The following is a 106,202-nucleotide window of genomic DNA, read 5'->3' on the forward strand; positions in this document are numbered from 1 at the left end:
TTATATAACTTTCATTGAAATAAATAAATAATATCTATTTGATACATATAATTTAAAATTATATCATTATATTTTAAGTAAATTAATAGTTTATACATATATAGACTAATATTTTTGGTATATATTATTTAAAATTATAAAACAATTTTAAATTTTTAGTAGTTTAAATATATGAATATACTAATTAAATTTAAAGTAGAATAGTATATGTGTATGTATATATATATATATATATATATATATATATATATATATATATATATATATATATATATATATATATATATATATATAATTAATTAATTAATTTCGGTTCTTTGATTATAAGTTCAGGTTCTCGGTTCGATACAGTTCGGTATGGTTATCTATTTAAGATCTAGAATCGTACCAATGATTTTTTTTGGTACATTTCGATTCGAAAAAAAACTATGGTCTTGTTTTAGATATTCTATAAAATGGACAATAAATATTTATTATATGGAGTAGTATTATTTTAAAATCAATTTTTTTTAAAGTTATTATTTAGGAGTATGAGCACCATATCCTACTCTCTCTCTAAAACTCTTGCTCTTCCTTCTCTCTAAAAAAAAACCCTTCTTCTCATCTTCATCCTTTAAAGGGTGGGAGGAGGTGATTATTCGGTTTCGATCGAAAATCACCTCCTCTCCGCCCATGAATACTAAATAATTTCTAGATCTACTTTTTATTTCAATAAAAGTTCTTCGCTAGATAGTTTTTCCGAGATGGATCTTATCGTTCCTTGATTGAAATTTTATGTTCTTTTTTTTATGGTTTGTCTTCTTAGATCTATCAAGAATCTATAGCGATTGTTCGGGCTTTATAGTCAATTTCTTGTAGATCTAAGATCGTGAAAGTTTATCTATCTAACTTCGTAGAATTTCATTGACAAGATGATCGGAAATACTAAACTTCAACGGATCTAGCGGTTTGACGGTGTAATCGGAAGTGTTTCATAATCAAGACCCTCGCATACAACAGGACTTTGTTCATCGTTTGTGGCCGAAGTTGGCAACCTTAGCGAGATACACGGCTTGAGTCTTCTCATTTTCGATTAATTTTGCTTGATTTCTTTGTTGTTTATTAAATCTTTGATAAAAATAGAGTAGAAAGATCATATTGTTAAAGTTTGTCATATGACTTTCTTGGTTGTACTTTGATCTTGTTTTAATGGATTTTAATTATGGGGGAAAAAAATCAAATTTTTAAGGTTAAACTGAAACAAAAAATTGAGTGGAAACTCCAAGATATGGAACTGGCTGTAGGTTTTAAATTAACCACTTAGAAGTTGCCACGTGAAGGAATAATAAATATTGATTCTCCATTCGTTAGGTTTTAAGAAGAGAAAGTTGACTTATACGTACGGTGTGATTGTGATACTTGTGATTACACGTCATGCCTTTTACAGCCATTACACGAGCGCAATCTTTTTCTTAATCTCTACCGTACACGTATTTCCCAAATATCCGTGCTTGCTGTTAATTTGTGAATAAAATATTTAATGCTCTGGCAAAAAAAAAAATCAATGGATTACAATCACAAATATTTTAATTATGGAAAATTTGTTCAATTTCTCTCTTTCAAGACATCAAGTGGGTTAAAATGGTGAATATGTAAAATATTTTTTTTATATAACTCTTTTTTTTAATGTACCTGACGTAACATTAGAAAAGTGGATGAATTAAAAGTTAAATTTTAAAATATACACTATTAAAAGGAGATTGAATGAAATTGAGATTTTTATCCTAAATTATGGGAGTAAATACTCAAATAATCCTACTATGTGGTAAGTACTTCCGTAAATCGAATTATAAAGTCATTTATTAGAGGAGGGATAAATTTGGAAGATAATAGCTAATGTTATCTGAAATTTCTAAAAAGACAACTATTGATGGAAAAATATATTTGCTTAAAATGACAACTAAAAAAATAGAGAGAATATGTCTTACAAATCTTTTAAAGATGAATTAAATAAGCGCAAACACATACAAGTCGGTATTCATTGAAAAAAACTATAAAATGTAATTTAATGGCATCATTGAAATCTGGATCGAATAGAAAACACATCAATTCATATAAAATATGGGTCTACTATCTCAAAAAACCCCCGACTTTTTAGCCTCTTTACAATTCTACCCTGACGTTGACAACTGGTCAATTTTATCCTATTTTGTATTTTTTCGTTTTAATTATACCCTAATTTTTTAATTTTTCATAATTTTTTTTATTTAAATAATGAAATTATTTAATTAACTAAGTTTAAAGATAAAATTAAATTTATTTCCATTAAAAAAGTACAAAAAAGTCTTTTATTTTTTAAAACTAACTAAAAATAATAATCGAATTAAATCTAATTTAAATTATTAATTAATTTAACTAAATTTAAATAAATTTTCAGCATATATAATTAATATATGCTAGACATGGAGAACGTTTTTAAATATTTTTCAAATGAAAAATCCGCCAATTCAATATTTCAGGATATAACTGAAACACAAAAATGTAAAATAGGGTAAAATTAACCAGTTTTCAACGTCAGTAGGATTAAAAAGGGGCTAAACTGTTGGAGTTTTTTGAGACATTACCTAAAATATGTGATAAAACTCATATCAACAGAAAAAAAAAACTATATTGCATTATTAAAACCTACATACATGCATTAGGACTCAAAATAACATAAAAAACACACATAAAAAAACATATATTTCGAGGTAAATCTATAAATATAGATAAAAACAGAAAACTGTGATTTTTAATTTAAAAAAAAAACGACAACCTCTACACATAAAATTAAGCTTTTATTAGAAGAATTTAGAGATAAAATATTTAATGAAATTAGTTCATTTCGTCTGATTCAATTTTATTGTTTGTTTTTTCCCCTAAACTCTTATCAATTTTTGTAATTATAATTTTAAAATTTAATTTTCCTATATTGTCCTTTTAAAGTCCATTGGTTAACTAATATTTATATTTATTATCATAGAAAAGGAAATTAGTGATAATATTAAATAAGGATGTCGTAAGAAAATAAAAATAATTTTAAAAAAATTAATAATATTGTTTAATTGTGTGATAAAAGGTAAGTAAAGTGAACAATTTCATGAAAACGGAAGAAATAATATATTAAATAATTGGAATTAAATTGTAGATAATTTATCATATTTGATCTAAATAGATTATAAGATATACTATATACAGTTCATAAAAAAAAAATACTATTTACAAAGGAATAAATCTAAAACAAAGTTAGCGAAATCATCGTCTTTCGGCTCGTTTCTTGCTTTTCTCTTGTTTTTTGAATAAGTTGCTCCATTTTTTTTGGAGTTTTTTGTGTTTTGTTCGATATACAGTTTTCTAGAACTTGGATCGTTCAAAATTTTTAACGTTTCTTCAATCTTCATATTCAAATTTTTGAAGATTCAACCTTTTTCATATCGTTTGAAGTATATTAGTAGCAAAATAATAGATGAATAAAAATTTTGAAGATACAATTGGTGTCAGAGAATTTTTAACACTTGAATTCCTCCTGAATATTTAACACCTGTAAAATTGTTGATACCGCCCTAATAATATCAGAACTCCAGGCATCGCCTAACAAATGCTATGCTCGCCCAACGGGTCTCCAAATCTCCCATCGCCCATGTCTGTCTCGGGCGGACTCATCCAGGTCTGCCATCTAGGCGACCTCATCCACTCTGTTCCCTGACACCCACTACCCGGAATAATCGGGAACGTGCCTTCACCATTATTAATAATCGTGGGACAAACCCACGATTTACCAGATAACAACCGCCTTAAACTCATTATAAAAGGAAGCCATCGAATGCTGAGAAGGGTAAGCACAAATCAGACTTAAATACTCTTACATTCATTTACCTACCAAAAAACCCTCTCTGACTTAAGCATCGGAGTGGCTTTCAGGCTGAGCGAGCCTGAGGTCCTTTGAGCTTATATTTGTTACTTGTGCAGGAAAAACAGTACGGGCGACCCTTTAAGATCGACCTGTATCATTTGGTGCGGTGAACGTGGAACTTATCAGTTTCGTCGTTCCTTTTAGATACTTTTTCAGAATTTGCTTTTTCAAAAATGGATCCCCTACGAGATAACACTCTACCAGCTACCAACAGAGAAGACAGGGAAACAGAACCACCGGCCCTAAATCTGTTCCCCCCAACCAGCGAAGAAGGAGAAACCAGCGACCCCCTGGCGATAAGACAGACGATACCTTCGATAGCCATAGCACCTGATGAAGAGCCAATCAACAGCCAAGCAATGTTCAAGGCTTTCCTAGAAATCACCAGTCTACTCAAAGACATCAAACAGAGTATCTCGTTAAAGTCGCCAGAGCAGGGATCAGCGAAATCACCAGTCTACTCAAAGACATCAAACAGAGTATCTCGTTAAAGTCGCCAGAGCAGGGATCAGCGAAATCACCAGTACAGAAGTCAACGTCAACCATGGACAAGGGAAAAGAACCGATGCGAGAGGAAGGTGCCCCGGAAAATTCCGCAAAGAAACAAAACGCCCCCATAGTAATTCCAGACGAAGAACGTTGGATGGATGAACAACACACCCTCAAAGGCGGAGAAGAGCATCTGGAGGAAAAAGTCCGCCAGGTCATGAGCAGGCTTGGAATAAGATGTGAAGACGTAGACATCTCTCTTCGAAGTGACTCACCACTTGCAGATTTCATCATCTCTCACGAGTTCCCTACAAAGTTCAGATACCCTCCAAATTTGGAATCATACGATGGAACAGGCTGTCCCAAGAGCCATATTCACAAATTCCAAGCGGTGATCAATGTTCAGACAAACTTAGATCACGTACTATGCAAACTTTTTCCTACTACCTTGAAAGGTCTGGCGCAGGAATGGTACCAGAGTTTAAAGCCAGGATCAGTGCTGACGTTCAAACAATTCTCAGGACTCTTCCAGGCTAGATTCGTGGCATGCATCCCTCAAAAGAAGCTGTCCACAGACTTGTTGGCCATCATGCAATGGGAAGGAGAGACACTCAGGAAGTATGTAGAAAGATTCAATAAGGAGGCGATGCAGATAGAAGACCTGAGCCAGGAGATCGCCTACACAGCATTACTCAATGGAACTACCAACTCCGACCTACGAAAGGAATTGTTGGCTAAATCACCAAAATCATTTACCACACTGATGACCATCGCACATACACAGATCAGAGTGGATGATGGCCAGAGAGAGATAGAGAATCGCCTCGGACGGGTAGAAGAACGAACGTTTGCAGAAAGAAGGAATGGGGACAGATCGCCCACAGGAAAGAGGTTCGGAGAAAAAGGCAACGACCATTTCAAAAATAAAAGGAAAAAAGACGAAGATAGGCGATATACGCCCCTGAACACAACCAGAACTAACGTACTGTTTTGGGTAAAAGACAGCCGAGAGAAGGTCAGATGGCCAAGGAAGATGAACGCTGCATCAGCCAGCAAAAGAGACAACAGCAAATACTGCGAATTTCACAGAGACAACGGCCACACCACAAATGAATGCTGGCACCTGAAGGAGGAGATAGAGAAGCTGATAGAAAGGGGATCCCTTTCCCAGTTCGTAAAAAGGGACACCGAAGCCAGAGAGACGGAATCAGAAAGAAAGAAAGAGCGGAAAGAAGAAACCGCCAGAAGACCCAGACCAGAGCCAGCAGGCGTGGTTAACATAATAATGGGCGGATCGACCGGAGGAGACAACAATACTACAAGAAAGAAAGCTGCAAGAACAGTCTACTCAGTTAGCCCAGGTGCACCAAATGCTAAGAAATTCAGAAGCATATCTTTTTCGGAGGGCGATAGTCATGGCTTATCAGTCCCCCATGAGGACCCCTAGTTGTCAAGGGGCGACTCAACAATTTCGAGGTATCTCGGATGCTTGTAGACACGGGAAGTTCGGTAAACATGATCACAATGGAGGTGTTCGGCAGAATTGGACTCAAGAAAGAAAATTTGACACATGTCTCTACTCCACTGGTGGGACTAGGAGGCAAATCCGTACAGGTGGAAGGATCACTGGAGATAAACATCCAACTGGGGGATGGAGAGATCTACAAAGAGATCCGCGCAGAATTCATGGTGGTCAATATGGACTTTGCATACAACGCAATTCTCGGAAGGCCACTTTTGCACGATACGTGCGCATCCATTTGCATGAGGTACCTACTGATGAAAATCCCAACCAGAGAAGGCGATGCCGAAGTCAGAGGATGCCAAAAGTCAGCCAGAGAAGCATACTTTACAGCTCTCAGGAAAGTACATATAACCTTGCCAGTACTAACAATGGAACCTCCAGAGAAGAAGGAAAGGGCGGAGCATTATGGGCGAACCGCGAAAATCGAATTATCCCCAGGAAAGAAGATAGAAGTGGGAGATGAGCTAGAAGAAGAAATCAAACGATCTCTGACAGAAAACCTCAGATCGCTTGGAGACTCCTTTGCCTGGACAACAGACGAATTGATCGGAGTAGACCCGGACGTCATATGTCATCGGTTAAACATAGCGACCGACGCGAAGGCAGTGATACAGAAGAAGAGAAGGCACTCGCCCGAAAAACAACTCGCCATCGCAGAAGAGGTCGCCCGGTTAAAAGCAGCAAACGTGATCAAAGACGCCTATTACCCCAAGTGGGTAGCAAACGTGGTGATGGTAAAAAAGTCCAATGGCACTTACCGAATGTGTGTGGACTTCACAGATCTGAATAAAGCATGTCCCAAAGATAGTTTCCCACTTCCACACATTGATCAGTTAGTAGACTTCACAGCAGGACACGCCCTCTATACATTCCTAGATGCCAAGGCGGGATATCATCAGATACCCATGGCACCTGAAGACCAGGAGAAGACGGCCTTCATAACGGACCAGGGATTATTTTGTTACAAGATGATGCCCTTCGGTCTGAAGAACGCAGGAGCCACATATCAGCGGCTGGTGAACTCAATATTCAGAGATCAGATCGGAAAACACATGGAAGTTTATGTGGATGACATGATCGTCAAAAGCATCCGAGCTGAAGACCACCCAACAGATGTGAAGATAGTCCTAGAGACGCTAAAGAGATACCAGCTAAAACTCAATCCGGAAAAGTGCATATTCGGAGTACCGGCAGGCAAGTTCTTGGGATACATGGTCTCTCAGCGGGGTATTGAGGCTAACCCAGATAAAATCGAAGCGGTCTTAAAAATGACGCCGCCACGGAGCATACATGAAGTCCAGAAGCTCAACGGCCGGATCACGGCTCTAGGTCGGTTCATGTCCTGCTCGGCAAAACGATGTCTACCTTTCTTCAAAACCCTGAAACAGATCAAGAACTTCACATGGACAGCAGAATGCCAGCAGGCGTTTGAGGAATTGAAAAGCTTCCTATCCTCGCCCCCACTTTTGGCGAGACCAGATCCGGGCGACGTGTTATATTTATACATCTCTTGCTCTGACGAAACAATAGCAGGAGTATTGGTATCGGAAAAAGGAGGAGAACAATACCCGATCTACTACATTAGCAAAGTACTCAGAGATGCGGAGCTAAGATACCCGAAGTTGGAAAAGCTGGCGCTGTGCGTATACACCGCCACCATCAAGCTCCGACATTACTTCGAAGGACACCAAGTCATTGTACGAACCGACCAACCATTACGAAAAATCCTCCAGAAGGCGGAGACAAGTGGACGCATAGCAGAATGGGCCGTCAAAATAGGAAGCCTGGGCGTTATCTATGAAGCTCGAAAAGCACTGAAAGCTCAAGCACTAGCCGACTTCTTCGCAGAATTAACATTCAAAGAACCCATGGAGGACAAAACGACTCCCTGGGAGATACACGTCGATGGAGCAGTTTGCGGAGAAGGAGCGGGTATCGGAGTCGTGCTCAAAGGACCAGGAAGAATCCAAATGGAATACTCAGCAAGACTCGAATTTCCAGCTTCCAACAATGTTGCGGAATATGAGGCGCTGATAACAGGGTTGCAATTATGCGAAGAACTCAATATCTCCGAAGTCCGGATCTATAGTGATTCACAACTGGTCGTGAACCAAGTCTCAGGGAACTTCGAAGTAAAAGAAGCTACATTGAAGAAATACGCCAAGCAAGCCAGAACCTTCTTTGCCGATAATGGGCGATCCTGGTCGTTACAGCAAATACCCAGAGCAATGAATGGAAGATCAGACGAATGGGCAAAGTGGGCAGCAACAAAGAATTACGACTCAATGAGAAACATCCCTCATGAAATCAAACGACATCCTAGCTTTCAAGAAGAAATTGAAGAAGGCGAAGTACTGATGGTAGAAGGGGAAGAAACCTGGATGACCCCCCTCACAGCATACCTGGCTAATGGAATACTCCCCGAGGATAAGAAGGAAGCCAAAAGAATAGTGGTACTATCATCAAAGTTCGGAATATACAACGGCCAGCTGTACAAACGGTCATTCACCCATCCCTGGCTAAGATGTGTGAACAAAGTAGAAGGAGAGTACATCATGAAAGAATTACATGAGGGGACCTGCGGAGCACATGACGGAGCATCAACACTGGTCAGGAAAGCACTGCTACAAGGCTATTATTGGCCCACGATGAAAGAACAAGCTACAACGCTAGTAAGGGGATGCTGGCCTTGCCAGCAACATGCCTTGGTACCGAGAAAGCAAGCTTCAGAAATGAAACCCATCGGCAGTGCATGGCCGTTCGCCCAGTGGGGTATGGACATCCTGGGACCTCTCCCTTTGGCCACAGGACAACGGAAGTTCCTGGTAGTGGCAATCGACCACTTCACCAAGTGGATAGAGGCAGAACCACTGGCAAAAATCACCCAACAACGCATAACTAACTTTTTCTTTAGATCTATCTTGTGCAGGTTTGGAATACCGAAGGTGCTGATCACAGACAACGGAAAGCAGTTCGACTCAGCAAAGTTTAGAAAGTTTTGTGCCGAGTATCAGATCGACCTAAGGTTCACTTCGGTTTACCATCCACAATCAAATGGGCAAACCGAAGTGGCCAACAGAATCCTACTGGCCGGACTAAAAAGAAGACTAGACGAGTGCAAAGGAAGATGGGTAGAAGAACTCTACAGCGTCCTATGGAACTACCGTACCACCCCTAGAGAATCAACGGGCGAAACTCCATTCGCCCTAGCCTATGGAACGGAGGCTGTAATTCCTGTAGAGATCGGCGCACCCACGCCAAGGACAGAAGACAACCAGCTAAACCTAGAAGAAAACGAAGAAGAGCTCAGGAACAATCTGGATCTCCTGGTTGAAAAAATCAACAGATCAGACATCAGGATGGAAGCCTACAGACAAAAGATGGCCAAAAATTTCAACAGCCATGTAAAGAAAAGAAAATTCAAACTAGGCGACCGCGTCATGCGAAAAACCGAAGTCAAAAAAGGAGAAGCAGGAAGCGGAAAACTGCAGCCAAACTGGGAAGGACCTTACACCATCAGCGAGGTCATTAAAGAAGGAACATTTAAACTCACTAACTCCATGGGAAGAATCATACCAAGGACATGGAACGCCAACAACTTGAGGAAAATTTAGTAACAATGGGTCACCATCCGACATGATTAGTTATTCCTTAAGAATTAACATAATTAGTCTAGCAATGTTTAGTTTCAATATTGTATTTCAATTCCTCCAAGTGATGTTTAATCACAGCATTGTGTTTCAATTTCTACGAGTGATATTTCATCACGCTATTGTATTTGAATTTATGCAAGTATTTTAATTTACCCTTGCTCGGACAAGGAATTTCCACAGATATCGTCTCTTTACCATAATTACTGATTATTTAAAATATTTCCGAAGAGGAGAACTGACGAGTTCATTCCCAAAAAAGGAAAATACACAGTCAAAATATATATCGCCCAAAATAAAGAGAACATAGAAACTAGCTATCTCAAAAATAAAGAAGGTAAAAAAGATATATATTAAAAAAAGAGGGTAAATGCCCCACAAAAAAATTACAAAGGAAAATAAAATTCCTAACAAAAGAAAATATACAAATGTACAAAGTACATAACAAAAAAAAAGGAGGGGGAAGGGGCTCCTAAAGCTTCACATCCTCAGTCTTCTCAGGGAGAGCTCCCTTAACAACCTCGGAAGCAGCAGGGTCAGATAATGCTTCCTGCGAATTCCCCGCAACTGAAGAAGCAGCGACAACAATGTTGCCGGACCGGGAAGGAGAAGGGACGTCGGCTAGACTTAGAGGATCGGCCCCGGGAAGAATAGAATCCAAATCAGAGGGCCTATCCAATAACTCCAGAGCAGCAAAAGGGCGCTCAGAAGAAATAATCAAACCGAAGTCCTTCTCCTCAGGACTACCTCCCAAACCGGGAACAAGAGGCTTCTCGCCAGCCTTGGCAGGTTCCTGGGCCCCTTGGGCAGACTGCTTGGCTTCCTCAGCAGCACCTCCACCATTTTCAGACTTGATGGAAACAAACAAGTCTTCAGGGGAATCCGGCTCGCTCCCACTGTTGACCCCAGAAGGAAAGCCGTACAAAAAGTCAACGTCACCATCAGGATGACGTTCTAAGTAAGTACCCACAATAGCCTCAGTAAAATCAGTCAGATCGTTGGCCAGCTGGGCGGTATTGCGGCGACGCCTTTCCTTCTCACGAGTCAGTCGACCCCGCTTCAAATAAAGCTTCTTCTCAGCAGCAGACACCTTCTCAGTAAGAGCCAGGACAGTGGTGTCAAATTCCTTTTTCAGCTCCTCATAATCACTCCCCTTGATCACCACCTCCGCAGATAAACTCTTGTTCTCCTTTTTAAGGCGGGCGACCTCAGCAGATAGCGCCTGCTGCTGCTTGACAGCACTCTCCCTTTCTTTCGACAACCGATCCACATCGGCGCGAAGAGAGGTTTGCTTAGGAGCACATCCGCCGTGCTCAGCTTTAAGAGAGTCATGCTTCCCCTTTAAAAGCTTGTACTCCGCCCTCAGCTTAGCCAGAATATCCTCGTCATTCAGACGGTTTGAGCAGTATTGGCGGATGGCGAAGCCGGTCTAGAAACAAAATAAAGTAACGTTAATAAAAAAAAAGGGAGAAAGAAGAAGGAAAAGAGAAAAAGGCACTAAAATAATCACCCTTAGCAGGCCGGTAAAGCAGTCGTCGATCAGCACGTCGTCCGGCCTTCTCAAATAATAATCGACATCAGAAGGGCAGCAAGAACCCCTAAAGATGTCAGCCGCAACAGCCGGACAACGGCTAGTGGCCTCCATCCCATACTTTTGAAGGATAAGGTCGACCTGAGTCACCATAACGTCCTTCCGCGGCTTCTTCATGGAAGGACCCTCCTCAGCAACATCCTCGCCCCCAGAGGAAGGAGCTCGTCTCTTCGAGCCCGAAGAAGCAGTCATCACAGCTGGAGGAGGAGGAGGAATGGACTTAGACTTCTTATCCTTCGAGGGAACCTCCATCTTGTTCTTCCCTTTGCCAGTGTAAGAGGGAACAGCAGCGGAAGGAGGACTCAGAACAGGCTCCCTAATGGCAAAACCAGGAAGCACCACCCTGGAAGCAACAGGAGGAGTTGGGGCAGAGCCATCATCCTTCTGGGAAGAAGACAGCTTATTTCCGGTCTGGGAAGGAACATCGCCCCCTTCTTTTGAGGCCCCTTCCCCACCTCGGAGAATTTCGCAGAGACAGCCTGGGCGAGAGCCTCCTTCTCCCGCACCTCCTTCTCTCGGCGAGCTCTTCTATCCTCCATAACCTTCTGTTGGAGCTCCTTGAAGTCAACCACTGAGAATTCCAAGAAAATAAACAAATATCAGAAACTAAAAATCAGAACACAAAGAGAACAAAAGCTTCATGGTACAAACAAGGTACCAGAAGGACTAAGGGACATAGAAGAAATATTAAGGGGAGAAGAGAGAGGTGGTTCGCCATCATCAGGAAACTCGCCCTCTTTGAGAGGCGAGGTTTCCTGCTTATCATCATTCTTCTTCTTCTTCTTCCCCTTCTTGCCACTCCTTACTCTCCTGCTTCTCTTGGAAGCAACGCCTTGATCCCAGCCAAAATATTGTAAAATGAGCTTCACCACATGAACCTTCCCACCATCCCGGAGCAAAGTCAACGTTTTCTGATCATCCTCGCTCAATATAACCTTGTCCAATTTCCTAGGACCTTCCAAAAATACATTGGGGATGGAGCCCCAACCCCCTTCCTGATTAGCAATCACGAAAGAACCTTTCCACCGCTTCAAAGAATTGGGAAGGCCACAAAAGGGAGATCGGCCAGGTTGCAGATAGAAGAACTCGTCACTTTTCTTCCTCCCGAGAGAATATATCGCCCGGACAATTTCATAGCCAACCGACCTCTTCAGATGGAGCCCACGAATGAAAATCCCTGTCAAATGGCGATGGGCGTTAGGGTGAAGTTGACCTAAGGGAATTTGAAGATGGTCAAACACCATCTGTGTAAAGCCATCAAGGGGTAGCCTCAAGCCTGCTTCAAAATCTTCTATAAAAATCAACTGCTCGTCGTCACCTAGGACTTGGTCAACAGCCGATCCTTCAGAAGGAATCCGGATCCCGATGGTGGAGGGAATCTCGTACCTCGCCCTAATCCATACTAGGGCACTTTGACCGAGGACAATGGGCCACTCAGACAAAGGTTTTTTCTTACTAGAAGATACCCCGGAGGAGACTTTACGTCTCTTCAAAACAAAATCCTCCTCATCTCCTTCATCATCGCCCAGTTCACCATCTCCGGCCTCATCTCCACCAGTATCCTCAAGGGGAGCCTCACCCTCTGGCCCTCTGGCATCAACACCCTCCTCACTATCAGGGATCACCTTCTGAGACAACCCTTCCTCGTCAGATGACAACTCCACAAGGGTAGCAAGAGGAACAGGGTAAGTAGGGTCACTGGCAGAACTCTCAGAAGAAGAAGAAGAAGAAGGGGAAGACACTGAAACCTTCAATGTAGACATCCTAAAAATATACTATCTGAAAGCAAACAAGAAGAAGGAAACAAGAAGACAAACAAAAATAGCTAAGCCACTTACTGATTAAAAGAGAAAGTCTGGTGCTATGTAACTCGAAGAAAGCCTGGCTGGAGAAATAAATCAACAGAAGTAGAGAATCAGATAGAAAAATCAAGAGTAAAAAATTTTAAATTAAAGAATAAGTACCTCTTTTATACACCAAGCTAGACACTCGAATGCCTGACAGCAGGAAACTCCTCGAAATAATCAATGAGAAACCAAAAGTCGCGTTCTTTTATAGTCGAAAAACGCTTCAAATTCGTAACCGTTGAAGGAAACGTTTGGAATTCAAATCATTTCGAAAATTTCGGAAATTCGAATTTTGAAAATTGGCGCTTCAAGTCTTTGACTTAGCAAGATTATAGGGGGGGGACATCTGATACCGCCCTAATAATATCAGAACTCCAGGCATCGCCTAACAAATGCTATGCTCGCCCAACGGGTCTCCAAATCTCCCATCGCCCATGTCTGTCTCGGGCGGACTCATCCAGGTCTGCCATCTAGGCGACCTCATCCACTCTGTTCCCCGACACCCACTACCCGGAATAATCGGGAACGTGCCTTCACCATTATCAATAATCGTGGGACAAACCCACGATTTATCAGATAACAACCGCCTTAAACTCATTATAAAAGGAAGCCATCGAATGCTGAGAAGGGTAAGCACAAATCAGACTTAAATACTCTTACATTCATTTACCTACCAAAAAACCCTCTCTGACTTAAGCATCGGAGTGGCTTTCAGGCTGAGCGAGCCTGAGGTCCTTTGAGCTTATATTTGTTACTTGTGCAGGAAAAACAGTACGGGCGACCCTTTAAGATCGACCTGTATCAATTGTCTTTAAATTTATATTGTTATTTTATTTGTTTTTCTGAATATATAATAGCGTTTCAGGTAGTTTTTATTTTTTGTTATTTTAATCTACGATGTACTTTCAAGATTTACGTCGTAATCTATTTATTGCATTTTGTTAAAAATATATATATAAATTTCTCAATGAGATAATATAAAACTTAAATAATTTTCACCCGTATGAATAATTTTTATGTATATTTGATCTTCTTGTAAAACTCACAATTATTAGACATGAAATAAAGCAGAAAAAGAGAGTAGGAACATTAGCAAACACACACAATTTGCATGTGTCCTAAATTAGAAGGGGATGAAATGTAATGATTTAAGCATATAACTACCATTGTGGTTGCCTATTACTAAAGGGCACAACTTTGCAATAATTTGCAAATCTTGACATTTACATCTACAACTTTTGTTTATGCCTTAAAAAAATCGAAATCATTTGGAATCTGAAGTATCTATTTTTTTTTAATTTTATTTAAATAGAATCGTACTGATTTTTTTAAATTTTTATACATTTATAAAGTTTTTAATCTATTCAAATTCATATATAAACTGAATCGTCCTCCATTATATTAAATCACAAAAACTAATTAAACTTAAAGCGATTTTTTAGATTACACTATTTTTTTTTCAATATATTACATATATTTTTATATAAAGTGTGATTTGAAACTGATACTAGATTACATAGAGTAAATAAGCATAAGTTAATCGATTATGAATAATTAGTTTTATAATAATAATAATAATAATAATAATAATAATAATAATAATAATAATAATAATAATTAAAACTTCATTTGTTAATTTACTAACTAACATAATAAATTTAAATATAGACTATAATTTTCATTATAATTCATTTTTTAATTTACTAACTAACATAATAAATTTAAATATAAACTATAATTTTCATTATAATAGTTGATGCTACTTTTGTCATATATTAATTAAAAAATTTAAATATAAAAAGTTGATTTTTTAATATTTTTATATTCTTATTATTAAGATTTCATTTTGTTTCAATAAAAAACTTTATTTCATAAAAAGATAAAATTCTAGAGTAAATTTTTATCCTTAATGCTGCAAGGAAAAAAAAATCATTTTTTGCCTTTTTAACAAATTAAATGAGATTAAATGAACTAAAATTTATCAACCAAATTGTAGTACAATATAACAATTGTTTATATACAAAATAATATATTTTTTTCGATATATATGAACAGTAAAAAAATCAAATCCCATCATCTGTATAATAAGTAAATATCTCTTTTTTGTCCGAAGTTGTCGGAATTTTCTTTAATTGTTTAATTTTTTTACATAACTGATATATCTTGTCGAAATCAAAAAATATTATAAAAGTTTTGTTTCTTTATTAATGAATCGACGCAAAGTATCGATTCAAAAATTACTATATGAGTTCGAATTTTAAAATTTTAAAATATCTAAAGTTCGAATCAGTCTTACAGATAATTTGGAATTATAGTTATTCTTTATATGACATCACTTACATTAAATGATATTTCTTAAAAATATAAAACTAATAAAAACAGTTTAATTAAATAATAATGTAATCATTCATACTTATAAGCCGATATTTTAAAAGATTTGGGGAGTATAAATTTTCCTTGGCTACCAAGACAATAACAAAAAAATGATAAAATCCAAACGACATCGTTTACCCCATTAAAAGATCCCGCAACCGGACTCTCAGTTTCAAACTGTCCTAAACCCGGACAAATAAATTAAACAACAAAAACACTACCCCGAATAATTCAACAAACTAATGCTATTTGCAGAGGTATTTTACGTAAATAAAACGAAACTAAGGGATTTTATCATACAAAAGGTCTATATAAATGAAATAAGGGCGTGAAGAATATCTGTGAAAATTAAAGAGCGAGCGGAGCAGAGGAGTTTCCGTTATCCATTTTCTTTCTCTCTCATTGTATTTCTTATCTGTCCTTTCTCTCTCTAGAACTTTTTTTTACCAATTTTTCTCCCCAAAAATCACATTAAAATTTAGGGTTTTTGCATTGTTTATCTGTCTAGGTTTTCCTTATCGGAATTTGAATATCCGGTGATTTTTTCTTCTCCTTCTCCGTCGAATTCAAATAATTTGGTGTTTTGCAGCCATGGTTTCTGATATGTCAGTTCCTTCTGCTGCTGCTGCTTCGAAGGATTTTGGAAAGAAGAAACGAGTAAGTCTGCTCTAATCCTATCGTTAATTGTTTTTGAATTTTTAAAATTTGCTGATTTTTAGTTTACTCATTTTTAATGATTTTTCCGATTGATTAGTTGATTGTTATGTATTGTTAATAAATTGGGGGATGGATTGCAGGCGAACAGGTCAGCCAAATTGAAGCAGTGCAAACTTGATGCTCGTCGCGAGCAATGGCTTTCTCAAGGTATTTGTCTTAATTTCATCGAGTTTTTGTTAATTTATTAATTTGTGTATTTTTTTTTGTTTGATTTTGTTATTGATATAATTGTAATGTTTTGATATTTTTTGTTTTTATAAGGTGCAGCAGTGAAGAACAGAGTTGAAACGCAACAGGTGTTGTCCGCGTGTGAGAATGAGAATCAGAGGAGGAAGAATTTGAAAGTGATGGAGAATTTTGAGATGAGGCAAAGAAAAGGAAGTGAAGAGGAGGAGAAAGAGAATAAAAATGGGTCGATTTATCATGATTTTGATATGGATTCACCTTCTAATAGTCCAACAAGCAGCAGCAGCAGCAGTAGCGTACTCAGCGCGACTGATGGTGGTACTAATTTTTCGGGTTCCTCCTCGTCTTCCTCCTCGAGCAGCAGCAGTAGTATAAGCAGTGGTGGGTGTTACTCTGGTTGTATTACAGAGGAAGAAGAAGGGGATGATTGTTGCCTGGATGATTGGGAGGCTGTTGCTGATGCACTAGCTGCTGATGATGTTAGCAAGCAAGAAGTTCAGCTCGAGCCTACTGGTTTATCAAATGCTGAGCTGGACGATTCAGTTTCTACCCATGAGGAGTTGAAGCAAGACAGTGAAGCAACACCTACGAGACTGGCTTCTGGCAGGGCGTGGAGACCAGATGATGCGTTTCGCCCCCAGAGTTTGCCTAATTTGTCAAAGCAGCGGAGCTTTCCAAATGCGGAGAGGTGCTACGGACAGCATGGTGGTGGCATTCCATGGTGCTATGCAAATGTTGCTAATGTGCCTTCTTCATGTCCTATATGTTGCGAGGAGTTAGACGGAACTGATGCTAGTTTTTTGCCTTGCCTTTGCGGGTTTCGGCTTTGTCTTTTCTGCTATAATAGAATTCGACAGGCTGATGGGCGCTGTCCGGGTTGCAGGAAGAATTACGAGGAAAATCCTGTGCAATCTGAGCTCAGTGATAATGAAGGTTGCATGACTTTCAGGTTGCCGCGCTCTTACAGCATGATTGCGAGGTCATAGGAGGATATCGCTCTGTTTTTGTTGAATTCTGTATGTTGGGTCTATCTCTCTCTTCTGTTAGCATGTCTTGCTTGTTCTGTTTTAGTCATAGACTGATTAGTATATCTTCTAGTTGTGGGTATAGCTGGCTATGTCTTTCAGCACCTGGAAATGATAATCTTTCCTATGAGCTTGGTTGTTATCTGAATGGTGCATATGTTGATGTAGCAACTCAGTATTTGGTATGTGAATAGATAAGGTGGTATAGAAAAACACTAAAATGATAATGATACAATGTGTTCGCTTTTAGTTTTGATGCTCTATGACAATACATTCCACGCCTATGATTCTTCTTCATTTGTTTAGTAATGCATATCACGCTAAACCAGTGTTTATTACATTTACATATCAGATTGTCTTTTAGTTGACTGCTCCTGTAACAATGTTTGTCTTGATATTTCATATTTATGATGTTGTATCTTATAGTAAAGCTATTATATTTGATGCTCTTCTCTAGTTAGAATTGGCATATTTGGGATCTATGATTAAAAGTTTGGTATTCGTGAAACAGTCAATGGCGACCTCTGAGATTAAATTGTTGATTAATAAAACAGCTGATAAAAATGATCAGCAACTACAGGAGTTGCTGGCTTAGTCCTGTAGGCTGATTTGAATTGATTGTACCTTTTGATTTTTCTTTGCAGAGCTGATATAACCAGTTTCTGTTTTGAGTGACTTAGTTCCTATGATTAACAGTTTCTGTTTTGAGCGACTTAGTTCCTAATAAATAATGAATGTGGGCCAGTGATTCAAATATTAGGAAATCTGAAATTAGGAAAATAGTTGGTTCATGGTGATTCAAGGTTCTGTCACCTCAAACCTGTTGCATTGCCATATATGGGATATATTTTTTCAGGGTTCATCTGAGCCCGTTGAGTTTAAGAGGAGATAATTAATATGTCGATTCTGCTACTTCACTTAAGTAATAGAGATGAATTATAATATGGTGGTGGCTTTCTCTATGTCGATTGAATGCTGGGATGAAGAAGTCGGCCAGTGTTTGGTTGAGGTATGCCTTCTTTCTCCTTTTTACGAGTTCAGATAATATATTACAATTTGATATTGAACTTTTACTTGAATTCAAATACTTAAAGTTATTTCTCCATTGGGAGTGGCGGTGCCTCATGGAGGTCTATTTGCTGAGAATATTTTCTGTTTAATTTTATGCTGAGCTTGGATTTTTCTTTTGCTTAGGTTTGTTACCTAGTATCTTTATCCTATAGTCATTGTGAAGCGTTTTTAAATGACAAATTGTTGTTCCTCTCTTCAGTTTCAGTGTCCTATGGAATACAATTGATAAGATTCTTGGACACGGGATATGAGTTTTATCAACTTTTGTGGTGGTTTCTTTAAAGGCGGTTGATAATTGGAAGAACATTTGTATCATTTGCATTTTTGTCAAACCCTTCGAAATGAAGGACCTAATGCATCTTTGCAAAATGATGATATTACATTGTTCTGTTGTGGGTCTGCACTTTGTATATTGGCTTATCCGAAGACTTCATATTTTTGAAATATAGATTTTTCAGGTTGTTTTGGTCTTTATTAAGTATTTACGATATATCAGTAAGTGACATTGTTTAGTTGATAGCTTATGTATTACAGTGAGGGTTTCTTTAACCATTAATTTTATAGCTACTCCGTTCTTTGTTTTCCTTTTGCCACTTTTGGTGGTCAGCAGTCGTCAACAGCTTGAATGTAAATTCTGAACTGGATATTCATCGGTTTAAGGTATGAAAAAACGTACAATTTTAAAAGATAGTGATCGACGCAACAATCGGAAAACTGGAACTATTATCTGTTTAATCATTTTGAAATTGTATTTTCTGTGGTGCATGGCAAAGGAAAACTGCTGGCTGGATTTTGGAATTTTGTTTATCTCATATCGCGAACAATCGGTTTTGTTTTAATTCACTGGTTGATGTAGATCTAGTGGTGTAAGATGATTTAGTAATAATAGTATTAGTGCATAACTGTATTAGCTGACTGAAGATTACTTAGCTTATTCTGCACTATACTATTTCTGCGCCATACTGTTAAATCATGTCTAAAATATGCTTCTATTTTACCCTTTTAGCAGAAGAAAAATACAGAGGTATGGTTTTAGCATAATTTATAATGGATAATGCAACTTTATTCGATTTCTGCATTTTTGGAGGAAAATCAGAGAAAAATGAGCTATGTGCTTTCGAGCTTTGCAATCGCTGATTGGATATCTGGCTCGAGTTCTTTCTAGCAGTTAAATTATTAGGATACGAGTTTATGTTAAAATTATTGTTTCTTCCAAATTTAAAATACTACTATCTCTTTTAATATTTTTATTTCACATAATTAAAATTATCTGCAAGGGTTTCAGTTAATTAATATTTAATTATCAGAATAGCAATAAATAACAATTTTTTAAACGAGAAAGGAAATAATAATTTTGATTGGGATGATGGTAATTGTTTCAAAATTATTACACATAACAATATAACGTAAGGTGAAATACAAAATTGAACAAGTTACATCAATTTTGTTACATCCCGAAATTTCTCTAAGCCGTCAAATTCATAAATCCTGGCTGAGCAGAGTTAGCTAGGAAGTGTGCTTTCAACAATTTATCAAAAGTGGAACCTGCCAAGAACACGTCTTGGTCTTGAACCCCATTTCTAATCCACTCTTCAACTTTACCCTTCAGGTTCGAAACTTTCTCTCGGATACCTAATCCGACAGACATAATACTTAGCTCCTCAACTTCTGCCCAGAAACACGATTCGAGAGACTCATCTGTCAACATTCTATCCGTATGTTCCCGCCATCTCTGAGCGCATTTGTACCTTTTAGGTCTTCCCCTTTCCATATAAGGTCCTGTATCTTCATTCTTCAGGTGCCTATAGTAGTTAGCAATGTCTAAGGGTTCAACCATGCGGCGGTATCTGTTTCCGATGTCAATCCATGCCTTTCTGCCTTCAAATTCGTCGGTGAGTTCGTACCTTTTCAGCATTTCGATTATCTCATCCCATAGTCCTGCCAGTTTCAGCCTCTCGACGTTAGCGTCAAAATCTTCCTTTTCGTCGGAAATCTTGAAGGCGTCGTAGTATCCTGCTTTATGCTGGCATCTCTTCTTGTAGCCTTCTAGATTTTTTATTCCGTTCTCGATGTCCGCCATCTTTTTGTCTATTTCTCTCTGGTAATTGTTTTTTTGTTTCTCCAATTCTGCTGTAGCCCGCAGACACAATCGAGCTCTAGCACTCTGTATCACAAAACTCAACGTATCAGTCAACTGCTATCCATGATCAATCATCAACTGTTCATAAATTGAATAATAAATTTAGAAAGAAGAACAGAACTTACCAAGCCCAAGTCATTCAAAGCTGAATTACTTTCCGAGCTTACATCATCGGAAGATAATGGAAGTATTTCCAATTGATGGTTTTCGAAACAAGTTACGGTTTGCATTATTTGTAAGCATTCTTCCAGTTCATCTTTGTACCTCAGGTGATCTTTTATGCTACTTTGGGCAACCCCTGGAAGTTCTGTTTCGGAGTTCAACTGAGAGGTATAGAACAACAGTTGTAGAACAGCGTCCGGGTTCCTTATGACAACGAGTTTCCCATTTCCCGTGCAGAAGACATAGGTTCCGAAGGGTCTATAAGGACTCAGCTCGATGAAGTTCGATATGGCCTCCAACAGAAGATTTGTATTCCCCATTATCTTACAGGCAGCGTGGCTCGCTACTGACGACACATTCCTCATTACAGTTACAAAAAACATCACAGCTTCATTCACAGGTACTTGAGGGGATTTTGAACTGAGGAAACTGAGAATTAGCTTCAGTTGCTGCTCGATGGACGACAGAGGAGTGAATGATATCCGCGGAACAATGTCGTGTTTCATGATGAAATTAATGAAGTAGCGAGACCAGTTTTCGCGCCTTAACGCATGGCTGAATAGGCGATCGCCAACAAGGGGAGATCCGAAAGTGATACAAAGGGGTGGCCTTTTGGTCGGGTCTGGTCTTATGTACTCCTCCAAGAACCAGATGGCAGCAAGCATAGCCACTGGTCCTCCTAAAGAATGCCCAGTAAACATTACCTGTTTTCCTTCCGTAGCAGCTGCTCCTACCTGAGAAATTAGTAGCAGATTCTGGTCAGACTTTATACAGCACAAAAACGAAAACGCTGAAGCAAGACATGCCAAAACAGAAAACCGTGGAACCACATGTTTTATAAAAACAAATCACAAATATAGAAATTCGGAGTTTTAGCATACGTTTTCGAAGCATTTCAGAAAACTGAAAACAAAACCCTCAATCTTAGAATTCGATAAGTTTCCGTGCAATCTCAGGTTAGCATACATCATCAAACAATTCCTTGTAATGTTTGTTCTGCTCTACACTACTGATTCAATTTGTACAAAACTAGAATTAAACCAATAACTTCATAATTCTACTACAAAATAAAAACTCAAAACCCAAAACTAAACATAATTCTACTACAAAATAAAAACTCAAAGTACCTCTTTTCTGAACTGAGGATGAGCCAAAAGAGCTTTAAATCTCATCATAAAAGCTTCATTAACAGTAGCAGCATGATTAAGACCAACTTGTTTAAGAGAAGGCAACACCTGAAGATCCACTTTAACTTCACCTCTACTAAACCAATCACTCACAGACCAAGATCCCGGGAAGCTAAAAACAACTTCAGAAGATGACTTAATCTTTTCCGAAACAAATAACTGTTTTCCAGCATACTTATGAGCTTTCATGGCCATTGAACAGGCTTTCTTGATTATTTCTTCTCGAATTCCTACGTTTTCTCCGAGCCGAACACTGGCCATTTCTTGGTCTTTTTCAAGATCCTTTCAGATTATTAGATTGGATGAACTTTGATTGATCTTTTTGTTGGTTTAACGATGGAGATTGGTGGATTTAAGGAAGATGGCATTGGTGGGTAGTGTTTAAAGAATTCAAAGATGAATTCTTTTTCCATTGACTCGGACTTTTGATTGCTTTAGTTGGATTGAAGGTTCTTGGAAATTTGGGAGATGTTGATGTCTTGTTGGTTTATTAGTAGAATAATAGTGTATTATTGACTTTGTTTGAAGGGTTCGGTAAGCATACTTCATAATCAAACATCTCAAATTTGTACCTCAAATACACATGGTTTTTTTAAGAAATATAAAAATAATATTCATATATATAACTCAATCTGATTAATTCATAAATTTTATATTAAAAACCGACCAATTTTAAAAAACATTATTACCTATAATGGAATTGAATTAACCAAATATCAAGCTGATATTTTGATCTAACTAGGTGGGTTAATTTAGTTATACATGAGTAATGAACACTCCAAATTAGGACTCCACTCCTTCCAAGTAACTCAAATTCGAGATTTATTGATCTTAAATAGAACATAGTACTTACCATAATCAATATATAAGGTTAGAAATAAAATAATTATGACTAGGGGTGAGCAAGAACCGAACCAAACCGAAAAACCGAACCGAACCGAACCGAATTTTGATGTTTGGTTCGGTTTTTCGGTGAAAACGGTTTGGTTCGATTTCTACTCTAGGTAAAGTTTGGTGTTCGGTGTTCGGTTTGGTTTGGGTGTTTTGAAAACCGAACCGACCGAAAAACCGAATTAACCGAACTTTAATATAAAATATATATATTTTTAAAAAATAATATACATATATACTTATATTTATATGTTTTTTGTATTTATATCTTAATTATTGTTGATATATAAGTTAATAATTGTTATTTAAACATATATGGAAGTTTATTATACTCTAATTATTTAATATTTCAATTAATTTTAATATAAAAAATCTTTAAAAAATAAAAAGTGGTGAAATTCGGTTTTAACCGAACCGAACCGTACCGAACCAAAATTTTCGGTTTGGTTCGGTTCGGTTTTTTCACCTCCAAACTACAAGTTCGGTTCGGTTCGGTTTGGGAATTTTCCAAACCGAAAACCGAAAAAACCGAAAAATTTCCAACCGAACCGAACCGAACCGACCGATGCTCAACCCTAATTATGACTATGTTATTTTTGTTGAAGTGTAAGTATCCACATTGGTTGTATGTGTGAATAGATATATGTTTAAATATTTAAATCACTTAACATTAATTAGTTTTAAGATGAAATCCAACAATTTTTTCAAGACGAGTTTTTAGTTCAATTTATTTTTTTATTATTAATTCGAGAAATGTTAATAGTTATTACTATATTTATTTTTATTTTGATAAATTAATAAAAAAATTAACTGAGATAAACTTTTCTCGAATAATATAACATTATCCAATGAAGAATAATTATAATTAGTTTTTTTCTTAATTCTTTTTTATATAAAATAAAATTTATCATTAATCTATTATTATTGGATAAACTATCATCTAAAAAGCACGAAAACTTTAATAAAATTACGTGTCCCGTTTCGAAAACCGAAAACTCTCAGAAACTCTTGAAAACTAAGGAAATGTTTTGGGTCGTTTTCATAAATAAAAAATATATATAATTATAAAAAAAAACCTAAAAATTTCTCAACTAATAATTTTTTTGAATCAATTATCCACAATTTTTATTATTTACTTTATATATAATAAAACTTATCTTCTTATTTTTATTGGATTTAATTATATTTGATTTATTTTATTAATTGGCATAAATATATCAATAAAATTTAATATGTATAATATTTTATAATTTTTAATATTATAAATATATCCTTATATTTTTATTATTTACACGTTTCCCCCTCGTTTCGTGTCCTTCATTTTGAAAATTTGCCGTTTTCCCGTGTCTGTTTCGTGTCGTTTCTGTTCCCCGTTTCCGTTTCCGTGCTACCTATACTATCGTTACTTTCATCCAATTCAATGATGAAATTAATAAAATACACAAATAAATGAAATTAGTAAAAAAAAGCCTATTATTATTGTTTTCCTTTTATTAAATTGTTCGTCGTGAAAATCTCGTCGTCTTTTCCTTGTAAAGCAAAGAAAAAAAAGAACACTCAGTAAGTACATTCGTGACTGCAAGAAATTTTAATGGCGCAAAGGAAAATTCAGACTCATAGAGAAAAATAGAAGCATAGCTTCCAATTCACTGCGTCTTCGTCATCAAGTAAGCTTATTTTTAATTTCTATTCTCGTTCTGTTCCCTTTTAAATTTCAATAGAGTTGAGCTTTTTATTCATTAAACCGTAAAATGAAGAAATCAATTGCGTCATAGTCGGATTTCTACAGTTGTTCTGGATTCATTTTAATCTGTTTGGTAACTCAGAAAATGCTGGGAAAAAGTAATGACGTTTTTCTTTCTCCAAAATGTTGCTTGGCTTTCTTTATTTAACAGGTAAAATGCTAGATAGAAGCATTATTTTGAGTTTCTGATCGAGTGTTTCATAAATTTTTTATCAAAATCATATTTTTGCAACAATAGAAATCTCCATTTTCTTTTTCTCAAAAATAATCTTAGGATCCCATAAGATTCAAGGAAAGTAAAATTAAGGGTTATTTGCATATTAAATTAAGTAAAATTAAGGCCTATTTTCATATTAAATCTCACTGTTTCACGTTTACAGCGATTTAATCACATTCTTATAGCATCACACATTCAATCTTTCGCGCTTTTGCATTGTGCAGTCTCTAGTCATTTTTCACCGAAAATGAAGCTAAAAAATTGTGTAAAAGGACGGCATGGCTTTTATATAAAACGACATCACAAAATAGAAATATACTACACAATGTCAAAAATTGAAAGATGGGGACGCGCAATGCCACCTTTTAGAAAATGAGTTAAATCGCTACAAATGTGAAACGTTGGGATTTAATATGCAAGTAACTCTAAAGTTAACTTCAAACTCAATTTTGTAAATTTAGTTGCCATTGGAATGGTATATATTTATACTCAGAAATCATCATCTGATTCACTAGAAGATGGAGTGCTTGATGAATCTGATACCAAATGTATACGGAAATCTTGGATTTTCAGCTGAGATCTCATTGGTAGTAATGGTGGTGGTGATGTTGATCCTATATTTGCTGCCACATTCTTTTTCTGCATCTTTTGAGATATATCATTACACACTTGATTCACCATGTCAAGAAAATCTTTCACAATCCCAAATAGTTGAAGTAGGTTCGTCCTGTCCTGTTTTGGAGCTCCTGCTTGGTAATAGTCTGTTGTTTTCTTCACTAGCTTCAGAATTCTTGTTTTCTCCTCTGCCACAACTTTAATCTCATTTTCAGTCTCGTCTAAAAACCCTTTCATTTCCCTGACAAAACCACCTTTTTCGCCATCTCCACACTGTGTAATGAGCAGCTGAATTTCGGCTATACGGGCTGAAAGAGAGGAGCATATGTTATTGAAGGTGGCGTAATCTACATTGGCTGCTTTCTTGACATTGGAGAATTCGATGCTTAATTGTCTTAATGCTTGTAGTCCTAGCAATATGTGTTCTTTCTCTCTGTCTGTTTCGGATAGGGTGTTCTGACCTGAATGTCTTTCACAATCATCGCTTTCAAAAGTTCGGTTCTGATTGAATACACGTCGTCGACCTTCTGATCGAACAACTTGTTCGACCACAAAATGAAGTAAAGTAGTTTTTCCATCGTTGCTTTTAACATCAGCGATCTTCCTAAGAGTTGTAAGATTGAAACCTTGTGCATTACCTCTAGACGTCCCGGCATTCATTCTATTGCCAGACTTAAGAATGGCTTCAAGAAGTTTTAAAAAGAGGCCCCGTCTCCGAAGCTCCTTGCATCCCATTTCTAGTGTTTGCAAAGATTCCTTGAGGTGAAGAATCTCTGCATCGTAATTTGATTTAAAAAGCATTGCATCGATCCTGAAAAATGCCGAGGGAACAGCCTTCAGGATGTAATAAAGGAAAGACTCTGCATCGGCAAGTCTACATGGGTTGCCTTTGAATTGCAGGATCTTGGCCTCTTCATCTGGGGTCGGCGCAATTCTGGCGAGTTTTTCAATGACATCAGTGGTAAGTCCATGGCCCTCGAACAGGGAATCGAGGATTTCTTTTCGAGAAACTGCTAATGATTTTAGTACAATTGCTGTATTCTGAGACTTCCTGGACTCGAGGATGAAAGTTTGAGTAGTAGAGGCAGTGTTTGGGCTGCTTATACTTGATGAGATTCCATTTGCTCGAGAGGTTTTGTGGTTTGGAATTGTGTATGCAAACAGTGCTTCTATCTCGTCATCATCAAATCTGCCAAAAAGAATAGGAGCAACAATGCATTAGAGAGCAGGATATAGATATTAGAGGAAACTAAGATAAATCAAGCCTTAAAAACATAGTAACCTGAGAGATCCATCAATGATCTCATTCCAAACCATTGAATGATCAGCATTAGCTATAACTTTGTCCCAGTGCAATGGCTTTAGCTTTGTATTGCCAACGCTAGTCCCTTTCGAGCTTGTCTCCGTTGAACGCATTGCCCCATTCTTGTTGTTTGTGTTCCATCTTGGTGCTGCCGGAGGTCTCAGTGACGAAACCAAACCACCAGCCTTCGGTGGTGGAACAGAATTTCTCTTTGTTATTATTGCTGGCGGAGGCAGAGGCGGAGGTGGTGGTGGTGATGTTGCTGGGGGCGGCAGTTGTGGTGGCGCTGAAACATTCTTTATTGTAGAGCAAGTTGAGGAAGGTGAAGCAGGGTTTTGCATGAATAAAGCTATTTCAAGAGATTGTTGATCTGATTCTGTCACTTCGGCTTTCGTTTCCTGAATTTTATGTATTTGTGTTCTTGTCGACTCTTCTTCTTCGAAGCTAGGATTCAACAAGACATTGGAGAACTTAGCTTTAAGTTTTCTGTTCTCTAAATCCTTGACATAAATAACATTTCGTCCATTTTCTTCAACTATCAGTCCTTTCACTCTCCCTCCAAACTCTCCGATTTCTTCATAAGTCACCACAGCTTCTCTTTCGAAGCTCGTATCAATTCTATTCCTCCACCGGCGTCTACCATATTTGTCATAATAGAAAAACAAAACTACTGAAATCATCAGAGTGATTACAAATGTGACAACAATAGCAATCACAACTTTTCTGTCAGACGACGACGATGATGGAGGAAACGACATTGCGAGAGTTTGACAGGGAGATAATGTTTCAGCAGATTGGGAGAAAGACAATGATAAAATCAAAGATAGTCAGTTTTATCTTACAACGTGAATGAAGCAAACAAAATAAGTTTTTTTATTTCTTTGTTCTTATAACCATTTTCTGCAAATTTTTCCTGTCTTTTGTTTTTATGTTGTTTGCTGAAACTTTCAAAGAAGTTGGTTGTTCTTTCTGATAAGCTTTATTTTATTCATTTAAGCTTCTGTCATATGCATTTACTAAAGAAACTCTTGTTTAAAGTTGAATACATAAATATGGATTTTGAAAGGTTAGCCGTCCTGCTTCATTTCCAATGTAATCGAGCTAAACCAGTCGGTTTGGTTGGGTTTTTGGGTTTGACTCGGTTTTTCAGTTCTATTTGCACTAAAAGTGAATTGAAGTTTTTTTTTACTTCTAAAATCGAACCAACTTAATTTTCCGGGTTGTTTCGGTTTTTGCACACCACTACTTGTATTCTCCAACTTTTGGATTTTATTACTGTGACATTAAACTATTCATGTTTAGTATTGTGAATTCACAATGTGAAGAAGATAATGAATAAAAAAGAAAACTCCATGGATGATGGACTCACTTGCAAGCTGCCGTATGGCAACGATGCTATAAAAGACAGCCTTTAACATAAATAATGCGGCAGGCCTACAAATATTTTACAGATTTTGTGCCAGCTTATGTTTGCCTTGTTCTTGTTGCCATGTGCAAGCTAAACCAAAAATGATGATCACACAAAATCTACTAATCTTTTATTCAAAAATTCTTATATATACTCTTATTATGCCATGTGGGCACAGCCAATAATATTAAATCATATCAAAAAAAAAATTATACATTCAATGACGTGTTGTGATATCATTGGCAAAGTTTACGGATGATATGATCGACAAAGTTTAGATATGAATTTTGCATTTTGATCTCATAAATTTTGGGTCTCACATGTTCACTAGGGCAAAGAACAAAGAGTTAAATCATGTTGGATGGAAACTAATTATTGGAATAAGAAAGAAGGGTCCATGTAACAATTTTACATAATTAATTTTGGCAACTACCTTAGTTTTTGAATTGTAGCAAGACAAGGTCCAAGCAGATGCATTTCTTCCATTTAATCATTGTCTAGTGAATGTTCCCACCAAACAAATGGGCGACCCTTATGATATATAGCAATCCACTAAGTTTACCGATCAATCTTTGTTTTCTTTAGGAGTTCGATATTGCCATGTGATTAGGGTTGTGCATAAAATAAAAATCAGATCACACCAAATAATTGTATAAAATTTTGATTTGGTTACTTTTTATTTGATTTGGTTAAATATAGATGTAGACCAAAGTTAAACATGGTAACTAAATTAATATATAGATTTATAATTATATTAATCAAATGAGGTTGTTTTGAATTTTTGATTTTTCTGGCAATTTTTATTAGTAGTAATGTCATAAATTCACAACTATACATGCTTTATCTATTTAATTATGCTTTTTAAAACGTTTCAAATATGTACGCCAACTTTTATTTTGTTTTCGCTACACTGTTTTAAATTCGGTAGTATCTGCTGACTTGGCAGCCGGAAAATAACTTCTACCTCAGTAAATTATACCGGAAAATGGCTTCCACCTGATTATGAAACGGTGTATTGATTTGGTATAAAATGAAAATTAGTGTATATATTGAAAGCGTTTTATAAATTATGATTAAATTAAAAAAATGTATATAATTGGTGATTTTATGACATTCCCTCCTTTTTTTAACTATTTTAATGGAACTAAAATAATTTTTAATTTGATTTGATGTGGTTTGGATAAATATTTTAATTAACTTTTGTTAAGTACTAATACATGTGGGCTTCATATACGGTACCACTGAAGTTTGGATACCACATGTGTCATTCACCAATTATAACCTGTTATAGCAGGTAAGTTTAGCTTTTTGTCATTTAAGTTTTTTTTTGTTCTTTTCTTTTAATTTTCTTTCCTAAACTTAAACTAATCGAAAAAATTATTTATCCTTTACATTTTTCTGTTTTGTTTAAAGGAATAGATCGAGGATGGCTTCCAAAAGCATCGATGAGCGGTTATTTGACGGTAGCCAATTACCTTTGAAGAAGACAAAACTGGAAGTAGAGGGCGAAGGCGGTGCTAAAGTTGTTGCTGCCGGTGATGAAGCAGAAAACAGAGGCTTATACATTTGCAGCAATTGCGACAATTGTGGTCTGCAATTTGACGACTCAGAAGAAACGGGGGCTTATGAGGTTAATTTACTTTAATGTTGTCTTCAGTGGATTACAGAAAGTTCATGTATGATTATTCACTTCATTAATTACTGTCTTTTTGTTTAGGATTTTGAGCATTTATAAGAAGTTATATGGGGCGAATGATGGAAGAACTGCCATGGCATTATGTTCTTTAGCCAAAATGAACTGTTCAACAGGTAAGAGACGTAAATAATGTTACATTGAATTTTTAAGCAAACCAATCACAACTCATTTTGTTGAACTCGTTTGTATGTGGAGTAGAAGCTTGTATGCTTAGTTAATAATTGATGATAGTGTTTGTAATTGATAGTAACTGGCAGCTGTGATATTTTTGTTCAACCAAGAAGGATCAAGACAACGACTTGTTGTCCTCATGTTCTTTGATTCACTCGTCTATATGGTAAAGGAGAGAACTATATAATGTATGCCAATTTTGGTTATAACGTTGTTCAAGTGTGCTTATAGCAGACTAACTGGTTAGTTTCGCTTCCAGTAATTTGTTACAATTATTATTGTTAATAATTTCTTAGGGTTTTGGACGTGTAAATAGTTGAATATTTCCAATATCTGCTGCTTTTTGTAATTCGATTTTTGCTCATCTGATTTACCAAAAAGACATGAAATTCTCACATTAAGATAATAATGCAATGCTTTTAGAATAGGTGAGTTAGGTTATTTATTATAGAGTTTTTTGAATTTAATATAATTGCATTTTATGTTAATAATTTGGTTAAGTATTGTTCAGATGTGTAGCTTAGAATGTTAGTCATTAGTCATTATTCAGTGAAATGATTAGCACGTTCTTGCAGATTCTGAATGAGGATTTGTGTCTGCCTGTCTGCTGCTTGGTTGATTCTGATCCATATCGGTTTGGTTTTGTTCCACAGTTAGCTTCTTAATTGATTAATGCACGATTTTGGTTTCATTGAAATTCAAGTCAATCAAAAGCCAGAGTGAATTGATTCCTCTTTTGTTTTGTCCATCACTTCTATTTTGCAAGCAAATGGCCTAGGATGCTAAATTTCAGGGTGTCCCTGAAATACGTTGGTGTGGAGCTTTTCTTTATGCTCTCGAGAAATATGACCTTTCTTTGGTAGAGTCTGCTTCTTTCAACAGCTGAAGGTATTCTTTTGCTCATAAAATTGACTCATTCCTAATGTCTGCATATGTGTCTTTGGTTTGGTTCCTGATGTTTCTGTTAGAATTGTCTCATTCTATATGTCTGTGTATGGATCTTTGGTTTGGTTTCCTGAAAAAGTTAACTTTTTTTGTTTATATTTGATTGCATCTTTTCATTGTATTAGATTATGTAATTTTGTAGTTCAGACAGTTACCCTTTTGTTTGATTGCAGATTAGAAAATAATGTTAATTGATGGGCAGCAGTTTATCTTTATGTTATTTTGGTTTTATGTGCAGTTTTTTGTTTCTAAAATTACCCTTTGGAGAAAATTATTTGATCATATGTATGAATCAACATTTCACTTAGTAGTTAAATTCAGATTTTTTATGGTGTACAAGGTTCAAATTATCATAGTTAAATTTATAAACCTATTAGATTTATTTGACATTTGTTGATTATAATGTTCAAATCTGCAAAGGCATTACACACAGATAAAAAAAATCACAAAGCTGTTGAACTTGTTGAATTCCAAATTGAGATTTGACAAATTTGAAATAAGAATTGTGCAATTGGATCTCTGAAATATTTTTATTAACAAGAACCCTGTATTCTCTTCGAATTACATGATATGAAGATCCTAGCAGCCAAAAAATTATCAAATTCAGCATTTGAAGCCAAAAATAAGGACACCATGGTGAAGGTTACAATTTCATCAAGAAAGAAACCTTGATGCTGCCCGTTGCGATAACAAATTTCAGGCAACCAGTTTATCTCAGTTCTATCCGCGTCTCTCATCAGTTTTTCAAGCAACTCTCCAATGGATATTTTGCCGTCACCATATTTTTTGAACTGCCGCTTGAAATTCAGTTTCAATTGCTGCACCTGATTGGAAATTAAAAACATAAGCAGTTAGTCTTTTTCTATGTTTACCAAAGTTTACAAAATGAAAAACTTTTGGCAACCTTCCACAAGGGCGAGTCGAGCTTTGCATTTGAGAGAACATGAATTCTCGGAGGAACCTTTTGAACGACAATAGGATAAATGATATATCTACTGCAAATGACTATATCACAGAAGTAACACAAAATAGGTGAAAAATTGTACAAATGTTTTTCATCGGCAATAAATTTTCTGGGAACTCATACTTTAAAGAAGTTCTCTAAAAAGAAAAGAAATATATAATTCCTAGCATGACCGTATACCGGAATTGATGTGTCCAAACTCAATTTGTGAAGACTCCTGATATGAGCTATGTTGTTTTGAAGAAAAAAAGAGTTTTCTTTAGATTTCAAATCAGTATTGGATGATATTATGGACTCAATGGACGAATCTTGCAGTCTTTCACCCAAATTGTCTTTACTAAAGAACATTTTGCAAGAGGGACTACAATGTACACAAATCATCAGGAACATGGAATTAACAGCTTTAGACTAAATACAACTATAATTAGTATATAAGCAGATTAATCAATTTCTCTCGAAGCACTTAGAATGCTGACCAAGTTCAAACGAGACAGAAATGATGATCAGAGCGCCATATTATTGCGAATTTGAAACGGAAAACTAGCATTTAACTTCATTTTTCGTTACTTGTTAAGGGGAGTTGCTGCAAAAAGATTAAACAAGCCATCTGCCTGCAAGTTCTTAAGCTGTTGTTGCTGATTTTGGGCAATGGTGACATTGTTGGATGCACCGCTGCCCTTAAGCCCCACCATTAGATGATTCAACGACAAAAGTAATAAGAACCGAGGAAAAGAAGGTTGAATGTGTAAATTTTCCAATAACATACCTGTTAAAAACCCTGTTTCAGCAACATGTGCAAGCAGCATACCTGTCATGTGATAAATACAGTAAAACAAAATCCTATCAAACAAAAAACACTTACAACTTAATGTGAGAGTTTCTACCATTAATTAACCAACATGGAGAATAGAGATACCTACCAGTCCTAGCTTTAAGTTCTAACAAATGAATCTCATCAAAATCAGATAATAAGACTTGTAATGTATTTCATAATTGCCAATGATAGCTAAAATCAGAGAACTACTGCAAACAATCACAAAATTTAAGATTCTCAAGAAGGATGTACACACTTTCATCATGTTTGCATACATGTAATACTAACCAATAACATCTAAAACCTACTGATCCATTAAGCAATCAAAATGAGAAATAATAAGTTTACTAAGCAATCAAAATGAGAAAGAATAAGTTCACTGAGCAATCAAAATGAGAGACTACCAAACTTTCCAACTTCAATTTTTTCGGAAATTAGATGTCTGTGCATTCATCTCCACCCAAAATTTTCCAAACAAAGACTATAAATTAAAAGTCAATAAAACACTTCCAAATCCTATCTCATAAAATCCCAAAAGCCATTTCAAGTATACCAAATCAAATTCTAAAATTTTCGGCCAATTCACTCCAAATTCTCATGAAATTTGACAACCCATGTCATCAAATCGAACAAAAATCCTACCTTTGCAAACTTTGGTTAAAAAATTGATAAAAGTTCCAATCTTTTTAAGAACAGAGTAAATAACATAATAACAACATAACATACCATGAATTGATCGAGCTCCTTATCATCACCGACCAAACCCTGACCAAGAGCTGAATATTTAGTTACAACATGCTGAGATTGAGCAAGCTCAGCATCAATTCTCGGCAACTGATCAATCGGAGTAGCGATCCTTAAACAAGCTACATGTAAGGGGCATTTTGCCAATTCATTATTCCATCTCCACCACCAACGCCGCCGCCGCCGTTACCATTCTCACCTCCTTCACTCTTATTATTCATAGTCTCACTGTTATTATTATTCATAGTACCATTGTCACCGAATTCTAACTGTGATTTAAATTCGTCACCGGCTGAATAAATAAATGGTCAAATAATCAACGAAGGACATTAATCAGAGAATGATCTAACGGTTGTGCAAGCCAGTGGTACCTAAACTTAGGTGGTACTGTAGAACGACCCATACATGTGATAACTATATATAAAATAATTGATTAAATATAAATGGGAATTAGGTCAATAACTTAATGCTGAGCAGCCCATAGGTTTGTTTAACCTATTGAATGGAATTGAAAGTTTTTGAAAAGTTTGGCTCCTCGTTGGTGTGGGACCATTGGGATTGCTAATATTGGATGGAACTTAAAATACAATCTTTTACAAAATCTTGAAATTTGATTCTTTAACTAATTTCATTCATTATTCTATCAACCAAACATTGATTTTAAGGTCCAATCTCTTCCTTTTTCTTGTCTCCTTTGGCTTAGGATAGCGTGGATAAGATCTTAATTAAGATTTGTTAAATTTTTTTAAATCAGGAATTAAGATTTGAATGTTAGAAAATCTGGATTGCTAAACACCGCCCCTTTTTACTTAGCACCGCACAGCCACATTACATTTTTGCCCTTTTCACTTTTTGAATAGAAAACCAACTCATAAACAAAAAACATAAATCCTCTCAACTCATTCAACTCTATTCAAAATTCATATTTTACGAAAATGTCGGATTCCGAACGAGATGAAAATCGCCATAATCTTCTAAATGAACCTGCAAAACATAAATACTTACGTTTAACAAATCGTAATAATATGTAATACAAAGTCGTAATAATATGCAAAAAAAAAAAAATCATTTTAACGTTTTTTTTAAAAAAAAATTAATTTCCGGCCGCGACATTTCGGTCGCGGCCGGAAAAGGGGGACGCCGGCGTCCTCTCCAGAAGAGTGGACGCCGGCGTTCGGCGTCCCCTCTAGAGGAGGTGACGCCGTTGGCGTCCCCTCCTCTAGAGGGGACGTTGGTTTTCACGTCCTCTCCTCCGGAGAGGACACCGAATTCCGGCGTCCCTCCTCTGGAGAGGACGTGAAACGCAATCGTCCCCCTTCAAAAAATTTAAATAAAAATTTAAAAAAACTATTTTTTTATCTCGGAAAAGCCGAAAAAACTTGTTTCCGAACGTCGATATTCGTTTCCCAACGAATTATACTCGTTATCCGTCATTTTACTCGACTTTTTACGTAGTTGTTCGAGTGTGTTCGAATGAGTTGAGAGAACTTTTTTTTTTTGAAATTTTGCTAGAGGGGCAGAAATGTCTTTCGCCTGTGCGGTGCTAAATAAAAGCGGGCGGCGAATAGCAACACCCTAGAAAATTAAAGCACAGCTATCATGGGTTAATTTTAAACCTAATCCTTATATTCTTGTTTCAAATTACACTTTACTCCAATTGAAGGGCACTAATTATTATCCATTACTCTAATACTTTTGTGAATGTTCAATAACTTCCAAGGTATCAAAACATTATATGGATTTGGTGAGAAAGAAAAGAAGTTATATGGAATTCTTTTAAAGGTTTATTTTGGATTTTCCAATGAAAATTTACATTATATTTTTTAACACCGAGTACTTTTTATAAAGTTGCAAGACTTTCAACGTGTATCCATGCACGGAAATACAATATTGTATTTTTTTAGGCCAAATGTCGTAAAAACGCCAAACCTTTTATAAAAGTTTCACAAAAGTCCCGACCTTTCAATTTTGTCGATTTTGGCCAAAAATAAATTATTTGGTTTCAGTTGTGGCCAAATCTCAATTTGATTTCAATTTGTCTATGTGGCGCCTATGTGACGCCTGTGTGGCATGCCAAATATTGAAAGTTCAGGACTTTTGTGAAACCAAATAATCCATTTTTGGCCAAAATTGACAAAATTGAAAGGTCTGGACTTTTGTGAAACCAAATAATCAGTTTTTGGCCAAAATCGACAAAATTGAAAGGTCAAGACTTTTATGAAACTTTTGTGAAAGGTTTGGGCTTTTTATAACATTTAGCCTTTTTTTATGAATTCCTTGGAATATTGATTGGGATTTTAAAAAAAAAATGTATTTTTTTTCAAATATCGTCTCTCTTTTCGGCCACCCGCTATTTTTCTTTTATCTTCACCTCCACGGTCTCCCATTATTAATATATGAATCTTATTTTGTCGTTGGTTGATTATGTATATAAAAATGTGACCGCATAATCATGTTGCATATTGAGGCGGCACATCTTGCATGGAATAATCGCCGCTAATTAGGTTTCCGATGAACGACCCTTTTGACTGTGCAGCTCGTTGTTGAGCGAAAGAATTTTACAAATGAACTTATATGAACATAATAATATATCAAAATTGATAACGAAATTTGTCTTTAGCACTATCATAACAAAAGAATTCTACAAATATTTCTCGCAACTAATTCATATCATCTATCTCTGCTTTTCCTGTCCTAGTGGCAGGTTTTTCGGGTCAACTCGAGTTAGCTAGTATATATGCAGTAACGATTCGATCAGTATTAACAAAGGTTTGAACAAAAAAACTCCAATTGCTGGTAGTTCAGTCTCTGCTCAGCAATTTAGGCCTTTTCGAAGCTATATTGGTCGATAAATATGAATAAGAGCATGATGGTGGCTCCGATGATGCTGGATCACAAGTAGAGCATGGCGAAGATAATGGAAAGAGATCATCTTCAATATTTCTCTTCAAAAGATTTCTCTTTTCCTTTTCCTTCTCTTCTCCTTCCCCTCGGATTAAGAAATTCGTTAATCGCTTCACATCCGCAAGCTTTACGGGTTTGACTAAGAATTCCTCTGCCCCTTCTTCCAAACATCTGTTCATCATTAAGAAAATAGAATTAGATCTTTGGTAATTAGACATGAATTAGATCATTGCACAAGTTGAAAACTTATGAACTTCTATATTTCGAGTATCATTTTCATTTTTCTAATTTGTAACCGATCTATTAAACAAAAATATACTTTTATAATATGTTCAGTGTTTTTCGTTTGAGCGTTTCTATTTCCGCACTACAAAGGATATAACAGATCACAATCTCAAACTCAAAAACAAAAATGAAGTGAAAATAGTACCTGTCAATTCGAGTCAAAACGTTCTCAGATGACATGATCACAACAGGTATTTCTCTGAAAGCTGATGATTCCTGCTCAAAATCAAATTTAACATTCCATTAATAAACTAATCCAATTTTATTTCAGTTACTTTCAATCCAAATAGTCTATCAAACCAATTAAACAAAAGGATTCCAAATTCATACCTTAATCTTTTTAAGCAGCTCATATCCAGTCATTCCAGGCATGGAGTAATCGGTCATAATCAGATTAATTTTCAAATCCTGCACAAACACAAACAAATTAGAACATTAAAAACTAACTCAACAATCAATTTTCTCAGCAACCAAACAGAAAATGGAAAAAAGAAAAAGAAAAAACTAACTTACATTGAACCCAACAGAGCTTTGATCTCCATCCAATCCAAGATACTGCAAAGCTCTAGTTCCACTATCAACAGCAGTAACTGCAAAATACCCAATTCAATCAGCTCCCCAAATTTTCAATCTTTAACCAAAAAACAGATTTTCAAAAAAAAGATCAAACCTTTGCAAGAAGAAATCTTGAGCAACCTCTCAATAACTTTTCTATCAACAAGACTGTCATCAACAGCAAGAACATGAAGTTCCTCAGTACCATTAGCAGAAACACCAAACCCATGTGGCAAACTCTGCCTGAACACCTCACCGGCCGCCGCTGCCATCTGATCGGAGAATAAATGATATTTTAGAGTAATGTTTGAGAGAAATGAGAGATGGTTTATAAGTAAAGGAAATGAAATGATGGAGTAAAGAGAAAGATTTGGGATTATAAATAAAAGAAAGGGAGGGGTGGAAAAAGAGAGATTCTGAGGATCTATAATTTCTTGAGATCTTTGCAAATCTTTTCAAAGGAGCCCCACTTTTGTCTCTTGTCGTCTCAATTTTTAAATAGACTGTTCCCTTTTCTAATTATTTTCTTTGACAACAAATAAAGTTTGTAATTATTTTTTGATTTGGGACTGTTTATGAACAGGATTCTGAGTTCCCATACGACAACACAAAACGCGTTTCTGAACGTTTTTTCGGTTCTTTCGTTGCGGTTTCAGTATTCATTTGCATTTGCAGTTTCTTTATTTTTGACTGTCCAATCCATTCACCATTGTCGAAACTTCCGCCAGTTTTAGATTGGAAAACACATATTTTTAGTCCCCATATTCTCTTTTACTACTAAATTATGCATATTTGTATTAATTAAGTTTATTAATTAATTTTTTGACTGTCCATTCACCTAACTAAAATTTACAGTATTAGTTAAGTTTTTCCATATATCCACTTAGGTGAAAATATAATAGATTCATGTTTAAGCGAATAAAATTTAATAATTTCCTATTCTTTCTAGATTTAATCATAAAAAATATCACACATTTTCGGTATATTTTCGTTTTTAGTCTAAGCTTTTAGAATAGACAATTCATTTTTCAATTTTGAGTTTTAATTATGGTCCTTTTTTTAAATTGAAGTAAAAACGTGTCCTTCACATTTGAAATTTTTATAGTAAAGACAAATTTGAAACTATAAAAAGATATATTTGAATTTTATTTACTTTAATCTGAATAAATAGTTACAACTGAAATTAAAAAATTGTGCTAAAATTGACAATTTTAAAATTTTAGATCATAAACAAAATAAAAAGAGAAAAAGAAAAGTATCGGTTAGATGATTAAATCTTATTTTCAAGAAAAAAACATTAAAAAAACATAAAATTATGTAAAATTTAATTTTTTTTATCTATTATGTTTTTATAATCTCAAATCTCTATGTAAAAAAAAGTACATATCTTAAAAGTTAATTACAAGATTTGTATTTGACATTTTGTTTCAAAGTTTTTTTTTTTGGGAAAAACATTTTGTTTCAAAGTTAAGTAAAAACATAAGTACGAATTTTATATGAAATCTGTTTTTTTAAATATAAATTTACATTTGGATGCCCAAATCAAATTTTGAATAGTAAGTTAATACCTTTACAGCCTTTATTCTCTTAAAAGTCATACTACTCTCACCTCCTCCCAATAGGTTTCCAACTTTCCATTTTCATCCTTGGAAACAACTTTACCGTGATTTTTTTCTCTCTAAATGAATTCTTCTTGTGCTTAATTAAGTAACATATAATATAATCATATCATAATTCAAATTTTATAAAATTAATTAATTTATACTAAGTATCAATCATCTCTATTTATAAATTACCTTTTTTAATAATTTGATAAAAATATTTATTCATTGATTAAGTATCTCCCTCAAAATAATCTAATTTAATTAGTTGTCACTTGTTTATAAAATTTAAAAGATATAAATGCACTTAAAATTCTTTTGTTAGTCTACCTCCAAGTCTAATACCTTAAATAATTTAATCTCCTTACTATTTGAATTATAAATGTAATATTTTAATAAATTATATGGGACGTAAAAATATAGTTTAATCATTAAAAAACATTTCATATTTTTGACTTTTTTATTTATAGCTCATACTTTTAAATTTTTTAATTTTAGTTTAATTCTCAATTTCTAATTTCAATTGTAACAAATTGTTCAAATTAAAGTAGAAAAGGTTCAATTTTTATATTGCTACATGTTTCAATTTGCTCCTGTTGTACCATTAATTAAGAATTCCATATAAGAAGGGCATATTTGAATTTTTTTCCACTCCAATATAAATAAATGACTAAAATTAAAATTAAAAATTAAAAAACCGTTTAAAATTGATGGTTTTAAAAAAGTTTGAACTATGAATGAAAAGTCGAAACCTAAAAATGTTTAAGCAAATGGTATATAATAAAAAGATTTAAATGCACCAAAAATTACCAAATTTCGCGTGTTTTTGATATTTAACATAATCTTTTAATTTTGGTATATTTAACATAAACTTTCCAATGTTTTGCAATTAAGACTACGTGTGTTTTCTTTTGAAAAATAGTGTTATTTTACATCTAAAACGGCGCCGTTTTAATGTAAAACGGTGCCTTTTTACATCCAAAACGGTGCCTTTTTACATCCAAAACGGTGCTATTGTCTTTAATTGCAAAAATTTGAAAGTTCATGTACTTTTTTACCAAAATTAAAAGATTATATTAAATACTAAAAACACGTAAAAGTTGATTTTTGGTGCATTTAAACTTAATAAAAATCCAAATAATATAAAATAATTAATACTATGTGCCAAGCACATTACAAAGGAATGGATTTCCATTATTTTACAATGGGACTTCAATTGCAAATCTGCTAAAAACATAATGAATCTTGCATATCAAAAAATATATATGCAAGTTGCTGAGGCACATGTGGAAACCAATTCTATAAAATGATATTTCAAATCATTTTGAGATTTGAGTTTGTCTTTTTGTAGTGCAAGAAATATATATGATCCAAGATTCAGTGACACACATGCTTTTGCTGATATACCATTTCTTGAGCATATATACTTTATTTGATTGAGTATGCTTTTAATGTACTATTATTTTCATTCAAACAATAGGTCATAAAAGGAAACCTTATTTTATTTGTTGCATTTTTAACACTTTACTAACATTACTTTTTAATAGTATTTCTTGATGGACATTTGCTACATCATGCATTATCCAATCGATCGGATCATATAGATATCACTTCAACACAACATAGATCGTCGAAAAAAATCTTGGAGAGCATGGTTCGATTCGGTGTGAAAATTTCTGATTTCCGACCACCCCTGTAAAATTCAAACTCTGAACTTCCTTTGTTTGTTTTACGGTTCTTTCAGTTCGGTGCACTAAAATTTCGCTTTGGTACGGTTTAAAATGAAAAACGCAAATTTTTAATTTATCACCAATAAAATTATATTCATAATTATTATTTTTACTAAATATAATGATTATTTATTATATAATATAGTACTTAAATTATAGCCATGTAATTGAGCTGAGTCAGCGGTGTCAATCGAGTCAAATACAACTAGAAAGAAGCTGACCTGGTCAGGTTACGGTAAAAAGCAAAAGTAAGAGAGACCTGAAAATAGTGAAAACACAAAAATTACAGAAACCGAGGTAAGTCCAATCGGCGGCGTCAAGAAATAGAAAGCCGCCTATTGGGTGGCGGTGTGCGGTTGCTTGTCACCTCCCGATTTATACACATCCATAGGATTACATGGTACGGTCAATCTTAGATATGATCACTCAGTTGTGGGCCCCATTTTGCGTATCTGATCGGATCGGATCTGATCATTGAAAATAAAAGGATACCTATTTTAGAAGATAATTAAAGGAGATATGGGCACCGGCTCATGTTGGTACTTCATTCAATTACTATTTCAATCCACTAATTAATACTATAGTGCACTATGATACGTCTATTTTTTTTTCTAATTTCGAACTTTTAAAATTTAAACACATATCTAAATGTAATTAACAAATTATATTCTATAACTAGTACTCGTTTCTTCTTGAATTTTCTTACGTAAATGATAAATTATTATATAGAGTAAATAAATATAAAACTCCTCATATGTTACTCCCTCCGTCCTAATAGAATTTTCCACTTTGAGAATTTTTTTTGTCCTAAAACTCTTATCCACTTTTAAAAAGTAACTAATTTTTACACTCAATTTTTCTATATTACTCCTATTTAAAATCCATTAATAAAAGTAAATTGTAAGTGGACCCTATATTAAATAGGGGTATGACAAGAAAAGTAAGGAAAATTTCACAAAAGCTATAAACAATAATTGTTTTTCTTAAACTGTGTGATAAAGGTAAAGTGGATAACTCTATTTGGACGGAGGGAGTATAATTTATAGTTTGTGTTTCTAAAAATTAAACGATTTCGTACTTCACTTTTAATTCCACTAATAATTAGAGGCTTCCGTTATTTTCGTTAGTAATTTGATATTACTTTCAAACGATTTGATATCTCAATTTTAATTATATTAATAATTTAATACCGCACTTTCAAATTATTTGGTATCTCATATTTAATTTCGTGAACAGTTTGAAAACATATAAAACTAAAGATGATAATTGTTTGCAAAGTTAAAAGTGAGATACCAAATCGTTTGATTTTCAAACAAAAAGTCTCAAACTGTAAATTATAACATATGTGGAGGGCCTGACAGTAATATTATTATTAATAATCTTAAAATATACTACATAAATAAAAAAAAAAGTAGAATCAACAACCTACCATTATATTAAATAAGTGTGAGTGTTATATGTTTTTTAAATCTAAAAATTAAAGTATTTTATCTATAGAAAAGGATTTTGATATTTATATCTCTCTAAAATTGGTTATCAATTTAAGACAATTATTACTTTTGATTTTTGTGCGAATCGGTTTTATAAAAATGACTTTTACGGTTTGATCAGTTCAATATGATTAAATTTTTATAACTTTTTGGTTTAAATATATAATTTTTTTTAATTTTTTAGGAGAGTCTAATTTGACCAGTTTTAGTAGTCTATCGAACTAGTTTAATTACTCAGTTTGTAAAATTTGTCTTTGTTTTCTTTTAATTGTCTATTTTAAACAAAACATCATATTAAAAAGTCATTAAAATTCATTTAAATGACAAAATAATTTTATGTACACTTACTAAAAGTCAATAATTTAACAAATCTTTTCATTATTTACTAATTAAATTAAAGGGAATTATGATTATTCTTTTAAATTGTCATTGAAGTTGGATAATTATTTTTTTAAATAGACATATAAAAGGAAACCAGGTAATATACTAGTAGGTTGAACATTTTAGTGCGTAATTTATAAATACGGAAGGGAAATAAAGAGAGAACAGAAGAGGATATATGATGTTATATTTCATTGGAGTTTGAGCTGAATAAATATGTAAGGGATGTAGTTGGGATTTGATTTGATTTGCTTTTGATTTTACTGAGTTGGCTCGTCTATTTCAGGAAAAGTAGAGCAGCTGCTTCCAGTTCAAGGATCCTATGCCAAATATTTTATTGTCCTTTCTTTTGGACCACTTCTCTATCTCACCTCACAACATCTACTTTTTCTTTTAATATAAAGTGGTCAACTTTTATAATCTTTAAAAAATTTCCAGTAATGATTTCTGTGGCATATATCAAAATTTGGATACAGCTTTTATTTACCTTTGTTAGTATAATTGTTTGAGATTAGTCCACTAATGGATGATTATACTAGAAATATTTTTCACAAAAAAAATATAGCACAAATAGTACAAGAATTGGATATTAAACTGTTAAATTATGAGTTTAAATTTCCCCCAAACACTTTTTTTCCTAATTATAAAAAAAAGTTACTCAAAATATTATGTATTACTTTTATCTGAAAATAAAAACTACTCTGTCTATTTGATAAAAATAAAAAACTTCAATAGAAATTTTAATTTTAACAATTTTAACATCCAACAATACCTTTTTAGTTTTTAAAAGTAAATTATTATAAAACTAATATGTTTAATACCACCCTTAAGACGCAAAGTGAGTTTTTAAACGAAGTCATAGTTCCAAAACATACTCATGTAAACAACCGTCTAAAAATTTCATATTTTAAATTGTAAAACTTTAAGAATTAATTTCCGACACTGCTATAATTTACAATTTATGTTTAAATTGCAAAACACGTCTAAATTTATAATTTTTTACAGCAATTTTGAGAAAATTGAGCACAAAATGCATAATTTGGTTAAGTATTAGAGCTCATAACCCACAAAATACAAATAATCCGAACCTTTAGTGGACATGGGCCGGAAAAAAACAGCTGTCACAATAGCCCAGTGTTTATATAAGGAAAAACAGACAGCCCAATAATATAAATGGCCCAATGGTTTATCCGTTGAAGATAGTAAACGGCCTGTCGTTTACCAAACCAGACATCTCTCACGCACAAATTGGAGGGATCAGCTCAAAATCTGAAAACAGGTGAAAAAAATGGAGGAAGCCAAAGCAGCAGCTTACTACGATGAGCTAACTCGAAAAGGCGAAGGCGCCGCTCGGTTCAAGCGAGGCCTCGGCTTCTCCAGCAACGACGACGACAATTTAGCGCCGTCGAGAGGATCAGCTCTCGCTTCTTCTACCTCATTTCTCAGCAATTTTGTAAAATCATCATCAGACCCTACACAAATCTCCAAATATGAAAAAGAAGCTCAGCTTCAATCCATTCAAAACAAACTCAAAAAGAATAAACTGAAAGACGAGCCATCGTATAAGGTTTCCGGCCATGGAGACAGCCATAGGCACAGGCATCGGTCTAGAAGTAGAGATAGGGATAGAGACAGAGATAGGCATAATTCTCGGCGGAGTAGGAGTAGGAGCAGAAGTAGAGAGAGATATAAGGAGCGGAAATCAGACAGAAGAAATCGTAGTAGGAGTCCGTCGCTGCAAGGAAGGCGGAGGTCGGAGAAGAGCTCTAGGAACGGTGATGCGGCGCCGGCGAGAGATAGAAAGGAGACGAATTATTCAAAGTTGATTCGAGGCTATGAAAATATGGTAATTTAAATTATATAAAAGTGAGATTAGTAGGATTAGCTTTGCTTTTTCTTTATACATACAAGTAAACAGAAAAAAATATCAATATATTCGTCTGCATTTTTGTTTCTTTTAATATTGAACTAATGGAAATGTGGATTATTTTTCCTTTGTGAGCAGACAGCAGCTGAAAAAGCTAAGGCAAGGACGAAGCTTCAGCTCAATGAAACTGGTAAGATATTGGCATCTTCCAGCTTAGATTTCAGTTATGATATCGTGTTTTCCCCCTGCTCATGAGATTCCTAGATTTGCTGTTTTATCTAGCAATAGTTTGTAATTGTAATCATATTCGGGTCAACGCTAAATAACTTTTTGCCTGAACTAAAAAAATAAAAAGTGGAATGACATAGATGGGTGGTATGTTGCAATGTGTTCAAATTAAGTTAGTAAGATTTCTTGAACAGCATGAAATTAAGTGCCTAGAGTTGTGATTTTAAATATAGTCTTAAGGCATCGATAGCATTTCTAGAAAAGTTAAAATATGACAATTTCTTGTTTCATATTTTTGGATTGAGACACTATTCTTTGTTGCGCTGCCAGATTTGGATTGGATGATGGAATGGTTTTTCAACCTGGGCATTTTCTGATTTAAATTTTATTAACGATGTTCTATTGTATTTTTACTTGCAGCTGAAAAAGATACAACAAAGGGAATGGGTTCTGGTTGGGAACGATTTGAGTTTGACAAAGATGCCCCTCTTGATGATGAGGAAATTGAAGGTTAGACATGATTATACCACCTTGCATTTCAGTATATTCTACAGAAGTAATGCAAGGGTGTTGGCATCTTGTTTGTGTTGTTATTTAAGTGACTGCTGGAGTATGTGACCTGAAAAGTGTGTCCAGTGTCGAGAAATATACATTAGATATGCATCTAAATTTAAGTCCAGAAGTTAAAGCTACGTCTATGTTCTAAGGATTTTACCTTTCTTTCGAGTGTGTGTGTGTGAGTATCTCACACCCATGCTACTTCAAGCACACGTAGACAAAATGTTGCATGATAAGAAGATAGAATACATCTTTATCTGCTGGTCATTCTCCTTTGTTTCCATCTTCAGAAAATCGCTCCTCTTTGCACACAAAAGAAGGAACTCCATGGAACTGGCATGAATACGTTTTCATGGATCAAATGTATCCTCTACCTTTAGTACTGGCTATGACTGAAGATATAGTGTGTATACTTCATGTTGTTTTTCTAGTCATGCCATATGGCCTAATATTATTCTTCAAAAATGCACACTCCACCTGTGAATGTGGAGATTATCTGTTGTGAATTTTTAAATCACAGTGCTGGAAAATGATATGATATATGTATATGTATATGTTGTGCAACTTTATTGACTGGAGTCACTGGACTGATATCGAGTATATCGCGTTGATGAATAGTTTATTGTGCCAAGTAAAATTTACGGGATATCTTTGCTTTATTTGCAGCTGCAGAGGATGATGTAGCACTAGTGAAACACATTGGTCAGAGCTTCAGATTTTCTGCTGTTGAGGTATATACTTCATCAATGTTGCATGTACCTTTTTTTTTTAGATCTCACTTGAATGTCAATATTTTGTTATCTATTCCGATGTAATCTAAACTCTATGCTGATATGAAGGCAAAAAAGGAGGATCAAATTAAAGTTGCTCATGATGCTGCCATGTTTGGAGCACCAATCCTAGGATCGATGATTTCAGACAGCGAAACGGAGGCTGACAACAACGAGAAGGAGAGCATTAAAACTGATGTTGCTGCCAGCCTTCTAAGTGAGAAGGTAAGTGGCTTCATATTAGAGTAAGAGAGAGAGGCGAGAAGCCAGTTTAAATCTCGTCTTTTTGCATGATTGGCAGGTGCTTGCAAAGCAACAAGGCTCATGGCGTGACAGGGCTCGTAAAACAAAAGAATAGTTGGATGAAGAAGGTGCATAAGAAGGAACATGCGTGGGTACCGAAAATTACCACAAAACGTTGCACTCCGTAATTGAAAGTATGTTCGTCAAAAGAATTCATTAGAGGCCTTCTGCGGTATAAAATACCGCTAGGAAAAATCCCCTAGTTTCAATGAGATGTAGATGAACATGGGAGTATTAGCATAGGTTACAAGTTTCTTATGTGTATACATAGTTTATATATGCATGCTGAAAAAATATCAGCTTCAATTCCTGTAGAATCATGCTAATCCTTGTACATTTAATTTTAAACTGTCACTGCAGACTTAATAGGTTGTTTTGTGTTAACTGTTAGCCACTGTTAAGAGTTGATAAAAAATTAATACTCTTTACAGTTTATTTTGAAGTTCTATGGTTTAATTTCCAAATAGCAACAGCTAAATTAAATGTATTTTCTCTGTTGCTAAATCAATTATATTTTCTTTTGGGCTGTATTTGATTTGGTTGTTAGCTGATGTTGCTGATAGAGATGTTGCTTATTTTTTATTATTTGTTTTTCATTTATTCATATTATTAACTAATCCAAACATGGCCTTTGGTAGTATTAGAAAAGAGAATTTCACTATTTTTCTAACAAAAAGAAAATGAAATGAAAACGTTATATGAATTTACAAAATATAAAATGAGTAAATAGTCAACTCGGTTTATAAGCTTGTGACTCGGGATCAAATAATTTAATCTCAGCCATTTTATATGATAAAAAAAAAGAACAATAATTTATACTTTAGGTCAAGTAAGACATAAATGACTAAATTTTTTGTCTTTAATTGATTTTAAAATAGAGAATATTATCCTAGATTGATTTAAAAATAAAAATATTGTTCTTAATTAATTAAAATAGCTGAGATTGAATTAGTTGATCTCTAATCATAAGTTTAGGACCGGATTGAACCTTTCTGCAATATAAAATTGTTTAATTTAAAGAAAACATATTCCAAAAGCATCAAGATGAAAAGACAGGAATGCCATCACTAGTAGTAGCGTGCTTAGCAATGTACGCCCTATGAGACGTGTCATTATACAATTGGATAGGTAAGTCTGCTGTCGAGGACGCAACCAATCAGGCTCTACATTTGTTCAACATCAAAAGAAAAACAAAACAGCACGAATTTCAAGTCAGGATAAAGTCACAATTTTTTCATCTCTCAGGACTCTCTCTCGCTCTCAAAACTCTCCGTTTCCCTCTCGTTATCTCCGATCTTCCGTCAGTTGAGTCGCGGCGGCTGAGTTGAAATGGCAGGTAGTAGATGGATCCGGCCTGAGGTATGTCTCCCACAGGAATCCCGAACTGATCTATTATTCGTATGAATATAAATTGTTTTTGTTCCGGTTGATTAATTGATAGATTGTTTGATGTGTGTGTATTTTAGGTTTATCCTCTGTTCGCTGCCATGGGAGTCGCCGTTGGTATCTGTGGTATGCAGCTCATCCGCAACGTCACCATCAATCCTGAAGTCAGGTCTCTCTCTCCGTAGATCTCGTTTACTAATTCTTTTTTATATTTGTTTCTCCATACTTGAGATCCGATTGTAATCTGTATCCAATCAAAAGATTTTGAGTTTAATTTTAGAATCTTGTGCGATTCCTATATGAACTGGTTAATTTCACATTTTGAAAGAATTTCTATCTATTGTAGTAGAATAAAGGATCGATTCATCCCTCAAGTTTCATTGAATTGTTTTCTGATAATTAAACTCATAGCTTGTCTAATTTAGGTCATTTCAATCCTTGAGTTATAGCATTGAATCAATTGTGCATGTCTCTCAAATTAACAGTTTAATGGCTGAAGTGATTCAAATTGAACAAGTTTAGGTTTAATTGTTAAAAAACATTGATTTTTTTTTTGTGATTTTATTCCAAGCTAAATTGATCGTTTGTGTTATAGTAATACATTGATTGGACGAACCATTGAGTCAGTTTTGATGGTTTAACTCATTATATTTCGTGTTTGGTTTTTATTTAACGTGAAACAGGGTTAACAAGCAGAACAGGGCTGCCGGAATTTTGGATAACTTTGAGGAAGGGAGAAAGTATTCTGAGAACTTTCTGAGGAAATTTGCTCGTAACAAGAGTCCTGAAATTATGCCATCCATCAATCGCTTCTTCACAGACCCCAACTAAACTGATCAATTCTTCACTCCTATGCAAAATTGTTGGATACAATGTCTGCAACCCAATGCTGCTGTTTGTGACAGAAGTTTAGTTGTAGTGATGTGTGTTTACTGAATGTGGTTCAAACTGAAAATAATATATGGGTGTTCGCTTTGCAACTTTTTTCTACTTTGGAATGAACTCTGCATCCTCAGTATCAAAAAACAGTACTGAGTTCTGAATCTATTGATGTTTCATATTTAATAATGCTGTGTGAATATTACAGTGGGTGTTGCTGCTAATTGCAATATATGGAGTCATTTGATGAGATGTACAGGCAATAATCTCTTCTTATTGCTCTAGTTTTCGACTAAATTACTCTACAACAAATATATTTTGGTTTGGTGAATTCAAGACAAAAGTTTCTTGCATGTTTGCTTGGAGAATTTACCATTGCCTACTATGAAAAATTTGAGTCTTGTGTTCATGACAATGTAAAGAAGCTTCTCTTAAAAATAATGATATGTTAACATACAAATAATTCATGCAATGTTGGAACTAGAACCCTCACTTGTACATAGAATCTCAGTTTCCTAGCTACTAGTTCACAATTCTCTCAAATGCCTTGCGTCTATCAACTACAGTGGCGGTTAGCATGATCTGTCGTATAAATTATAGCGATGTTCCCATTGTTTGCGTCGTAGGGAAATGAGATTTCGGTTCTTGCTGCATTGCATAACCCAACACTTGCTGCTCTTTCCAGAAACAGAACGAGGACAAAGAGTTAATCATATCCAATAAATCGATTTCCTTCATACTCCTAATAATACAACCTAGTAAAGAATTCTTGTGCCGGCACCCCTTAACTCTTGATCATGAAGAAGGTGAAGCTTCGGCAGTATTAGCAGAGGCTTCAGACCAAAACTGTCAATTGCAGAGGTAGAGTACAACATCTGAGAACAGCTTTGCATTCTAAGAGTTACTGCATCAAAATACAACAGTCAAAACTAAAATTTCTGCTTCCTCAATAGAGATTAACGCTAAATCACTTAACAAGATTAAAGTCTTATAATGTGTTTGGTTAAAATGAATTCTATAAAAGTTGTGTTTGGTTTGCTAACAGAATCCATTTGGAATTCCAATTACCAATTCTATAGAATTGCGTATACTTATTTTCAGTTCTATCAAAATCGGTAGAATTTGGAAATGCACATCAGAAATAGAAGATTTTTTCACGCAGTCTCGGGAGTTTCTTACTCCGTTGTCCTTCTATTGACAAAAAACGCCTTTTCTTTTCCTCATTACTATGGTGCTTTCTTTTATAAAATGAATTGATATAATTAAATGTTACATTTAATACTTATAAATTTATAATACCACACACAGTATGAAACTGGGGGAAGAGAGGCATACTGTTTAGAATCTGTCAACATCTCGGAAGAAGGTTGTCAGGGATGAAAATGTTCAACATCCATCGAAGGGAAACTGGATTCTGAAGCTCTCATTCCACGAAGCATACTCTTTGCTGTTTCCTTTTCCTGAGCCACAAAGATAAATAGAAAAAGGTTAACCTATATGGCACTACCATAAAAACCTGTAGAATCATTTCTCAAATTTATATTTAATATTGTTGATGTGATAGGCATAGAAGTTAGAGCTCACCGGGCCAGTGTAATCCAGAAGACGAGTACAATAAACTTCTGCTTCTTCAAATCTTTTTCGCTCTCTACAGTGCTGTGCAAGAAACAGCAAAGCTTCAACCATATTAGGTCCTTCTCTCTCTTCAGCTTCCATCCTCTCCAAATCCTTCTTGTAGTAAAATGCTGCCTCTTCAGCACGCCCAAGCTCAGCATGAAGCTTTGCTAACTGATGCAGAGCTATTGCCTCCCTGTCATTGCAATTTGCAGCTCTTCTGTAACACTTAATTGCCTCCTCAAGCATGTGAAGTTGATCAGTCTCGTAACACTGAGCCATCGCTATCCATAACCGAGAATCATTTGGCTGCAAAAATACGGACTTCTTAAAATAATGAAGAGCATAGAAGGGCATGCCCATCATTTCATATGCTTGTCCAAGACCATACCAAGCTCGATAATCTCGAGGATAGATATCCACAGCACGTCGATACGCATCAATAGCAGCTGGAGTGTTTTTCATCTCTACATACTCATGACCCATAAGAGTCCAGGCAGATAAATAATTTTTGTTCAGCTTCAGTGCCCTCCGAAAGTACATTACAGATTTCTCATGCTGCCCCTTTAAACTGTAATAATTTCCAATGATGCAGCAGGATTCAGGTCTGTATTTGTCAGTCGTAAATACCCTATGAGCAAGATAGCTGAGGGCAGCAAAACATTCCTTAGCATAGAGCACATTGGAATACATATCCATGTCTTCTATTCGATGAGGGTCAGTCCTTAGGAGTTCTTCAAATATAACTTCAACCTGCTCGAATTCCCTTAAACTGTACTGAGCTTTGGCAATTTGAGCCTGAATATAATTACTATAGCTGAACGTGCTTTGCAAAGATTCATATTTTGCAAGGGATTCATTGTGCATCCTTAGTTCTTGGTAAGCACTCGCAAGAAAAAAATCCTTCATCCAATGATAGCTGAGGTTTAGGCTGCTCAAGGTATCAGCCGTAGTACACAAAGATTGCAGCTCCGACCAAGCACTCCAATTCCAAGGATAGTAATTCACGGATTCCACAAGAACTGTAAGAGCAAGATTCTGGTTGCCTTTCTCTTTAAGCACAAGACCGTATAAGTACAAGCCAAAAGGATCTATTGTGCCATTCTTACGAAGTGTTGCAAATTCTCTATCCAGTGATGCTAGCTCACGATTCACGGTATCACTTTTACCCAAGGGGCCTTCAAGCTCTATCATCTCTTCTTCCTTCCGCTTTTCTCCGGCCTTTAACCAAACAAAAATGAAGAAGTGAGAACATATCAGTTCATAACTATAACATACATAGGCTTGACTTAACTGCTGTTCGTCTTGTAAATTGGTTATATGCAGATTATGCCCCACAAAATGTGCATGGAACTTCTAATAACTGCATCATATATTGTCAATGTAAGAGTTTCAATGCTAATACAAGTCCACCATAATCAAAGTGTATTACTTGCAAACTCTAACAAGCTAAAAAAACTAAATTTGGCGGGGATCCATTCATGTTAGAGGTTTCTTTTCTCGAACCTTCTCTTCCTCAGCAACTAATGTAGAATGTCAGAGATAAGGGAGCTCACCATAAACTCTTATCTGTGAACAAATTCAATTATATTACAATATATATTTATAATTTCGTTGATTAATTTTTTTTTATATTTTATAATGTTATTGACTCTATGATATATTAGAGAGAATCTATCTAAAATATCTAAATTTTATAACATTTTGCATTCAAGAGATTTTATTTTGTATTGCAACGGGAGGTCATTTCTTTTTATTATAAAACACTATTATACTAGCAGAGCCTTATATCAGCAATCATTGGTAAAAATTGACGTGAATTAATAATCATACACTTACTTGTCATGAATATTGTTTGATCAGAGATAATTACGTGAAAGATAGAATTTTATGAGACAGCTTCTTAAACACTGGGCCAACTAATTAAAATTGAAATTCCAATGCTTGCAAATCAACAATAATTACTACTACAATCTCAAGAAATACATACATTTGTCTGGTCATAACATGAGACATTAGCATAAACGACAGGGTTTTCAGCAATTACCAAAGAATAAGACATCCTGCAGCACATGCAATTAATATGGTTTAATGTTTAAAAATAATACTATCAAACTCCCATGTCCACACATTTAAAGTTGAGCAACTTGATGTTTCTTGCAGAGTGATAACATGCAAAACAGTCCAATGATTCTTTATGAAGAACCATTTCATTCTGCATTCTGGTCACACGATGCTTTTCTCAGTCTTTAAATAAGGAAGATAAATCCCTTTACTGGTCAATTTAAACCAACTAACCCTCAAAGAACTTGTTAAGAAAAAGCTAAAGCTTAATACACTTCATAATTCCAACAACATACTTATCCCAGTAAGCCGAGTAACAATCTCCTAACAAGAAAATATCAACAAAATAGAAGACATCTTAGTGCAATTATAACATACCAAATAAAGTGCATAACATCTCAAGAACACTGATTTCTTCCCAGTCTGATCTCGAAGAACATGAGCAGCCCTTCTATACTCTCGGCAATCAAAGTAAGACTTCGCCAAAAGGTAGAAATCACCATCAACCACCTCATCTTCCTCCATGACAGGAGTAGAAACATACGACATGCCAGCTGGCGGCGTAGAAGTAACATCATTGGTGCGAAATCTTCGACGAATACTCGAGCTTCCACGCTGGAACCTAGTATTTGAAGGGGTGAACTTTGCAGGATCCAGCTCAATTCCCACCAGCTGCTCTCCCGCCCTGAAAACCACTAATGATGAATACGATAAATCTCATTGCCAATAACTAATTTACTAAAATCCGCTTTTATATTAACCAATTCCAGCAAATAAATAAATTCAAAACACAAATTCAACCAAGATAACATGATAAAGTGTTGAACTTTCGTATTTTTTTTCTTGTGCTGAAAAAGTTTACCCAGATAAAAGAATGCCCCTTTTTATCAAAACAAGCAGACCCAAAAGCAGAATATGAAGCTTACAGAGAAATTAAGTAGAAAAAGGAGTAAAAAGAAGCAGCGAGCGATGTAATGAGAAATGGGGTTTAGGGTTTAAGAGCAAGAAAAAGAAGGCAGTACCATTTGGAGGCAGAGTAAAGACAACGATCGGTGAGTTGTCGAATGGCAGTTCGGAGTTCAATTCTGCAATTTTCTCTTGAAGTCATGGATCTTCTTTTCACTTTAAAGTTTGAACTAGACAAACGAGGATGATTTTGAATCTAAAATTATGAAATTGAAGTTTGCTGGTTTTACTAGGCGCCCAGGTTTGAAATTCATTGATGATTGGGAAGAAGAGAGAGAAAGCCCATTTCAACAAAAGCCCAAAGGAAAACTTTCGCTTCTTCAAATTTCAACAAATGTTCGTTTTGCCCCTTAATTTTAAAACATATATTAAGAACAAACTCATGACTCTGAACAAAAATATATGCGAGTTGATTAATTTGGCTCATTTTATCCCCTCCAACTGAGGTGGTATAAAATAATTAGAGCAATTGAAGCTGAACTTGCAATAAATTATTGGACCATTAAAGTTGAAAAAGCAAAACAAGTTAAAACGTTTATTTTAAGAGTGTTTTTGTTTAAAGCGCTTATTATAAAAGTGCTTCTGTTTGAAGTGACGAGTTTAACTTTATTTGATTTTTATTTCAAGAGAAAATAAATTTCTGTTGGTTAAATTTTCAACTCTTTTCTTCTTTAGTTTTAGGGAAAAGTCTTATAAGCCCTTAAATTTTTACTAAAAGAATATTTGTTTTGTTTTAACTTACCTTAAACATAGCTTTTAAATACCAAATTAATGTACTCAACTTCAAAATTATATTGCCGGTGAGTCCTATTTCAAATGGCTATGGCTAGATTTTTCAAGTGCATTTCCGTCTTGAGGTCGAATTTTAACGTAGTCAAGTTTAAACTGATTTGATATTATGTTTATCTCAAACTAACTTAAATTAGATTCTATTGGTGAAAAACAAAACTTGAAAATTAAATATATCAAAATGAACAATGGCAAAATAACTTTTATACTCAGCTTGAAAATAATAAAAATGTCATTTTTCATCCTTATGCCACTGACCGTTTCAATTAGGCCCATAGTAAAACCCTCCTTTCCCTTGCTACATACCAAACCTTCAACTTCCTCCCACAAGAAAACATGACCAACAAATGCTCACCAAGCTACTCAAAGCCAACCACCCTCTCCCCCGTCTCCGCCACCATTCCACCGCCACCCTACCACCGTCATCCCCACAAGCCACCTCCATATCCCACCTCATCCTCAACACCACAAACCCACAAACACTAACCCAATCCCTCCACTCCCCCACCATCCAATGGACTCCACAACTAGTTAATCAAATCCTCAAACTTCTATGGAACCATGGCCCGAAGGCTCTCCTTTTCTTCAAAATCCTCTCACACCACCCTTCATATTCCCACAAAGCTTCCGCCTTTGACCACACCATCGACATTTGCGCCCGTCTCCGAGACTTCCGAACCCTCTGGGCCCTTGTCTCGCGCATGCAGTCGTGCCGCCTCGGTCCTTCTCCGAAAACCTTCGCAATTATTGCTGAACGGTACGTTTCCATCGGCAAACCCCATAGAGCAGTTAGAATTTTCTTGTCAATGCATGATTATGGCTGCTTTCAAGATTTGAATTCTTTTAATACAATTCTTGATGTGTTGTGCAAGTCTAAGAGAGTTGAGATGGCTTATAATTTGTTTAAGGCTTTGAGAAGTAAGTTTAAAGCTGATAATGTTAGTTATAATATAATTGTTCATGGCTGGTGTTTGATTAAGAGGACACCTAAGGCTTTGGAGATGTTGAAGGAGATGGTTGAGAGAGGTTTAACTCCGAATTTGACGAGTTATAATATAATGCTCGATGGGTATTTTAAAGCTGGTCAGATTGATGAGGGTTGGGATTTCTTCTTGGAAATGAAGAAAAGAAAATGTGAGATCGATGTTGTTAGTTATACTTGTGTGATTCATGGACTTGGCGTTGTAGGTGAGATTAAGAGAGCTCGGAATGTTTTTAATCAGATGGTGAAGGATGGGGTTCTTCCTTCCGTGGCTACTTATAATGCTTTTATTCAAGTTTTGTGTAAGAAGGATAGTGTTGATAGTGCTATATTGGTTTTTGATGAGATGGTAAAAAAGGGTTATACGCCTAATTCGATAACTTGGAATTTGGTAGTTAGAGGACTGTGTCATGCGGGTGAAATGCAGAGGGCGTTGGAGTTTGTGGAACGAATGGAAGGTGATGAATGTGAGCCTAATGTTCAGACGTATAATATTTTGATTAGATACTTTTGTGATGCGGGAGAGATAGAGAAGGGATTGGAGTTGTTTGAGAAGATGGGTACTGGGAATTGCTTGCCGAATTTGGATACCTATAATTTACTAATAAATGCGATGTTTGTGAGGAAAAAATCGGATAATCTTTTGGTGGCAGGGAAATTATTGGTTGAGATGGTTGATAGAGGATTTCTTCCTCGAAAGCTTATTTTCAATCGGGTTCTTGATGGGCTTTTATTAACCGGCAACCAAGATTTTGCAAAAGAGATTCTGAGTTTACAGAGTAGATGTGGCCATCTTCCACGTAAATTCAAATTATGAAGCCTTTTTTTAATTTGAAATAGCTCCATAAATGTGCAGCATATCTGGTCGTGATAACTTTTTGAATTGTACAATATAAAACAGCTGCAGTATCATAGTTAACAATGCTGCTGTTATTCATCAGCTTGGTATTACAGTGAGGTTAAGAAAACCGGGAGAGAGAGAGAGAGAGGCAGGTTTTCCTTTTAGTAGCTAGTTTTATGGCATTGGTGCATCACTATTTGGAGATATTACAGTAGAATGCTGAACTTTCTAGTAGATTGGTGAACATTGAAAAAGGATTAATGCCTACACTCACCGGCAGTTTGGTTACAAGACTATCTTGCTTGCGGTGAGAGCTCTGTTAGTTTTCCAAAATGCTTTTTTCTTTTTGATTGTATTTTAAAGTGCATTTTTTTTACTTTATACGATTGTATTGTAGAAGTTTTTGTTTAACTTGCAAACTAGTTATTTCCCTTGGGGCTTAATTTGAAGCAGTTGGTCTAGCTACCTGAGTATGTATCATAGATTCTTAGGTTTCAGACCTCGAGATACTCTAGTTGAAATGTATGGTAGTAAAGTTGCTTGAAATTTCATGCCCATTTGCTTGCATTAAAGGTTTAGAAACATGCATCTGTGACTGGGAATACTGGGAGCACTAGAAATCTGCTAAATGACCTAGTTTTGTTTATTAATAACAGAGACAAGATAAATTTGCTTCTCAAGGGTGTCCGTTTACTTGCTTGTGCATACATTTATGTGTTCACAATTCACATCATCATTGGCGATTATAGAGTGCGTTTTCCCTCAACTTGAAATCATTCTCTCTCAGCTGCAGGTTCTTAGACCAGAAATTTGTCATTTGAGGTTTAGTAGTACATAGAAACCATATTCATTCCTTATTTTCGTTTCTCTTCCCAGGCACCATTGCTGGGTGGTTATGGTTTTCATGAACTAACAAACAAATCCATACATTTGGGGATGATGATCTGCAGAGTACAGAACTACAGACTATAATTCTGGTTCCCTTTTGTCGGCTCCTTTAATGCTGGCCGCCTCAGTAATTAATTATAGGTAAGTTTATTATAGCTTCACAACTTATGTAGTAATTATGTTGAATAAGGCTCTGTAGTTTATTTGTGCGACCTCAGGTTCTAACGACCGCAGCGTTGCTGTCTAAAAAATAGACTTAGAAACAACGTATATAATCGCAGATTAGTACGAAGGATGGAGTCGCCACTAAAAATTCGGTGTCTACAGGTTTCCTGTATTTATCATCCTTAGGGCATACGATAAGGGATCGTGATGCGGAGGAAGCAGTTTGGCATGCTTAGTGAACTGACTGATTCCCCCAGCTCAGAGAAGCAAAGAGATTGTTTTGGCATGTCTGTCCCTTGTAGAGGGAAATCTGTTGCTTTTGTGTTTAGACATGGTCACATGGGAAACTTCTTTTTACTGAGCTGGTTAACGCATTGTAGTATATGATAATGTAATTTGCAGACATTTTTGTATTTTTTAAATGGGAGGTCACTGGACAAGTTAAGGTGGTGTTTGGTTCAATTTTATAGTGGAATTTATATTATTTTTAAATGGGTTTTAAATGAATTATTGTGTTTGATATCATAAGAATAAAAAATGGAATTCATTTTACATTATTTTTTGAATATTTTTAAATTTATGAATTTCTTATAAAAATACCTTTTTAATTCTCTCCCTAATTTTTTTAAAAAAGCTTCAAAATTTATGAATTTTTTCTTCTTATGTTTATGAAATTTTTCTGTCTTTAATTTTTTTTTTCCCTCAAAGTATTTAAATTTTGTCGTTCTAAACCTTTTTATCATTAAAATTTATGATTTGTTGTCTCTAAAATTTGCAAATGTTTCTCTAAATCTTTTAAATTTTCTATCTCTAGAGAACTAATTAAAGTACCAGATTGGATTGGTCAGTTCAATCGGTTGAACCAATAATAAACAATTGTTCGTTCCAACAAATCTAAAAAAAACCCTAATATTTAGTCTAACTAGATTTTTTTTTTCCCAAAGATTAAAACTTCCATTGATAATAATGAAAATTACAAAGATGAACGGTTCCTCAACACACTGAGTGAACTATTCTAATATAAATGATGAGAGCTGTAATTATACAGTCATCGACTAGGGCTTGCTAACCACCAATAGGGTCACCCAAATAAAATTAGGCTTGATTTTTGACATGTTCGCACCGCATTCAGAACGTTCTAGTAGAGCCTAATCCCTGAACGTTCTACACTAAATGATTATTCATCTCGATGGTCCTGCATCGCAGGAGCCACTTTTGAAACGACATCCACAAAAAATGGAATTGGTCAGTTCAATCGGTTGAACCAATAATAAACAATTGTTCGTTCCAACAAATCTAAAAAAAACCCTAATATTTAGTCTAACTAGATTGAATCAAAAGAACTGGTAGTTGATCTGATTGAATCGGAGTTGAACGGACTAGGTCTAATTTGTTTGTTTCACAATTTTACTTAATGGGTTCAACTATTAAATCAGTAACCAGTGGTCACTTTTGGTCCGACCACATATTCAATTCTGGTTCGACCACGGAGGGAGTAATGAATGAAAAAAATGGAATCATTATGGAACCGAACGTTACAGGCAGGCAGTCCAATTCGCCCGCACGCGAAGATTTCAAATTCCCGCTAATCTTTCCCACAAAATTCAAACTTCAAAACCCCAAATCCCCCGTTTCCAAATGTTAAATCCCCCTCTTTCAAAAAAATTCCCCGCGCCATTAAATAAACCCTCTTTGTTTTTAACGGTATTTCCATCTCTCGCACACCCGTGTTCCTCAATTCTCCCAGTCCTCACTTCTCACCGGAATTAAAACTTCACAAACGACATGCAGTTTCCGTTCGCCGAAGCCCCTGAAACCTCCTCTTCTCGACACCACGCTTACAGCCGGAAACAAAAATCTCTAGGTCTTTTATGCACAAAGTAAGCTACTAAAATTCTGGGTTCTGGGTCCTTTTTTATGTCTGAAATTCTTACAGTTCGATGTGTTTCTTGCAGTTTTGTCAGCTTGTATGATAGAGACGGCATTGAAGTGATTGGTCTTGACGATGCCGCCTCTAAATTAGGTGTTGAGCGGCGGCGGATCTATGATATAGTCAACGTTTTAGAGAGTGTTGGGGTGAGTTTTTTTTTTTTTTTTTTTGAAAGATTTTAACTTTTTGTGTATTTTATTTGTGTTGCTCAATTGGGTATTTGATTTGTTTTAGGTTCTTGTAAGAAAAGCGAAAAATAAGTATACATGGAAAGGATTTGGAGCTATTCCTAAAGTATTACAGCAAATGAAGGTAAAAAAAAGACGGAATCTTTCTTGTTTTTCTTATTGTTTTTGGGTTTTCTTTAAATGATTTATGATTTCGTATTGAGACTGAGTTTGAGATTGTTGATGATGTTTTAGGAGGAGGGTTTGAAGGAGAATTTTAGTAGTTTTGATAAGAAGCAGCACAGCAATAATTGTGAGAAAGTAAGTTTAATTTTATTAGGGTTTTGGAATTTTTACATCTTTATTGAATTGTAGAGTGATGGTATAATAGTGGTATAACTGATGTTTGTTTTCTTTTAGCTATCGGATGATGAGAATGATGATGATGATGACTGTGATTCTAACCCTAATATTGGAAGCCAAAATGAAAATTCAATTCCTAGTGGTGTTCCTAAATCAACTGCTGCATCAAGAATCGGTAAATGTTCTCCATAACCATATGATTTCTAATTAAGAAATGAGATTCTTTTAAAGTACTCATTATGAATTGGATTGTTAAGAGGAGGGATTTATGATTTTGAGTTATCTACTAAATTGTTGAAACTGTTTTTTCGTGGCTTCTTATAATTGGTTTATGTGGTTTCCTTTCAGATACTAGAAAAGAAAAATCGTTGGGGCTGCTGACACAGAATTTTGTCAAGCTCTTTGTGTGCTCTAAAGTGAGTTAGAACTTGGTGATGTAAATTGTGAATAGGTTTTCCCTGTTTTTTTGTGAATCTGATATAATAACAGTAATGATTGCTGTATTTTCAGGTCGATCTAATCTCCCTTGATGAAGCTGCCAAGTTTTTGCTTGGAGATGGTCACAATTCACCTATTATGAGAAGTAATTGTCTTAACTTTCCTTTTTTAAATTTTCCATTTTAATTATTGAAAATAGTAGATTTGACTGATCAATTGTACATTTATTTTGTGAACTGCAGCAAAAGTTAGAAGGTTGTATGACATTGCAAATGTCCTGTCGTCCTTGAAACTTATCGAAAAGGTACTACATTGGCAAATAATTATTGACCAAATAAACTTTCAGTCTTTAAAGTAATTGCTATCGTATATTGTTCTAGCTCTGATTATATTATGTCACATGCAGACTCATACAATAGAGGGCAGGAAACCTGCGTTCAGGTGGTTGGGTTTTGGAGAAGAATCCAGAAGCGGTTTTGGTGATATTTCTGTCGAGTCTAGGAAGAGAACATTCGGAGCTGATGTTACAAACATTTGTTTTAAAAGAAGTAAAGTTGATTTTTCAGCCGAGGACGAGAAAATGGGGAAGTCAAAAATGCATAACCAATTAAAAGTTGCAGATTCAGTAACTATGGCTGACAGAAGCAGTGTAGGTGAAGATTCACAGCAGGGTTCAAAGAGTTACCAGTTTGGCCCTTTTGCTCCTGTTACTGTGGCCAAACATGGTGACACTGAGAACAAACCGACTCAAACGCATGACTGGGAAAGTCTTGCGGCCACTTACCGTCCTCAGTATCACAATCAAGGTATAGCATATTTTTTTGTGCATGAAATTGAAAGAAATAAATTAAGCATTTCACAAACCTTCATGATCCAATGAGTTGATACGTTTCTCTAACAGTCAGTTGTTTGTTTCCATTTCTACTATTACATGATATGCTAATTGGGATGCTAACAGTTCGGTTCTGTTTCGAAAAAAATTAATTTTTTAAATTCTGTTCGGTTCGAACTAAATGCAAACCCTTAGTTGACAGTATTTGGCTAGTTATCAAGCACACTTACTCCATGTTATATTTTGTTGTTGATGCATTGAAAACTGATACTGATGCTAATTTTTTGTGCAGCTTTGAGAGAGCTTTTTGCTCATTACATGGAAGCATGGCAATCATGGTACACAGAAGTTGCTGGGAAGAAACCAGTAGAACAAATCTCCTAACGCTTCACTTCAGTTTCTTGGTGACTTGCAAAGTGTTGAGACTCCACATTAATACTTAATCTTTTATTTTTCTTATAGTTTTAGAGGCAAAGAGATGCGGCTTTTATGTAGTATGCCCATCCTCCATTTGAGAGTTGTACACATTTTCTCAATGTGTAGGATTTGATTGCATGCTTCACTGCTGCATTTTAATGAGTTGTATTCTTACCAATAGAAGTATTAAATAAAAGTTTGAATCTTTTTCAATATTTGAGCCTGAAAACATTAAGAATATGGTGATATTGGTATGCAGCAAACCGAATAGATAAATTCTGTTCAGCTTGATTTAATATTATAATTATAAATAAATTTTAATTTTCTGTTTTTGGTTAAACCTGAAGTAAAATAACTGAACTGAACCATGAGTTTGGTAAAAAATATTTTAAATCTTTATAAATTTAATTCGATTTGACTATAAAGATATAAAAGTTTAGTTCTATTTGAACTGAATATGTGCTCCCTTAACGACAAGATAAGAGTAATAATAACATATTAATAAAATAGAATCAAGGTTGCAAAATTTGGAAGGAGGTATAGAATTGATTAGAACAAAGAATTTTTTTATTTGAATTTCTGAATATTAATTTACAAATGAGAATTAAGTAGTAAAAATATCTGCTTTTCTACATCAAGACAAGTAAAGAATACATTAGCATGATAGGACTAAACACAGGTCCACTATAAGATTATTTCCTCTTGAACACTAACATTGAGCGTCTTATTTGGAAGAACAATACTGTTCACTACCACCACTTCATCCCCAACATCAACGGATTCACCTGTAGGAAAGAAAATATGATGAGAACGTGCAGGAGCTGCGATTTTTCTATTCGGAAGTGAAAGCCTATGTTGCACGGAAACTTAGCGAATTCTATTTTTGTGCATTTTGTTTCTAATTTCAGAAACATTTTGAAACTCTAAGATTTGAAATTAATAACTCATTCTTGTAAAAAATACCGTTTCACCGTTTTTTTGTTTTAGTATTTCTATTTCCGTGTAACATAGATGAAAGGCAACAACATCAGAGATAAGAGTGATGGATCAAACAAATACCAAGGATTGTAATGCCAAGTTTGGAGTTGAAATCTCCAGCAGCCTGCAATCAGTTGACGGAGGTTTGTAAAGAAAATGCTAATAGGAATTACACGAGAAAAATTGCACCAATAGTAAGCAGTAGATTAGCAGACGAGATGAATGACGTAAAAACAATAACTAGGAGTGTGTGTGTGTTTCAAATGAAACGGGACCAAATCGAACTAATAAAGATTAAAAATATTTCAAATCGAGCCAAACCAGTTGGTTTGGTTGATTGTTTTGGTTTGGTTTGCATTAAGAGTGAACTGAATCTTTTTTACTTTTAAGACCGAGCTGAGCTGAAAATCTATTTTCGTTTTATAATTTTAACATTAACCAAGCCAGATATGTCAGTTTGGTTCGGTTTTTACAAACCACTACATGTGACCATTGCCAGATTCTCATTCCTTAATTACATTTCCACTACACAAACATCAAGATAACTTTTGAATAGTGTATTTGATTGTCATCATTAAATTACCAGGTTTCGCATGAAAATTAACTTACCTGGACTCGGGACCATCTTCCGACAGAAGACTTCCACCCAACAATTGCATGAATAACAACTGCATTATCCTGAGAAATAAAAGAATCGTTAAAGTCAAGCTTATTACGAGCTTTAGAGGGTCTCATACCGACTCCTTTTTGGTGGTGCAAAATTACAATCTTATGTGCTTCAAATGCTGTCATTTAGTTCTTACCCTAACTTCAACATCATCTAGGATGATACAACTGATGAGTCTTGCACCTGGTCCTATACGGGCATTAGCAGATATTGAGACATTGGGTCCAATCTGTTTCACCAAAGTCCAGAATGTCAATCACAGTTTATATACGCAAGTTTCGAGGTTTTTGGCTTTGAATTTTTTGAATTTCACGGTGATCCTCTTTTCCGAAAATGAAATTTGTACAATCACTTTCTTAGTTTCGCAAGAAATTTGAAATAAATCTCTTATCCTAATTATCCGTTTGGATGGTTACATAGCAAGTGATTCATAATAATAAGTCCACCGTAATTATTTTACTTAATACTATCTAGAATGCACATACTGCTGATACTCTCTCGTTGTTATCCGCAAAGCATACATCAGAAAAGGATGGAAATTTTACCTTAGCAGTTGGATGTACTTTTGCCGATGGGTGAATGTACACATCACCGACGATGGTGGCACTCTTTGAACCATCACCACTGGCCAAAAGATGAGGGGTGGTATGCCGAAATTGGGCAAGATATAAAGCAGAGCATTTCAGTGACATTCTGCAATTTTTATTTTGGGATAAGTTCATATAACGGAACTAGTGACAACGTTAAAACTGTAAGCACTATAACACTGTAGCTAGTTTTCCTTACCCAGGTGTTTTAATTTGTTCCCAGAAATCCATGGTTTCATAAGTATAAAATTGTTTTTTCCCAGCTAGGGGAGACAGGATGTCTTGATCCAATCTCACGAAATCTGTGGGCAGACTCCTGTTGAGCAAATTTGTGTCAAAACAAAAAGTTGACCGTCTATCAATTACATAACACGGTGACTGAAAGTTGCTGAAAAATAAAGGAAATCTTAGGAATTAGTTTGAATCTCTACATCAAGGGGCAAATATACTTTTTCTCTCACTTTTTTTCCAAGGAATATGATTAACCAAAGCTAATGCATAACTTAAGAGGTAAAAACAAATGTTATCCTGCTGTTTATAGCAAATTAACATCCTATTATTAAAATTAGATGAGATTCGGTAATGATGTTCTCCCCCAAATTATAATGAGGTCATTACTCAATTCTTCTTACAAGAACACTGTAGTTTCAAGTTATCTCAAAGAGTCAAAACTAACAAGCACTTACGGAGATACAGTCAGTTACGTCCTAAATGTTTGTAAAAAAAAGTTCTCCCTCGCATTAGCTACCAAACTACCAAAGTGGAGCTGGAGAAAGCTTATTAGCCAATTAGCCATTAACTTATGAACGTAGAGATGAAGAAACAAACAGAAAAATGCATAATATAGCAAATTTGATAGTTCTAAATTTGTTAATTTTTCCAATACTAATTGATGACATATTTAATCCAGCTAAAAAGCATTGATTCCATGATTCAAGAAATTGCATGGGAATAGGCATACCTTGTCGCAAACTGAAGAGCTTCAAAGCTGGAAACACGTCTCAGATTAGCTGCAAAGCAGAAAATTAGAGTCACAATTCTAGACCAGGAAATACCAACAACATGCAGCTAGCAAGTATCCTATCAGCAAAAGAAATATACTGCAACAAGAAAATTGTAGAACAGACAAATCAATCTTTGATGATCTATATTTCAAAATCAAGTCCATGTTTAAACCTAAGACCAATAGTTAAAATAAGAAATATGAGAGTGACAGTGCTCCAAAAACATATAAATCATTAGTATCGTATTGAGTCGGTTCGGATCTCTAACCTCTGTCTTTCCTTTGAGAAGAAACACCTTCGATGGCTGTAAATATATCTGGTGTGAATATATATACACCACAATTTATCAAGTCGCTTACCTGTATTTGAACTAAAAATAATTATAAATGAAACAAAGAAAAGAGAAGAAGCAGAAATAAGCAGTGCTTAGGGTAGAACAGCTACTAACAACAATAAGCTTGTTGGATAAATTTGCATTTTATTCCCACAAAGAGAAAAAATATTAGTTATGTCTTAGGAGAGAGACTTCTGAATTAATATAATAGATATGAAAAGAGTTATAATTTTATAACACAATTCTGTATTGTCCTGATCCATTCTACTCTATAGAAAAGGATAAGAAAAACAAATCATTGAAAAGTGAAAGTAAACAGTTAATCAAAGCAATATCAAATGATTTAGATTTGAAAGGTCCATTTGACTTGATCAAACTCTAAATTATACTTACAAAAGTTTCAGGTTTCTCTGTGTAATGCAACAATTCTTTAGTTTCTGGATCAGCTACCAATTCACCAAACTGGCTGGCTGACTCCGCAGAAACCTACATAAAGAAGTCAAACATGCTCAGAGCTATATTACGCTGCCAAACGCACACCTCAGATTTTTTTCTCCTAACAAGCTTTATAGCGCTCCACCAACCTTGATTACTAGGATAGTTCCCATCCCACCATATCTTCTATGAGCCTCTGCAGAAATCACAGGCAAATAAACATAAGAATTCTCCTGAACACGTGTGAACAAAAACAAGGATAAATCTAAAGGTTCATGGAAGAAGAATTGGACTATTTCAAAACAATGCAAGAAGTTAAGGAAGATTCCAGATGCGGGTATTACCAAGCATTTCCGGGAGTGGAAAACTGCAGCAAACGTCACAGTTGAGCAAGAAGATATGAGACTGCATAAGAGCAATCACGATTTAATTTGACCATTCAATGTGAAGAAAAATGTCCACTTATAATCTCCGGAAGTTATTACAATTTAAGCATATCCACATCGTTAGAGATGAAGATGCTAATGAAAATGATATTTAGACAACAGGCAAAGCGTTTGTAGTATAAACAAGTTAAAAGGTAAAATGAAAACCGGACTGTCTTCCATAATTATATCTCTGAAATTGTAAAGACCACCAGCAGAACCATGTGGCTTATCTTCCCTCAAATATCTAGAATCATAGATTCCAGAAGTCAATTAAATAATATAACTTACGAAATAAAGGCAAATGGTAGAGTTAATCATCAACTTAGTTACCTCACAGGCACTTTAAGCTCATTGGAGATTGCTGAAACATACAATGTGAATTCCCGCTCCTCGTAGAATCCAACAAGGTAAATCTGTGCTAGGTTTGGAATCTGAAACACAAAATTCAACCCATAAGGTTACAAGGAAAGACTAATTTTGATCTAAAAAAGATACTAAAAAACTGCCAAATTGGCATTAGCAAACTTGTATTACTGCATTTTATTGAGGGTTTAAATAGCATACAAACCCTTTTGCAAGCAGAAATTGGATGATGAACCATTGGCTGTCCTGCTAAAGGAAACAGAGGCTTGGCCACATTCAATGACAGTGGCCTGAATCTAGTTCCTGAATTGACCACAAATAACCATCAAATTGAGGACTTCAAAATTCCAAACTAACATTTGAAAACCAAAACATGAAGCAAAATTCAATACCTTTAGTGGGTCCACCAACCATAATAACAGCTACAACTTTCTCATCAGAGCTACCCATCTCCTCAAACCCAGATCTTTAATTCCTCAAAATTCAAAACAAAGAGAACCCTTTTGGAAATCCCACACTTTAAAAGGAACCCACCAATTATATTACACCATAGGATCCAGTGCCAGCTACAATCCAAAGGAACCAACGATTTTGTAATAAAAAAAGAGTACTTTTTGGCAAGTAGCTGACTATGAATTGAGTGGGAATGGGAGAATTGTTTAAGGAAGGAGTGTAAATGTAAAAGATAAGAAGAAGAAGACGAAAGAGCGGAGGCCACCCACTAGCGATAAGTACGTTCAAAGTTTTTATGAGAAATTTCCAAATATGTTACCCCAAATCCTTAAAGTGTCTGTTCCTCGTTACTTTTTTACGCACATAGAGAAAGGGGACAGCGGAGATGATCTTTCTGTTGGGACAGCAGGTGGGGCCCAGTGCGTTATTTTGGCCCCACTACTTCCAGCAGTGTTCTAATAGCTATGAACCGGGAGAAGTTTATTCTTCGAATCCTCTGAGGAACCAATACATCTAGGGTTAAGGTACAAAAATGACCCTAATGTTTACTCCGTGTTTCACATTTCTCCCTAATATTTTTTTGGGCTAAAAATGACCCTGAGTTATATATTTAAAGATGTGTCGAATATGTATAGTATTTGTATTTGAGTTATATATTTAACGTATTGAATATATAACTTACGAGTAGTTGAAATTTATCTATAACATATATTAAAATAAAAACATGTCATATTCTTTGGTAAATTGTGTAAATTATTTATCAATGATACGTATTAAGGATATATTTGTCATGTTTTAATTGTATATGAAAGATGTATCTAAAAATACATCTAAAATACATATATATTTATATAATATATATTTAAATATTCTTTGTGTTTCTGATATGTATTGATGACGTATGCAAGATGTATCGGAAATGTATAGGAGATGTACCGAAAATGTATCTCGAAGGCATTGAGGTACCACCATTGACGAGAAGTCGCATATTAAGGATATATTTATCATGTAATTATATATTAAAAATTTACCTAATAAATACATTTAAGAAACATATCAAACACGTTTGATGAATTAATATATATTTAAAAATAAATATATTTAAACTGCTTCTAATATGTATCTGATATGTATAACATATGTATCTGCTATGTATAACATAGATAAAAAAAGCAGAAATCTAAAAAATTAGAGTTGGACTCAATACCATTCAACAAACACTTACAATTAGATACTGGACTTTTCTATCTTTTTTTTACAAAGAAAGTTAAAATGTATCCTTTACCTAATATCTAAATACTTTTTCATATGTTTGGTTATTCTTAAAAAAAATTTGTGAAAAATAAGAGCAGGTGGCATAAGCATTTCAAGCATGGTACTGCAAATCTAAACCTCTCAAAGGCTAGTTTTATCACAGCAAGAGAAAAAAACTAAGATATCCTTACAAACAAATTATGTAATCATTCACAAACTCTATTTAATTAAAAAAATTAACACAAAACGTAATTTAGGCAAGGTTTCTAAGTATGCAGTAGGAATCTCCAGCTAAGTATGCAGTAAAATTTAGATTAAATCAACAAACCTAACTAACAAGCTAGTTGGCTAATCAGTTATTATTGGCTTTTTAAAAAGGTCAAGGTGAGCTTAATTCTTATCAATAGCCAAATTGTGAAGTGTGTTTAGTTGGAAAATTATATAATACAACCGTTGTGCCATGTTATTCATGCAACAAATCAAGCCATGTAAAATTTGTAATGATTAAAAATTCAAATAATAATTGAAAAAATTTCTATCGCAAATGCTAATTAGCTTGTTGTACATATGACATGGAACAACTATTGCATGGGATAAACACTCTATTAGTTGATGTTTTTGTAATATAATATAAATATTAGGTTTTTGCAAATTAAATGACTTAAACTATATTTTTTTTATTTTTTAGATACAAATTTAATAAATTAATAATTTTAATAATTATTAAATTAATAAATTTAATAGTTAATAAATTTTTGGTCCGCCATGTATATTAATTATAAGAGGGTCGACTGTATCTAGTTTGAAGTCTATTAAATTAATGAAATTTTATTTATAAAAAAAGGGAATATAATGGAGCTTTAAATATTTTTTTAATATAAAATTTGTTATTTTAAGAGATTAATTTATAAGGAGATAAATGAAATAGTGAGTATAGAATGAAGTCTCGTAAACTATATATGCATTGCCACGTTGGATTTGAAATAGAGAAAGACGGTAAAAAAAAAAGAGAAATGGTAAAGTTAATTGTAAAGTTGGAATAGAGAAGGACACATGTTAGTTTGAGAGAGAGTTAGCATTAGGTGAAATAAATATGAAAACTGACACATTAATTGTAAAGTTAAAATTAGCATTGATATAAATAATTAGAAGGGTTAGCACTATTGTAATAATTGAGCGTGTTTAGCTCACTTTTGTAATTTTCTCCCTATTTAACGGCAGATTGTTTCAGCGTTAAATTTACTGACATGGAATTAAAATAGTCGTTGCCAACAGCCCATGTGGCATTTACTCTGGCCACCTATCCCTCCCATCATGCCTTAAACAAAATCAAAAAATTAAATTCCAAATTTTATCCAATTTTCTTCCTTGTGACGAACGGGTTCGTCTTCATCGTGACGAACGGGTTCGTCACGAGAAAAACAAGCGGGTTGTCAATTTTTTCAAAATAATAATAATGATCTGTTATTAAATAATTTATATTAATTAAATATTTGAATAAATAAAATTTATTTGATTAGAAAATATTAATTGTTTTGAATATATGTCGGAGTCGGAGAAAAGGTGTCGATGTCGAAAGCGTGTGACAGTGAAATTTTACTTTATTTTATATATTTAAATATAAATCAAATAAAATTGTATTATTAATTTTTGAATTTGTGGGGAAGAGGGTCTTTTTGTTCATTTTATAACATTATATGATTTTTAGAAAATAAATTAAAAATGAAGAATAAAATTGGCATTTTTTCTAATAAAAAAGGATCGATTTAGTTTTTAAGGTGTAATTGAAGTTCAAAGGTGCGAATTTGGGTGAATTGGATAAAATTGCAACGTTGGAGTGCAACTGAAAGGGGCTAAAAGGTATAGGATTTTTTTGGTGATTGAGCTTTTAATTAATATCTTTGATAAGATGTATATAATATAATTTACAATACAAAAATAAAAGGTCTAATGCCTTAAAAACACGTGACCTTTTACCCCTTTTCAATCCTATTCTGACTTTAAAAACTGATCAATGTTATCCTATTCCACATTTTCTCGTTTCAATTGTACCATTAAGTATTAAATTGACCTTTTTTTATATGGGCAAAATGCAAATAAATTCTTCAAAAAATATCAATTTAATGCAAAAAGGGTCAATTTGTAAAAGAAATTTGAACGTCTGGGTAGGATTAAAAATTAGTTAAAAGGTCGAGTGCTTTTAACACATTAGGCCAAAATAAAAATTTGCATTATTTATTATTCTTTTTTAAATAATGTGTATTAGAAATTTTTTTCAAGTAGATGAAAGCGTAAAGATAATATCATACAATGAATGAAATTATAAAATCAATAATACCAAAAAAAATTATGAAGAGTTAATTTTACATTTTATAAATATGCAATCCCCTCTTTTTTTCTTTTATCAAAATTTAGAATTATATGGGTTGGTCAATTGAATTGATCATACGATAGGCACATACAATGACAGATTCAGAAAAAAAACTGATATATTTTTTTATTTAATAAAGATGGCCAAAATAAAAAAAGATAAGGTGAACAAAATAATACTATTAAATTCATATTACCAATATTATTTAAAAACTAATACTTATAAAGTGAATAATTGCCCGCCTTACACTTTGCCCATGCATACAGATACCTTAGAAACTTGCTTGTTGACTAAGAAGCTAAAAAGGTGAAAGCCAGTTTTCAAACGCTATGGGAACCAGTATTGGGATTTAAACTAAATAGGTGACTTTAAGCTAAAGGCAATGCCTTCAGATCTAGCGGTTATGCAGCCTTGAAAACATGGAGGGAGGTTGGCCATTGACAATTCATTCTGATGCCACAACTTATTAGGTGGGGGACTAGATCTGTTTATCAGAATGAATCTGACAAATTTTCAACAACATTTGAAGATAAAAACACTCCACACCACTCTTATTAAATCATATGATAGTAAAAACTAGTTCTGTCAAATCTGCAACAATTTCTTATTATCTCAACATCTTATTTTTGCTGCATGCTTCTAATATTAGTACATTCATTCCCGGTTTTACGGCGCCTAAGAAATTATAGTTCAGCTCTCACAAACATCTCTTACAGCTTTGAAGGAGACTGGTACCAACCCCATGGTTCGTCTGAGATGTACTGCGTCACCTGCTTCACGCTCAAGTAATTCTCGAGTCCCCTGCAATAATTACAAAGTATCAAAACAAAATCAGCATTCGCAATCCACTGCTGTTAGTTGGTGATAATAATAATCAAACTGCATTTAAGTGGAGACTGTCTTAATTTAACTCGGTTCTCCCGATTGTAAAAGGTGAGGAATGTTTCGATTCTCTAAGGCCATACCATTCTCCTAGTTCACGTCCAAATCCGCTACGCTTGATGCCTCCCCATGGGGCTTGACAGAAACATGGCTGCGAGCAATTGATCCACACAATACCTGCCCGAAAAGCCTGTAAAGCAGGAAAAGAAGCAAATATTTAGTAAAATAATCTCGAACAACTGATCAGGGAAGAATTACTTTCACACGATTCAATGCTACTTTCTCAAGTCTTACCTTGCTCACACGTTCACATCTTTCCAGATCTTTTGACATCACAGCAGCACCCAATCCATAACTGCAGAACATACCGACAATGTCAAAATAGAATCTCTCTGGTTAAAAAAAGAATCTATGTGGTACAAATATACTATGGAACGGGACACGGCCACTATTATTGCTGAGATTCGGAAATCGACTCACATGGTGTCATTTGCCAACTCAATGGCTTCTTCTTCAGTGCTGAATGTTTTAACACACAGAACAGGTCCAAAGACTTCCTCTCTCCAAATTTGCATAGAGGTATTTACATCAGTAATGATGGTTGGCTCAATGAAGAATCCCTTGTTTAGATGCTGTAATTCATTTACAAGCAATTCAAGAAATCTCCCAGACTTACATACAAAACACCAGTAAGGAGAAAATGGAAATCATATGTACCTTTGGACGATCACCACCAGACAAAATGGTCGCTCCTTCACTTCTGGCAGTTGATATAAATTTCATGACTTTCTCATACTGCAACAATGTTAGTGATGTGTTAAATTTAGCATCTTCAGTTCATCAGATTGAGTCCAAAGTTTGAAGTAGTGAATACCATAAGCATTTAAATTAAATTGTTGTAAAACTCAAACATTGTATACCAAATTGTCGGGAATTACAGAGAAAATTATCAACATAACCATCTTGTTCAAAATCTTTAGCATGCAACCGAAAATCCCGACCTTAAGTTATTCTGTCTACCTTATTTTTAAAACAAGATGCAGGAAGTTTAAAAAAATTCTCACCTGCCCTCCACTCACGACTGGACCAAGTCTGCAACCTTCTTCAAAGGGATCCGATATTTTAATATTTTGGCACCATTTGACAAGCCTGTCTAAAAATGCTGTTGCAATGCTCTCCTGAAAGATTAAAGTAAGGATAGTATCTGATGAGTTATACTACCAAATAATATTAGCTAACTACTAGCTGCAGCACTCATTGAACTTTTCTCTCTCCATCATCAATCACTACTAGTTTTGATAGAACTTCAAATATGGGAAATATACAGCTAGCTGTGTTCTACTTTTATGTAGGTTCAAACTTATGATTTATCAGACGCAAATAAAGATAGAAGCGTGTATAAAGTACTAACCACCTATCCTTTAGATATAAAATACAGAAATCTAACATAAAATTTATAAACACAACTCCGACTATCATAATGTGTGATTCAATTTATAAATGGCATCATTTTTAAGATAGGTTTGGTATTGACAAAAAATATCCTTTAAAAAGAACAAATTAAAATTACAATTGATATCTAATTTTCCCTCTTGCTTGATTTCCTTTCTATATTAGAACCCCTTTTTATTTTATTTTAACTCATTGTTAAGATCTGATGTTTGATCCACTCTGTAATTCAACATATAGCCACATCATGAAAAAGCAACATAAATTCTTAAAAAGCTTGATTCATCCAACAGAATAACAGTTTTGTCTTCTTTGCTGTTGCAAAGAAAACTAAGATTTCATTATCTTGATTAGTTCTACAGAGCCGTGGTTGGGATGGCCAGATATACAGAACAAAATATCAGAACAAAACTACAATTTGTATCTCAGACGGAGAGAGAGGGTAATTTATGGATGCAAGTGTTAGAATCATGAAATCATGCAATATCTAATCTATCAGACTTACATGCACAATTAGGCGGGATGTCGCACTGCATATCTGACCATTTGTCCAAAAGCAACCAAAGGCAGTCCATTCAGCAGCTATGTACCAAAAAATACAAAAGATTAGAATTAATACCATTACCTGCATATATAAATGTTTTTTCTAGCCATTGAGATGGGTCTTCGAAACCAGAGCGCTATGAACAATTTTTTTAGAATGAAGAAACTCTAGACCCTATAATAGACGAGAAAGCAGGATTAAAACGTTGCTTAGTAGAGAAATAACCTTTGTCGAGATCAACATCCTCAAACACAACGAATGGGCTTTTACCACCAAGTTCCATCGAAACAGGCTGTAAAAGAAGTAGCATGTGGTAACTGGCATAATTAAATAAAATTTATCATATGGAGAAACATAATGTTCACACCGGCATACCTTGACCATCTGAGCTGCAGTTGCCATTATTTTGCTCCCAGTAGCTGTGCTTCCAGTAAATGCTACCTGTTTAAAAGAACTAACAATTATAACTACATATGCATACACAAAATCAGAAAGAACCCAGACCTATTATATTTTAAAATCAACTTGAATGAATCTCCTATACAGAGTATAACAGCAGTAAAGTCAACCTTGTCAACACGAGGATGAGATGCCAAAGGAGCACCAGCTTCAGTGCCCAGTCCAGTTAGAATATTGAGGACACCATGTGGAAGACCAACCTCCCTACAAACTTCACCCAGCTCTAAACAGGTCCTAAAGATAACATAAGAATTAGAGCTGGACATAGCATGATACTAAAATCAGAAAAGGTACAGCCTCAAGTTAATTGTAAACATACAACGACGCAAGTTCAGATGGTTTCAGTATTGCCGTGCAACCTGCTGCCAAAGCTGGAGCGACTTTCCACGTGGCCATCAATAGAGGGTAATTCCTTCAACATAAACAGTAAGCAAGTCTTAGATATCAGCACTAGCAAACATTTTGTATGCACCAGTTTTATAATAGCAAAAACAGTTGAGACTACGAAACTGAAAGTGTGATTATACTCCTTGAAATTATGGGAAGGTCAAATGCTTAAGACTCATGCACCCAACAGGTTACTAATAACATATTATAATATAACTACAAAAGAACAATTATTAAGCTATGTTATAATCAACGAGATAAGAACTTGTAATAAAACTGGTAATAAAAGTGTGAATAGTACTACATAACTCATTGGTAACACTGTCCATTGACAAGGAACCAACCAGAGAATACAAAAGCCAACTAATTAAGAAAATTACAAGCAGTTGACATGATGGGAATATAAAAATTTAACAAACTAATTAAGTAAATAGAGAAAACGTATAGTTTAAACAAGAGAAGCAGCCAATACCAAGGAGTGATTAACGCAATAACACCAAGCGGCTCCTTAAGAACATGACCCTTAAATGTATCCATAGGAAGAGAAAGAGGAGCCTTTTGCTTGGCATCTAAACCTTCAGCAAGGTCAGCATAGTACTCAAAACAACCAGCAACATCATCCTACACAGCATAAGAAGTACATATAAGTCGATTTGCAACATACTGGCTGAAACAGTTCAAAGAAATCAAACTGTCAAAGAACAAACCATATCCCACGCCGCCTCATCATATGGTTTACCGCAATCAATTGATTCGAGTTTCGCAAAGACAGATTTCTTCTCCGTTATCTGCAAGCAATCAAAGATTTAAAATTCAACATATGTCAATTCAGGACTACTAAATTTGAACAAGAATAACTTGAGCATGACATTCAATTTGTAATAAATAATATGGGATGTGGGTATGAACAAAAGTAGTGAAACCTTGGCAGCAATAGCACGCAGATACTTAGCACGAAAAGCACCAGGAGTGAAGGCCCAATCCTTGCCCTTATTCCTGTAAAAAGCATTATGGGCAGCTTCAACTGCCACTTCAACATCTTCTGAAGTAGCAGCTGGTATATCACCTGTACTCCATCATCAACAACAAAATCGAATTTAATCTTAAAACAACATAAAACCAAAACCCTACTGAAATTAAAAAGAGTTTTAAAAAGCAAAAGTAAAGTGATCAAACCGATGATCTGTTCAGTAGAAGGGTTGATGACAGGGATGCGTTTCTTGAGAAGGGATTCTCTCCATTCACCGTTGATGAAGAGGTGTCGACTGGGTATTGGGACCGCCATTGATGAGTGTTTTACCTGTATTTTTTATAGTTTTGAGTTTGTTTTTTTTTTGAGGTATTTTATTTTGTGAGGACAAAGCTATGAGTAATGAACTAATTTGGATGATGTTATACTTATAGTCTTATAGTGATGGGATAGTCATACAGTATATTAATCCTACTCGGATCATATGTCCTAATCAAAATCCTTTTCGGAAAATTTATTCATATGGGTAATTTTAGTTTGCAGTCCCTCAACTTTTGTTTCACTCTCGTAATAGTTCCTAAGCTTTATTTCATAGCTATGTTCTACCACAATTTCTATTTTATATCAATCTTGTCCGACGACTAAACTTGAGACTAAAATATCTTCTGATCAGAATTGATGAAATATCCTTTTGATATTATTAAACAATTTTAGATATATGCATAATAATAAGTAAAATAAATAACATTTATATGTGTGTATGGTTAAAAATAATGATTATACTTAAATATGAGAGCTTAAATTTCTTAATTGAAGTTAAAAAAATTAAACATATTTAAAATTAGATTCAAATTAATTATTTTTAAACACTTGTTTTTTTTTTAATTATTTGATCTCAAGTTAAATTTGATAAATGGAATAATGCAAGTAGTTTTCAAGTTGAATACCAATACTAAATTACTAATAGCATTTAATTAGACTTGGCAGAATCATCATCTTATTTCCTTATAAAGAAAAACTTATACACTAATAAAATTCCATTTATTGGAAAAGTTTGGACATACTTTAGGTAACCATCTAGCTTTGATACTCTATCTGTTTTTAATAATCTATCACATAATTTTTTTAAAACATTTTGTAAATTCAAGAAAACGTTAATCTAAATTTCCAAATTATGTTTGTATTCTATTATAGTCATACCTTACATCTTCAACTATCTCAAGTAATTTTACTGATTTTTAGATTATTTAATTACTTTTTTATTTTTCTATTCATATTTTGACAGGTATTAAAAAATAAAATAAGAGGATGGACAATTAAAAAACATATGAAAATTACAAAAAAAAAGAGTACATGAAGCGCACTCATCATCATGCATCAACCATAATTGGAGATCATATAAATGACCTTAATGTTGCCACTGAGGTGCTAAAATGACCATAATAATTTGAAAGGTGCAAAAATGACCCTCAGTTTAGCGACGAAATTAACCCCGTCTAACAGAGGGGTCTAATATTTAATTTTCAAAATATTAAGGTGATTTTCGCACTTTGGTGGTAACATGAGGGTCCTAATTGAGATCTAAAAATATAGAAGGGTCAAGTGAAATTTTGGATAAATATTAGGGACATTTTTATACCTTATCTCAATATAATTTAATTTTTGACAAAAAGATCAGTACGTGGCCCGACTACATACGCGTACTACTCATAATTGATGCGCAATATTATTTTGAAGATCGCAATCCCAACCCAACCCCCTCTATCCTTTTCTGATTTTAATATACTAATGGCCAACCTGGAGTCTGATCTTCCTGCAATACATTTTGTTGTTACACCAAATTCTTTTACTATTTTATTACATTTTTATATCTAAACCATCAAATGATTTTATTTTTTATTTTTTTTATAATCGATAAAATGATTTTGTCATCACTTTCCCTGCAAATATATAAATGATTCATCTGAATGCAAAAATGTATAAATAAACAATCAAAAGAATAAATGCATATTCTCTTCTTCCATAGATAAAGCCAATGAGCCCCCAAACCTACTCCACATTTATATTAAATGATAATAATTCAGTGTTAATATGATAAAAAAAAATCATCATAGATCCCTGAACTTTCACTTTTATTTAATTAGATTTCTAAATTTATAATTTAATCATTTATGGGCATCTTTGACTAATGAAAACTATGACTTAGAATCATAAACGACCGTGCGAAGTTTGATAAACAAGTCAAATTTATAAAAAATAATTCAAGAATAAGGATAATATTTTGTTATCTATCTTTAAAAAAATACTGTTTTTCTTAAAATTATAATTTACACCAATAAAGCGCACTCTTTTAAAATATTACTGTTTTTTCTTAAAATAATATTTTACAAAAAAAAATATACAATTTAAATAACTTCAAATTTTCTTTTTCCTATAAATGTATTTTATTTAATTAAATTATTTGATAATTAAATTTTATATTTTAGCAAATAATATTATATAAAATATAGTTAACTAATTAGTGGTGTTATTTGTATTAATGAGTTAACCATTATTTAAAAACAATCAACGCATTCAATTTAACGAAACAAAAATTGAATTATCTACTTATATAGACCGATAGTTCAATTTCATAATTCAATGGAGTTGTATATTTATAATATACGCTGTTAACTTTCATTAGTTGTCGTGATTCATGATTCAATTTATATAATGTTTTTTCATCAAAAAAAGAAATCTATATAATGTTTGTTTTCTTAATAACAAATCGTAATAGAAAAGCTTGGAATAAAGGATCAATTCACCTCTCAACTTGGCACGTCCAGTATTTTGATATTTCGTGCCAAATTGAGGGGGTGAATTGATCCTTTGTTCGAAAAGCTTGCTCCAAATCAACTTAGTCATAGCACAGTCGAAGAAAACATTCATCGTCGGTAGGGCCAGACATGTCCCGTATGTTGTTTCTCAAGAGATTAGTACTTCAAATGATGGATAAAATAAGAGTTTATTAATGCAATAAAGTTTACGTTGAAAGTGACTCAAATGTTTCTAAATGATAAATTGACCAATTATAATATGAACGAGCAATGGTGCCAAGTGTCAACAACTAGCTAGCTCGATCATTTGTGTTTTTCTCGATTGCCGTTGGATTTATACATGAGTTATCAAATAAATGATTAAATATCGGCTTAATTTATTATTTAATGCCTAAATTTTACCATTTTATTCTATGTAATCTTTGAACTATTTTTTATTCTATTGAACCTCTTAACTATTTTTTCTATCTATTTAACCCCTAATTTTTACCACTTTATTCCATGCGACCCTTAAACTAATTTTTTATTTCATTGAACCTCTTAACTATTTTTTTTTATTTTATTTAACCCCTCAAATCTAAACTATTTTTTTTACCCATTTAACCTCTCATACAATGTATTGATTTTAGAAAAAAATATGAGTATGTATCTTACATTTAAAATAAAGAGCGATGTATTTTATATATTATTTAAAAATCCATTTAAGTATTAATTACTTTAAAAATCATGAATTTTAGCGTGTTTTACAATTTAAACACAAACTTAAAAGATTTGTAATTGATTTGAAAAGTTTGAAATTGTAAAAAATTAAAAGTTGGTATCTTAAAATTTCTAAAATTAAAAATTTGAGTTAAATTTATGAAACACACTAAAAATTATATTTTTTAAACAATTAAACATTCATATAATATTATCAAAGTATAATAAATTTATGTATTTTATAAATATCGTTAACCAAAAGAGAAAAAATCCTTTTACCATTGTTGAAATGTAAAAAAACATTTGCATGTTTAAAAAGTAATATCATTTAATTATTTGATCAACTTTAAATATTTCTAATTTATACTGTCGTCAATAATTTACAAAAATATTATTAAAAAAATACATTTTTTAAAAAATCATAAGGTGGAAAATTAAATAGTTGTATTTTTGAGAAGGTTAAACAGGTAAAAATTAGAAGTTTAAATGTGCAATAGGTAAAAAGAATAGTTAAGGGGTTAAATAGAACAAATAGTATAGTTTGAGGGTTAAATAGAATAAAAAAATAGTAAAAGGTATAATGGAACACAAAATTAGTTCGGAGGTCACAAGGAACAAAATGGTAAAATTTAATGGTTAAATAGAACAAAGAAAATAGTTAAGAGGTCTAATAAAATAAAAAAATTAATTTAGAGATCGCATTAAAATAAAATGGTAAAGTTTAGGTATTAAATAATGTATTAAGCCATTAAAAATCAGGTACGATAATCACAATATTATATATATATATATATATATATATATATATATATATATATAATCATTATTATGAATTTTGTAAATTTTTTTAATCATACTCTTATTTAATATAGGGTCAGTAAGTTCATTAGTGGACTTTAAATATGAAGAATATAAAAAAATTAAATTTAAAAATTATTATCTTTAAAAGTGGAAAAGAGTTTTGGAATTTTTTTTTAAAATGAACAAATCTATTGGGACAGAGGGAATAATATAATATATTCCGCTTTTTGTATTATTTTGTGAAATTTATAGACAAAAAAATTGAAGAATTTTTAATTGAAAAACATAAGAAGAAAGAACACACAAATATGACCGTAAAAAAAAAATAACAATAAACTATTATCATACTAAACCAAAAACCTCGATTCCGGTTGTTGGAATTGAGGGACCTTTTTGCCGGTTGCTGAAATCGACGAAGGCTGCAACAACTATTGGTATGGAAGAAGGTGGTGAAGGTGTAGCTTTTTTAGAGTTAGGTTAATTGGAGATAATTAGGAATAATTATAATTTTTTTTTCATAATTGACAAAGAGGAGAGTTTGTAAGAAGAATTGAACTTACGATTTGACAATTGTTCAACGTTTATATTATTTGAACTATAACTCATTAGTAGAATTTTTAATTAATTAAAATTAATAATGATTTAATTAGAATGTTAATCAAGATTTTAATTAGAATTAATTAGTGATAAACATGATTAATTAGTATTAATTAGGTTGATTAGCTGTTTCACTCTCTTGTTTTGTTAAATGGGTGAAACTAATCCGATTGTTTCAAGTTCAAGACAAAACTAACCTGGTTTCACAAACGTGCATTTATGTGATATTTCGTGCCAAGATGAGGTGGTGAAATGACCCCTTGTTCATGAAAATATAGTTAAGTTCTAATAAACTAAAAAAAAAATGAACTGATTGGTTCGATTTGTTTAAAAATATAATATATTAGATTGCTAGTACGCTAAATTTATTATTTTAGTTCGCTTCAGTTCAATAAATCGGTTTAAATAGGGTTTTGCACATCTCTATATGTGTCACTTATTTTAATAAATTTATTTCTATCCTTTTTGTTTTTGTTTTTAGGATATATATTTACTCCTATAAAAACCAGTGTTACCATAATTCGTTTTTTGGTTGGAGTACCACGAATTGGAACGTGCGTTCCAATTCGCGGTTCTCTGGAGCACCAAAAACGCTTTGGTACGCGTTCTGGTGCTCCATGTGAAGAGTTCCCATTATTGTTGATAGAAAGAAGAAAAGAGTGAAAAAGTTGCAGAAGTAAGGTGAAGAAGAAGAAGTAAAAGCGGCTGAGTGTTATTTTAATGAATTCAGATATTAAACTCATAGGGTTTTAATGTTTTGGGCTTATGGGTTATGGGCTTATTAAAATAACACTCACAGACAGCTGTCAATTTAAATTTATGAAAATACAAACACTAAAGTTAATAGATAGCTGTCAATTTAAATTACTTTTTCCAGAATTCAAAGAGTTTCACTTTAACCAAAATTTATATAATTAATGCCTAAAAAACTGAAAACACACTTATCAATAACTTAAATTACTAATATGTACTGCTAATATTTTGCAAAATATTAATTTTAGGTAAATATATGACAAGCGTTCCGAACAACAGAGGTACAACGTACCGTGTAAAAAAAAAGCGTACCAACTAATCCTACCCCCGACGTACCACAAAAAAATAAACTAACGTATTTCGTTCCCGTTCCCGTTCCACGACCCGAAACGCACCGCGTTCCGGGTAACACTGATAAAAACAGTAAAAAGGTCAATTTTTTTTTTTAATCAAAAGATAGACATAATAAAAAGGTCAATGTTGTTAAACAACTTCCTCACTCAATGTTCATCCATGCCATATATGTTGAACAAAAAGTGATGAAAGCAAAGAATAATTCAACAACAACAATAATAATAACACTGGAAATTTCATTTCTTTGCTGCTATTTTGTATTTCCCCCTCTCTTGATCATTCCAATCCTAAAGTAATCCCCTCTTCAAAACTCAGTAACACAAAGATCAAACATTTTAGTTACAAAAAAAAAACAGGCTCATTTTATTCACAATAACATCCAAGAATCCAATCATATTATAACAGTATCAAAGCTATACATAAACAAAACTATATATCTATCATATAATAATATTGTACAAAAAGAATATCAAGAACATGATTAAAAAAGAAGAAAAAAAAACAATCAAACTACAAAATAAAAAGATAAAACCATTAATATAGCAGATGAATTAATGTTTCTGGGTATTCTTTTTGTGAGTATATTTGTCTTTAATCCAATGAAAACCAGTAAGAGTCCCTTCTTTAACCTTCTTCACACCAGTTGAAGCCACTGCTTTAGTTTTTTCAAACCCTTCTCCTACCTTCTGCTTGTATTTGCTTGTGTTGTTGTTGCTGCTGCTGTTTTTCTTGTTCTGATCATCGTAGACGGGATCAGGACCGTTGTCCCATTGATCGGCCCATGATGATTCGTAAGGAGCGGTCATGATTCAAGAACTAGCTTGGAGACTTTGTGATGAAGAAATAAAATCAAGATTTGTTGAAGAAAAGAGTTATGCAGAGAAATATGTAAGGAAGAGTGTATATATATAGGTAAAACTTGGTCTAACTTGGAATACGTGGGGGTTGGAATTTTGACTAATCTATTTTTATTTAATAAAATGTGTATCATAGTTTTTCTATATAATATTACTCCAATATGTACACAGCCTGAGATTCGTAAGCTGAAATTTCCAAGAGGTGGGCTTCCAGATAATTAAAATATGGAAGCTTCCATAATCCTTACAAATTCCATTTTTTGACTATATGCCATCCTTGAAAACAATGAAAATCAGCAATGGATTTATAAAATGAAAATTAAAGCTGACGAAATTATATTATTAAAAACTTTAATTTTATGAGATGGAGAATTTACTATAATATGTTCTGTATAGATCCGTCCATGTATGAAATTATTATTTGGAACTCGAAAGGAAAATATCTTTTAGGTTTTGTTTTTAAATTTTAATTAAGTATTTTAATACTTTCTTTTCTGTTAAAAACTTAATTAAATGGAAATTTTTTGTCAAGATATCTTCCATTATAGTAATAAAGAAATTTGACTTTTAATTACTTTACTCTAAATGGTAGATTCTAGCTAGAAGCTTCATCACCCATACCATACGCGTATTCAAAGCTCATAATGTGTCTACATGGTTAATACACTCGTATACTTTGCTTAATCATCAAGTCAAGCTTTGAATTATTTTTTACAAAAATATTTTTTTTCTCTGTCTCTTTATTGATAATTCAATGTATAGAAATGAAGCTATAAAGAAAAGGGTAGGCAAGGTAACAGAATATTTATTTCAATTACTAGAAGTAATGGAACTTTCCAAGTTGTTACATGCATTTAGTTTGAGATAAACTATATAGTTCAAGACAGGTTTCAGTTTAATGATCATACGTATCTGGGCTGCGCAAGTACTTGCTGTAGAGCCACTTGGCTATGGTCACAGCATTTCCATTACTCGTTACTGCAAATTTTTTCCTACTGTTCTGCCAGTCGTTTGTGAGCTTTATCCACTCTCTTCTCCAATCGTTTAATGCAAAACCATGTCCGTTTTCTAAGCTTTTGATTAAGTATTTGAAATAGATAGCTGCTCGAGGGCCGTAGTAATCTCGCAGAAGACCGCTCCAGTACTTGTTCCCTACCACAGGAAATTGGATTAACTTTTGATACAAACCAAACCGAAAATCAACAGAACTAACTGGTTTTGTTCGCTTTGCAAGCTTTTAAATCATCAAAAATTCAGTTTAGTTCGGTTTTGATAAAAGTTTTAGTTTGGTTGCAGACCCCTTACTCCATTGAGATATTCATATTGATCTCCTTACCATAATCACGAAGAAGACTTGCTTCGTCCTCTGTGTTGTCGAACCACATTGTTATTTGAGTTCTTGCATTCCACTCAAACTGCATCTCAGAATGAGTTAATTAATTAATATACAGAACATAAAAGATTCTCTACATGGTTGGTACCTAATTGAGCAGCTACTTACTACATGGTTGATAACTAATTGAGTGGCTACTTACTTGTCTTTCTTGTTCTTCATCTTGAGCAAGTTGCTTCGCACTTTCTAACCAAGGTCCTAAAAGAAACCCTTCATGGCATCCTAAGAGTATATCCATGTCTTCGACAAGATCGAGGAACTTCTGACTTCGATTAGCAACTTCATAGCCATCGCCTGATCGGTAGGATTCTATGATCTTCAAGAACAGCTCATTTGCATATTTTGCCAAGACTTGTCTTGTCAGGTCAACTAAGTCATAACTGAGGATACAATAATGAAGACACCAGGACAATCAAATAGGTGCCTAATTGATAATAAATTGACAAAGTTGAAATATTGTTAATGTATCGAGCACGGGTTTTTAAAATTTAAAAAATGCTAACCGGTAAGTGCTGCTTCCTGATAGTTCCTCCCCGCATAAAATGAAAAGTTCTAATGCATGCAAAACTTCAGAAGTCGAGTACCATATGTGAGGATGATCATATGAATTAGAATTTTCTTTTAAGACCGCCCTTCTAGACACTGGTTTGCCGTTGTAGTGATGCCTATTCTTTCGTACTGAGATTGAGAATGGATCAATGTCGGGGAATGCTACTATTACATCCCTGTTTTTGTCCTGGTTCAATAGTCAAAAAAATTATATGAACCAAAAAAACATGGATATCACAGGGAAAATTCACTGCTAACTGCAACCATATAAATAAATGGAGTAACAAAGGCATGCGTTCGGGATATAGAATTTGGATGGATAATTTAAAAGTTACATTGTGGTTACACATGACATTTAATGGACCCAGCACAACTTTCCAAATAAAATAAGATATGCATTAAAAATACCCTGTGAACTTATACAGGGCGCCTAGTGTGCTCTATAAAGATGCATCAATCTTCCCCTATACTGAGCAAGGAAGTTACTTTTGTTTTGCATGGAAAAGAGCAATTTGACCAAATTTACAGCATAAGATAAGAAAAGAGATAAGGGACTTACATAGGCACCATCAGTGCAATTGTAAATTGTGTGATACAATATAATCCACGCATCTTGTATTAAAGGAACTGATTGACCATAGCGCCTTGTTGAATATAGATCAATCCATACCTAGGAAAAGGAAGAGTTAATGTGAATTTCACGTGTGACCTTCACTCCCAACTGATCCAACATTACCCACATTTTAAGAAGAAACATAAAGAAGTTGATATTTGCAAACCAGAGATGCGTTTTTAGAAGATTTAAAACAATGTTGCACACATGTGAGAATATGAAAATAGTATCCTTAGAAAGTATTAAAAAAAGGTAAATCGGAGGAAACGATGAACTTTAGCTCAAATGGTATGTGCGTTGTCGTGGGATCAATTCCTCCCACCAGCGCCAAAAATCCCCCGTTCCCAAATAATAAAAAATTCGAGGATAGTCCATGAATGTGACTAAAATATATGAAGCACAACTTTCCATTACCTTGACATCAACTTTCTTATGTTGAAATGCCATTTCAGACATGAGATCATACACAATGGGGTTCTGTTCTATACCTTCCATCGACATTCCCACACCAACCTTCAGAAAAAGAAAAACATTGGATAAGAAAAATGATTTACGTAAATTAGTTAAATTTGCGACAATATCTGGTATTAATAGTGAAGTGATTATTTAAACGTGGAGGAGAGGAAGGGCGAGAGATAAATTGCTGAAGACTGAAGTATGATTAGTAATTATGCACATTTGTTTCCATCAATTTTGATCAAAGGTTGAGGCATAAATGTGCCGGTTGGGATTTTATGCATGTATGCTGGTAAGATAGTGAAAATGCCGATCATTAGAAGAGTGAAGTTGAAGTTTACAGCTTTTCATAGTGCGCAATATAATGGGGAAAACTACCGGAGATCTAATAAATCAGTCGGCCAAATAAGCATAGGCAATACATGATTGTTATTGCAATTACTTATGCAAAGTTCTAATTGCAATCTATTTTTGTTATTAATCAGGTTCATTAATTCATTCTATGTTCCACATAGCATCCAAAAAACTAGACTAAGATATTTTAGCAATATTATGTAGTCACAATCTTTGAACAGTATTATATATGGTATGATGGGGCCACAAACCAATTGAATGTTAAACAAATTTGCATGGATTAGCAAGGTTTGCAATTGACATTACCATTGTGGAGTTTTCACTTGTGCGGGCTTCAACTGGTCCAGAAGCTACTGAATCTAAAATCCCATACATCTCCAAGTTTCCTGCAAAGTTGTGCAGCATACACCTGAACAGAAAAAAGAAAGACAAAAAATAAAAAACAGGGGAAAGCAAAAATAACAAACTTATAAATAAAGAACTTCTTGCACCATAATTATAAATGAAAAATTTCATTAGCTAGAATAGAAACACATCCTTATGTGTATCATGTATGTATTCACATTGGATTTGTCATTTAACGCCAGATAAAAAGAAAGAAATGAACTTGTGAAGGAGCTTTATCCCTAACTAGTTTTCTATTATTACTATTCTTTTATGTACTACTATTTATACCATGATGTAATGCAAGAAAGGATTCTATCTACAAAATTCTGATACAGATTCAACCAATTGCTTCCTTTGAGTTTCAACTCAAGCACATGTGATTTCATAATTGTAATTTTTAACTAGAGTCTGCTTTGTAACATCTAGGTGCAAATAATTGTTGGTCTATTTCTGTCGGTAAAAGGAGGATGGTTGTAAATGCTTAGAGAAGACAACTTGCAAATAAATCTTATGGAGGAAAAGGAAAAATAACAAATAACAAAGAAAAGAGAAAAATAGAAAACAACAACAATCTACCAGATGTAAGGAACACCGTAAAACTGATTTGATGCACTCCATATGGGTTTCACTTCAGCAAACAGATCGAGAACCACCAATCTTCCCACTGGAACGGAATGTAAAAGTGCCTGTAAAATATAAGGTTTGCAGATGGTATAAAATGAAAGGAACATATGCATAATTATACAACAAAAAAACAATTAGGGTAACAAAATGACCTAATAACAAGTATGACCTTCATTTGTGGAGGTCTCCAGAAAGGATCATAAGAGAACAGCCAACCCTGCAGAAACAAAGGTAAACAAAAAAGAAAGTCAAGGACAAATGTGGTAGATATAGATCAAAAAGAAACTTTAAACAATGAACTAGGATTAAAAGGTTAAATGAGTTAACACATTGTTCCTTCACCTGCATCAACCAGACAGCATCCCTATCACCATTTTGCATTCCCTTAAAGACTGCTGCACCTAATGCTGAAATGTACTCTGGGTCGTCAAGAGGTGGTGTATTCTCATCAAATGTGTCGCTGCAACGATGGCAGTTTAGTAATTCTATATAATAAAATAGGCTTAATTACTTAAAAAACCTCCACCTTGTAATATTTTTTCGTTTATACCATGACCTAGGAAAAAGTTCATTTGTACCCTTTTTTTGATTTTTTGTTTTCAACTCTACCCTAAAGCACTAAATTGAACTTTTTTTTATCTAGAAAAAGATTAAAATAATCCTTCATTTTTTAACTTATTTGTATTTTTTCAAATAGAAAAAAGATGATATAACCCTTCTATTTAATTATTTTAAATATTTTCATCCTATAATTAATTAAATTTTCAAAAAATAAAATTTTGGGGTACAATTGAAAACGAAAAATCAAAAAAAGGGTACAAATGAACTTTTTCCTAGGTCAGGGTATAAACGAAAAATTGTTTCAAGGTGGGTTTTTTTTAAGTAATTAGGCCAATAAAATATTTACTCGAATCTTAATCGGTTTATAGGATATAAGTTGCTTCTTGCAAAAATTAACATGAAAGCAGACAAAACCATACCAGTTGTATATGTGGCTTGAGCTTCCATATTCTAAACCAGCAAGCAATTTCAAACTTCAGAACAATTTCAAATTTGTTTACCATGAAGGAACGTGACTCTGAAATAACATTCTGATCCAGATAATCTTACCTTTCAGTTGCTCCTCAATAAATGCACTTCCAATCTCAATGAACAAAGGATCTGTTGCATCAAGAAGATAGGTGCAGCACCATCTATGGTCAGTCTTGACTGAAAACCTGAATCGGAATTTGAAGCATTTAGATTAATGATGTAATGACCATATAAAGTTATGCATGAAAATTCAACAACTCAAGAAATCCTACATCTCAAATTATTGGATCAAGCAAACAAAGTCTGAACGCTCATTTCGATCTAAAGTTGTGATTTGGTTTATTTATCTAAGACACAAGGTTAAATTCGTTAGTTTACTATTTAAAACTGACTTCGAGAATGTAAGATTATTATTGATATTTCGAATACACATCACATAAAATTTCTGTTACAATGCAGCATTTATAGGAACTACTACTCTGAAAGATTTCTTTGGATTATCTCAAAGTGGGTTTTCCACATTAACAGATTTAAAGTATCAATCTATCCATGGCCACAAGTTCCGAAGCAAAGTCATGTTGCAAGTTAGCACAGAATTCCTTACCAATTTCCTAAGCGTGCTATCTTTGCTGAAGGAAATATATTTTTCAGTGCTGCAGGAACATTTCCAGAGAAGGCTGGAAGGACTGAAAAGCAGGTTCACCGACATCACAAAAATCATGTCTCCAGAAGTTAGAAAGTAAAGCAGACATTCAATTAGTAAGCACAGTTGCGATAAGAAAACTTTGAGAGTAATTCTAGGTTATCTTATGATCAAAATAAATTTTAACTGAACAAATAATTAAGGGTGAAACCAGAAATAGAAAAATAGAATCATCAACATTAACCAAAAAGGAGAATCCTAAGAATTGTGAATTGAGAATTGGTACCTGGATTCATTCCAAGTTGATACATTCTTGTAAGAATTTTCTTCTGCAGAATCAATTGTTGATCAAACCAACTCTGTGGCAATGGTCCGCCCCACCTGTATCATCACAACAACATCGTCACCAAAAAACTTCTATTCTAGATATTTTACAGCAATGCCAGTGAAAGAATAATAGGTCCTGATGACAGAGGTCCCCCAAATACCGTAACGATATCAACTGCCATGAGATTCTTCTAAACAATAATGCATGTCTTACCAACTTACCTATGCAAATTACCCATACGTGACCAGGCAAGAAATGCAGGACCCCCAAAGAAATCATCCAAGTTCACATTGCTTATGTTATATTTCTGTTAACATAAAAGATAGATCATCAGAAAAACAAAAATTACAAGGTTTGCAGCCATGTGTTTTAAACTACTGGTCAACTATAATAGCAGTATGCAATCTTGAACTAATGCAGACAAACAAACAAACTGAAATGAGGTCACAGTTGAGTTATCAAGATATCATGGTAAAAAATAAATCACTAACCCCATCCTGGAAAAAAAACATTACACAATCTAAGAAGTCACATCAGCTTATCAGAAAAAGTAATTGTAAGACAATTACAATCATAAATCATATTGCCAATTTAAGTTTGTCCAAAATAAAGCAACATTTAGCTGCTATAGTGAATATTAAAATTATCACGCAATGCATGTGTGGCAATAGAACTGCTTGCAGTAAGTAAGGATAGGATAAAAATGAAAGAACAGATTTCATTGTGCAGATACACAGATTCATTTGTTGCTTTTGTAATCGATAAGGACTAAATAAGACATGAGTACCCAAGTTCATAGTTGTTTTCCTCCCAGAGAACTGACTACTACTACATGCAAAAATATTGAGAGTTGAGACTACCATACACTGTCTCCTTCAATAAATTTAAACTAGAGGTAAAATTATACAAGCGAATTGCATAATGGAAACTAGATTTCAGTTTCATAATATCCTTGTCAGTCTGGATGCTGATTATTTTCAAAGAAGGATAGGGACAATGAGTATCAATGTCAATAGTAAACAAATTTGTTCCATATCAAAGTAAAGATTAAAAGTATCCATGAAAGTGAAAGTTATGAATTTAAAACTTAAATCTACAAAAATGGAGATCAATAGGAGGAAAGGCACCTTAAAAACTTTTTGCCAAATAGCCTCTTGCCCGGTGAAGGCTAATGGCAGGTTGATTCCTTGAAGAGCCATCCAATCAATTTCTTTTTCCCATCTTTTCCAGTCCCACCATGCAAAGGTGTCTACCAAGAATACACATTTAACAAACCAATTCAGCATTTACAGGCCAAAAGTCAAAACTTCAAAAACATGGATCCCAAATATCAAGATAGAAACTTACAACTAGATGTAACAGCATTCTGATAATAATTCCAAGGAACAGGTCTTTGAACCAACACACCGCCATGTCGAACACGAGGAAGAAAACCTAATTTAGGTATCGAATCAAGTTGCGCACCACCAGTTTTATCCCAAGATATGTGGGAACCACACCAATACTTCAAATACCAATGCAAACCAGCCAAGATTTCCACTCCAGTCACCCCAGAAATTCTACTCAATCAAAACTCAATTCATCATTATATCTATCTTATTAATCTATTTCATATCAGAAAACGAGTGAGGAAGATAACATACACAATTTCAGGAGCACCAGAGCCAGTTACGAACGGATAATTTTCAATTATAAAACAAGATTCCCCACCACATTGCTCCTAATTATAAAATAAAAAAGAAACAGACTTATCAGTAAAAATTCATACACCACAGCTGAATATTACCGAATTTAATTGAGATGGAGTTAATTAGTTTACCTTGGAGACAATCCGTAACTGGAAAGCAAAAGAATGAGAAGGAATCAACCGATTAAGAACTCCATAAGCTGCAGCTACTTGTACTGACGGAGGAGCTCGCTCGCGTTCTTGAATCTCGAGAAGGCGCGAAATGTAACCGACGCCGATCGTTGAAGACTGAGCAACGGAGAGTACAGTACTGAAAAACACCAGCAATAAGAGCGAAATAGCGGGAAGCAGAGGAAAATTCATATCCATGATGGCAGTGGTATAACAGAAGGATGGTGATTGTGAAATTAGGGTTTAAAAAAGAAGAGGAAATTGAAAATTTTTGCATTTTTTTATGGTGTGATTAGAGATTCTTATGTTCAAGAACAACAGACAAATTAACGATGCCGGCGAGAGAAGAAAAAAATACGGAGGGAAATGACGTCGGCGCCGATTTGTCTGGTCTGGTGTGGCAGTTAAGATGTCATGTGGAGGGAAATGGGCTTTGAGAACTCAGGCCTGTTTGTTTCTTGAGGCTTGTTGAAGACTATGGGCTTCATATTTGGGCTATGTGTGGCCTCTGTAAGACTGTAACCATTAACATGTCATAAACTATTAAGGTCCATTTATTTATTTTCATAAAAATATGTAATCATAAATTCATTTACAAATAAATTTTATAAAACTTTATACAGTTCATTTGAACCAAGAGCCTACCAAAATGAATATATATTTGTATGAATATAGCAGTGAAGCATGTTTTTGGCTTATTACTTAGTAGTAGAGTTGATCATTGAATCGAATGCCCACTTTACTCGTTTAGCTAGATCTGATTTATAATTAGATTTTTTTTAATACATACGGATTTGAATTTTTAAACTTGATAAAAGTCTATATGACTTTAAAAAAGTTTGGTTTGCATAAATTTAATTAATGGACAAGTTAAGATAGTAAATATTATAACTTCGAAACGAACTTAAACCCGCATCTAAAAAAGTTAAGTCTGGTTGAGTCTGGTCTGAATCTACCTATGAACATGTATATTTAGTAGTGATAGTTGATTTCTTCGAAGACCATGAGTAAATTGGAAGAAACCAACAATGGGTATTTGAAATGATATTCATATGGAATTCACATGCATTGCATTAATTTTTGCTACAAATTTACCTAGACAATGCTAGTATAGTAGAAGAGCATCTAGGGTTTTACTCTATGAGTACAAGGGTTCATGAGAGCAACACATGGCACCCAAATGGTATTGAAAGTTGAAAATCAATGAGGTTGATGGTCCAATAATATTGTCACTATGGGACCAATAGACAAGATAAATATGTAGATAGGTGCAAGTTGTACCACTAGCTTATATTGTAATTGGAATGAGTAGATATGTGTCATAGCTAGCTAGGTTTATATAGAACCCCATATGTCCATGATGTATGCAAATTATAAGATCTTAGAATAAATATAGGTAGATTTATAGAGATGGAACCTAATTACATGCATTTTATTTGATGATTTGTATATTTGTCACCTTGCAAGTTGCTTTCATTCAAATTATAATTCCTAACTAATTGTGTTGGCTCTGAATTTGGTCCCCTCACTACCTTCAAAAGCTGGGTAGCTAATTTCATAAATTATAGCTAGAAGGAATTAACCAAACAATTAACCAGAATAGTTCATTCGGTTAAGGAAAAAATGTAAATTAACATAAAATTGGTTAAAATATCATTTAAAAACATTATATTTGTACACTCCATATGTTTACTTTGTACGCTTCAAATTTTAATTTTCTACCTAAAGATTTTACTTTATACTTTTCGTATTAAAGATGTATCATAAACATATCATTGATGTATCTTTATGGTATTGATATGCATATATGATGTATCTTTAAGGCAGGGACGGATGTAAGGTAGGGCCAGGCATGGCTTGGGCCCTACCTCACATAATTAACTTTTTTTTATCTAAGCTGATTTCAGTTTTCCTGGTTAGAGTTAAATGGAATTAGGCATCTATAACTTCACCTGGTTACAAAATAATGATGTAAACTTTTATTTTATAGCAAAGCTCAGTGTACTATTTGGGTTAGCCTAAGATACTACTGAGATGAGGAGTGTGTGGCAAATCAAAATGTATAATAATTTTAATATTTATATAAATCAATTTAAACTTTCTCTTAGGTTGCATAATCTCTATATAAATTAAATTCTAATTATTAATTTTTCAGCATTTTCTATTCAAAAACATATTCTTAATTTTCTAACTATTTTCAAATATAATAAATTTAATTTCTAATAGCACTCATGATGTGTGTTAGCAACTCAACGATTTGACTAATTTTTTCATTTTTTTTAAATCCTCTTCGGTTTATCTGAAAATTTAACACCACTAATCAAATTTTGATTTGAAGGTACTTAAACTTTTGATTATAAATTTATAATTTTAATTCAGAACTAATTTTAGTTGATTTATATAATGATTAATTATTGTATGTAACAAACTATATTTAAAAAATCGTCCATAATTTAAAAGGAAAATTAAACAAGTTCTTAAAATTAATGAAAAAATTGATATATTTTATATAATGCGATTTTTAACTTTTTATTTTATTTTACATTAATATAATAATTATACATATTGATTATATTTTTCGTTATATGATACTTGGATTTGTGCCCTACCTGAATTTTTGGGCTGGCTTCGTCATTGCTTTAAGGTATACAATATTTGTATATGTGATGCTTAGACAAAAATAAAAAAATTAATTTTAAAAAATAGATAAAGATGTATTTTTTAAATCTAAAATAAAATTTTAAAAATAGTTTTGTAGTTTTTATTTTTGATATATAGTACATGAATTGTCCTAAATGAGATCAACTAAGGACATCTTTAAATCTTTTATATCAAGATAAATTTTTAGTCGAACTAGTAGATTTCTTACGGAGGCAAATTTGGCCTTCAAATTTTAAACCACTCCATATATGGATATGGACAGAATCGAAATCTCATTTAAATCAGAAAAATATCCTACCAATTAAACTACCCGATTAACTTTTATGTGTAAAAAAGCCAAAATTGTTAAGAAATGCAAGAATAAATATAGTGATTATGATATGCAACAATGACTATACATGGTAAGCTTACTTAACACTTGACAGCAATTTAACATTTAAAACGAAAGCCCTAACATGACATGGCAAATGATATTAGGCTTAAGCAAATGTCAAACTTTATATGGAAAATTATCTTCAACTTCAAAGGGCAGAAAGTCAACTAATTTAAGCTATAAATTGAAAAGAAAATGATACATTTGCTATTAAAAAATGGATAAATATACGAACCTAATTTCAACAAAATTATAATTAACATTGAAAATGAATTACATTTTTCCTAAATTATAATCAAGATATGCTATGTCCAAATTGTACCACTAAACAATTACTATATCCTGTGTTTGATAGGCTATTGCAATTACTTCGAAGCACAATTGCAAAATTCAAAATTCATAGAGAAAAACAACATGATTATTATTTCTTGAGAGAAATTAAAGTTAAACCCAAATTTTTGAAAATCAAAATTGATGATAGTTGGTTTGACTGATATATTAAATATATAATTATTATCATTTTATTATAATTTTTAAATTAATTTTGAGTGGTTTAACATGTCCAAATTCTGATCAAATAAAAAATAATCAAATCTAATCTGACCAAAATTATGATTCTTTTCTCCATTTGAAGCCGAACTGCTCAGCAATTTTTGGTTGAACCAGTCGAACCGACCAGTCTAGACTGATTTTTAATATACCGATTGAAACTAATGATATTTAATGTCAATCACATAACATGTCATGTAAAGTAGTATTCCAATGGTTCAGAATCAACAACCCCTATAAGATGCATTAAAGCTTGCTTTATTTCTAGCTACTTCATTTGCACCCCCTCTTAATTTTAGCACACCAATTAGTAATATCTTCAATTGGAGTATATCAAAATTGCACCATAGTCAAACCGAAAAAATCAATTTGGTTAGGTTCAATTAAATATTGTAAAGACTTGGTTTTGATTATAAAAAATTAGCTAAATTATGATATAAATCGAGCCAGAATAACCAAATGAACAGTTCGGTTAAAAAAATTTACTCCTTAAATTTTTGGTTTGGTTTAACAATATAATTTCTTTAGTTTAATTCTGTTCGAACCGAATGCACCTCTAGCCATAGTTAAAGCTCAGTAGTTTTTTTTTAAAGAAAGCTCAGTAGTTTTTTACGCATCATTTTCACTATTTTGATGGGTCCAACGTAACAAAATGAATGGCTTTACATACTTTATTTCCATGATCATATATGCCCAAAGGATCGGAAATTGTTAAACGAAATAACTAACCAAAGCCAAGAAATTATAGCAATGCATTAAAGTCATTTACTAAATTTGGGAGACATAGGCAGGCCTAATGAGAAAATGACTTTTCCTATTAGTTTCAACACCAATGGGATCATTCCATGCTGCTCTATGAATTAATCTTGGCTAATTATTTGTATATGTGTTTTTTATTTAATTACGTAAAATTATAACATGATAAAAAATTAATCGAAAGGTGAAAAAGGTAAAAGTAAAAATGAACTAATTGTAGTATGAAAAAGGAGAAAAAGAAGTAGGTAATTTTCTGCCTTTTTTTTAACATGCTTCACTTAGCTTGGAAGAAATAGCTGAGTTGGTGGTAGCATAGAGCCCAACTATTATAATTAAATTACAAGAGAATAATGTATACATCCATTGATAAAATGCTTAGATTCACAAAAGAAAATTTGGACTTTCTGCTGCTTAAAATTGTCAATTTTTTATTGTCAAATTTAAAAGATTTTTAAAAAGAAAGCAAACCAATCAATTAAACTAGCAACCTTTCCAGTTTGGCCGTGGTTTCAGATTTTGCGACGACTGCTGCTGGGTACCGTCGTGTAGTTGGATTTCGGGCTCATTTCTATTTTTTCGTTAAATTGTCTGTAAAATTACATTCGTCTTATTTTTCTCACAACATACATTATTTTTACTTTTCTTTTATATATGCAAATTTTTAGTTATTTTTTGAAAAACGCAATGTTTATTGTAATTTATTCTTTATCTTAATGCAAGTTTGTGTACTTGTGTTAGTACCCGCACTGTACCTTTAAAAACAAAACTTGATAATCATATCAACATATAGTGCACGACATACTCATAGAGAAGCAGAATGGAATTGTCGTCCACTTAGCATTTACAGAGTGATTATATATAGAGAAATATATTGATCAAAGACTAAATTAAACATCTTTTATGATCAATTAAGCAAAATTAAACCGAATTATTATATTTCACGAGGTTCCAACCATAAATAATATTGTGACAGATACACACCTAGCCTACCCATCAATGTCCACTTTTTAAGATTTTTTAGGTCTGCCCTTTTATGGTATGTTCTAATCTATTATCATAAAGCAAAATGTCTTTATCATCTTATTTTAAATCAACCCAAAAAATATTTTTAACCTATGGTGTAATTTTATGAATAAAATACCAACTCGGTCTTTTAATTTATGATTTAAAATTAAATAACTCACTTTTAAACATATCAATTAAGGATAATATGAACAAATTCAAGGATCGTATTGATCCAATTTTATCATAATGTACGCTATATTGGAACCTTGAAAACTACACAAATCTTCTCCAAACCTAATTGATAAGTTTGTATCATACAACAAACTAAATGTGAAGTTTAATGAGTGACATAATAATTAGATTTAGGTTGATTTCAGGAGATGGAAATTGTAGTTAGGAGAAAACATGTGGATGCTTGCTGACCATCCACTATACAACTATTTAAATAGTAGTGGGTCAAACTTTCCTTTGCTTAATAAGTATATTGAAGATGAAACTTACTTCACTATAGATCCTTTTCTTTAATTATTATCGAAGCTCCAATGTATTTATATCAACTATACAAGTAAAAGTGAGCTCATTTCTTTGTATAATTTTTTATAAATATATTAATTTAACTATCATGTGGTTTTTATTTATGATATAAAATGTTATGCTATATCGACCATGTGGTATGGATTTTTAGTAAAAGAATCAATTTTTATAATAGATGATATAACTTATAATAAAAAAAAATCAGTTGATAGAAATAATGTAAATTTTAGGTTGAATTTATTTTAGTCTAAATATATAAATAAAAATATATAAAAACATACATGAATAGACTATGATATTTATTTATAAAGATTCATTTTATTTATTAAATTAATAAATAATATATATATTTATTTAGTTAGATTAGATTGAATTGAAAATAAATTAAGCGATTAAGTTATATTTTATTTATGTCAATTAAGCCGTAAATTAATTTTTCTATCGAAATTTGACATTTTTATTGAAAGTTATGTTTTATGATATAATTTTTTTTTCTATAGAACCCTTTGTATTAAAAGTCAAAATTTCAAAATAGAAATGAATATATCCTTTTTCTATATATAAAAGTAATTAATATTAACTTAAATAGATGAATATAGTTTTACGTAGATATTTTAAAATTCGACACCTTCTACATTTCTCAGAAAGTAAAAAATACCAATCATAATGATACAACTCCCTAATTGGTCCCTTTCTTTATTTCTTGTTTTGATGGATACATGATTCATTTCCCAAACTTACTAATCATATCGCAATACATCTTTCAATGGAAATATCAGATTTAATGTTTCTATTTTCTCATCAAGAAATGTTAAAAGATGAGAATAAATAAATGCCTTCTTGCTATATATGCATAACCACCTATTCGTACACTCCACCAATATATTAAAAAAATGTCTAAGTGGGCCATCCTTGCTTCACTTTTTTTGCTAATCATGCAAATTTTTCCTTAACCTAATCTTGATTATCTCACTTAATCTCATTTTATAGCCTCTATATAGCTCACTCATTTCACCTTCTTCCTCTCATTCATATTATTTTTCTTATTAGATGACATATATGTTCAAGAATCATGTCACTCAATTCAGATTCTGATTCTAGTAATAGTCATAAAAATGTAACCCTAAAATCGCTTTCTTCACAGCCAAGTCTCCAGTCACTTCCTTCCCTCACCACTTCCAACCACCACTACTTCCTTTCCGCCGCCACCCGCCACCACTGCCTCGCCACCCTCAAGGGCCACACCACTTACATCTCTTCTCTAACCCTAGCCGGAAAGTTCCTCTACAGTGGCTCCTCCGACAAGGAAATCCGGTCTTGGAACCGAAATCCTTTAGACTCCTCAGAAATACTCACCGTTGTAGCTGTGGGGAAAGGTGCAGTGAAATCCTTAGTAGTTTCAGCTGATAAATTATTTAGTGCTCATCAAGATCACAAAATCCGAGTCTGGAAGATTACTAATAGCAACGATCAAGAAAAATACACCCATTTAGCTACACTTCCTACACTCGGTGACCGTGCTTTCAAGATTTTACTACCGAAGAATCAAATTCAGATCAGAAGGCATAAAACATGCACATGGGTTCATCATGTCGATACGGTATCAGCAATCGCCCTGTCGAGCGATAAATCTCTTCTCTACTCCGTTTCGTGGGATCGAACACTCAAGATTTGGAGAACGAGCGACTTCAAATGCTTGGAGTCCGTAACAAACGCACACGATGATGCTATAAACGCGATAGCAGTATCAAACGACGGAGAAGTAGTTTATACAGGCTCAGCTGACCGGAAAATAAAAATGTGGAGAAAATTAGACGATCAGAATAAGAATAAGAATAAACATTGTCTGGTGGCTACATTGGAAAAACACAAGTCGGGAATCAATGCGCTAGCGCTAAGTAGCGACGGGGGAATATTATATTCGGGGGCTTCTGACAGATCGATAGTGGTGTGGCAGAAGGACGACGATGGCGTCGGGGGAGGCGGTATGGTGGCTGTGGGGGCTCTTAGAGGGCATACAGAGTCAATACTGAGTCTAGTGGTTGTGTGTGATTTGGTGTGTAGTGGCTCTGCGGACAAAAGTATAAGAGTGTGGAAATGTGTTGATGATAGGAACAGAAATTACTGTTGTTTAGCAGTTTTGGAAGGGCATAAAGGGCCTGTGAAGTGCTTAACAGCAACATTTGACTGTCGGAATGAATCTGAAAACTGTTACCTAATTTACAGTGGGAGTTTAGATTGTGATATTAAGGTTTGGCAAGTTCATGTCCCTATAGAGGCATAGATCATATCTAGCAGAGACTTTTGTTCTTCAAGTAGTAGGCCAATTTATAAATATAAGTTTGTACATATATGATTGAGATTTTGAGATGACACTCTTTTGGGATATCTTTCTTTTCATTTTCATCATCCATCTTTTCTTTGCTACTTCTCTTTGACTTAATTTCCTATTGTTTTACAAGGCCATCTATTGCATATAGCTATGACTTTCTAGTCTCATTTATTGAATTACAAAGATATTTATCTAAAAGTATAAAAGCATCATTTTAATAAATAATAAGAAAAGAAAAGTCCACACATGTGTAACACAACATAAGTGCCAAGAATTAGTGTTTTAAAAACTGAACTAGTGAGGCCAGTGGTTTTCAGTTCAACCGATGGTTCGTCTAGTTGAATGAATGATGCGTAAAAATAAAATGTTGAACACGGTTTGTGGGATCTATACCGGTTCAATCATAATCAACCAGTTCGATCTGACCCAACCCAGTTACATTGAATTTTCAGTTTTTAGAGTTGACTGAACTGGATAGTTGGACGGTTATTGCTTCAATTTAGTGCTTCTATCCGACTGTAATAGTCTTCCTTCGTTCATAAAGAGCTTAGCAAGCACCTACTATAACTATAAACTCAACACTTTAGTGGAGATTAATAGAAGCATATTTTCTCACAAAAGGATGAGCACACAAATATTCCGCGGAAAATTAGCCTTCCAACGATCTAGTTATAATATAACAATGTGATTTCAACAGGCTGGTCCGATCTATTTTTAAAATCATTGGTAAAAATATCATATATAGATTCAATAATTTTATGTTTGATTTTTCCTTCCATCGCAACAAGACGAAAACAGGGAATGGAAAGCACGAGTTTGAACTAGCATTTTCCATGCCATATACAGAATAAACATTAATATCCCAACTAAATCCATGGAAGTAAACTCAAATATTTTACTGACTGAACTAGTTACTATTGCTAGTGTGGGTCTAACCTAGATGATTAAGGCGTCTCAACTGCATCAAGAGATCATGGTTCGAATCCTGCTTTCGTAACTAACAACTTAAACATATTGAAGATTTAAAAGTCGTAAGTTATTTTTGACTCACAAAAAAAATTAGTTACCATTCATGAAGACATAGAAAATAATAGTAATTAATTAACAGCTATAACTAACTTTTTTTTAAATAAAACTATAACTTTGTTATGATTTTCTAGCCTTACAAAAAGCAATGTCAAATTACTGTTTAAGAATTGTCCAGAATAGTCATTTAGTGTACTCTAGACAAACTTTTAATTAACAAGTTGTTTGTTGGTATTAAATTAGAAGCTTCAGATCTTCTTTTCTTCAAGAGAAAAGAGGAGCATGGTATCCCCACCTTGCCCACTTATCGATCAACCAAAATGTTTTCAAATTCCTGTATGACTCTATTTTCTGTTTAAACTTTTAATTTTTTAAAACTCAACCATTAAGTTTTAATAAAAAAATCCATTACTTTTTGCCTAATCTTTCAGTAATCAGATTTTTCAGCTACATTGATTTGGAATTATGACTGACAATCTGATTAATACTTTAGATGATATTGTGAGAATATTCTCTGTGTCAACAAAATTCATGGAAATTCTGTTGAACTCAAAAGTAACATTTAATTGTTCAAATTTATTTTGAAATAGAAGAATATATTTTAATACGGATACGATATCAAACATAAAACTAAACTTTGTACGGACCGCTACAATTTAAACTAAATATTCTCGATTGTAATTATTCTCGATTTATCCTGTTACTGATCCTGCTGTTCAGCTAACACGAATTTAGAAAGTGGGTTTTTTAATTAATTAAGATGGGAAAGGCAGCACTTAGAAAAATTGTTGAATAGGATTTACTAAGATTGTACCTAAAAAACAAATCTTTAAAATAAATGCTCAAACAAAGCAATATAAACACACTTTATTTCTCTGGTTCGGCAGAAAGTTATTTCGACCAGATTCAAAGGAAACACTTATCAAACATAAAGCAGAAAATTAAGTTAGCTACTTCCAATATCAAAAGGCACAAATGTACAAAAACAAAATATTTCTGATATACATTTAGGAACGTATTGTCTATTTGATACACAAATCTTATAAAAATATGATAGCACCATCAGTAGTATTAAAAGTTGACTTAGTAAACAATTATAGAGCCCTGTAATGGTTTTGTCCGTTATTTATCAAAACTTTTAATTTTTTTGACATATTAATTTTTTTTTAATAAATCCACAACTAGGTTCAGTCTTCGAAGATTTGAGACTTCAAATTAACTGTGTGCCAATAGAGAGAAAAAAATATGAAGTACCATTTGTATTGAAGATTTTTTGATAAAAGGATTTATTAATTTTACAAAATTCATGAATTTTAATAAAATTAGTTGTTCAATAAAATAAAAAGATTATGAGAATACATGGATATATCATCCTCCAAATTTCATTATTAATGTTGAAATCGAAATAATGGAATTTTTAAATATTATATAAACAATGAAATTTTTAAATTCATAGATTTTATATGTTGAGATTTAAAATCTATTAATTTAACAAAATCCATTATTTTTTTTAAAAAAATCTTCATTCCAAACAGTGCCAAAATATTCTTGGAACAGTATAATATTAAATCAAGAAATGTTTAACACGAAAAGAAAAGAACAAATAAGAAAATAAATGGTACAAGTTTCCCTACACAGAAGAATAAAACAAATAATCAAAGAAGCAAACCCAGAAAAACAGCATTGATATGTTACCTTTCAACCGAACAAACAATTAAAAACTTGCATTATTATTGCAAAAAGAAACTATATACAATTAACTATACCAAATGGATAAACTAATTCACGTCAGAAGTTGCTTTATTTTTCCATATTATACATTAATTTCACAAGGTAACAACGTGACAGCTTGATTATTTCAGATATCTAACTTAAATCATATTCAGCTTATTAAATTATGATTTATTAATATGAGATCTTAAGCACTTTTGACCTAATTAACAGATTACAAGTGGAGTCTAAGTTAGGTAAATGTCACTTTCTTATCCCCACTATTTTTCCTAACCTACTCTTTCCTCTTCTGCAATCAAAAATTAACTCTTCTGATATTAATCACGCAAAAAACATTAGAGTATAATTTTCAACTAATCTAATCCTATATGCATTCTTAGACTAACTTGGAAATTGTGTGTCAGTGTGCGTGAATAAGCCCCCCGCCACGTTGGGGCAGCTGATGTATCATATTCGGGCGAAATGTTTGAACTCTTTTAACCTAACTGCGAAATAATTGCACGAACATAGACAACCTATTGAACTAAGGCTACAGTAATGTTGACATTAAACTGTGAGTGTGTGTAAGGATTTAACAAGCTCAAAGCAACTTATGTTCAAATCAATGACTATTATTTCCTAATGATTATGTCAAACATAGCAACGTAAAAGATGATATAGAAGCTAGCATTAGCAAATATATTATTTTATATATTAAACTTTCACTATGTAATAACATTAAATCTTACAAAATCACAAGTATTAGAAAAATCCATGAAAATCAAATAAACAATCAAACCAGCAGATATTTTGCCGATGATCAAACATTCATAAATCCTATTTACTTGATTTTAGAAGATATGGGAGTAAATTCATAAATACATTTAATGGGAATGCAATAAGCACAGAAGAGTGAACTAAGATAGATTGGGAGTTACAATGGTAATTTTGCTGGAGTACCTGGATCGCGCGGATACTTCCTTGGAGTGGGGCGATCTTTCACAGACATGATGGCAGTTCGCTGTCCATGTGGGCTGTGTGATTCGACTGCATAGAGTAAAGGTATAGCATAAATAAGGAAGCTGATTCTCAATCAAATGTTTGACTTAACATTCCAGCTTAAACTGGTGATTCCATTTACAGTGGCTGGCAACCTTGAATTAACCAAATAGCACATGATAAATCAAATCTTTTTATAACATATGCAAGTGCAGAAAACACATTCTTTCCACATCTCCCACCAATATTTTAGTTCTCAGCTTTAAGGGATTAAAATTGACTATTGTAAATAATCTTGACCCAATAACAGAGCTGTTGAGAATTATGATTTCACATAATTATTTTCGCAAAAAACTTATTTAATTAAGTATAACAGTCAGTACAATCTTATGTAGCAGTAATCTTACAGTCAGTTTACTTCATATTTTTTTTTTTTAAAAGACAACAGATTGGACAAACACATAGTATGAATACGTTTAAAAAATTCATTTAACACATTAAAATAACTCATTAGCCTTCTATTCTGAGATTATTAACTAACATATCAAAACCAGCAGTACATCGCGCATACCTGAACAAATGTGCAACAGAGATGCACCCATCAGTTGGATTGATTTTTCAGCATTTCTGACTTCCTCCTGCCCTCGTTTGACAAAAGAAGATCATTAATAGGTTATGTTTGTCAAAGATTTAGAAAAAATGAAGCTAAAAGAAATTAAATGAACAACTTTTCTTGTAGTAAGATCCATTAAGAGAATAAACGTAAATGAAATGGTGGAACATCTAATGACTGAGAAATATTTCATACTACAAGCCTTTTATTGTTTATATGCATCAGACCATTTCTAATAGTAATAGAAAGGCCTGGTCTATAAAGACTTTATTCTAGCTAGTATTAAACATCATTAGCTTAAAGAAAACGTAAGAATTTCAAATTCACAAAAATTTCAAGGTAGATAATAACACTGGAACTAGAATTCAGTGCTCATCTTAACAAATGAAAAAGAAAAAACTGATACTTTCATATATAAACTAATTTCCAGTAAAATATAACAATTAGGAAGAAGTTCCAAATCCCAAACCAAGATGCATACTTGTGGATCATGGCCCTTTGCAGCGACAAACAGCCCACCTACCCGAACTAGAGGAAGACAATACTCCGCTGAAATTGGGAAGAAAAAAAAAGTCGTCAAATCTTAACAGTTCCTTGCTTTACAGAATTACAGAAGCAAAAACAGGAAAGCTATGAAATTACCTAAAACTCTCATTTCTGCAACTGCTCTGGCCACTGCTACATCAAATTGCTCTCTATAAGACTCATTTTGCCCTAAACTCTGTCCTATAGCAAGGTTTAAGAAACTATTAACTAGCAGGAACCACTCAAACCTTTTCAAGCAATGCAAGCAAGCTCAATACATACCAAAAAATAAAATAATTTAAGAAATTTAAAAAGGAACAAATACCTCTGCTCTTCCCCTTATAACTTCAACATTCGACAACCCACAAAAATTAACCGCATGCTCCAAAAAAACACAACGCTTGTTCATTGACTCCAAGAGAGTAACTTTCCAACCTGCCATTAATACAAAACAGAAAATTTCATCCTCATCAACCATATGAACATTATTTACATGAAATCAAAATAATCAAATGCAGGATATCAATTTTGATGACAAGGTCTAACTCCCTTGAGCCAAACCCAGGATCACTGTCAAACCCCGGGATATGGACCGCCCACAAGCCCACATGCCTAGCAATTCCGGTCTATAATGGCCAACAGCCCAATTTCAACAACTCTATTTATTAGAAAGGGCATAGCCGGGTTTGAACCCAGCTTAGACCACTATATCAATTGAATCAAATTTTATGCAAACTCATATCACTCTACTTTTTCCACAGTTTTCATATATTTTAAACTACATTCAAAAAACAAAACAGAAACAAACCCTAGAATCACCTGGACAGGCAATGGCAAAAATTAGTCCAGGAAGTCCAGCTCCAGTACCCACATCAACAACTTTAAGATTGTCAATTGAAGAGCTACAATGCGAAACATATGAATTACATATAGGAGACAGCATTGCTAGTGAATCCTCTATATGCCTTGTCATTACTTCATTTTCATCTCTAACCGCTGTGAGATTCATTCTCTGGTTCCAGTCGAGAAGAGCATCGATGTAGAGTTGAATTTGATCTTTTTGGAGGGAATTTAGGGTTTCAAAATGAGAAGAACTGTGAATGGCTGTCGTTGTAGTTAGGGTTTTGGTATTGATTCTGTAAGGTGGACATGCTTTTAATTTTGTGATCGGAAGGTGTTTGATAAAAGTCCCCAGTGAGAAAGAAAACGGTGCACTGCTATTGTAAACCCGAAGCAGCATTTTCTTTTCCCGCGCTTGCTTGTCTTCTGACCCGAGGTCGTTAAATTTTGACAAACTCGCGCGTGGGCTTGGATCATGAGTAAACATGTTCCTGGGCCGAGCTTTAATATTTGGGAAAAGTTGAAAAATACTTGATTTTGTTAACATAATCTCAAAAATACTTATGTTCGTTTTTATTTGCGGACAACACTTATAAAAGAAAACAAATTGCACCTAGCACTTGATTAAATAAAAACATTAAAATTAATACTTAAAATCTTATTTTTCTAAACCCTAAATCCTAAACCATACTAAACCCTAAATCATGCTAAAGCCTAAACCCTAAACCTTAAATCATGCTAAACCCTAAACCCTAAATTATGCTAAACACTATATCCTAAATCTTAAACCCTAAATCCTAAATCATGCTAAACCCTAAACCCTAAATCATGCTAAATCCTATATCCTAAATCTTAAACCCTAAATCATGCTAAACCCTAACCCTAAAATCATAAACCTTAAACCCCTAAAATTTTAAAATCTAAATTCTAAATCTTAAAAAAATGGAGTTAAATGTTGGATGAATAAAAAAATGGAGTTAAATGTTGGATGAAATAAAAAGGTTGGGTTAAGTGTTGGATGAAATAAAAAGGTGAAATCAAGTGTTGGATGAAATAAAAAGGTGGAATCAAGTGCTAGATGAAATTAAAATGTGGGATCAAGTGTTGACAGAAAAAAAGACACTCAAGTATTTTTGGAATTATTTTTGATAATCAAGTGCCGAGTGTAATTTCCTCTTAATATTTTTATATAAAGTCCAACCTGAGTCTGGTTCGGGCTTCCCGGCTTTTACACTGTATATATACAGACTCGGGCCGAACTGTTTCGGACTTGCATGAGAAATTTCATAGTTATGAAAGTTAGAATCTGCTCATAAAATAGTGGGCTTTTATGGGTTCGTGTTTATGCCAAATTTTAATAAAAATTATTGTTCAATTTCGACTCAAGACGGACAAGATTGAACCAACCGGGCGGATATCTAAATCCATGAACAATTCTAATCATGAAACACCCATATATTTTTAAGGTTTTCTTTACATAAATATCGAATCTTTTAAAAATATTTATAAAAATAGGGAATAACTATACCAAACAAAGTAGAAATATATTTTAAAACATATGTGTGTTTATTATGTTATAATTTCAATATATTTTTATTACAATTAATAATTAAATTATAGTATGCTTTTCGTATATAATTAGATGAATTTAAAGATATTTTAATAAATTATTGATATTATTATTAATATAATTCATATATTTTTAATTTTATAACATGCCACAAGTCGGTTATATATTTAGTGTGTATGAATATTTTAAAAGTATTTTATACACAACTTATTATATTTTCTTTATATTAATACACAATATATTTCAGTATATTGTGGGCAAAACTTTACTATATTTTTTTACATAACATTCTACAAATTTTATATATTTTAATGTATATAAATATTTATAAAAATATTATACATTTTCTTTTAGCATATTTTTAGTATACTCTTGATTAATTTTAATATATTTTTATATGCTCATGTTTAGAACAGCGATGTACCACAAGCATATATAAAGTTAAACTTACCTTCAACAAATATAAAAAATGTATATTATAATTAATCCATATATAAAATTAAACTTAATTAAATATATAAACTTAATCTATTTAAATTATGGCCGTACCGACTCAACCGCTAATTTAATTTTCAAATATTAATAACTTATCGGTTGAATTAATATTTTAAAATTTATAAATTTGAGTGATAGGTTATTTAAAATTTATAATAATGACATCTGTTTCAAAAAATTTGATTATCATATTGGTTAGATTATTGTTTCAAATTTTATGAATTCCAGAGTCATAAATTAAAATGTTATCATAATCAAGCTTGTGAGAAAATTTTATGTAATTGTTTCCCTGTTTTTTAAGAAAACAGTTGGTGCCTTTGAAGTGTGTGCGAGCGTGCTAGAGGTCAGACCTCAAATTAAAAATTAAAAATTGATCAAGCGATTGCGACTGATTTTCAAAGGACGTAAAAAATCTAAACGGTTCGTAAAGAAAAAACTCCTGAAGAACTTTAAAAACCAGAATAAACTTCTGCAATTAAAATCTAGAATTCAACACTGTAAATAAAACTACTACCGCTGAATATAATGTCAAAAACAAAAGATTGAAAATGCGAAAACTGTAAAGTGTTTACAAAGGATTTCATTAAATAAAAGATTTTGGTGGTGATAATCTCCTGAGAGTATTGAGTTTTTGTTGAATTTAGCTGGGGGTTCAAATCGTTGTCTTCTTCTCCCTTTTATAGCGTCTGCAGAAACTGTTAGGTGATAACTGCTTCTTTAACTGCCCACGTCTTCA

At 33.5% G+C, this 106,202-nt stretch overlaps 18 protein-coding genes across 33 annotated transcripts; 8 read left to right on the forward strand and 10 right to left on the reverse strand.

Annotated features, from left to right (window-relative positions):
- Positions 1–4,475: 4,475 nt before the first annotated feature.
- LOC126672892 (uncharacterized) lies at positions 4,476–5,867 on the forward strand. The gene has a single exon (XM_050366842.1). The coding sequence runs from the start codon at positions 4,476–4,478 to the stop codon at positions 5,865–5,867; it is 1,392 nt and encodes a 463-aa protein (XP_050222799.1).
- Positions 5,868–5,944: 77 nt separating this feature from the next.
- LOC126672893 (uncharacterized) lies at positions 5,945–9,559 on the forward strand. Its single transcript, XM_050366843.1, has 2 exons — positions 5,945–8,806; positions 8,918–9,559. Exons 1-2 carry the CDS (start codon positions 5,945–5,947, stop codon positions 9,557–9,559), a joined length of 3,504 nt encoding a protein of 1,167 aa, XP_050222800.1.
- Positions 9,560–15,740: 6,181 nt separating this feature from the next.
- LOC126673804 (suppressor protein SRP40) lies at positions 15,741–17,583 on the forward strand. Of its 2 annotated transcripts, none has more exons than XM_050368085.1 (3): positions 15,741–16,063; positions 16,204–16,270; positions 16,391–17,583. In XM_050368085.1, the coding sequence occupies exons 1-3, from the start codon at positions 15,998–16,000 to the stop codon at positions 17,293–17,295; spliced, it is 1,038 nt and encodes a 345-aa protein (XP_050224042.1). In that variant the 5' UTR covers positions 15,741–15,997; the 3' UTR covers positions 17,296–17,583. The 2 variants fall into 2 exon arrangements, with proteins under 2 accessions (XP_050224042.1, XP_050224041.1); XM_050368084.2 differs by having other exon boundaries at positions 15,742–16,063; positions 16,385–17,583.
- A 2,158-nt stretch (positions 17,584–19,741) lies between these two features.
- On the reverse strand, positions 19,742–22,406 carry LOC126674330 (protein EDS1-like). The gene is made up of 3 exons (XM_050368769.2): positions 21,835–22,406; positions 20,671–21,441; positions 19,742–20,569 (listed from the first exon to the last, which is right to left on the reverse strand). The coding sequence occupies exons 1-3, from the start codon at positions 22,153–22,155 to the stop codon at positions 19,871–19,873; spliced, it is 1,791 nt and encodes a 596-aa protein (XP_050224726.1). The 5' UTR covers positions 22,156–22,406; the 3' UTR covers positions 19,742–19,870.
- Positions 22,407–25,077: 2,671 nt separating this feature from the next.
- Positions 25,078–27,849, reverse strand: LOC126674636 (formin-like protein 4). Its single transcript, XM_050369120.2, has 2 exons — positions 26,644–27,849; positions 25,078–26,550 (listed from the first exon to the last, which is right to left on the reverse strand). Exons 1-2 carry the CDS (start codon positions 27,420–27,422, stop codon positions 25,236–25,238), a joined length of 2,094 nt encoding a protein of 697 aa, XP_050225077.1. The 5' UTR covers positions 27,423–27,849; the 3' UTR covers positions 25,078–25,235.
- A 3,525-nt stretch (positions 27,850–31,374) lies between these two features.
- Positions 31,375–33,797, reverse strand: LOC126671638 (uncharacterized). Of its 4 annotated transcripts, XR_007639066.2 has the most exons (3): positions 33,389–33,797; positions 31,789–32,656; positions 31,375–31,708 (listed from the first exon to the last, which is right to left on the reverse strand). XR_007639066.2 is itself a non-coding variant. In XM_050365422.2 (2 exons), exons 1-2 carry the CDS (start codon positions 33,412–33,414, stop codon positions 32,412–32,414), a joined length of 303 nt encoding a protein of 100 aa, XP_050221379.1. In that variant the 5' UTR covers positions 33,415–33,797; the 3' UTR covers positions 31,375–32,411. The 4 variants fall into 4 exon arrangements, 1 of the variants encoding a protein (XP_050221379.1); XR_007639065.2 differs by having other exon boundaries at positions 31,375–32,614; XR_007639064.2 differs by having other exon boundaries at positions 31,375–32,656.
- Positions 33,798–36,003: 2,206 nt separating this feature from the next.
- LOC126675371 (two-component response regulator ARR5) lies at positions 36,004–37,617 on the reverse strand. The gene is made up of 5 exons (XM_050370005.2): positions 37,266–37,617; positions 37,109–37,185; positions 36,926–37,003; positions 36,741–36,811; positions 36,004–36,481 (listed from the first exon to the last, which is right to left on the reverse strand). The coding sequence occupies exons 1-5, from the start codon at positions 37,420–37,422 to the stop codon at positions 36,208–36,210; spliced, it is 657 nt and encodes a 218-aa protein (XP_050225962.1). The 5' UTR covers positions 37,423–37,617; the 3' UTR covers positions 36,004–36,207.
- Positions 37,618–43,555: 5,938 nt separating this feature from the next.
- On the forward strand, positions 43,556–46,444 carry LOC126675466 (uncharacterized). Of its 3 annotated transcripts, XM_050370110.2 has the most exons (6): positions 43,563–44,198; positions 44,358–44,409; positions 44,868–44,957; positions 45,672–45,736; positions 45,845–46,000; positions 46,077–46,444. In XM_050370110.2, exons 1-6 carry the CDS (start codon positions 43,641–43,643, stop codon positions 46,131–46,133), a joined length of 978 nt encoding a protein of 325 aa, XP_050226067.1. In that variant the 5' UTR covers positions 43,563–43,640; the 3' UTR covers positions 46,134–46,444. The 3 variants fall into 3 exon arrangements, with proteins under 3 accessions (XP_055961238.1, XP_050226068.1, XP_050226067.1); XM_050370111.2 differs by lacking the exon at positions 46,077–46,444 and having other exon boundaries at positions 43,559–44,198; positions 45,897–45,994; XM_056105263.1 differs by lacking the exons at positions 45,845–46,000; positions 46,077–46,444 and having other exon boundaries at positions 43,556–44,198; positions 45,296–45,737.
- Positions 46,445–47,271: 827 nt separating this feature from the next.
- LOC126673258 (uncharacterized) lies at positions 47,272–48,595 on the forward strand. The gene is made up of 3 exons (XM_050367339.2): positions 47,272–47,437; positions 47,545–47,633; positions 48,148–48,595. The coding sequence occupies exons 1-3, from the start codon at positions 47,408–47,410 to the stop codon at positions 48,293–48,295; spliced, it is 267 nt and encodes an 88-aa protein (XP_050223296.1). The 5' UTR covers positions 47,272–47,407; the 3' UTR covers positions 48,296–48,595.
- A 157-nt stretch (positions 48,596–48,752) lies between these two features.
- On the reverse strand, positions 48,753–53,249 carry LOC126673257 (anaphase-promoting complex subunit 8). Of its 2 annotated transcripts, none has more exons than XM_050367336.2 (5): positions 53,044–53,249; positions 52,400–52,706; positions 49,928–51,178; positions 49,679–49,803; positions 48,753–49,247 (listed from the first exon to the last, which is right to left on the reverse strand). In XM_050367336.2, exons 1-4 carry the CDS (start codon positions 53,127–53,129, stop codon positions 49,714–49,716), a joined length of 1,734 nt encoding a protein of 577 aa, XP_050223293.1. In that variant the 5' UTR covers positions 53,130–53,249; the 3' UTR covers positions 48,753–49,247; positions 49,679–49,713. The 2 variants fall into 2 exon arrangements, with proteins under 2 accessions (XP_050223293.1, XP_050223295.1); XM_050367338.2 differs by having other exon boundaries at positions 52,400–52,716.
- A 788-nt stretch (positions 53,250–54,037) lies between these two features.
- LOC126674541 (pentatricopeptide repeat-containing protein At1g74900, mitochondrial) lies at positions 54,038–57,144 on the forward strand. Of its 8 annotated transcripts, none has more exons than XM_050369004.2 (3): positions 54,038–55,906; positions 56,256–56,392; positions 56,476–57,144. In XM_050369004.2, the coding sequence occupies exon 1, from the start codon at positions 54,124–54,126 to the stop codon at positions 55,573–55,575; it is 1,452 nt and encodes a 483-aa protein (XP_050224961.1). In that variant the 5' UTR covers positions 54,038–54,123; the 3' UTR covers positions 55,576–55,906; positions 56,256–56,392; positions 56,476–57,144. The 8 variants fall into 8 exon arrangements, with proteins under 8 accessions (XP_050224961.1, XP_050224964.1, XP_050224963.1 ...); XM_050369007.2 differs by having other exon boundaries at positions 56,256–56,349; XM_050369006.2 differs by lacking the exon at positions 56,256–56,392 and having other exon boundaries at positions 56,476–56,628; positions 56,687–57,144.
- Positions 57,145–58,121: 977 nt separating this feature from the next.
- LOC126671009 (E2F transcription factor-like E2FE) lies at positions 58,122–61,012 on the forward strand. Its single transcript, XM_050364700.2, has 10 exons — positions 58,122–58,532; positions 58,608–58,728; positions 58,817–58,894; positions 59,005–59,070; positions 59,170–59,287; positions 59,461–59,528; positions 59,623–59,695; positions 59,793–59,854; positions 59,957–60,356; positions 60,675–61,012. The coding sequence occupies exons 1-10, from the start codon at positions 58,438–58,440 to the stop codon at positions 60,764–60,766; spliced, it is 1,173 nt and encodes a 390-aa protein (XP_050220657.1). The 5' UTR covers positions 58,122–58,437; the 3' UTR covers positions 60,767–61,012.
- Positions 61,013–61,344: 332 nt separating this feature from the next.
- On the reverse strand, positions 61,345–66,378 carry LOC126674154 (uncharacterized). The gene is made up of 15 exons (XM_050368541.2): positions 65,988–66,378; positions 65,801–65,898; positions 65,563–65,663; positions 65,398–65,476; positions 65,149–65,209; positions 64,954–65,000; positions 64,763–64,855; positions 64,304–64,394; positions 63,993–64,041; positions 63,231–63,347; positions 62,990–63,137; positions 62,581–62,673; positions 62,387–62,455; positions 61,859–61,901; positions 61,345–61,584 (listed from the first exon to the last, which is right to left on the reverse strand). The coding sequence occupies exons 1-15, from the start codon at positions 66,043–66,045 to the stop codon at positions 61,484–61,486; spliced, it is 1,248 nt and encodes a 415-aa protein (XP_050224498.1). The 5' UTR covers positions 66,046–66,378; the 3' UTR covers positions 61,345–61,483.
- A 3,817-nt stretch (positions 66,379–70,195) lies between these two features.
- LOC126673800 (aminoaldehyde dehydrogenase 2, peroxisomal) lies at positions 70,196–74,768 on the reverse strand. The gene is made up of 15 exons (XM_050368078.2): positions 74,571–74,768; positions 74,318–74,460; positions 74,102–74,182; positions 73,867–74,015; positions 73,327–73,419; positions 73,118–73,241; positions 72,924–72,989; positions 72,774–72,840; positions 72,510–72,586; positions 71,620–71,733; positions 71,273–71,350; positions 71,036–71,187; positions 70,850–70,910; positions 70,639–70,745; positions 70,196–70,474 (listed from the first exon to the last, which is right to left on the reverse strand). Exons 1-15 carry the CDS (start codon positions 74,677–74,679, stop codon positions 70,384–70,386), a joined length of 1,512 nt encoding a protein of 503 aa, XP_050224035.1. The 5' UTR covers positions 74,680–74,768; the 3' UTR covers positions 70,196–70,383.
- A 5,994-nt stretch (positions 74,769–80,762) lies between these two features.
- On the reverse strand, positions 80,763–81,316 carry LOC126673698 (uncharacterized). Its single transcript, XM_050367931.2, has one exon. It carries the CDS (start codon positions 81,188–81,190, stop codon positions 80,936–80,938), a length of 255 nt encoding a protein of 84 aa, XP_050223888.1. The 5' UTR covers positions 81,191–81,316; the 3' UTR covers positions 80,763–80,935.
- A 719-nt stretch (positions 81,317–82,035) lies between these two features.
- Positions 82,036–89,867, reverse strand: LOC126673696 (alpha-N-acetylglucosaminidase-like). Its single transcript, XM_050367930.1, has 19 exons — positions 89,440–89,867; positions 89,264–89,340; positions 88,968–89,179; positions 88,748–88,869; positions 87,842–87,927; positions 87,579–87,673; positions 87,254–87,335; positions 86,728–86,834; positions 86,598–86,628; positions 85,960–86,077; positions 85,787–85,834; positions 85,570–85,679; positions 84,913–85,015; positions 84,211–84,309; positions 83,743–83,853; positions 83,138–83,370; positions 82,777–83,014; positions 82,578–82,656; positions 82,036–82,393 (listed from the first exon to the last, which is right to left on the reverse strand). Exons 1-19 carry the CDS (start codon positions 89,674–89,676, stop codon positions 82,137–82,139), a joined length of 2,445 nt encoding a protein of 814 aa, XP_050223887.1. The 5' UTR covers positions 89,677–89,867; the 3' UTR covers positions 82,036–82,136.
- A 6,504-nt stretch (positions 89,868–96,371) lies between these two features.
- Positions 96,372–97,744, forward strand: LOC126671058 (protein JINGUBANG). Its single transcript, XM_050364754.2, has one exon. It carries the CDS (start codon positions 96,429–96,431, stop codon positions 97,638–97,640), a length of 1,212 nt encoding a protein of 403 aa, XP_050220711.1. The 5' UTR covers positions 96,372–96,428; the 3' UTR covers positions 97,641–97,744.
- A 3,425-nt stretch (positions 97,745–101,169) lies between these two features.
- Positions 101,170–103,839, reverse strand: LOC126671549 (uncharacterized). Of its 2 annotated transcripts, none has more exons than XM_050365330.2 (6): positions 103,381–103,839; positions 102,887–102,996; positions 102,679–102,757; positions 102,560–102,585; positions 101,995–102,061; positions 101,170–101,471 (listed from the first exon to the last, which is right to left on the reverse strand). In XM_050365330.2, exons 1-6 carry the CDS (start codon positions 103,799–103,801, stop codon positions 101,359–101,361), a joined length of 816 nt encoding a protein of 271 aa, XP_050221287.1. In that variant the 5' UTR covers positions 103,802–103,839; the 3' UTR covers positions 101,170–101,358. The 2 variants fall into 2 exon arrangements, with proteins under 2 accessions (XP_050221287.1, XP_050221286.1); XM_050365329.2 differs by having other exon boundaries at positions 102,518–102,585.
- Positions 103,840–106,202: the final 2,363 nt, after the last annotated feature.

This window comes from Mercurialis annua, linkage group LG3 (assembly GCF_937616625.2).
Source record: "Mercurialis annua linkage group LG3, ddMerAnnu1.2, whole genome shotgun sequence".
Lineage (NCBI taxonomy): Eukaryota > Viridiplantae > Streptophyta > Magnoliopsida > Malpighiales > Euphorbiaceae > Mercurialis > Mercurialis annua.

Excerpts from the sequence above, each read along its gene's own strand:
- LOC126672892 (XM_050366842.1), top strand. The coding sequence starts at position 4,476 with ATGGACAAGGGAAAAGAACCGATGCGAGAGGAAGGTGCCCCGGAAAAT.
- LOC126672893 (XM_050366843.1), top strand. The coding sequence starts at position 5,945 with ATGGAGGTGTTCGGCAGAATTGGACTCAAGAAAGAAAATTTGACACAT. Across the intron at positions 8,807-8,917 it reads ACTTCACCAAGTGGATAGAG|TTCGACTCAGCAAAGTTTAG; the intron begins GCAGAACCACTG and ends AACGGAAAGCAG.
- LOC126673804 (XM_050368084.2), top strand. The coding sequence starts at position 15,998 with ATGGTTTCTGATATGTCAGTTCCTTCTGCTGCTGCTGCTTCGAAGGAT. Across the intron at positions 16,064-16,203 it reads ATTTTGGAAAGAAGAAACGA|GCGAACAGGTCAGCCAAATT; the intron begins GTAAGTCTGCTC and ends GATGGATTGCAG. Across the intron at positions 16,271-16,384 it reads CGAGCAATGGCTTTCTCAAG|GTGCAGCAGTGAAGAACAGA; the intron begins GTATTTGTCTTA and ends TGTTTTTATAAG.
- LOC126674330 (XM_050368769.2), bottom strand. The coding sequence starts at position 22,155 with ATGGCCAGTGTTCGGCTCGGAGAAAACGTAGGAATTCGAGAAGAAATA. Across the intron at positions 21,442-21,834 it reads ATCCTCAGTTCAGAAAAGAG|GTAGGAGCAGCTGCTACGGA; the intron begins GTACTTTGAGTT and ends CTAATTTCTCAG. Across the intron at positions 20,570-20,670 it reads CTTTGAATGACTTGGGCTTG|AGTGCTAGAGCTCGATTGTG; the intron begins GTAAGTTCTGTT and ends TTTGTGATACAG.
- LOC126674636 (XM_050369120.2), bottom strand. The coding sequence starts at position 27,422 with ATGTCGTTTCCTCCATCATCGTCGTCGTCTGACAGAAAAGTTGTGATT. Across the intron at positions 26,551-26,643 it reads ATCATTGATGGATCTCTCAG|ATTTGATGATGACGAGATAG; the intron begins GTTACTATGTTT and ends TCTTTTTGGCAG.
- LOC126671638 (XM_050365422.2), bottom strand. The coding sequence starts at position 33,414 with ATGATAAGGAGCTCGATCAATTCATG. Across the intron at positions 32,689-33,388 it reads AGGAGCTCGATCAATTCATG|GATTTTGTTTTACTGTATTT; the intron begins GTATGTTATGTT and ends TTTGTTTGATAG.
- LOC126675371 (XM_050370005.2), bottom strand. The coding sequence starts at position 37,422 with ATGGCAGCGGCGGCCGGTGAGGTGTTCAGGCAGAGTTTGCCACATGGG. Across the intron at positions 37,186-37,265 it reads CAAGATTTCTTCTTGCAAAG|TTACTGCTGTTGATAGTGGA; the intron begins GTTTGATCTTTT and ends GGTATTTTGCAG. Across the intron at positions 36,482-36,740 it reads GTTTTGACTCGAATTGACAG|ATGTTTGGAAGAAGGGGCAG; the intron begins GTACTATTTTCA and ends AATGATGAACAG.
- LOC126675466 (XM_050370110.2), top strand. The coding sequence starts at position 43,641 with ATGGAGGAAGCCAAAGCAGCAGCTTACTACGATGAGCTAACTCGAAAA. Across the intron at positions 44,410-44,867 it reads GCTTCAGCTCAATGAAACTG|CTGAAAAAGATACAACAAAG; the intron begins GTAAGATATTGG and ends TTTTACTTGCAG. Across the intron at positions 44,958-45,671 it reads TGATGATGAGGAAATTGAAG|CTGCAGAGGATGATGTAGCA; the intron begins GTTAGACATGAT and ends CTTTATTTGCAG.
- LOC126673258 (XM_050367339.2), top strand. The coding sequence starts at position 47,408 with ATGGCAGGTAGTAGATGGATCCGGCCTGAG. Across the intron at positions 47,438-47,544 it reads GTAGATGGATCCGGCCTGAG|GTTTATCCTCTGTTCGCTGC; the intron begins GTATGTCTCCCA and ends TGTGTATTTTAG. Across the intron at positions 47,634-48,147 it reads ACCATCAATCCTGAAGTCAG|GGTTAACAAGCAGAACAGGG; the intron begins GTCTCTCTCTCC and ends AACGTGAAACAG.
- LOC126673257 (XM_050367336.2), bottom strand. The coding sequence starts at position 53,129 with ATGACTTCAAGAGAAAATTGCAGAATTGAACTCCGAACTGCCATTCGA. Across the intron at positions 52,707-53,043 it reads CTTTACTCTGCCTCCAAATG|GGCGGGAGAGCAGCTGGTGG; the intron begins GTACTGCCTTCT and ends AGTGGTTTTCAG. Across the intron at positions 49,804-49,927 it reads TTCTGGATTACACTGGCCCG|GAAAAGGAAACAGCAAAGAG; the intron begins GTGAGCTCTAAC and ends TTTGTGGCTCAG.
- LOC126674541 (XM_050369003.2), top strand. The coding sequence starts at position 54,124 with ATGCTCACCAAGCTACTCAAAGCCAACCACCCTCTCCCCCGTCTCCGC.
- LOC126671009 (XM_050364700.2), top strand. The coding sequence starts at position 58,438 with ATGCAGTTTCCGTTCGCCGAAGCCCCTGAAACCTCCTCTTCTCGACAC. Across the intron at positions 59,288-59,460 it reads AACTGCTGCATCAAGAATCG|ATACTAGAAAAGAAAAATCG; the intron begins GTAAATGTTCTC and ends GTTTCCTTTCAG. Across the intron at positions 59,855-59,956 it reads CCTTGAAACTTATCGAAAAG|ACTCATACAATAGAGGGCAG; the intron begins GTACTACATTGG and ends TGTCACATGCAG.
- LOC126674154 (XM_050368541.2), bottom strand. The coding sequence starts at position 66,045 with ATGGGTAGCTCTGATGAGAAAGTTGTAGCTGTTATTATGGTTGGTGGA. Across the intron at positions 64,856-64,953 it reads GAACTATCCTAGTAATCAAG|GTTTCTGCGGAGTCAGCCAG; the intron begins GTTGGTGGAGCG and ends TTCTTTATGTAG. Across the intron at positions 64,395-64,762 it reads CAGAGAAACCTGAAACTTTT|GTAAGCGACTTGATAAATTG; the intron begins GTAAGTATAATT and ends GTTCAAATACAG.
- LOC126673800 (XM_050368078.2), bottom strand. The coding sequence starts at position 74,679 with ATGGCGGTCCCAATACCCAGTCGACACCTCTTCATCAACGGTGAATGG. Across the intron at positions 72,990-73,117 it reads CTCATCCTCGTGTTGACAAG|GTAGCATTTACTGGAAGCAC; the intron begins GTTGACTTTACT and ends TCTTTTAAACAG. Across the intron at positions 71,351-71,619 it reads CAGTCGTGAGTGGAGGGCAG|TATGAGAAAGTCATGAAATT; the intron begins GTGAGAATTTTT and ends ACATTGTTGCAG.
- LOC126673698 (XM_050367931.2), bottom strand. The coding sequence starts at position 81,190 with ATGACCGCTCCTTACGAATCATCATGGGCCGATCAATGGGACAACGGT.
- LOC126673696 (XM_050367930.1), bottom strand. The coding sequence starts at position 89,676 with ATGGATATGAATTTTCCTCTGCTTCCCGCTATTTCGCTCTTATTGCTG. Across the intron at positions 85,835-85,959 it reads ATGCTGTCTGGTTGATGCAG|GGTTGGCTGTTCTCTTATGA; the intron begins GTGAAGGAACAA and ends TTGTTTCTGCAG. Across the intron at positions 83,371-83,742 it reads ATTGCACTGATGGTGCCTAT|GACAAAAACAGGGATGTAAT; the intron begins GTAAGTCCCTTA and ends CTATTGAACCAG.
- LOC126671058 (XM_050364754.2), top strand. The coding sequence starts at position 96,429 with ATGTCACTCAATTCAGATTCTGATTCTAGTAATAGTCATAAAAATGTA.
- LOC126671549 (XM_050365329.2), bottom strand. The coding sequence starts at position 103,801 with ATGCTGCTTCGGGTTTACAATAGCAGTGCACCGTTTTCTTTCTCACTG. Across the intron at positions 102,586-102,678 it reads TGCAGAAATGAGAGTTTTAG|CGGAGTATTGTCTTCCTCTA; the intron begins GTAATTTCATAG and ends TCCCAATTTCAG. Across the intron at positions 101,472-101,994 it reads TCTGTTGCACATTTGTTCAG|TCGAATCACACAGCCCACAT; the intron begins GTATGCGCGATG and ends TACTCTATGCAG.